The sequence below is a fragment of the Ipomoea nil genome, unplaced genomic scaffold, assembly GCF_001879475.1.
Source record: "Ipomoea nil cultivar Tokyo-kokei standard unplaced genomic scaffold, Asagao_1.1 scaffold0302, whole genome shotgun sequence".
NCBI lineage: Eukaryota > Viridiplantae > Streptophyta > Magnoliopsida > Solanales > Convolvulaceae > Ipomoea > Ipomoea nil.
The window spans coordinates 3,170,774-3,312,319 of record NW_017616730.1 but is presented as its reverse complement, the minus strand read 5'-3'; the positions used below and the strand labels follow the sequence as shown (position 1 = coordinate 3,312,319).

The window sequence follows — 141,546 nt, the reverse complement described above, 5'->3', positions numbered from 1 at the left end:
GTAATTTAATTTGTAGGGTCCTTTGATTTTGAAATTTGATCGAATTAGTCCTTCAATTATAGTAACGATTTCGAATTTATTGTTCTAAAAAAGTTGAATTTCCAACCCTAAGGGCTGCTAACATTTCGACCCAATAGAACGAGAGGATGTAAATTTCATGGTAATTCAGCTGAACACTGAGACTAGACATTTGTTTACTACGCATAAAGAGTTCTCTCATTTTGAAAGGTTACTCCCACACTGTCGTTGGCGAGACTCAATCTCGGGTCATTGTTTTTTACTCATATGATAAACTGATTTGTCCATACAAGTAACAATTTCGAATTTATGTCTCAAAGGATTGTTGAGAGTATATATACTGAGTAAACTTCGCTCACGTGTAATAGTTTTTAAATTAGATAGATATATTAATATGACCATGTGTGACGAGCTCAATTAAAAGAGTGTTTCGATCAGGTATAAAATCATGTTACGCCCACCTAACCATCCCTCTCAGGGTATAAATATTTTTTTTTTTGAGTGACAATATAAACTCACAGTTTGAATATTTACATTGAGTAAATCATACTTAGTAATTTTATATTAGTTAACAAATGACAACAATGGGATCATAAATATTTATTTACACTTATAAATTAAGTGATTAAAATATTCAACAAATAGCTATCACGAAGTATTGTTGGGTTAGGCATAAAATTGAAAGTAAGTAAATTGGAAATTAAAGGAACCCCTCATAGCTATTAAAGAAGATTTGACAAACTTGTCATCTAAGGGGACTCCCATGCCCATTTTGTGAGCGAGATTATTGGTTTCCTTCTCCACAATGGAAAGTGACTATGTGAGCTCACGCAAACACGTTTACAATAAATAAATTTATGCGCGAATTTAGTAGTGACAAACTATAATCATTCAATTTTTTTGTTTTTATTTATTTGATGTTCTTCCTAAGGTATTATGTTATGTATTGGTGTAGGTTTTGTTTGGTGTCTCATGGATGGTTTTATTTTATATTTTGTAGCAAAACATCGAGCAATATTATTACTGAAAGTGCGGCACAATAGAGTCAGGTGGGACAGAATCCCAATACATCGTGGCCTGAGCTAATACGGTCGAAGCTAAAGTATTAGCAATAACGTTTAAATTCCTAGGTACCGAGAAAATAGTACTATTAGAAAAAGTAGCCATAGTAGCTCTGCAGTCGTCAATCACAACGCCAACATATGATCAAGGAGTAGTGGATAACTTCGTAATGTAACTCTGTAGGATTGCACAGTCCGTGAAAAGTGTAACAGCCGTAATGTCACGAGTGACGAGCCTTGAGCCAAGACAACGCTTCCTTACAGGCCAGTGCCTCAGAGCATTTTCGCAGCTTGGTTCCTCATGGATGGTTTTATTTAGTGTTGTTAAGATCAAACGTTTATTATTACGTTAAAAGTTATAGTTGTTGGAAATCCGTTGGTGAAAAACAAATAATAATCCAATAAAATAAGATTATTATTGTTCTGGAAAAGGGGAAGGAAAGATGAAGAATTTGGCTCGTGTTTGGTGTAGGGTTTTTAGCAAGAGTCAAGCGATCACTCTTTCCTTAAAACCTTATTTGTCACCTCCCAAAAGTGCTAGGAGTGTTGTGGCCTAGGCTTCCCAGGATAAAACTTGCTACGATTCAATGTTTGAGCACCCAAACAAGGAATTCGGCGAACTAGAGCAAGATTATGAACACAGTAAACTAAAGAAAGAGTAGAAGCAGAGAGTTTTGAGGCTGAAAAAATAAACTTTCTTGTTGTTTAAATCTGCTACTGCCCAACTCCTTCTTATATAGGGGTGAAGGATTTAATAGTTTTTATTACGGTAATTAAAACTGATATTAAAGCTGGCTTTCCAGCAGCTATAACAGCAGGCCACTACCTGAGAATTGAATTCAGAATTCAAAATTGGAATTAATAAAAAATTAATTCCGTAACAGATGAATTCAATCTCCACAACAATCAGAACTTTAGGGTTCCGGCCTCAACTTTCGACCTCACCCGGTTTCGCATCGCCAATTTCCGGACGACATTCGTAGGCTTGAATCAAGCATTTTCGATCTCGTTTCTCCCCGCCCGCGCGAGAGAGCCTCTATGCTATACAATTCTACAAGCTCCAAAAGAGCTCTTGTAAAAAAAAAAAAAAAAAAAAAAAAAAAAAAAAAAAAAAAAAAAAAAGGGGGGGGGGGGGGGGGGGGGGGGGCAAATCCTCTTTCCAAACCAATGTGGGACAAAAACTCACTTTTTTCCTTCATTTTCTAACTCAATGGGTCTACTTTGAGAATCAATATCTCATTCACCCATTATCCTTTTTGAGCGTACAATATATCAATCTCTTCGTCTCACTACGAAGAATCCGAATCCACTTTGACTCGACCCAAATCGGAAGTAGACCTCACTGATAATTGTACCACAAAATAGCCACTTAACATGTCATTTTAAGCTATTTTTCAACAATAGTTGCTCGAACTCGTGATTTGACTCTAATACCACTTGTTAGAATTAAGCGCTTATCACTATATCAAAAATTATAACTCTTCCTCCCTCTTCTTTTGTACCTTTTTGGACCACCCTGCCTTCCTAGTCGAACAAGATTTTGACCAACATCTTTTCTTCATCACCCCCGAGCTAAAACTTATCAATAAAATGCGCTACGAAGTCCCATATCCCCATCAATACTATAACCATTTCCATTCTTTTTTAAAAAATTGCACATTTACCTCTTTTCACTTCTTGATGTGAAAATTAAACTCTTTATATTTATTAACTATTTGTGAATTATTTGTCAATCGCATTACAAGTTTAAAAAGAATCTATTTGGATGCGTAAAAATTCTCTATAATTTATAGTTTTTTTTTTTTTAATGTGTGAGTATGGGTGGAACATAACTTGCTTTAGGTGTTATGTTTTGATTAATTGTTTATCAAATTAACAATTATTTAATTTATACACTTATCAAATAAAACATATCACAACACAAGATATCCATATTTAACCCATTCCTGCGAAGAATGTTGGAGATTATGGGGTTTGATGATCGTTGGATTAATCTAATCATGCAGTGTGTCACTACAGTTCAATATAATATTTTGGTGAATGGTGCTAACAGTGGCAGGTTAATACCAACCCGGGGTCTTAGACAGGGAGATCCGTTTTCGCCATATTTATTTATTATTTGTGCAGAAGGGTTGTCTATGTTGCTACAAAGAGCCCAAATGGTTGGCTCTATACATGGGTGTAGAGTGGCGCGGGGGCCATCCAATATCACATCTATTTTTTGCAGATGATAGTCTGTTGTTCTTCAAGGCGAATGCTCAGGAGGCGGATGTGATAAAGGAGTGCCTGAAACGTTATGAGGAGCTATCTGGGCAAAAGGTAAATTATCATAAATCCAATATCTGTTTCAGTAAAAATACCACAAAGGAGGACATGGAAGTGGTTGCGGAATGTTTGCAGGTAGATCAGGCGCCCAACTTTGGAAAGTACCTGGGTTTACCCACTTTTATTGGGAGGAATAAGAGAATGATTTTCTCCTATGTTGAGGATAAGATTAAACAGAGGATTGGGTCATGGAACAAGAAATTGCTTACACAGGCAGGTAAAGAAGTGTTATTGAAAAGTGTGGCGCAATCAATGCCAACCTTTTCAATAAGTGTTTTCTTGTTACCTAATACAGTTTGTTTGTCGATTCAAAGGACCATGAACAGGTATTGGTGGGGGAGTGGTGGAGAAATGGGAATTCACTGGAAAGCCTGGGATAAGTTATGTGTCCCTAAGAAGTTTGGGGGCCTGGGTTTTAAGGATCTCAAAAGTTTTAATTTGGCAATGCTAGGAAAACAAGCATGACGTTTTCTCACAAACCCCAGTTCCCTGGTTGCGAAAGTTTATAAGGCATAGTACTTTCCTGTTACATCTTTTATTGATGCCAAGATTGGCAATTGCCCAAGTTATGCCTGGAGGAGTATTATAGCTGCACATGATATGGTAGTTGCAGGGGTACGTAGGCGGATTGGGGATGATAAAAACAACTTTGATCTGGGGTACCCGTGGTTGCGTGATGATCCAAGTCTTCTCGTTCAAACAGATATGCCTGAGGAACTCAGACATGCTAAAGTTGCAGGTTTAATTGATGACCAGACTAATATGTGGGATCCCCATATCTTGTTAGATTTATTTAATACTGAGGATGTCAATCGTATACTCAGGATCCCTGTAAGCCCTGGATATGATAACTCATGGTATTGGCCTGGGGACCCAAATGGAGTTTATACGGTAAAGAATACCTACAGGAATATTGTGGGTAATTATGAGCATATACCAGGAGAGTTTGATGGATGGATTAATATGTGGAAAATGAAGGTGCCCCCAAAATGGAAGACTTTTTTTGTGGCGAGCAATATGCGATATCCTCCCTACCACTGCTAATTTAATTATGAAGAGGGTGGATGTTGATCCAACATGCCAGATGTGTGATTTAATGCAGGAGAATATTATGCATGCACTAGTTATTTGTGACTATTCTAAAATTATTTGGAATATTTCAGGATTGCCTGTCACAAATATTGTTACGGATTCTTTCCCTGCCTGGCTAACGGCTGCACTTGCAATTTTGACAGACGAACAGAGTGGTGTCTTGGTGGCGGTTCTATACCATTTGTGGTGGAGCCGAAATTCGACCATGTGGGAAAATCATTCCCCCACCCCGCTGGCTTATGGAGAAGGGCGACCGCAGCCATCACCTCGTACCGTCAAGCGAACCAGTGCCCTCCACCCTCGGCGCCACACGAACCGGAAGTAGGAGCCCACGTCAGGCCAAGGTGCTATGTAGATGCTGGCTACCGGCATGCAACAGGGGAGGCAACCTATGGTATGGTACTTCTCATGCCAAACGGAACCTTTATATCAGTGCGAAATGGAAGATTGTCAACTTGTTTCTCGCCTTTTATGGCGGAAGCCTTAGCTTGTAAGGAGGCTTTATCCTGGTTGCTCGAGAGGAATATAGTGGATGTGGACATACTAACCGATTGCTTACAGCTCAGAAATGTCATGCGTCAGGTGTCAACGACTATAATGTCTTATGTTGGGGTCACAGTAGATCAATGCAGGAGGATGGTGACTTCGTTTACTTATTGCTCATTAAGTTATATTTCTAGACAGCTTAATTTGTCTGCACATGTTTTAGCTTCGTTAGCTTTTACTCAAGACCAATTTATGTTATGGGATACAATCCCTTCTGACTCTATTGCAGCTTTGCTTCATTAATACAATCATTTATTAGTTGGCTTTCAAAAAACCCATTAAAAAAAAGAGATAATTACCATTTTGGTCCTTCAAATATATCAAAAGTACCAAATAGGGCCTTGACTTTTTTTTTTGACCGATTAAGTCATCAAGTATTGAATTTATGTCCGATATGGTCCTCTGTCAATTTTGTTGTGAACTGACTGTCTCTTTTGAAGGCAAAATGAGACTTTCACTATTAGATGAATTCAGGCCGCGTCATTTGCGCTAAAGAAGTCGGCGTTCAGCAAGGAACTGGCTGTCATGATCGAGACAACAATTGAGGCGGCAGAGCAGCAAATCGAGGCTCAGCCAATCAAGGAGGAGTCGGAGAATCCTTCGGCGAAGTCAACCAAGTCGAAGAAAGCATATGGGATTCCATCGATCTCATCTCCCCTATCCCTAACCCTAATATGCGATTTTAGCTTCCGAGAAAATCCGAGGCAGATAGAGTACATGTACGAGCTTAGGGCTTGTGAGGGCTCGATAAACTTTGAAGATGGAAGAAGATTTTCCACTGTACGCCGGTTAAGAAAACCCTAACTAATCTCCAGCAAAACCTCAAACCAGAGACAACATACAAATAAAAGAATTTATGAGAGCTTTGAAAATTGAAAATTGAATTTTACGAATTTTTTTCGCTAAATTGAATTTTAAGAAGCTTTGAAAATTGAATTGAATTTTGGAGTGGAGGTGATGGGGTGTAGTCGCCAACGCCGACTCGTCGTGCGTCGCTAGAAGACTAGAGGAGCCGGTGGAGACGAAGGTCGGAGGAGACTGGAGTGGTGGATGCGTGGAGCACTAACTGGAGCATATCGGAGCATACGGTGGTCGGTGGAGACGGACTGACGGAGAAGTGGAGAACGACAGAACACAGGTCGCAGGGCTGACACAGCCACCACGCTACCCTCAGTCTCAGCCTTCATCTCCCTCCCTTGCTCTGCAATTCGACGACCACCGGCGAGCTGGACAGTGGACCGTCGTCTTCACTCCCATTCGCCCTCTCTTCTCTCTCTACCATGGTCGACGGCGAAGCAGTAGCAATAGATTAGAGAATTTTTCTCTCTCTCTCTCTTGGCGACCTCCAGCAGCAGACAAAGGCGGTGATGGTGAGAAACCGCGTCTCTCCTCTCTGGTTTCCTCTCCGGTGAGCTGCTATGGTTGGTTGCTCGCTAGCGCTGCCCACCGTCACCATCATCTCTCTCTCTCTCTCTCTCTCTCTCTCTCTCTCTCTCTCTCTCTCTCTCTCTCTCTCCCTCTCTCTCTCTCTCTCTCTCTTCTCCATCAATTCCAAGTCAAAAGAAAAGAGAGAAGAATCCAACGTAGGAAGAGAAGAAGTGTGTTACAGAATCGGTGAAAGGACTATTATGCCCTCACAGTAGACGGCGACTTAACCCCCAAACAGACGGAGGACCATATTGAACATAAATTCAATACTTGATGACTTAATCGATCAAAAAAAAGCGAGAATCAATTTGATACTTTCGCTATAGTTGAGGAACCAAAACGGTAATTAACTCTTAAAAATGAATAATACTATTTTTACTTGTTGTTACGTCACAAATTTGGATGTGGTAATAACAAATTTTTATTCATTAATTACCATGAATTAGTTGACCCAATAAAATATTAAAAAAAAAAAAACTTATAGTCTCTATATATATTAAACCAAAATGATTAGGGAAAAATTTTTCCTTCTAAAGTGTGAAAGCATTTATTGTATTCACATTAATTTATAAATTCATGTAATTTTAATTACAAATCAAATCAATATTAGCATAATTATTAAAGAGTTAATTCCACCAGAAAAAATAACAAATGAAAAATATGAAGGGACAAAAATGTCCTTACTAAAAATAGAAAAATAATGAGAATGACTAAAAGTGTCCAAAAAAGAATAGTCTGGATGTTAAATTGCAAAAACGATAGTCTGAGACTAAATTTGGAATTGCCACCAAAGACAATGGACCTTTGGTGGAATTAACCCATTATTAAATTAGTCAACATAACATGTCTCTCTCTCTCTCTCTCTCTCTCTCTCTCTCTCTCTCTCTCTATATATATATATATATATATATATATATATATATATATCAATAATTTATAAAATATTGCATATATTATATATTATATTTCTATCTCTTCTCTTCTCTTCTCTTCTCTTCTCTTCTCTTCTTTTCTCTATCTCTATCTCTATATATATTAAAGCAAAATGATTATGGAAAAATTTTCCTTAATCATAATCATCATAAATAATTAAATAAAGATGAAAAGAAAATCAAAGTGAATAATAAGCAAAAAGATTTTAGTGGATAGGAGAGTAATTCACAAAATTAATTTGAGTAATAATTGTTGATCCATAATTGAGAATTAACATTGCAATAATTATGTTATGTTTCTAACATTAATTGATTGGAGATAAATTTAAAATTCAGAATCAATATTTACATGAACATCTACACCTACTTCAACACTACAAACAAACCATCATCTACAGGACCACAACCAACTACAATTATGTTTTGGTCGTGGCTGGAATTGGGAGGATGGTTGTGGCTAGAATAGGGAGAAGAATATTTCTAGGAGTTTAGATCTCTTATAGAGCTTTATACCGTGTGATCTAGGGAAGATGAATCAAGAAATGCGTAGTAGACATGAAGAAAAAGCTAAATCATATATACCTTGCTTTTGAACTTGGGACTTCGATTCTTGGAGCTATTCTTTTTTAGAAGCAAAGACAACTGTTAGCCGTAGCTCATGAACGCGAAGAAGAAGCAACTTACGTAAAAAGACTATTTTGCCCTCATAAATAAAAAATTTAAAAAGGTTTAAATTTTTTCGGCCAATTTTCACCGGTGATTTGACCGGAATGACCAAATATGCTAAAAAACAAAAAAACATAGTTAAAGGATTAAAATGTTAGTTTTAAAAGTCATGGAGCAAAATTAACACTCTTCCTATAATCATAGGACCAATATAATTTATTCATTTGTTAAATTAATAATAGTCCGTACATCGCACGAGACACTTACTAATTAAATATAAAAAATCACCACCTTGAGAGGGCCAGGGGGTAAAAAAAATCAACAAGCAAATATTGTCATGTAAAAATGTGAAATATTAAAAGGAATTAGCATTACTTTAAACATATCTTACGTCCGAGAATCATTTATCAATTAAATCATATATATCACGAATACATTTTGTATGAGACTCTCACACTTAGACATGCAATATTTCTTAATTGCACTATAATAAAAAAAAATTTAAATAGTTATACAAAAAAATTACTCTTTCCGTCTCATTTTATGTGACAGGTTTAGTTAACGAGGCATGACTGAAGTTATTTACAATTTAATTTTACATAAGATTAAGTTTATGATTAAATTAGTATGCAAATTGTAAAATTTGTATATATTTAGAAACTATATTAAAAATACTATTAAATACAAAAAAAAATAAATTTAAAAATTATAAAAAAATATTAATAAAAATAAATTAATTAATTAATTTGATCAATAAATAATAAATAATACATATAAAATGAGACAGAAGAACTACATTTGAAGTGTAATGTAAAACGGTGACTCAATAATCAATATCCACTCATATATCACAATTTGCACATCCTCCTCCAGTACGAGGATGCACTGTCAGTATACTAATGTGACAGCATAATATATATATATATATATATATATATATATATATATATATATATATATATATATATATATATATATATATATATATATATATATTTATTTATTTATTTATTTATTTATTTATTTATTTATTTATTTATTTATTTATATGCTGTCTTTTACTTAATCAGATTGGTTTTGTTGAAGTTGCATGCTTCTTGCAAATGACAGTGCATAGACTGTTATTTGTCTTGTAAATTGTTTTTGTTTTTTTCCTTTTCGAGTCAATATTTATACATCAACAGTAAGTAATGTAATTGAATAGATCATATCCTCGTAATACTTAATCGTTTATTATTTGGTGGTATGAAAGCATTAAATTCCTCAGATTGATTATTATAGTATTACATTTAGAATTATGTATATCTCAATGGCAACGGTAAACAACGGAACCATCACATGACAAGTACTCCACATAGATTACAAACATTGCTCGATTTTGCATATAAATATAGTCATTTGTCCTAAGTAATATCACACATTTAGATAAACACCAATCCTTCTCGGTTTAGTCATTAATCTTCCTAGTTCACTTCCCTTTTCTTTAAAACATTCTTGCCAACATACGATTTGTTGTACTTATGTTGTGTTCGGGGCACCATGTATAAACCATAACGAGTGTAAGTAGTAAAACACAATTTAGCGAAAGGTACGTGACAGAAAAAAGGGAGGAATTGCAAGACGATCATCTGCTACTCAAATGGCATCGCTAACACTTGAACAACTGATCAGATATGAATCAAGTCATGGTCGTAAAGTCGATCCTTCTATGGATCTAACAAAGCTCAGAAAGTATATTCGACCCATTTCTCATTTTACTACAATAAATAAATAAATAAATAAATAAAAAGAAACAAAAATTGATTGTGCTATTTGCAGGACTATATCCAATCGGCTATCTGCTCAAAGGTGTAGAAATAAGAAGGCTCACTACATGCAAGAAATGGAAAAGAGGGTGACTGATCTTCAGGTATAAATATCATTTTCCCTAAATCTTTTATATAATAGTTGCAATTATATTATTTATTTATTTATTTTGCAGATTTTATTCATTCGTTTATATATATATTTTTTTAAAAAAATACTATTTTTGTGTAGGCTACCATATCTTTTCTTCGTCCTGAAATCGAGAATTACAAACACAAGAAAAATGTATTGGCGATGCAGAAAGCATCGTTGCAAGAACAGTTGGATAATATCACTCACATATCCAATCTCCTTAAAGGTTGGTTAATAATTTCAATTTAAGGCTTATTCATTCTTAAACCATATATTACGAGATTTTTATGAATATTTTTAGAGGAAATTGATGGGATGCAACGTGAAGTGAAAAGGCTTAAAGAGTTTCAGGACACTCAAAAATATCAATTTTTTCAACTACAAGAATATGAGCAAGAGAAGGAACAAGGCCAACAAGTTTTAAGAATGACAATGAACCAACAAGACATTTGGGGAATTGAGCCATATCTCAACATGGAACTTTGGGGCAAATCCATCTTCAATAATCCATAAAGCCCATGTTTGAAATTTTTATTTTCGTGCATGTTTGAGGAGTTTATGAAGTTCTCTTTTATTTCATTTATTTATTTTTTAAATTAAATTATACATTTTTATATTATTATGGATTTGAAATGTTGATTTTTTTTATTTTTTATTTTTTAAATTCAATCGAGATGTTGATTAATTATATATTACTCTATGAATTAAAAAATTATTCTTTAAATTTCAAGTACCGATAAGAATATATAATCTTATCTTACTTCTTTACTTAGCATTATACTTTTAAATTTGTCATCATACACCTTAAAGTAATCTTATTATATTGTACTAGTAGTTGCACTCGTGCGTTGCACGACCATTCTTTTGTCGGAGGGGTAGGTGATTACACACACAAGTAGCTTGTAGTTTATTGGTATTGGGTTGCTTTCCTAAGTGGGATGTGATGGGTTCAAACTTCGATTGAGGCAAGTAGTGTGTATATTTAGGGTATCCCCTTCTTTATAATTTATTGGCGTTTCATAAACAAAATAATTACACAAACTGATTTTTTCAGTAACAAACCAACGTATGAAAGCGTTTGACCTTGACTTTTGTTGATTGTCATTGCATATGACAACATAAGTGGAAACTCCTTGACTTTTGTTGTTTGTTGATTGTCATTGCATATGACAACATAAGTGGAAACTCCTTGACTTTTGTTGATTGTCATTGCATATGACAACATAAGTGGAAACTCCTTGACTTTTGTTGATTGTCATTGCATATGACAACATAAGTGGAAACTGCTTTCTTCTCTGATCTACTTGAAAGACTACATAGTTTTCATTCTTTCGTCGGAGTGGTAGGTGATTAAGTTCTCGCGCATCTTACGTTTTCCTTTTGTGATGATTCTTTTGTTCAAACGACAGCATGGGGTTTCTCCCAACACGTATGAAATGGACCGAACAGGCTATGATACCATGTTATAAATTCAAAGTGGACCGAACAGGTGATTAAGTTCTCGCGCATCTTACGTTTTCCTTTTGCGATGATTCTTTTGTTCAAACGACAGCATGGGGTTTCTCCCAATACGTATGAAATGGACCGAACAGGCTCTGATTACATGTTATAAATCCAAAGTGGACCGAACAGGCTCTGATACCATGTTATAAATCCAAAGTGGACCGAACAGGCTCTGATACCATGTTATAAATCCAAAGTTGACCGAACAGGCTCTAATACCATGTTATAAACCCAAAGTAGACCGAACAGGCTCTGATATCTGGGCCAATTCATAAAACTTACGAGCCCTATGTTTTTCGTAAGTTAGCTAGTTAGAGAAGCCATTTCTTTACCTGATTGTATGGATTGGGTTGATTATCCCCTTTCTTTATTTGTAATGTTTTGTCTTCAGGGTCTTAGTTAAATGATTTTCATCTACGTAAGTGTCAATCCACTTTTAGGAGTGTCAAAGTAAGTTGCTGCTCGTAGATTATTCATAAACCGCTCCATGTTACCTTGTGGGGCGACTAAAAATTGGACCATAAAAAAATAAATTTCTCTGATTTCGTACGTTGGCTTGTTAATTAATATTTTTAAATGTTATTTTTATTGTAAATATTGTAACTCATTTTTATATTAAATATATATATATAGCACATTTTAAAAAATATATATTATACATTATTATTAATTGTATTATATATAATATAATATAAATTAATACTTGTGTATAAAAAAAAGTAATACAAAAAGCTAAGATTATAATTAAAATATTTGTGTCTTGCTGAGAGAACAATTGTTCCAGCAACACCACGATCATCAACCAAATGAGCCTGACATCAAAATAAAAATAGAAAATGTGAACTTAGATGGCTAGAAAAGGAATAAGAATAGCAAAAAAGTTAAAACAATGAAAATTAGCAAAATTGGAATGAACACGAGAAAGGCAGACAAAAGAAAACTAACTTGATGCAGAATCTACAATAGGAAACTATCATAACATAAACTTTGAAGGATAATTTACACGAGTACACTTAGATGCAACCAGACAAGACAAATAGTAGGTATTATTTCAAAGATATGAACCTTGTAAATGTCCGCAAGGGATTTAGGCTCCATCACATCAATATCACGAGCATGGTAAAATAACCCTCAATTAGTTTATTGTTGCCAATAATAAACTGCAATCCTTTTAAATCTTCATTCACTACACATATATTTATCAAGCTCAAACGTTTTACGCTGTAACAAGTATATCAACATCAACATTTAGAAATTATAAATTAGCAAAATGAACATGTCTAATTCTTTTTTTTTTTTTAACATAACATGTACAATTCTCTATTAAAGAGAATTTGACAGATATGAAACTATGTTTGTCTAAAATAATAGATCACTTTTATTGATTGAGATCAATAAATTGAATTTGACATTTCAAAATTAAGTATAGCATCACCCATGTTGGCATTTCAAACATACTCAACTTACTAATTAAGTACTTACATGGTGAGCAAGGATGTAGCAAAGTTGCTTCTTCCGTAAAAGATCATCACATGACATGAAAATTTTCACATACTGCAAGTATTAATGAGAATGTCAAATCCAAATCATATGTACTTGTGTTAGTGATTGAGCAACAACTTTCAAGATTTAAAATTTAATAGAAGCACTTTCAACTTCTTATGTAATTTATATATATTCATAGTATATACAAACATAAAGTTAATTCCAAAGTGCATACCACCAATTTGTCAAGGCGTAATGCAATAAAAAATGCACTTTTCATATTGCTTAAATCGTTTATATATTCGATACACAATCAAAAACTAACATGTTATCTAGTTTAGCATGGTAGCTGTAACACAACACAAGGCAAAAGTATCATCAAGAGGTACTTATTGTATATCAGAAAATATAAATAGATAATCAAGATGTGCTCAATAGATAAGAACAAAATAAAATAAAAGCATCTTAAAAATATGATATCAATATTGTTTTATCAATAAATATTGTCAGATACAGGATGACCCCATTCACATATCTTACAAATAAACTTACTTTAATAAACTTAGAAGGTATAAGCATGTCCTCTTATAATATCCAGTGTCCGAACTTCTGTCCAGTTCGCTATGAAGATCGTCGACCAAAGTAAACTAAACCAAATAACAATGTACCCAAAGTAGACCGAGCAGGCTCTGATACCATGTTATAAACCCAAAGTGAACCGAACAGGCTCTGATACCATGTTATAAACCCAAAGTGACGATGCACAATGATCAATCAATCATTCATTCATAAACATCTTGAAGGGCTATGGTTTTTCCTGAAAAGAAAGACGAAAGGGCGAATTTCAAGTCTGTCAAAGTGAAGAAGAGAAAGAGAGCGGAAGTAGGAGAAGGGATGGGGGTCGACTACAATACTGGATGTCGATAGAAACGCCTAAGATGACGACCTGAAGAAGGCTTACAGAAAGCTGGCCATGTGGCACCCCAATAAGAACCCTAAGAACAAGAAGGAAGTTGAAGCCAAGTTCAAACAGATCTCGAAGCTTATGATGTATTCTCTCTCTCCCTTTATCTATATTTGTGTATCTATAACCTATTTGTGTGTTTGTGTAGTTCAGCGTTTTAAGAATTTCCAAAAGTTCTTTGTTGATTCAAGTAATTCAACATCACTGGTATTAGGACTCACTAGTAGTTGCACCCGTGGGCCGGCCATGTTATTATGATGAAATATATAAAAGATTGTTATATTGAAGATATATTAGCAATAAGGTTATGGACGTAATAAATAGACAAAATATACTTTATTGGGGTTCCATAAAAAAAACAGTTACAAATTATTAAAGATTTCTTTATAAACTACATTTTGAGTCTTGTTTAAAAGACCTCTAGATTCCCCACAAATTAAGACCTTAAGACCGTTAAGATTACTCACCCTAGAAACTGTTACATATAATTGGTCATGATTAACAACTGGTTTTTTTCAGTAATAAACCAAAATGTGAAAGTGTTTGACCTTGACTTTTGTTGATTGTCATTGCATATGACAACATGAGTGGAAACTGCTTTCTTTGAAATTTAAATGGAAGACTTGGGTCTGGAGGAGTCAAAGATAGCCTTGGTATCAACACCTTTGTACCTGCGTTGTTGCCCCATAGGATTTGTGCCTCAATAACATGATTTCCCAACTGTGTTACTATTAACCTTGTACCATTGCACAATCCCAATGAGTGATCTATATTTCTCGACAGCATAACTGGAGCTCCAACTTTCAAAGTTAAACAGTGGTTTGGTACCCCTGAGCATCTCAAACTATTTAAAAATTTGTTGTGTGGACCTCAGATTGCATATCAACATTTGTCTCCGACTTCCAAACAGAATCATAACTCAAATATGTTATGGATGCGGCATGATTCATATCGTTCATGTATTCATTGACCTCGTCGACAATATCTAATGTTGGAGCTAGAATAGCTCTACTCTCGAGTTGTCTTTCATCCATGTTTCCAGAACGGTATTCTGGGAATGTGCTGTCAACAATTTGTCTAATGGGATCGCCCCCATTTTCCAATACAAAAGAAGACGGTATCATTATATTGCAATCAACACCATTATCTTCACCAAGTTTTCCATCACCTAAATCTGCAATCCACTTGGCAAAACTATCTAACTTCTTAACATCTTCTTCATCACTAACACCTCGCAATCTTAAATTCTTCGTTAAACGAAAAACTTCACAATTATTCCACAAGTAAGATGAATTAATACTGGCTTGTACTATATCCTGTCGAGTACCTTTTGGAATAACGGTTAGAATTTGTCTAAAGTCTCTCCCCCCCCCCCCCCCCCAGAACAATTATTTTCCCTGCAAAGGTCATCGTTGAGCTCCTTGAATTTCTGAAATGCATTAAATCTCTCATTGTTCGGTCCAGTACTTCAAAACAATGTCTGTGCATCATAGGAGCTTCATCCCAAATTATTAGTTTGGATTTGATTATCAATTCAGCCAGTGGACTGCCTTGATTAATGTTGCAAGTGGAATCTTCGTTAACAGAAATTGGTACAGCAAACCTGGAGTGTGCAGTCCTTCAACCAGGTAAAAGTAATGAATCTATACCGCTTGATGCTACATTTAATACGACTTCACCTTTGGACCTTAAAGCCGTTGAAAGTGTCTTCCACAAAAAAGTTTTCCCTGTTCCACCATAACCATAAACGAAATACATGTCACCTTTCTCCGTTTCGACGTCTGCAATCACCTTATTGTAGATGACTAACTGTTCATCAGTTAGTTTCTCAAGCAAAGAATTATGTTCATGCATTAGAGCTTCCTTATCATATGACAAACAGATCATTGTTTTCATCTGGCATTGGCATAGGCGGATAATCAGCTAGATATTTGTTCCAAGCATTCAACAATTTATCCATTTCAAGCAACGCATAATTCTTTTTTTGAGATTCATTGAGAATTAAATTTACAAAATGAGAAAAAAAACATCCTTTAAGATATTATATATATATATATATATATATATATATATATATATATATATATATATATATATATATATATATAATTATTACCTGAAGTTGAGATGTTTCTTCTAGAAATAAATTCAGCATCATCTGATAAGTAATGCCAAACTAGCTCCCACACATTTTCTGACTTAGACATTGAATTGGAGGTCAAAAGTGTAACAAATAATTTCCTTAACGAATGTGCTGAAGACCAAACTGCTGCCTCATTGATTGCATCGACATACTCTTTATCATCTTCAATTAAGTCCCGTGCATAACATGCATCTCTAAATGAATTGTATTGGACACCATCAATTTTTTTAATCAATTTTTTTAATATCATCAAATGAAGTTGGTCCACGAACTATGCTAAGTGAACATCTAAGATAAAAGATTTCACCACTATTTGGGGGCACATAAAAGATTCGACCAATTGCCCAATTCCTTTGCCTAGGCTGTCATTCTCTTTTATCATTCTTCCAAACAAATTTAGTTGGCATCTGTAAATAAGTCAACTGTCTCCCTTCTGCGTATTTTTTTATTAGCCTCAAACCATACAGTAAACATGCTTTGAGCTACTGTTGGTCGAGCTACTGTTCTCTTTTATTTTATTTATTTATTTATTAAATTAAATTATACATTTTTATATTATTATGGAGTCGAAATGTTGATTTTTTTACCTTTTATTTTTAAAATTCAATCGAGATGTTGATTAATTATATATTACTCTCTGAATTAAAATTTTATTCTTTAAATTTCAAGTACCGATAAGAATATATAATCTTATCTTACTTTACTTAGCATTATACTTTTAAATTTTTCATCATACACCTTAAAGTAATCTTATTCTTATTATATTGTATTGTCATACAATGATACATAACTACAACCTAATACACCCTACAAAACTAAACATTATAGATTGTTTTTAAAAACAAGTTATCACTTACCACATGTCAATTATGGTGTGTCATTTAAGAATAATCAAATAGGCTTACCAACTTTCAAAAAAAAAAAAATAGGCTTACCAACTAAGCAAGCAAATGATTACCAATAAAGTAATCATGCGGATTCGCCTAATCATGATTGATTATGAAGCATAAGCCACAAAATTTAGATAAATATTTAATGTAATATGCTCATTATTATTCTTTTTAATACAAATTATTTAATCGATCTTACTGCTTAACTCAAGTATAGAACGAGAACCGTAGCTTATCAATGATTTCACTTTAAAACATTTTGAAAAGTTTTGTTCGGGTACTCCAAAGGAAAATACAAATCCTTTATATAATAAAGCTATATGGTTTGGGAAATAATTAATGTTATAATTAATGCCACAACATCCTTTATTATAAAAAAAAAAAAACACAACATTTAAAAAATAAAATAGCTATATATTATATAATCATATAAAAAATATACTTTTGAAAAATAAAATAGCTATATATTATATAATCATATAAAAAATGTGTTCAATTAGAGTTTAAATTTACACATACAAAATTTGAAATTTGCTTTCCAAATGTAATTATCTTAGTTATTATTTGTATTGTGAAAATTATAATATAGATGAAATACAATTAAGAATAAATCAATGTAATTATGTAAATTATCTCTATAAGTTTATTTGAATATGCACATAATTAGAGATTATATTAACCATACAAAATTATAATTATAATTATAATTTTAATTTTAATTGTAATTTTGTATTCTATAAAAATAATAAATACTTGACCAATGAAAGCTTAAAAATATTATTATGTTAAATAATTTAAAATATTTTTGGTTTTCTATTTTTTATTTATATTTATAATAGCATAACTTTTTTCCGTGCATCGCGCAGGTGAATTACTAGTACAATCAAAAGACAAGAAGAAGAAACAAATGAACCAATTAACTACATTTTAACCCTCTGAGTCATAGTGTTAGAGGTGTCTAATAAAATGAGATTCTTTATGTTCTTCGACAATTGATCTAATACAACTTCCAACAAATCAATATTATGTCCGTACTCACAAAAAAAATCAACACATTTACAGGGCATTTTGTTGAAAAGAGGGAATTAAGGGAAAAATAAATTGTAATTCCCTGAGAAAAGAATAAAGTGAAAAAAAAAAATTACATTGTTTGGTACGAAGAAATAGAATGATGAGGAATTGAGAGGGAAGAAGTGAATAAATACTAACATGCCCTTATATAATATTAATATAATAATAATAATAATGAGGGTAAAATGGTAATTTACAACGAAATTACAATTCCACAACGCATGGAATTGCAATTCCCTCCAACCAAACTATAGAATTACAATTTCATATATAGAATTTGATAGGAATAGAATTACAATTCTATCCTACCAAACATCCCATCAACATTCAAGGATCTTTTTGTTAGATTCTCTCGAAGTCTTAAAACTCACACATAAAATTGTTAGTAAGTCCAATTCTTATTATAAAGTCAACGATCCACCTCTTGACATTAAGGATGATAATTTCAAAAATTTTAAACTTACAGTGGGTCGGATTGCATATACGTTTATATACAAAACCTGCATAAAAATCAATCTGACCTACCATGTGTATATAGCAAAATAATTATTAATATGTAGCTAATTTTAATTTTGTTTTAATTGTCATTAACATTTTACTATTTTTAGTTCTAAACTAATAATTTTTTTTTTTTAAAGTAACACTTTAGTTATTGCGGAGTATATTTGAATATTATGTTTTAGTATAGCTAGTGAAATTTATTATGTGTAAATAATTTAAATATTATTATTAGTTTTTAAAAATTTTTAATAAAATTATAAGCGATGGGTATCTGTATTCAGTGGAACTTATGTGAGTTTTGAAAAAGTCCATCCACTGTGAGGTCAATGACGGAAGTGGGTAGATAAAATATAAGGTGCGTCAAGTGGTGAATGTACTCATTTTCAATCCATTGTCATTCCCTACTTTATGTGATGATTGTTAGACCTTTGCTATAACATTTACTAAATATTTTTGGTTAATTATTTATTTCTTAATGTTTCTCGTTGAGTTAATGTCTATAAAGTCGCATTCAATATAATACAAATTAATTTAAGAAATGACTGGCAAAAGTAAATGAGAAATGTTAAATAGATATCTAAAAAAAAATGTACACCATAATATTTATACGATTAAAGATTAAGAGTGTGAATAATGGATACGATGACGTGTGTCTTTTATAGCTTAATTAGGTTTGGAGTTCAATCCAATCTATGAAGAAGTGCTTGAAACAGAACTAACTTCGATATGTGATTATTAGTCAACTAATTGAGAATACTTGTAATTAGACAAAATAAATAAATAAATAAAAAGGCAAATGACTAACCCACTCACAAAAAATAAAATATTACTCCGTAAAATAGAAAAAAGATTTTTATAAGAAACCGCCCGACAGTATATCCATTAGAAAATAGAAAGTGTATAAAAACAGAAAGTGACGTATAAACATTCGTAAACCAATTAAAAAACAGTGAAATTTCTTGAACTGTGATTCCCCAATCCCCATCTTCATCGCCGATTCATCTCCGCCATTGATCTTTCCACCACACAGCAATGGCGTGATTCATGTTTAGCGCCAAAACCTGACAAGCGGTGGAATCCCTTATCCTACCCACCAGGGCTACCCAAGTCATTTCACATCCTTTGATTCCTCAATTGTAGCAAACTAAAACGATCGAAGAACCGTCAACAACTTATCGCTGCAACACTGCGGCTATGGTGTTTGGTGTGTAGTCTTTCCTTCGTCTTGATATGGTTTTGTGAATAAATTGGAAATTCCCAAAATCTTGAGTTACTGAGAATGCTTTGTAGTTTATGGTATATCTTTCCTTCAACTTTATTCAAAGAAAATCTCTTCCTTATAGGGAGTTCTCTACAATAGTTTGCGAAATCATCGTTTTTGAGAAGACAAGGTTTTTGTCAATCTGCAGAAGCGGAAAGGTTGGAATCTTGTTTACTGGATTGGATTTTTCTCGAATTAATTGTTTCCAGTGTTTCTGGCTTGTTTGTGGATACAAAAGTTTGAAATTTTATGAATTTCTGCCAAAGAAGGGAATTTTCTGGCAGAAAACCTGTCTCCTTTATCTTTATTCTGGGAATTTTGAGCTATAGAGCCCTAGAAATCTCTGGCAAGAATGGCCACCATCAATGAAATTGCTTCTCTTGCGTATCTAGGATTGACTCAAGCTCGTTCCTCAAGAGGCTCTGGTTTTGTCAATTCTCCCAAATGTCAGAAATTGAGAGTTCATGCATGTTTCAGGGTTTCGGCTTGCATGTCGGGTCAAAGCCCTAGTTTTGCGGTTCCTCGAAAGGGGAAATTTCGGGAATTCAGGCTTTTCAATTCGGTTGAACTAGATAGCTTCGTGACCAGTGATGACGAGGAAGAAATGGGGGAAGGGTTTTTCGAGGCGATTGAGGAACTGGAACGGATGACGAGGGAGCCCTCCGATGTGCTCGAGGAAATGAACGAGAAATTATCTGCCAGAGAGCTGCAATTGGTTCTGGTGTACTTTGCTCAGGAAGGGAGGGATTCATGGTGTGCATTGGAGGTGTTTGAGTGGCTTAGGAAGGAGAATAGAGTCGACGAGGAAACGATGGAGCTCATGGTTTCGATAATGTGTGGGTGGGTTAAGAAGTTGATCGAGTCGAAGAGTGAGAGCGGGGACGTGGTTGACCTTCTGGTGGACATGGATTGTGTAGGGTTAAAACCGAGCTTTAGTATGATTGAGAAGGTGGTTTCTTTGTACTGGGAGGCCGGTGAGAAGGAGGGAGCTGTGGCGTTTGTGAAGGAGGTGCTTAAGAGGCAGATTGCTTACTCTGTGGGTGATTCTGAAGGGCACAAGGGTGGTCCAACAGGCTTTCTTGCTTGGAAGATGATGGTAAGATCGATCTATGCCTTCTTTTAGCATTCGGTTTCTTTTTATGGTTGCCTTATATTTTGTGGTCCAATTGCTGTTTTACTGTATGTAGAGAGTGTATCTTCGTGTAATTTGAATTGCATAGAACTGTATTATGGTCCAAGTGTCTGACAAAATTCTTAAAAGTTGTTTTGCCACAAAGGTAGTCTTCACAAACTTCATCGGTTTGGACACTTCTCTTTCAATTGAATTGAAAATTATATAGCCCTTATGTTTGCTTCCATTAGTTTTGGATTTTCTGTCGAGCAATCTATAAAATATTTTAAGATTTCCTTTTAAAACAAAAATTATTCTTGACTCCGAAATCTGATCTCTGACTGTACTGTGATCAGTATCAACCCAGAAATTTAGCAGTTTGTATTGCTCCAATTCTTGGAACCCTGTTATTCGCACCATGGGAATATGCCAGTCAATTTTGACGTCTAGTTGTCTAGGTGAAGTGAAATATGCTCATAATGTTCTACATCGTGAAAACTATGTTATGTTCAGATACTTGGCAAGATAGGATTAATAATGTCAACGTTTTAGTAAATTATTTGTACTCGACATGATTAAATCTGTCTTTGGGTGATGAGGGAAACTCGCAGCCACTACCTGAGGGTGTGTACTGGGTAAACCTCGCTTTGTGTCCCTAGCCGGCAAAGGACCACAAGGAGATAAACCAGTCTAGGTTGTCCATAGCTGACTTGCTCAAACCAAGTAGGTCAATAGGCCGCTCCCACTAAGAGTCGAACTTGGAATCTTGTGGTTACCAAGCCAACAACCTAACTTTGTTGGGGTTCCCCCATCTGTCTTTATGATTCAAGATCAGATAATTGGATCCATGGTTCTGCCTCGTTATGCATAGTTTAAAATCAGAAGTGTTTCTTTTATTTTCACTCTCTGGGGTTTGCAAATCTATGATACTACCCATTGTTTCTTTAATTTTGGTTGCTTTTAATTTTTGAATTTAATGTTCTTCCTAACGGTGATAAATGCTTCTGTCAGGAGGAAGGGAATTACCGAGAGGCAGTGAAATTAGTGGTTAACATGAGAGATTGTGGATTGAAGCCAGAGGTATACAGCTATTTAATTGCAATGACCGCTGTGGTAAAAGAGCTAAATGAATTCGGAAAAGCTCTACGGAAGCTAAAGAGTTTCACAAAAGCCGGTCTAGTTGCTGAGCTGGATGTCGAAAGTGTTACTTCCATAGAGAAATACCAGGCGGATCTTCTGGCAGATGGGGTGCGCTTGTCCAATTGGGCAATTCAAGAGGGCGGTCCATCCCTCTACGGGGTGGTTCACGAGAGGCTTCTTGCAATGTACATATGCTCGGGCCATGGAGTCGAGGCCGAGAGACACTTGTGGCAAATGAAGCTTATTGGTAAAGAAGTTAACCGAGACCTTTACGACATTGTATTAGCTATATGCGCCTCCCAAAAGGAAGCGGGCGCCATAGGAAGACTACTCACCAGAATGGAGACATCGAGTTCTCTTCAGAAGAAAAAAACTCTGTCGTGGCTGATGAGAGGCTACATCAAAGGCGGGCATTTCGAGAATGCTGCAGAAACACTAACGAAAATGCTCGACTTGGGTCTGCACCCGCAGTTTCTGGACAGAGCGGCTGTCCTTCAGGGACTAAGACGAAGCATCCAACAGTCGGGAGGGCTTGAGACTTATCTCAACCTCTGCAAACGCCTCTCAGACGCAGAATTGATTGGCCCATGCCTCGTTTATCTGTATATAAAGAAACACAGGCTTTGGATAATGAAAATGCTTTGAGTAACACAGGAGAAGAAAGAAGGTGTGGATTCTGAAGCCTCATTATTTGTTCACCAGAATGTGTTGTATAATATTGTACAGTTTCAGATGGCTTGAGAACAGCCTGCTGATAGGTTGAGGACTGGGCTCTGTGACTTTCTTGAGAGTTTCTGAACACTGTTAAGTTTCTGGTTCTCAAGTCATCATGCCCATACCATATATAGTCTGTAAAAATAATCAATAAAAATCTCAATGGTGTAAAAGAACATATTTATATAATTATTACGGAGTATATCCATGCTCTAGCTATTTTTTATAGAGTAGAGGAGGCTCAAATCAAAACATATGCTCACCTGCTAGTTATTCAAGGAATTTGAAATCATTCATGTTGCTCCTCTTTTGATTTAATTAATGAGGAAGTTAAGAGACTCCGCTAATGGTTTTTGTAATGTTAGTTTTATATTTGTTAAACGGTCCACAAATAGAGCAGTCCATTTACTAGTTAAAAAACTATATACTCTATCATTTTTTTGAGTAGTACAATCTAATATATAAATAGTATTTGTTCAACTTAATAATGTCAACATTTTTGGGACCTTCCATTTAAAATAGTAACAGATGTCATCATACCACAAGGTACTTGGTGACTTGGGTGTTAATATACTTTGATCTGGTTTGAATTAATGTGATCTTGTTATTTATTTTTTTTAAAAAAACTCCTTTATATTTTATACTCCATATATGTAATATAATAAATTGTCTCAAATAAGTGTTTCTAAAACTAAAAAATCAAGAATATTTGATTATATTGACTAATTAAAAAAAAAAAAAAAAAAAAGTGACTTGTAACCAAAATGTCTTTCAACTATTATTAATTTTTTTTTTTTTGACAAAAAGATAAAAAATATAGAAATATAAAATCTCAAATAGAAGTCAATTATAGGTTAACCTTAAAAAATAATGTAAATATTTGAGAAACTGAAAATAGAGTAATTTACAAGTGGCATGACTCACTTGCTTTGCTTGCATCTGATTTGGTTCATTGAACTGAGGAAAGGCATGGCACGTGGCTTACACGTTTCGGTGCAATGTGGAACGCTTAAGTCAAATGATGTTCTGTTTACAACATTTGCTAATGCCCTGTATCATAATATAATTGTTTGCATAATTTAGTCACAAATCTAAAGTGAAAGTAAGATTAAGTAGGTCGTGTTCTAGCATTCAAAAAAAAAAAAAAAAAAAAAAAAAAGGTCGTGTTCTACTTTCGACTCTCAGTAATAGCAGTATATTGATTTTTTATTTTTTTATTTTAGTTTGAATCGATCAATTATAGACAATTTATGTTTATTTATCATTTTATAATTTTTTTGTTGGTTAGAGTTGATAGAGTAAATTATTTTGGGTCGGGCAACTATGACTGAGAATTTTATTATAGGTGAAATAATATGGCTGGGAGGTTAAATAAATGTCCGAACACATGAGATCAGAAAAATTAATAGATTTGATTAGTGTGACCGAGAAAGTAATTAAAGATCGATCACGTTAGATCGGGAAGCTCCAAATAGAGTGTAGGTTGGGAGCCAAAAGTCCATGGCCCCTTCTAGGTGCAATAAATGTCCTATATATAGAGGGGAAGAGGGAACACATGCCGGATGCTCAACATGTCTTCCACGTGTCCTTAGAGTTTTGACACCTAATGGGATGCTTGGAGACCGAGAGGTCTACTAATCAACGAGACCGAAGGTCTATTAATAAATAAGACAAGGAGGTCTATTAGTACATGAGATCAAGAAGTAGGTTGTGCTCGGTAAGTGCAGTAGTGCACTATGGTTGGGAAGTGTATTATGGTCGGGTAGTGCATTATGATCGAGAAATGCATTGTGGTCAGGAAATACACTATTGAGGTCGGAAAATGCACTAGTGAGCTCTTTAGGCCAAGTGGATTGCCCTATAACCCTATCAAGTTTTACCATAACGTATAGTTAGGTAGTGACTATAAGCTTACTCATAAATCAAAGATTAAGTAAGTGCGTGGTTAAAGACAACCCAACCAAATTGGTTGGGCAGTTGGATGTCTATTGATAGTCTTGGTTGAATCGATTAGCTATAGACCTATATATAATTTAGGTTGATTTAATTTATTGTGATCCTTTACTAATTAAAATAATAATATATCAAATTTACTCAAAATGCACATTTAAATAACAACTGTGGATCCAAGAATGAGCTGGTGGCGTGGTGTGTAAAAATTATGGATGGACCGACTAACATTATTATTGTTGTTGTCGACAAAAACTGCCTGTAATCTGTGGGTGTGCGCTAATTATGTTTTAGCAAAGTCAAATGTAGGATGGAGTTTCTGAATCTTTCACGATTCCCTTCCAGCATATATAGAGGGGGTGGATTTGTATTTTGCAGTTTACTTTATGTCAATTTTCAATGCTCAAATTACTCCCTTCATCAAGTCTTTCACAGCTGCAGCATGTTAAAATGTTACTTTTTTTCCCCACTTTGTTTATTTTTTTAAAATGTCAAATTTATTAAATAGTGTACTTATATTTTCGAACTGAAAAAAAAAAAAATTAAAATAATGAGATTCTCTAGGGGTTGCATTCAGTTAACCAAACCGATTTAACCAAAATTTTTTTAACTAAAATTTTAAATCCTTAAATTATAAATAAAAATTAACATTACTAATTACATTAACGCATATAGTAATAAATCTATAATAAAATATACAAAAACAATACAATAACAATACTACAAATATAAAAGCACAAATTTAAAAAGTGTAAGTATAAATAATAATTAACCAAAGAATATATATATATATATATATATATATATATATATATATATATATATATATATATATATATATATATATATATATGTGTGTGTGTGTGTGTGTGTGTGTGTGTGTGTGTGTGTGGGGGGCGGGGGGGGGGGGAGGGGGGTTAACCGATCAGTTAATTCAGTTAATCGGTATTTTCGAACCAAATTAACCGTTAACGAAATTCTATAAAACCTTTGACTATTAATTGAACCGAAGTATTTTTAATTTGGTTAAAAAAAATGATTAATCGGAATTTTTCAATTCGGTCGATTAGCCAAATTTTTACCAAAATTTGCACACCCCTAAGATTCTCTAAATAGCCATTATATGTCCATCAACGAACAAGACAATCATGGCTATCCAATTCTGAAAACGAAGGTAACCTATTAGCTATTTGTCAATGAAAACATAGAATTATATCCTCTAACTGAAAATATAGAGTCATACGCTTAATCAAGGAAAGGTTTAGCCCATAAGAATCAATCCTCCAATAATTAGCTTCGAGAGGCACAAGAGCTGGCCGGCTAGCCCGTGCTGACTCAGTGAGAATTGTTACTTATAAAAATCAAACTAAAATTATCACCATAAAAAAAAAATTCATTTACCACTTGAACTATCCTTTGTGTTAAAAGTAAAATATATTACTACAAGGTTATACTAGAAAAATTGTTTCGCCTAAAAGTCTAAACAAAGTTTTTAAATTGTAAAATACACTATATATGACATGAGAAGAAATTATGGAGATATATCAGCACAAGGCCTTTGCCACTGACTCACTGCCACATCAAGTTGATTGGGAAAATAACATTTTTTTTTAATTTGAATTTTGAGCAAAATAATGTTTAATTTAAGTGTCATCTTATATAACAAACCATCATCAATAAATCATACACAAACATTATTTAACATTAAATGAAAATTTTATACATTATACTATAGCATAACTTATTAATAAGGGTGAGATTTACCCAATACACATCATCAGGTAGTGATTGTGGATTTTTCTCGTCATAAAAAGAACTTATTTATATATTTTATTATTTTATTTAGTATTAATATTAATTAAAAATAAATTCTTAAAGTAGAAATGTCTTTGCAAAATAAAATATTTAACCATAAAATGATTCTAATATTCTTATAATCTTTCCATGCATAATTATTGACTAAATATATCTTAAATATATTTCATGAATGATTATAAGAATTTTAGAACATTTTTTTAAAGACTAGCTTATATATTTTAAAATTTCTAAATATAATTGTAGTGATTCTTGAAATATATTTAGGATATATCTAGTTAAGAAAATATATAAGGCCGGAAAGACTATAAAAATATTGCAAGAATTTTAGAGTTCTAAGAATTTTATTTGGAAGAGATAGGGGTTTTCCATTAATAAGTTAATATTAAATAAAATAAGACAAACTTATGTGAGACCGTCCCACTGATTCTTATCCGGAGATGGATCCGGTCAAGATCAAATGCAATACTTATACTGAAAAATGTAATACTAATAAGAAATAAAATGTTTATTACTTATATCAGAAAATGTAATACTTTTGAAGAAAAATATAATATTTTTACATTTTGATTTAAAAGTATTATACTTATATTTTTCCTTATGTGAGCCCCGGTAAAAGTGACTACATCAATATATATATATATATATATAAAAGTATGGAGTAAAAGTTGGGAGTAGAAAATGAGAATACATATAGTATTTCCCTATTGTTATTTAGTAAATAAAATTTCGAAACACTCTATTCTAAGAAGAGAATTTTTTTTTTTTTAAGAAACTCCCCAGAGTTGCCTATTGACCTTCTTTGTTTGAGCCGGTCAATGGATAATCTAGATTGATTTTACCTCCTGATGGTCCTGTTACAAAGTTGGGTTTTTTACCCTGTGCACACCTTCAAAGTAGTGGTTGCATGTTTCTTTCATCTCTCAAAAAAGGGAGAAAAAAAATTATTGCCTCGAAATGAGTGATCCAATGAATAAAACATAATTTTTATATTAAAAATCCGACGAGTTTAATTCTTGTTAATAGTATAATTAAGGCGATACATAAACAAAACAGCCCTAACACGTGACAATAATTCCTGAAATTTGATCCTTTTCGTACCTGCACAAATTTTGGTATGCAATAAAAGTAACAGTAGTTCCAACACATATACAAAACTCTGGAGAAAAGTTTTGTTTTATATGTATGTATGTACTGAAATAATTAAACCAATTAATAAATAACAAAGAGTGGTCGGACGTGGAAGGAGTTGCCACCATAATAAACATCCTATATATCCTTTTAATTCAATTAAGAAAAATAAGAAAAAAAAAAAAAGAAGAATATTATATTATTGTTTTTCTTAGATCTAATTGTTGTTGTCTGAGCTTGCAATTATCTTGGTCTTAAGGGTCCCTGTCCCTTACCTGTTCACAATTATTTATGATAAAACATTTTCTCACGTCTAACCTTCAACAGCTGGTCTGATCTGATCTGATCTATCTGAGTATGCAAAACCCTGTTTTTATATCACCTGAAAAAAAAAATTAATAATAATAATATGTCTTTCTTAGTGTCTGCAGCCACTGTTTAACAGGTGAAGATTCATTGTATGTATGTCTGTCTTGTGAATTTGGTGAACCAAATTTTGGTTATTCCCAACCATTGGTCTGGTTTTAATTTGGAAATTTTAATGTTGTGGTTTTGGTTTGCTTCCAACATTTGATATCCAATTCTGAACTGAACCACTGCTGCATACAGTGATTCAATTACGTATTTCTTTTTGTTGATATTGTTGGGGTTGTCCGACTTGATTTCTTTAGTTTGGTGTAGTTTTAATACAATAAATTAAACTCTATATATGATATATCGGTGGATCAAATATTTATTCTGAGTGGATGAAGTACATAATTCTTCACCGTATCAAGGCCCACATATTTTGGAAACCCTACTGAAAGTTAGAGATTCAACCGTACCACTTCTTTTTGCTGACATTATTAGTGTTGTCTGACCTGATTTCTTTAGTTTAATGTAGGTTTGTTTTAATTATTTATTGTATACAAAAATATTTTATTTAGCGTGTTGCCTTTAGATACCCTTATGTTTATATTCAAGATTACTTATAGATGTTGCGCTTGGGGCCACAACTGCGAAAACTTTTATTAGTTTGTTTTGGATATATTCCCCTCTCCATTAAGTTTATCCCAAAAAAATTGTTTTGTTTAATGTGTTTCATTATGATTAGCTATTAAAAAAAAATACACACACAACACACATCTATCGATTAATGATTGAATGATTGATCAGCTCGCTAATTAGGATTTCTGTATGACAAAGATGTGTAATGGTACTCTAGAGTTCCATTAATCTTAACATTATTTAGTCTTTATATTAATGTAGTGATACTCCGTTAAACAAGTAAGTTATTGCTTTATTTCTTAGCTGTATTGAGTATGATTGAGTTGATTATATTTTATGCACATTTATCAAAGAATAAAGACAAAACTATTCACATTGAAATCTACTTATAAGACATCATCAAATTATCTACTATAGTGCTATGATTGCATTGTTTTTTCACACTTGTAGACAAATTGACGAAGAAATTGAAAAGATACTCCACTAGAGAATTTCAATTATCATACACAAAGAAAAAGTTCAAGTTGCTTCAATATTTTATCCACCTCACCCTTTTCTCCAATCCCTTGCTAACACAAACCTCCCAAAAAAAAATATCATATGATTAAAAGAAAAATATAATTTGGAATCCATTTTTTAAAACTATAATTTGTGGTAAATAGAGTTTTTTTTTGGTAGTGATAAATACTGGTGCTAATAATATTACATTGAGTAGGTGAAATATGATTTTTGTACTAAAATATCACGAGTTCGATTCTTGCCAACACTCTTTCAATCAAGCTTGTTGCACATGGCCTTTTGATTTACCAACTTGAATTGTTTGATCATGTTGAAATGGAAGTTTGGGAAACAAATTTTTTCCTTAATTAGTTGGCCCCAATTAATTTTTTAAAAAATTTATTTAAAGGAGGGGAAGATCATCCAAGATCATTAGCTGATCCTCATAGTGTTTGTAGCGCCAAGGAGGCCGATCTCGTCTTCGCGCATTGTCCATGTTATATTTGATATTATTAATATTGAACCGTTAAAAATCCGTGATAAATATAATATTCTTTATATTTATTATAATTACCTTTAAATTGATTGGATCAGTTAGACAGTACAAGATTTATATAATAAAAATATATATATGTATGTACAAGCAGGAATAATATTTTATTTATTAAAAAAAAACCATAATTATAATCACACACGCAGCATGATAAGAGTGATACGACAGCTTGGCATTATTATTCGACACAAAATATTACAAACAACGGTGGATTAGATCCACCCTCCACATATTGTTTTACCCTATTTTTTAATTTTATTTTTGTTTTCTCATTTGCATCATCTCCAAGAAAAAAAAATGAAATGAAATGAAAAAGATTCACCATTGTTGGGTTCAGTGGATGAGTCCATAGGGCTTCATCATCACCACCTTCTCCACCCAAATCTCGTGTCCTTATTGGTATATGCAAGGCGGAGTTGGAATCATTGATGAGAGTTTTTCAGTGGAGTTTTCAGATTCATTCATGTCTACTTCAGGGCCGGAGAATGAAGTCAAACAAGCAGACAGCGTTTCAAAATCGAGATTTGTGAATCTGTTTCGTCAGTACTCTGTTCATCAAATCTCCAGTAGTATGCGGAGTTTCAAGCTGAAAGACCGGTGCAAGACGATCCAAGTCCACGCCTTTAATCCGTCCGACACCTCCACGAGCGGCGGCGGCGGCGCCGCCGCCGGTGCCGCCAAGGTGTACCGGCATCATCATCATCAGGGTCACCCGACGATTAACTCCATCCTGTCGGACTCGCTAGAGATCGTGTCGTTATCCGCGGCGGAGACGCTGCTCCCGTATGGGCTGCCCACTACTGCCTCGCTTGAGCCGCCCATTGACCCGTTTCTCAAGCCCGTTGATTTCGTCGAATCCCTAGCGGAGCTCTACCGCCGGGTGGAGAAAAGCCCGGATTTTGGGAAGGCTTGGGTGTATTTGGAGCAGTTCTCGGTGCTGTGTAATCTGGGTGATCCGAAATTGCTCCGGCGGTGCCTCCAATCCGCCCGTCAACACGCCGTTGACGTGCATTCCAAGGTTGTTTTATCGGCCTGGTTGAGATACGAGAGAAGAGAAGACGAGATGGTCGGAAAATCATCTCTAGATTGCATTGGAAGAATCATTGAATGCCCCAAATCCGCTTTGATTCACGGGTATGATCCGGATTCGGTGTTTACCCATTGCAATTGTTATCAATCACCAAATCAGTCCCATGATCTAAGCAGAATCTCAGATGGTAATATTTTCCATAGCCCAGAAGAAGAGGAAGGGGAAGTAAGTTTCTGCATTGGCAATGAAGTGATTACCTGTCTCAGAGGTAAAATTGCTGCTCTCTCAGTTCCTTTGAAATCTATGTTGTATGGTAATTTCATGGAGGCTAAGAATGAAAGAATTGATTTCACCTTTATTGGGATATCTCTGGAAGGAATGAAAGCTGTGGAAATGTTTAGTAGGATAGGAAGATTAGATACTTGTTCACCCACTATAGTTCTAGAGATGCTTTCTTTTGCGAATAGATTCTGTTGTGAAGAAATGAAATCTTCTTGTGATAGTTATTTAGCTTCATTGGTGTCCGATATCGATGAGGCGTTGGTTCTTATCGATTACGCTTTGGAGGAGCGAGCAAAGCTCCTCGCAGCTTCTTGCTTGCAGGTGATACTCCGAGAGCTCCCGGGATACTTGTACAATTCGAAAGTTTTGAATATCTTTTGTAGCGCTGAGGCTAAGGAGAGATTGGGGATGGTGGGGCATGCTTCGTTTCTGTTGTATTATTTCCTTAGCCAGGTTGCTATGGAGGATAATATGGCATCGAAGATAACGGTTATGTTGTTGGAGAGATTGAGAGAATGTGCGAGCGAGAGGTGGCAAAAGGCCATCGCGTTCCATCAGTTAGGTTGCGTGTTGTTCGAGAGGAAGGATTATAAAGAAGCTCAATTTTGCTTTGAGGCGGCAGTCGAAGTTGGGCATGGCTATTCGGCTGTGGGTATTGCACGGACTAAGTACAAACAAGGGCAACGGTTTTCGTCTTACGAGATAATTGACGGTATGATCTCGACGTGTAAAGCCATGGGGTGGATGTATCAAGAGCGTTCTTTGTACAATCTTGGCAAACAAAAGATTTCGGATTTGGACGATGCCACTAGATTGGATCCCACGCTTTCTTTTCCGTATAAATACCGAGCTGTGGCAATGGTGGAAGAAAATCAGATCGAGGCTGCCATCTCGGAGATAAATAGAATTGTCGGGTTTAAGGTCTCCCTCGACTGCCTTGAACTGCGGGCTTGGTGCTTTATTGTTATCGAGGATTACAAATCTGCCATCAGAGATATTCGGGCATTGTTAACATTGGAGCCAAATTATATGATGTTTTCCGGGAAAATGAGAGCCGACCACTTGCTCGAACTCCTCGGTCTTCACGTTCAACAATGGAGCCCCGCTGATTGCTGGATGCAGCTTTATGACCGATGGTCTTCCGTTGATGATATTGGTTCGTTGTCCGTAATACATCAGATGTTACTAAATGATCCCGGGAAAAGTGTCTTACGATTTCGCCAATCTTTACTTCTATTAAGGTAAAATCATTAATCATTAATAAATGTTTATTGTTGATATCACTGATGCTAACTATTAATTGCCAATAACATACCGACACGAAATTTGTAGGTTGAACTGTCAAAAAGCTGCAATGCGCAGCTTGAGATTGGCTCTTAATCATTCGAGCTCGAAGTGCGAAAGACTAGTGTATGAAGGATGGATTTTATATGACACGGGGCACCGTAAAGAAGCGCTTTCTAAGGCCGAGGAGTCTATATCTCTCCAGAGATCATTCGAGGCCTTCTTTCTTAAAGCATATGCTCTAGCAGATACGACTTTGGATTCCGAATCTTCGTCGTATGTGATCCAACTGTTGGAGGAGGCCCTCAGATGCCCGTCGGATGGTCTTCGTAAGGGACAAGTACGTCCATTCCAACATTCCCTCGTTTTGATGTGGGTCCCAGTTGCGTTTTTCATGTTTCGTATGTTTGTTTGGCAGGCACTTAATAATCTCGGGAGTATATATGTGGATTGCGGGAAGCTGGATCTTGCAGCGGACTGTTACGTCAGTGCCCTCGAAATCAAGCATACGAGAGCTCATCAAGGTTTAGCACGCGTTTATTATCTCAAGAACGATAGGAAAGCTGCTTATGATGAAATGACAAAGCTTATAGAGAAGGCGCAAAACAAGGCTTCGGCTTATGAGAAACGATCAGAATATTGCGATCGGGAAATGGCAAATAGTGATCTCAGCATGGCAACACAATTGGATCCTTTGAGGACTTACCCGTACAGATACAGAGCCGCAGGTAGTATCTATTTCCCTTACTTTTGCCTAGGTATTAGGAAGTCGGACCGTATAATAGTAGAACAAAGTAACATTTATTGAAAAATGTCATTTTTAAAAAAAATTTCGAAGTGCACTAGGGTATAAGCAAGTTTCAACGCTGACCTGAAGGTCGCAATATTGGCTTTCGGGCTGCCAAAAGTGAAACGATGTGGGAAAAAAGCATTGCTTTTGCCTCGTTACACTCTTTCCCGTTCTTTTCTTGTTAAGAGTCCCACATTGATAAAAATAAGAGAGAACATATGGGTTTATAAGGCCATGGGTTAGACTAGCTAATTGGTTGGATTCAATGTGGTTTGGCCCCAGTTGAGTGATCCTAGCCCAATCTCTGTTTATAACATTCGTTACTTATTTTTCCCTTTTCGGTTCGGTTCTAATATTTGCAATGCCATGCATCAGTGCTTATGGATGACCAAAGAGAAACCGAAGCGGTAGAGGAGCTTACAAGAGCGGTATCCTTCAAACCCGACCTGCAAATGCTCAATCTCCGAGCTGCATTCCACGAGTCCATGAGCGATTTCACCTCGGCTCTCCAAGATTGCGAAGCAGCACTCTGCTTGGATCCCAGCCATAAAGACACCCTAGATCTCTACCACCGCACACGAAACAAAGCCACCACCCAGCATAAAGTTTGCGCTTCTTTCTACAATGCAGCCGGTCTGGGATGATCGCTTCGGTTCAGGGGCGAAAAAGGATCCACTCGGGATTTACCCTCGACTTGACTCTTCGGAAATTGGCTTGTCGTTTGATCATTCAGTTGCAAGGTTGGTGATAACTTATATTACAATGAAGGTGTATCTGTTCGGGTGCGAAGAAAATGGAGTGTGTACATATCTGTTGCAGCATTACATGATTGCTTAGGATCATCCTGACAATGGGGGTAATGTAGTTGATCCAAAAAAGCATTTCACGGCAAACAAACATCACACATGAAAAATGTTGTCACGGTAAACAATCAATTTTGTGGATTGTCTCATTGTAAACATCATTGATCCTTTCAAACAGATAATCAAGAAGTGCTCAAATTTTCTGCTCTACATTTTTCTTGAAAGTTTCATTCATGTTCCACAAGACTTTATTATTGTTTGCTGAAGAAGTTTAGTACTGTGCCCGGGGGCGCCTAACGCCTAGAGCTCCTTCTAGGTGGTCGAGTAATTCGAGTATATCATTCCCACTTTTTCCACTCCCCAACTCGGTGCCTAGGGCATCTAGTCGGCCAGCTAACTAAAAGCTGCCTAGGGTTGAAATCGCCTCGGTCCCGGGGCGGGTGCCCGCCTGATCCGATTTTTACAACACTACTTATAGTTGACCAGTTCAAACCAAGAAGGTCAATACACAACTCTTGTTGGGAGTCAGACTTGTAACCTTGTGATTACTAAGTCAAAAGTTTGACCAACATAGCTGAGGTTGTCCTTATGTATGATATTTGTTTAGTGGAAAGCTTGAAGAAGAAAAATTAATGGCATTGGTTACATTGCAGAGAATTCTATATAGACAGCACACTGAGATACAGATGGTAAAGAACCCATTACAGATACATATATATATACATAACAGGTTAAAGAATCAATCAATCAGCACCATTCTTGAATCTTGATGGAGTCAAGTTGGCAGGGGAGGGAAATCAAAAGGTTAAAAATAATAGTAACAGTAATAATAACAATAAGAATGACAACATGCGTCTGGAGATTGGTTAAGGTGAGTTTTGCTGTAATTTAAACCGTCTTAGATTGAATCTGTGGATAAAATCTCGAGCTCAGCCCACCAAAGAGGCGAAGTTTTTGGCATTGCACCATCGGGACCCATAGCTGTGATCTCCTTCAACCTGGAAACAACCTCCTTCACACCTGGTCTTTGTGTTGGGTCTGAGAGGATGCAATCTTTCATCAGAGCAAACAGTTTCTCGAGCTCTTTCTCCCCGTACGATTTCAGTGTAGGATCCACCATTTCTGTGTGGGGCTTCTCTTCCTTCAAGCAGATTGTTACCCAGTTTTCAAGGGAGCCATTCCCATCAGAATATGGAAGAAGCTTACCAGTAATCATCTCAAATAGTATCAACCCAAAGCTAAAAATGCAGTCTTCATCTTCATCTTCATCAGGTGATGGAAGATCTGATTCCCCTTTCTTTGCTTCATTCCAGAAGTTGAAATCTGATAACTTTGCTGCATAGTCTTCTGTTAGGTAAACAGAAGAAGATTGCAGGTTTCTGTGAAGTATGGGAGGGTTAAGCTGGTACATATACTCGAGGCAGTAAGCAATGCCCATGGCTATTCGCAACCGCATTGACCAATCCAAGTGCTCTGATTCCTTAACTGCAGACCAGACACCCAGGATTCACATTAGTTGAGGTTTGTCAAACATATGACAGAAACATGGGAATTAACAGACAATAACTTACTATGCAGATGTTCGAAGAGTGTCCCATTCGGGGCGTACTCAAACACCATCATCCTTGTGAAGGGACCTTCCTCTTTGCAATATCCAATAAGGTTCACAAAGTTCTTGTGGTTTATTTTCGATAAGGTGTCGATCTGAAAAACAAAACAAACGTAATGAAATTTCAGCAGTTTATAACTTCAAAATCATTTCAAGAATACTCGGGCTACTTGACATGCCTTGTTTCTGAACTGAGTTTCCAAATTCTCCGACCAATCTCCACCCGACTTTGCAGCAGTTGCTGTCACTGCTATTTCAACGCCACTCGAAAGGGTGCCTTTGTAAACTGTGCCATTCGGGAGAGAGCCAATTATGTTACTGAAATCTTCACAGGCCGTCTCAAGTTCTGATCTTTGGAGCTTTGGCACACCTGCAACATAAGAAATCGATCAAGATTTGATTTCTAGAGATAATCCTAATACGTTTTTTTTTTTTGTGGGTAGCGAGAAGAACTAACCTGTAACAAATGCTTTCTGCAGCTGTCCACTAAGCCCCGTTGCCCATGGTTTAACAGTAACAACCTTATTATTTCGGCAAAAGAAATACATAAGGGATCCAATGACTACTAGCACAATTGCCCCAGCTATACCACCTAATACATAAACCATATAATGTCTGAATTTTTTTGCATCTTCTGGAGCTTCACTCGGGGAAGGAGAGGGAGGAAGTGAGACAGGAGAGGTGTGCTGTGGCCTGGAAACAACTTCTGAATCTACAGAAGGCTTTGGAGCTGGAGATTTTGGAAACGAAGGAGCGGGTGAAGGGATGGAGGGAGATTCAGACATGGGGATCGAGGGAGGAACTGATATAGATGATAACGGTGCTGCAACGGGGGATGAAAATGGAGCTGCAGAAAAGGATGGCTGTGGCGATGGAGATGGAGATGGAGATGGAGATGGAGATGGAGATAACGAGAAGGAAGATGTTGGGGGTGATCTCGAATTCCTTCTACCCCGTGTAGATCTCTTATTTCTTGTAGCCTGCAAAAGCCTGCGAAAACCTTGGTCCCCGGGTTTCCTATCTTCCCTGTTGAACATTACAATCCACAAAAACATTCAGACAATCAAAATTCTCATGAAGATGAGCCATTTCATGTAATCTACCATTCAATCAACCTCTGAAAATTAAACTTTTCTGGGTATAACTAGCAATGAACTCAAAGAATCGAGGCTCAGAAAGGGTTTCTGAAAACCAATCTACATCACTCACCAGAAACTAGCCTTTTTAGCAGCACCACTTAGAAGGTTTTCATCCACTTGAGACTCAGAAAGGATTCCAAGTTCATGAATTTCGGGCACTGTGCTTCCAATATATTTGTTGTTATCCAACAAACTGCAAATGATAACCACGAAGCTCGAGTTAAATAAAACCATCAACACATATATAACCTTGAATACTACCTTAATTAGCTCCTCGAAGAATCAACTCACAGGATTGACAAGGAGAAGTTATTGCCAAGATCTATGGGAAATTGGCCACTGAAGTTATTATGCCCCAAATCCAACACTTCCAGTGCCCTCAGTTCTCCAATATCTTTTGGAATGATTCCAGTAAATGAATTGTTGCGTAAAATTCTGCAGATATGAGTTAAGAATCAGATTGACTGCATAACTAATCTAATCTAACTTCTTTTTCTGAAGATATCCTTACATGACTTGAATATATGTGAGCTTTGAAAGCTCAGGTGCCAAAGTTCCTCCAAGCTGAAGATCTCTCAAATTTCTGCAGTTATTATAAACATATGATCAGGGAGGGACAAGAAAACATCATTCAAAAGGATCATCGTATCAGAGGAATCACTCACAACGTTACAACTTTCCCATCCGAACATTCAACCCCAAACCAGCAACATGGATTCAAATCCCCATCGCCATTATACTTCCAGCTTGAAAGCGCACCAAACGGATCTTCAATCACTCTTTCCTTAAACCTCAACAGCGCCAATCCTGAAATAATCAACGTTCAAATACACTTCATCAAATCAAATCCCTTCCTAAAACTACAAACAATTTAAGATTCCGGACCAAACCTTCGCTGTTGGGCGACCAACACAAACCCAGATTATGATGAAAAACGCAGAACAGTACAAACGTTGTTGCTAAACGAAGCTCGAAACAGCTCATCCATCTCCGTTTTACATCCATTTTCTTACCATAACAGCACAAATTCAAACGAACAGCTTACAAAAATCAGCAAAAACCAAAAAAAAATGAAGAATTTCTGCTTTGGCTAAAATATAATATACAGTAGTAATACTATTTCAACGGAATATAATAAGGTGGTGGATCAAATGAGAACAAAAGTGATTAAAGAAACATATATGAATACAATGGAAACGAGTGGGGTTTGTAAAAGTGCAAGCTATTATGGCCGAGTAGTGAAGAAAACGCGTCGGAAAAATCGGTGAGATTGAAGGAAACTTACTGGAAGGTGGCGAGGAGAGATAAAATATTTAGAGGTGAATGCAAGTGGGCGATGAATTAATCGGCGATGAGAGTGGAAGAGAAGCTTGAGAATCGGTGGGATTTTTGTTTGAATATCATTGGACGCAGTGGCAGCTCCCCTGTCTCCATGGATACATCTCTGATTCTTCTTCACTTTCCGTCGTCTTCTTATAATGGCGCCGCCGTCCGAGATCCCAGTATGGAAACCACGTGCCTCTCACGTGCTCAAAACATTCTCCATGTTTTATGTAGGATGTTTTTGTCCAACATAAATTATGTTGTGTTTGGAAACTCGAAAAATAAGAGTTCTACTACATAGACTCTCAAAATTCTACTCCTCACTTATACTTCTTGAGTTGGCAAATCAGGGTTGGTTATTTTCATCATGTGGGTCCACAGAAAAATGTCAACATCAAGAACATGTAAGAGAGAGTACAAGTTGGGAGTTTAAATGAGAGTACACCAAGTATTTTTCGAAAAATAATATCTAATGTTCGATAACGAGAAAAATGATGGTCAATCAAAATTGATTTCCGATCAAAAGAAAAATAAATTTATTTTTTCAAAAAAATAAACAAAATCTCAAAAATTCAAAGTAATTTTTTCCAATTCTCCATCTTCTTTTTTGGTTTTCGTGAAAATTAAAAATCTAGTTCTCGGCAAAAATCAAACTAACTGATTTCCCAGTAGTAACTATTTATTTACAAGTATTACTATTTTCTTTATAGTAAAAATCTCGTCTAATATCTAGAGTATTAAATCCAATGAACTAAATACAAATTAAATACTCATAAGATTTTTTCTACAGTAGACTATTTCAATATTCGAGAAAATATCATTTATTTTATACAATATACAAAAAGCAAGTGTTAAATCATATGTAAAATTTCTTGATGATAGTAATAAACATTTGTGGATTAGTTGTATGGTGGTTCTGGTGGAATAATATATATGTATATGCTGATGAAATTAGCCCAAATTAGTTGACCATAAGTTGTTTGACCTGACTCACTCTCATAATTACTGCTCCAATAATATTATGGTGAAAAGAATAATATTATTTGCATGGACTTTTTATATTAAATATTATATTATATCTTCATAAACTACCATTATGGTCAACTAATGACAACATGACCAATTCACTATAAAATGGATAAAATAGCTGCTCCAATTATACCATTCTCAGTTTCTCATGCACCAAGATTTAGCTTCTGATTAAAATTGAAGTAAAGAAAAATAAGTTATCCAACTATTAAGTGAAAATCCGTGACCTGTTATGCTGCTCAATCACAAAGTTTTTGACTATAATTAGGTAATTAAACTATTATTTGTAGTGTATTACATGTTATTTTAATTTGTTTTGAATGTTGATTTTAATTGTATTTAAATATGTATACTCATTTTTAGTATACTACTTAAAAATTAACCTATATTACATTAAAAAATGAATCTTTAGTATATTAAGATAGATATTTATATCCCTATGACATTAGTACAGTGGATGCAAAGCATCACTTAAAGTTTGCTTCTAGCAACAAGGTAAGAGTTTGATTATTGCCATGAATATTGAAAATTTCGGTTTAAGTTCGATTTTTTTGTGTGCAGAAGTATATACGTAATTTAATGTCTAATCTTGAAACTAGATTGATTCAATTTACATCTTCATGGACCAGCTTGTAAAGCACGATTAACAATATAACTTGGCAATAATTGGCATCATTATTATTTTTATTATCTGATCTATGATGAATTTGTCTTAACTACTTTACTTGGACCTTGTATTTCTCTCCTCTCTCTTTTTTTCCCCTTTCAAACATCTTGTATTTTTTAATACATCCATATAAATATTTTTAAAGAATATATTAAATTAATAACGTTCACATGCTCCCATTTGAACGAACATGCATGTAATATGAATAGTGAATACTTTGAACAAATCTAGGCATTCCAAAGATAGATCTCATTGTTTTTATATCTCAAACGTTGAGAGTACGTGAATCCCATTTTTTAAGAGAAATTACAAAAGTTATTTAGAACTAATTACATGAAAAATTTACAAGAATATATAATGCTAGAGTGGACTAAAAATGGGGCAACTAACCCCATCAAGTTAATTGGATAGTTGACTTGATAATTACAAAGTTCAAAGTTTAACTTTCCGTGAGATCAGAGCTATCTATTGACTTTCTTGATTTGAACTGATCAATTATGAGTAATCTATGTCAACTCTTTTTGTGGTTATTTGCCAACTACAGTCACACGACGATTTTTTTTATAGTCTAAATTAAAAAACCCTTGTGATCTTTTTTTGAGCTAGACTCACAAAGGGGCAAGGTAGTCTACATTGGCTAAATAAGAGAAAAATTAAAGATGATGTGATGCTTCAATATTCCCACTAGGCACTAGGGATGTTATAATGGAGTTTTTTTTTTTTTTTTTTTTTTTTTTTTTAATGGAGTATAATACATAAAACTTTTTAAAATATAAAGGTTCATGATTTTGACAAATCTTGAAACAAAAGAAAGGGAGGGTGAAAGTAGAGAAGGGTGACAACGATGGTGAGTCCATTGATTGGTATAGTGTTAATTAATTGATTAATTAAGGACAAAGGAATACGATGGTTGATTAATCCTTTAACCAGTTGCATGGATACACTTGCTTTTTGGTTTTGTCTGCAAGCTTGATTGATGATGTGATGAAGCTCTTCTAACCTGATCTTCCCTCAAATTATATGAAAAATCCCTACATATTTCAATTTCTATATGATAGAATTATAGGATAGTTCAATTAGCCCAATAATCAAAACAATAAAATTTTGTATTGATTGACTGGGGAAGTTGTTGATCGGTTGATAAGATGAACTTATGGGAAAGTCTACACCTAAAAGGTTACTAGGCTGGTTATAAGGATTGCAGGTTGGCACGTTGTCTAATTGGGATAGTTGAATAGACTAATGGATCGACTGCTTCATCCCTCCCGTCCGCATGATCCCACTTGCCGCTAGTGATTATGACTTAGACCAATCGTTATGCTGTGCATCCGTACCATGCATGGTGCATCCGGATGCAAAAACGACGTCGTTTTGACGTCTAACTTAAAAAAAAAAAAATCAGAATTGAATAACTACACATCCATAATTTCATAATTATACATCCAGAATTACATAACTACACATCTATAATTTCATAACTACAAATTCATAATTGCATAACTACACATCTATAACTTCATAAGTATACATTCATAATTGCATAACTACACATCCAAAACTTCATAACTATAAATCCAGAATTGCATAACTACACATCCATAACTTCATAACTATAAATCCAGAATTGCATAACTACACATCCATAACTTCATAACTATATATCCACAATTGCATAACTATACATCCAGAATTGCATAACTATACATCCAGAATTTCATAACTAAAAATCCAGAATGAATGAACTAAAAAAATAAATAACATAATGTTGTTGCTTGGAATCGAAACTGATTTTTTTAAAGTAGGACGTGCGTTTTGATGCAAAACGACGTCCTTTTTGCATCCGTATGCACCATGTATGGTACATACGGATGCACAGCATAATTTGCCGACTTAGATAGACGTACTTATTGTAATAAAATATAATGTACATAACTAAACTAATTCTGTTCATGAATTATAGTATACAAATAATTAGTTGCTGTTCCATACTTCCATATTGTAGTGGTATATGATAATTTTGTATTATAGAAATGTATGTAGGGATTAATTTAATGAAGTAGCTAGATAGAGGAAAGGTCACGGGCCAATTCTTGCAGCTGCTGCCAATGACATAAGACATTGCATGGGCCAATATAATTGACCATTCACCTCTCCAAACCAATACCTAGTCTTAGCCATTTGTTTATAAGCTAGGTTGCCGTCACATACTCACATATATGATTATTATATTTTTTAAAATTAATATATTTAACTTACCATTTGAACATGAGAAGTTTATTATTGTAAAAAGGACACCATACCCTCCGATCCTCTTCTTGAATCCACTTAAGCTAAGTGTGAAAACCATGCCTGACCTTAAAAATGGCAACGTTTGAACTCTGTTCTTTTATGGGGAAGATAATCCTTCCTTGTCTTTTTATCACTTGCATCTCACCCGGCCCCATCCATATCCAATTTGGTTTTGGTTCGCCTGTCCACATCAACCATACTAAATCTCGAAGAACACTTCTTGCAGGTTCAACCTCACAAAATATCACATACTGACAAAGAGTCTCAGCGTTTTGGTCTAGTGAATAAGAAATCCTATTTAAAACTTGTTTCTAATGATATGATGAGTTCGATTTGTAACAAATTTAGATTTAAATTGGGTTTCTTGTGTACAAACATGTATAATTTAGTTACAGTTCCGAAATTATATTATTTCAATTTACTTTTTTATGTGTCTATAGGTAGGTTCGTGGGGTCTATGATATAATTTAGTGAAATTGAAAATTTTGAGTTATAAAAAATTTATTAGAGGTAATATATTCCTATTTACTTCCTACATTTTACGTAGAATTTGTCATGTAATGGCAGGAGATGGCGTGGTTGAAAGTTGTTGGCTAGCCGCAATTTAAGATTTTGTAAGTATAAATCCATGATAAACAATTTTAAATTTGTGTAGTCTAACATGTTATCGGCTTATGATAAACAATTTAAGCAATACCCATGATTTGGGATTTAAAAAAAAAAAAAAAAAAAAAGGTTTTAGCTTCAACCTAATTTTTATTTTATTAAAAAAAAATGTTAATAACGTTAGGATCAAATTGTGTAAATTTGTTGACGGATTTTTTAAATTTGAGGTATTAAAATTTAAAAATATAAGAGCATACTCATCAGTTATGCATTTTACACGATTTTTGAAGTGTCACTAGGAAAGAGAAGAAGGAAAAAGAAAAAAAAAATAAAAGGAGGTCTGACGCTGAAAAAAAAAAAAAAAAAAAAAAAAAAAAACCAGCAAAGGACACACGCCCGCCTACATCTCCAACACGCGAAGAAAAGCAGTATGCTTTGTTTACATTTCTCAATCAGTGGACCCCATAAAAGTTTTGCACTTGCAGGCAAAAAATACACCAAAAACTCATCTCCCATTTGTACAAAAACTACACATTTAGTTTTAACTATTCCAAGAATCATAAAAAATACAATATTATAGATTGTCGAATAATAAAGTAAGTGCGCGCACACACACACACAATTTTGGTAGTCCTAATGAGATCTACAAAGACATCCTAAAGACACAAAACTGAAAGACATTTCTCCATTCAAAATATATTATTAGGCCTGAAATCATGTTTGGGCTGTAGCAAGTCTATTTCAGTTCAAAGCATAAACCCATCAATTAGGCTTACATAAACGGAAAAGTGGCCCAATATTAATGGGCCTGAATACCTTAGTGGATCACAAACATCAAGAGTGCTATATGTGTGGGCTGTCTGAAAAATAAGCCCATCAAACTATTTGAGGATAGAAAATGCAAATTATTCCGTCGACTCGGGTCCACCTTGCAAGGTAAGGTGGACCCAGGTCCAACGAACACACAATGTTAACATATATGTAATTGATTACCTTATGTGAATTTGAAATGGTAACTGATTATTGAAATGTCATCACACTACATGGTAGTTGGCAATTTTATAACATATTAATCACAAATTATATCATGAACCAAAGTTCATATTACACGATGAATCTTGGGACAAAAAACCTCATTAACCGTGTCAATCATTGCATCATGTTTAGTAACATTTTCATATACTATGTTCATAAATTATTCTATATGTTCATAAATCTAAACTTTAATTCACATAAACATGTATATCATATCTATTCATTTACTTTGTAGTAAGTATATAATGTTCCTTCTATATGTTCATAAAAACAAATCTTATTCTACATAAACATTACACTACATGCGCATCAAATTTTAATAACATTTATCCTATGTTACATTCATAATATTTGTTCTATATTATTATAAATCAAAACCTTAAAGTGAACAAACACTAAAATATAAGTACATTATATATATTTCTATTCACTCTATAGCAAGTCCATAAGCTAGATATCTTGTGGTTAACATAATTGTGACTTTCTCAAATAGGAAGTTACAGCCTTACAGGTTTATAAAAAATTTAACATTAATTAGATAAATTGGAACAACCAAATATGACAATCCTAGTAAAGTAGTGACATTAAATATGATAAACTTTATAAATTATGGACTAAATATGTGATGACAATCATGTGCGTTATTACAAAACCACAAGACAGAAGTGACATTTGTATTCGATGGCAAAACATAGTGGGAATGAATTTATTATGGTTTTTGTTGACAAATGCAACATAATCACGTGTCTCGTGTTTTCACTTGATTCATGACCACCCAAATCAAGAATACAGACTGTTATGGTCCTACAATTCTAAAAACTCCATTCACCCATTTACAGAACAAACTAAGTTACACTTTCAAATTGAGAAACCCAAAAAAATAAAAGGACCAGACTACAAAATGACATAAAATGAGGGGGCGGGGAGTGCAAATATTTTTTTTGTTTCACCTCCTCATGATTGATGACGTCATCCTAGCTAGAGCCAAAATCTAATCGCACGGTTCAGAGGGGCGCACGGGAACAAGAAGGGCAGTTGATGAGACCGCTTTGACTGCACGCCGTACAAGTCCTGAAGCCGCACTTTTCGCCGTCGCTTACGTCACACTCGTCGCAGAGGATATACCGGTGGCCGTCGCAGAGCTCGCACGTGTCGGGGTTGGCCGGCGGCAGCCCTTCCACGCACTTCTTCAGCTCGCCGGACTCGTGGAGGCGCCGGATCTCCTCCGCGCCGCCAATGTACTTCCCGCCGATGAAGACCTGCGGCAGGGTTAGTTTCGTCCTTTCACGCACCCCCAGGATCCCCTGCAGCTCCTCCCTGAATCCGGCGTCGGCCGACAAATCCCGCTCGTCGATCGACACGCGGAAGCTCCGCAGGACCGACAGAACATCCCGGCAATCCTCGAACGTCCGGCGGACCACGCGGAGGCTCGTGAAGTACACCACTATCCGTTTCTCGGCTCCCGGGAGCGAGATCGGCGCGTGCGATTGACACGTCGCATTCGATTTGTTCTCCGGCGGCGGCGATAGAGCGCGTAGAAAGGCGTTGGCGAGGCGGACGCGGTGGAAGATGTAGTGCTTCGCGAATTGGGTCGGGTGCCGGCAGCCGGAGTCGTCGGCGATTAGGGTTTGGATGTCTTTGAAAGAGGAGCAGGAGAAAGTAGTAGTGTTGCTAGGAACCCGAATCTTTGAGTTGGTTCGAGTTAGCCACATGGATTCGAAGAAACAAGGTTCGACTTTTCGAATGAAATTCGAGGGATTTAAGGTCGGAGAAATCTATATATTGTGTTGGATTTATGCCGGAAATGAAGAAGAAGATGAAGAACAGGAGAGGGGAAAATGGTGACAGGCAGGAGTGGGTTGGTAACTGTTAAGTTGGCTTTTGTACTCCCCCATTCATATATTACATTATTACTCGTTGAACAAAGAGATCAGAGAGAGAAAAAGAAAATCTGAGTTTTATTTATTTCATTTTTCTTTTATTATTAAGGAGGGAGAGGATGATCATTTACCTACTACTAATATTATATTTCATATCTAAAAAGTGAAAAATACGGAATTTTCAATCACTCTTTCGACCATCTAACAAAATTTTAATATCTTTTCAATTTTTACCATCACTATTAGTGTTGATCAAAAGGATCGAAACATGCATAATGGAATAACGAGATGATATATTTGTTAATCATTCATCTGGTTTAGGGATGTCCTTCTCGAGTAGGGGTCGTCCGGAACTAACAATTAACATCCAGTGTTAAAGGTGTTAAGAAATACGTACTTTAACAAAAATGGTTGGACCTATCGAGCAAGGTTATATGCTCGAATAATTAGTGTAGCATGTGCTTAGTTGAAATATTAAATATGCTAATTTATATCAAATTATAGGGATTATCCTTGACTGCACTATATATAGTCTACACTTGATCGATATCGGATCCAATACTTGAGAAGAGCCCGTCCCCACCACGTACTTCTCCGACCTGGATCCCAGACCGGGGATTGTATTGGTGGTCAACTAGAGATTAGTACCAATTGCTCTGTCTCAATCACATTAGGTCGAGACCAAGCAACCGAACTTTGGTACTTAGAGCACTAGCTGAGCACAACGATAGTGGACCCTATGGCGACAGGATCGAAATCTGAGAACACATGGGTGAATCAGCTTGGACCACTGCCCTCACCTTTTGCATGTGCTCCACGTGTCGTGCATGCCGAGAGACCTTCCATGACACTCCCTATAAATACCGCATTAAATGCAAATTAAAGAGGGGGGAGTTTTAGGCAATTTCTAAACCTTACTTTAAACTCGAGAACCTTTAACACACTGTCACGTAACCCGAGTTTAAGGACTTAAACCAACAAGCAGACTAAGAAAATAGCCAAAATCGGACACGGTCGTGATACTTTACAGATTAGTAGTATCGGCAAATTATGGTGCATACGGATGCAAAAACGACGTCGTTTTAATAAAACGTGCGTCTCCCCTTAAAAAAAAAAAATCAGGTTCGATTCCCAGCAACAATATATGAACTAAAATTCCATAATCGATGAACTATAATTCCATAATCGATGAACTATAATTCCATAATCTAATCTATGAACTAAAAATTCCAGAATAAATGAACTAAAATTCCATAATCTATAAACTAAAATTTCAGAATCGATGAACTACAATTCCATAATCGATGAACTATAATTCCATAATCAATGAACTATAATTCCATAATCTATAAACTAAAATTCCAGAATGAATGAACAATATAATGTTGTTGCTGGGAATCGAACCTGAATTTTTTTTTAAGAGAAAACGCGCGTTTTTTAATAAAACGACGTCATTTTGGCATCCGTATGCACCATGAATGGTACATACGGATGCACAGCATAATGATTGAGTAGTACCCACCGTATTTACTACATACAAGTGTAAACTTGTTTTGAGTATTCTAATTTCTTCAAATAATAACATCAGTGATAAAAATTTCCAATAAGTCAGCACAATTTTTTAATTGCCTCTTAAAAATATGAAAATACAGCATTGATATTCAAAAAATGCTTCCCACCCTTACAATTCACCCTATTTTTTAAAAATATTACGGAGTATTTATTTTTATAAATTATTGGTGAATTAACTAAACATACTTGAAATTTAAAAAGAATTTATGTATCCAATAATTACAGTGTCTACTTCATCGTTCTTAGTATTTAGGATTAATAGGACAAGGATAAGAAATATAGTATACTGATAGAGAATGGTCGGTCAGATGTTGCTGTTTAATGAGGTGAAGGGGAGGTTATTTAAGGGGTGAGAGGTCCTGTTTTAAAGGTGAGATTAGATGTCAAATGGCTGAATACAGGGGACTAATAAATATCATGAAAAATGTTGAAAATAGGGTGATAATACATTAATACTTGATATGAAAAGGCCATTTAAGCATCACTGAATAATGAATATTAGTAAATATGTCTTGTATATAATCATTGTTGTAATACATGAAACGGAATGTCATATCAGAGGTGTTATCCGATGATTATGTACAATTAGACTTTTAGCATTCCAGCTCAATCTTAATACAACTAGGAATGACAATAGGTCGGGTGTGGGTCGGGGAGGGCTACATCCATCACCCGACCCACCTTATATTTTCTCCACCCACCCCCACTCCCAACCCGCATCGATCTGCCTTGTAACCCTAACTCATAAAGAACGATAAAAAGGTAAATCAGTCTAAATTGTTCATAAGTGATCGGCTCAAAATAAGAATTTTTTGGGTATACGGCTCAAAATAAGAATGATATATATCTCAACTTTATAATATTTTGAGTTAATTAAACACAAAAATGATATATCAATTAAACTACTTGATATATAATAAAGTTGAAGATGTGTACATTTATGGGACCATAATTATGATTTGGGCATAGTCATTGCAAAGGCACAATCACTAAGACATGACAACCCCATGCTACATCTCACATGCGTCGTCTTCTTTTGGTAGAAGACATCAGATTCCATCAACAAAAGCCTCGTTTATTATCCACACATGATAAAGACGGATTGGATAAAAGAAAACAAAAGTTAACTCTTTTCCATTATTTACAATAATATCACTTTTCCACCTTATTTTGTATACATCTATATTTATATTCTTATTAACTCATTTAATAATAAAACTCACATTATATTTCTTATGATGTCTAATACATATAAACAGAACGTACATAAAATCATTGACTTTACGTAACATGTTCAAGCCTTTTCAAAAACAAGTTATTGTATGTTGATAAATATTCTCCTAATAAATTAGAGATCTCTCAAGGATGGCAAAAGAATAGGATAGAGATGTGGGAGTATACTCCTTATCCCAAAATCGAACCCCTTTCCTATCTAGATACAACTCATCGTTTCCCTGTCTTGGATGGAGTAACGATGGAAGAAACTTGTAATTCCTAAATCTCAATGCTCAGGGCTCAATAGGGATGACAAAAAGGCAAGACGGGGTGAAGAGTATACTCCTCATCCAAAAACCGCACCCCTTCCCTTCTCAATTCTTATTTCAAAAGGTTGAATCTTCAATCCCAAAGGTTCCCCACACCTGGTCCGATAGAGCATTTGGGAGGATGCAAATCACGTTGACTCAATGACTCAGCAGATAGCAGCGTTAAATAATGCCGGTGTGCACAAGGAATCTGCCCACTTCGGGCATAATCTCCACACTGCTGTTGTCGATGTTCCAACTTTAATTTCTTCTCCCAAATACTACCTACTGAATCAGTGAGCTAAGCCCGTGTAGATCTCCTTTCTCAACCCTGATAAAATCGAGTGGATATATTTCATTAGTTGTCCAATGCCTTGATTTAGTCCTGAACAGATTTTTATTCCTTCTTGCCCACTTTTTCTCAGGTTATTAGCTGCCACCAACAGCTGTATATTTAGTGTCTAAGTTAGATTTGGTGACCAAATGAGAAGTATCCAATGCATCATGAAGTATGGTTTAGACCAAGTACACAAGACTTGTAGAAACTAGTTAATAAAATATTGGTATTAACCAAGAGTTGAGATGTCCTTGTTCTTTCCCTTTTATTCCCTTGGGGGGAGAGGGGGGGGGGGGGGGGGGGGGACCATATAGTATACATAATTACTGTACCCCAACATTGCTTTGTATGTTGTATCTAGTACTGGTAAAAGCAAGTAAAATAATTCATCCAACCAAAGTGAGTGCATTCTGAAAAAGTTCCAATCCCATGTGTTTCAACCAAAATATATAACATAAAGTGCAAATCCTTGAACTTGCTTCACATGATACTCCCACTTTGTTTCTTCACCCTCACTACTTCTTACTAATCATTTTCAGGGTACAATATCATCTCATATATATTTTTAAAATATAAATTTTGTGAAAAAAATATAAATATATCATTGTTGATACTGTAAAATTTTCTGGAATAAAACATAAATTTTATTATTTGGTACAAACTAATTGAGTATAATAGATAAAAATTAGCAATAAACCGTTTTACCGAGGATAAAAAATCAATAGATGAAATGATACATACAGTACTCAGAAAATCAATAGTTAGGGGTGCGATTAGTTTTTGGTTAATTATTTGAAAAAAAAAGTTTAAGATAATCGTAATCAACAAAAAACACGTAAATAACATACATTTTTTAAATTTCATAACTAAAAACCGAAAATTGCTCACCTTAAAATTGAATTTCCCTCTAAACTCCCAAACCATCAAGATAGACATGATTGACCTGTAACCGAGTTAGAAATCAATTTTTTTTTAAAAAAAAATTATAATTGAACATTTTGATTGATTTGATTATAGGTCCTTGGTTACTTGGTCTCTTGGTCGACTTGTTTTGCGACAAATTATTGTGTTGACTATAACAAAAAGTACATTTTTAATATACTAAAAATAATTATTCGTGCACTGAATGTACATTATACAATATAATGTACTTTCAGTACTCAAATAATATATTTTTCATGAATACAATGTACATTTTTAATATACTAAAAATACATTATTTGTATACACATTATTTGACAGTATGATACACACAACTGTGTGGACCAGATCCAAATGATTTGTGTTTTGTTCACTCCTACCAATAGTGTCATTAACTCTAATTAGATTCTTTACCATTTATAATGGGCCAAACTTTTGTGTCCTCAACAAACCAAGTACGGCAAATTATTGATCCACACAGTCTTACGTAGACTATAATAAAAGAGTACATTTTTAATATATTGAATGTACATTATTTTGTACTGAATGTGCATTATACAATATAATGTACACTCAATACAAGAATAATGTACATTATTTTTGTATTGAATGTATATTTTTTTGTACTGAATGTACATTATTTTACAGTATACAAAATATGGTTCACACAACTTGTATAGACCATGATCCACACAATAATGATTGACAACACTTACATATCTACAAATAGATGGGCCCATTATACCTCCCAAATTAAGCCCACGATTTATTTGCAATTGAAATCTATTGGGCCGGTGGAGCCCAATAATAAAAGGGATAATTTAGTCATTCACGCTTTCATCTTTATACGAGGTAGAAATATACAATCGAGCTAAGTAGCAGATCACTGTCGTGGAGAAGTAAGCAGATAGGCGAAAATGGAGGAAGGAAGAGGCAGCAATCCTCAGAAGCCGTCTGCGATTATTGTGAATGTGAAATTCGCCGGAAGGAATATTCCGGTGGAAGTCTCCGCCGACGCGACGGTCAACGAACTTAAGTCTCTACTCCAGCCGCTCACCAATGTCCTCCCTCGCGGCCAAAAAATCATCTCTAAAGGTTCGCTCTTCTCGCAGAACACTTGTTAACTGAAATAGTTCGATCCGATGAACTCAATTCACGTTTTTTTGTGCGTAATTTGTTGTGTGGATGCGGATAGGGAAAGTTATTGGTGATGAAATGACACTGAGGTCCTCGGGCATTGTTAATGGCTCCAAAATCATGCTCATGGGCTCCCAAGGTCTACACCAAGGGGTATCTTTTTCTCGGAATTTCATTTTGAACTTTAAAGTTTTCAGAATTCTCATAGCATATGTTCACATGCGCTATTCAATTTTGTTTTGTTTTGTGAGTGAAAATTAGTGATAGAATATGAGATTAGGGTTTGATTCGACTAAGCCTTGATTGTGAAGGAATTATTATGTTTTATGTTTCTAAGGATGGGCCAATTACAAAAGAAGCTTCACCATTGTCAACTGTGAGAAGGCCACATGAATCTCATAGGCCAAAAATGGAAAAGTCTCAGGTTTATGTTAAAAGGAGTGACCATGAACGACGGTGGCAGGTTACTGGGGTATTAGGATTATCTGATAGCGGTCTGAAGGTAAGATGGATGCAACCATCCATCTCTTATAATGTTTTTCTTTTAATGTTTGAAATATATCACCAACTGAATCTCTTGTGTCTTATTTTCTTGAATTCTTTACTTGTTTTTGTTTTATAATTGGAACTTGGAAGGCCATTCCTGATGAAATATGGAACTGTGGACATTATGCTAGACTTCTTGATTTGAATAACAACTCAGTGAAAGATGTTCCGGCTAAAATTAGTCGTTTGGATTCTCTTACGGTAAATAAATCCCCCTTGATAAAGTTTTTCTTTAAAAAAAAAAAAAAAGAACTTTATTTTATTAACTTATCCGCAATGGTGGTAATATATACACGTTGGTTTAATTTATAGTTGTAAATTATTTCACAGAAACTGTTCCTTAATGCGAATGGCATTGAGGATAAATCTCTTAGCTGGGAAGGGATAGCGTCTCTGAAACATTTGGAAATTCTTTCTTTGAACGAGAACCAGTAAGTTGCTTCTATTCCACAAAGATTAATTTTTCCATTTCTAATTGTCGAAGATGACCAAAAGATACTACTAAATGCCTTTAAGGAAGAATATACAACTCTTTTATTAACATTAATCATCCTTCCAGACCTTCCCTCCCTAACTTATCTTGTTGGTACTCCTTAAAATTTGGCTCCAAATGTATATGCAATTAAGAGTTCTATAATATTATTTATTGGCTCTTAAAATGATTACTTTGGGTGATATAGCAGTAAATAAGCCAGAGCACCCTAAGATAGAGACTCTGCACACAATTGGAATTTTATTTAGTTCCTGTCTCTGTAGAGAATAGTCCTTTATTTATTTGTATTTGCAAACATCTTCTTGTTATTTAGCTTTGTACCAAGCTATGAAGTAAAAATCATGTTGTCTGTATCTGGAATGACATGCAGATTAACAATTATACCTTCCAACCTCGGTGCATTGAGAAGCCTGCAGCAGCTTCATATTGCAAATAACAAGTTAACCTCTCTCCCCACTGAGATAGGCCTTTTGACTGCACTTGAGGTTTTGAAAGCCAATAATAACAGGTAATATGCAATGGGAAATTGGTATTATTCCATGTGTACCTCTTCTCTTCCCCACTAACTGACTCCCTTTTCCCCATGGAATGGATATTCTTAAAACTAAGGGTCAAATGTTCTCTTGTGTCTCTAGTGTCTGTACCTTTTTTACTTCTTTTGTAGTGCAAACAAATTGTTTGTTTGTAAGTTTTCATTTTGAATTGGTTTAATGTTAATCATTCTTCTATTTGGTCAGATGTTTTTTTATATATATTTTCCCTTCCTGAAGTTGTAAATTGAAGGGTGCCCATCAAATTCTAACTAATGAATATCTAGCGTAGTACAGATTAAACACCATTCCAAATAGCATAGGTGGATGTGCTTCTCTTGTTGAGGTATGACTCTCTATCTCTCTCGTTCATTTATTCATTGATTTCTTTCTGTGCATTATCATTTGAACATTGCATAATATTTGGAATATCCACCATCCTAAATTTTACTGTTCTGTTAAATCTCGGAGTTACATATATATGACTACTTGGTTTGGTGCAGATTGATCTTTCCTGTAATCTTCTGACTGAGCTGCCTGATACGCTTGGCACGCTGAAGGATTTGAAGGTCAATCTGCCTTAAATTTCTTTGACATAATGTTTATTTTGCCTCTTTTAACTTGTAACTCGGCCTCTGTTAGAAAGAAGATGCTTAATCTGACCTCCCTTCCGCACAGTAATATGTTCAGAAGTTAGTTTCCCCAAAGCACGAATAATGACCACTTGTTTATTACTAAGCTACATGTATCTACACTTGGAAAAATGGAACTGCTGGAGGGTTTTATCCTCATTCATGTCTGTTTTTATGTAGGCATTGTATCTCAGAAACAACGGTCTTACATCTCTTCCTACTACTATATTCAAATTCTGCACTAAACTCTCAACACTGGATCTCCATGCTACTGAAATAACAGTAGATCATCTACGCCAGGTTAGCAAAAATTATTATACCCTACGTTGAAGCATATGACATTTCGTTTTGTCTCTAACTCTCACAACCTATATATCTTGACAGTTTGAAGGATGGGATAGTTTTGATGAGAGGAGGCGTTTAAAGCATCAAAAGCAGCTGGATTTCCGAGTGTCTAGCTCAGGCCAATTTGATGAAGGTGCTGACAGAAAATGAATAGTGCAAAAAAACTCTTGCATGAGTTGGCTGTCTGATGATATCTTTGTACAACATCCATCACATTGGCATTCATTCCTGACCCGCTATAGATACAAGTTCAATCCCCTTACCCCAACATTGATAGCAATCTGCAAGCTTCTGTTGCACAAGGAGGGCAAAAATGACAGTATGTAGCTATAATTAAATGAGCTTATTGATTTGTATTTGCTATAGAACACCCCATTCCCCAAAGGATAGTTGTTGTTATGATTTTGTGGTTAGCGGTATCACTATATGACTAGAGTTGACAGGTTTAATTACAATTTTTAAAAAAAATTAAAGACATAATTATTCTTTAGTATAAAGTCTATGAATCTATTTGATCATTTTTCCTACTAAAAGGGCGGGTGCCTGAGAACAAGGCAGAAAGAAGTTTTTTTTTTTAATGAAGAAATCTAGATGGTACTAATCAACCTAATGTCAGCACCAAATTATACCAGTCGGCCATGTACAGGTTGACATAATAGTTGCCTTAAAGTTGTCCAGTTCCTATTAAGTGATAATGGTACTTTTATGTTTTCTTCACAATAACATGTAAATCCTCTTTTATCGTGAATCTATATAAATTATAAGCCAACTTCCAAAAGAAGAAATCTCGCAGATAAAAAAGAAATGATACTGGCACAACAGATTTAAGTACTCAAAAAAGACAGTCAATCTGCATAAAAGTCAGTAGTAGAAAGTCACTGATACGTGCCCCAAAGTACGGGGAAAGATGGATGGCAGGGGAACATACAAAGAGCTCTATCAGAAGTAAACAGATACGAGAGGGATGTCTATGTCATTATCATCATCATCCTCACACGCAACCACGACATCCAAGTGCCGACGATATGGCGGCAACTCCACCTTGGCGACCTCCCTTGCCAAATCCACTACTTTCTTGTCCATTCGGTCCCTGTGCCTCGGAAACATGCTGTTGAAAAGCAGGCAGCTTCCACATGAAATGCTGTAGGCATTCAGGCCCTTGTCTGCAAGCCATTGGATAAGCTCCTTCAGTGTAGGGTTGTCCTTAATAATCCATCTATCCCAAACAGTCCAGCTCATATCCTTGTGCTTGATAACCTTCGGGGGGACAGGTTCGGCCATGGAAAACAGAGGAAGTGCAAGGTTAGCAAATGTGTTGCGATAGTCCTCCACTTTGTGCCCCTCTCCTAGAACCTTGTACAGCTCAAGGCAAACCAAGCCAGTAGCCATTGCAGTAGAGGTTGCAATTGCAGGAATAATCCTACCAGCAATAAATTTGGCTTTCAGCTTGTCTACTTCTGGTATACTGTAGTTTCTAGCCCTCATATTAGCAAGCCCAGCAATCATATCCATATGGTAATTTGTGTCATCATCCTGCTTAAAACCAAATATTTTCAGAGTTAAATTTATATTCGAGTTAAAATATAATAATATAATAATTCCTAAAAGATGAATATAATTAATAATTTCAACCTTCTCAAATTGAATAGGTTTCATCCTGAAGTTTGGAGGTAGATTCTTCCTACACTGTTCCACCTTCATTATTAGTTCATTGATAACTGCAGCATCATCTATTGACGAAGCAGTAAGACTGATGGCCTTCTCATCAGTCTCAATTTTCACACCTTTCTTGGGTTGAAAGTCGGGGACAATGATACTATCAACAGCTTCTGCTAATTTCTGTGGTTGCTTGGCCCAGTCAGGAATAGGGATTCCAAATGTCTCAGCACGTAATATAGATGCAGCCAAAACTAAATGGAGATGGCTCTGATCTTTAGAAGAAAACTGAAGTGGTTGAGGGAAGCGTTTAGGGGCAGACCAGAAAGGTGCTCCAGTACTTGTTGCAGCATCCTCAGGAAATGTAAAAATCAATTGTTTGACACGATTTGCAAAATAGTCTTCAAACCTGAAAAAGAAGATAACAAAAACAAAAACAAAAACCTCAGTCAGGAACTGTAGAAAATGATTTTTTTTTATCCAACTTTATTTCTGGGGGAAGAGAGGGGTTGGCGGGAAAGGAAAATAAAAAAGCACTCAAAGATTCTGGAAGAGAACAAAAGCCAAAATGTTAGCTGTCATACTTGTGCCGTGCCCATGCAATGCAATTTTCGAAGGTTTCACATCTTTCCCTGTCTAGGCACTCAAGAACTCGTTCCAAGTTATCCCTTGCTTGAGCATCACCAGCTTGGATCTGCGCAGATGTATACTCACTTGGATTAGAGAGATAAGCATTTGCTTCAGCGGGTGTCTTTTCAAGCAAGCCCTCAAACTCTGAACGGGCCCAAGTCAAGCAATGGTCAATGTTGTGTGGGAAAGAATGCACAGTGCACATGGGTGCTTGCTTCTCTGGAGGATCTCGTGATGCACCATAGTTTTCTGTCAGGTGAGGGATGACCATTTGGGTGTTGCATTTGGCACCAAGGGTTCCTGACTCAAGAAGTGGCTTCTGGAAATACAAGCATCTCTGATCAACATAGAGCCTAGCATTGACATTGTCAAGAGCATTTATGACAACACTAAGATTCTCCCAAAAGGTATCATCAAACACATTTTCAGTTTCAGGACCCACACGGTTCTGCAGAGCTTCAATATGGAACTTAGAATTTATTGATGTAGCAGCAGCAGCAGCAACTGTGGATTTGGCCTGCCCAATGTTCCAATCACGGAAGAGAAACTGTCTACTAAGATTACTTTTCTCTATCACATCATCATCAGTTATTGTTAGTTTTCCTTGATTGCCACATGCAATTCCCATGAGGGCCAAGTTCTTCAGAAATTCACATCCCAGTGCACCAGATCCAACAACAAATACCTTGGCTTCTTCAAGTTTCTTCTGGAGCTTTTTCCCAAAAACAGCAATTTGTGCATCATAACGACTATTCAAAGGCATAAAATCACTAGGGTCCAGTGTGTCAGTAGGAAGTGACTCAACAGAATCAAAGTAAAAGAACTGCAAAAAGATAATGGAGTAAACGTAAAAGTCAGCTTAAATACATGAGGGGAATAATACAAAGGGTAAACGGGGAAAAACAAATCAATCATTTTTTAAACCTTAAAAAAAAAAGTACAAAGGGAAATCAGAACCTGAAAAAGAGGATGAAACTTCCCAGAGCATGCCTTCACAACCTCCTGCCCAACAATACCACCAAACATAGCAGCCATGGGGTTAAGTACAGCACGTGCACCAAAGGATAAGTGTCTAAGAAGTTTTGGGTTTATATCTTCCAATTTTGCATCTCCAGAGATTTCATTAATTGCACTGGCAATAGAGATCAGTTTCTGTGAATCATCTTCAGAGCCAGCTATGGGGAAACGTCCCAACTCAGACCTGAACTTATCCAGTGCTTGGAATGCCAAATGCAGAAGTGGTGGGCGATCAAACTTTGAGAAATCACTAAGAAGAAAATCGCCAGGGTCCTTAAGCGCTTCACGTAATGGTTTAAAGTTCAAAATTTTTGGTTGCTTCACCTGAGTCACTATACCACCTCTTTCATATGCACCAAACTTTGTTGTATCCTCTTCAAGGGTGAAAGAATAAGGCCTAGCAGTTAGAATCTTTCTTGGCTTCCCATCATTAAGTTCTGTCATGCCCCGAACTTCAGAAAATACAACAACATCCCCATCCTGAAACTCAAGCCTCTCATCATCCACACATGACACAAGAGCAGGGTTATCATTGCTGATAGAAGCAATGATGCCTGTATGAGGTTCCTCGCCATCAACATCAAAGACCGCAAACTGAGGACCAAAATCACAGAATATGCTTCCAAAAAGGCCTCTAACATCAGCTTTGATGAATGCAATTGGTGGTTGATGAGTATGACAAAAATCATCAAATTCAACTGCCTCCTCTAAGCTTATATCAGTGAACACCACAGCCTGCATAATAATTATCATTATCAAAATGAAGGCACATGATACAATATATTATTATTAGACTAAGCAGTGTGACACTGAAATAGTAGGATAACCTTGCCTTACCAGAAAATTATCAACATGAAAAGTTCAAACAGTGTTTAAGTGCATGAAAACAAGTACATGTTACAGAAATTTCAAAAGTGGTGTAAGGGTTAAGCAGTAATATAAGGAGTTAACATCAAATCTAAAGTGTTGAATCAAACCAAGAATTCCTGCATATGGTAGCAAAAGAAGCCAAATAACATAACGAGATTGTTCCAAATGGATATAGGCAGCTATCAACTACAATCTGCTCAAATTGATCAAAAGTAACAGAGGTACACATACATAGCAGGTAAGACTTCATGCTAGATTCCAAGTAAGTTATCGAATTATATTGAAAGATACATTATGTCAAATCAATTAAGTTTACATAGTACAAAAAATTAGACAAATATTTATTCTATTAGTCATTAAGATCTGTAATGCTACAACCCACCAAAAAGTAACACTTTACAGAGTAATAATAACACAGAAAGAAAAATAATAAAGTTCCTTTACATAGGAAAAATCAACTCACAAGTTCCGTATAGAAGAATCTAAGTAATAAATTAATGAATCATCAAGGTCAAACCAACAAAAATCCATAAACACAATTCATGCAGAAACCATGAGTTCCATAGATAATTGAAGAGATGAAAATACACTACCTGAAACTCAGAGAGCTTTTCTTTCGTCAGTTTTGTGGTCAAGGTTGACACAATAACAGCATTGTTGAGCTCTTGAAGTTTTTGTACAGAAGCAAGTGCCCTATTCTTGCCAACATCAGTCTCTGAGAATAAAAAATTGCTTGACAAATCCCAAAGCTCCACCGTGCCTTCATCATGCAGTGTCACAGATTTCACACCAGCAAGGACAAGATTCTTGGCTGCAATAATATCAAAGCTCAGAAATCAAAAATGTGCAAAGTTAAAATAAGAAGTTGACACTGACAGGCCATAAAATGCCCCAAAGAGCTGCTTAAGATTAATATTTATATAAGAAAATAAATTTCACACATTAATATGCACAATGAACTGCTTAGAATAGCAGCTTCAGTAATCAGTAATTGAAAAATGACGGACTTGAAGTCCTTCAATTGCTTGCTGTTAAAACCTTACCTGATTAAGAACTCATTAGCAGATGATCAAAGATAATGAAGAAGGTCAAGAAATCCAGTGTGTTAGTACAGAAAATACAAGCTCCCATTTGATGTGATCAACGCTACAATTACTAATGACATTAATGTTCTGACTTTCTGTGTTAGTTCAATTGCGTGATTCAAAACGTCATTTATTTTTTTGTTGCCTGATTACGATCATTAGGTAAGCATAATCATCTGAATTGAAATATGGACACATGGCCTTAACACCTCTCTCTGTTTGATGTTATATCAGGCAACAATTACAAGAAAACTCAATACACTCCAGAACAGTGTTGTAAAAAATTGGCCGCCTAGGCACAGACTAGGCCAAAAGTAAGAATGGGAAAATCAGTCTCTTAGGTGCTTATATTTTTTAAAAAAATTTCATTTCATTTCATTCAAAACAACATAATTTTGAGCAAAACAAACCTAAAGCAGCATCACAGCAATCCATCACATAACATGTATTAGCCTACTTGGATAATGGATTCAGGATATTTGTAGTATTTGCTATGTAGGAGATTTGAACATAGTTTATTACGTGCTATGTGTGTGTGTAATTGCTACTTTGATGGATTGTATATGTTATCAATGTTCAAAAGGCACTCACGCCTCAGTATGAGGCGTTGCCATTGCACCCAAAGGCATACGCCTTGTGCAGGTGAGGCACATCAGGGCTGTTTTTGAGAGTCTTAAATATTTGGGCTGTACTAGTAGGCCCAATTTTTTTAAATGGATCCATACAATCTAAACCCTAAAAATAGTAAAAGAAGGAAAAAAAGAAATAGAAGAAGAAATCAGCAAGCGCTCAGACCAGCAACCTTCATAGATGAGTTGTGATTTGTGACCTTATCGGCTCTTCAAGCAACTGCAACATCAATGGTGAGAGATGCCAACCTTCGTAGACCTGTTGTGACCTTTGGCAACCTTCTTCCAGCCATTTGTGTTTGAGACTTTTAGTCATGAAATGTTTAGTCTTTTAAATGATTCTTATTAGTTTTGATGATATCTTCAATTGGTAGTTGAACATCTGAAAGTATTTATTGATATTTTATGGGTACGCTTTAAGGCTGAGCTCTGAAGCCCCTTGCGGCTTACACCTTGGCTCTCGAATAGATAATGCCTTGAGGCCCATTTATGCCTTTTTAAACCTAGTGTGTTATAGTTGGAGTATTATGTGTATTATGTGCTATTGAGTACTTGTATGCTATGGGAATAATACTTGCTAGGAGTCTAAAAAAACCAGGTATTTTTTAGCTAAACCCCTATCAAACACCGGATGAGTGCAGGCAATTTTTACAACATTGGTCCAGAATAATCTTAAAAATGCATAATTGCTATTAAAAAAACAGTAGCACAAGCAAAGAAAGGGGAATATCCATAACCAGTATGGTATACCAATATACCAAATGATACAAGTTAAACAGAACAGATACCAGAAAGGTCCAGAATTACTATTGCAGTATAAGACTATAAGGTGAGACCAGGAATAAAATCATAGAGCATAACCACTGCAGTATGCTACATACATGAAACCTAAGAAATGATCATTTTGGCATGGGAAGTCCAAAACTATATAAGCAAACTGAATAGACCGAACTCCGCAATTACCCATTCACTAGCAGGTAAAATCAGGAATGTGCTCATAGCCCATAACAATGTATAACATTCAACTAATGGCAGAAATGTGCAGGTTAGACTAGAACCTAGGCAACGAATTCCACAATTACAGATTCACTAGCAGGTGAAATCAAGAATGTAATCATAGTCCATAACAATGTATAACATTCTGACTAATGACAGAAATGTGCAGGTTAAACTAGAACCTAGGCAACAAAAACATAGTAATATGATGAAATAGGTAGCATAAAAATCCATACCGATCTCAGCACCAAGGCCTTGCAATCCCGAGACAAGAACATTGGAAGCAAAAAGCCGGCGCATAGTCTCGCGTCCATACACGGCAAGCTGCCGGCTATGGAGATCCTCGTCAATGTCGTGCGGATTACCATCATCAAACGCCATGTCCTTCAGCGACGCCTCGCCAACACTCTTACTGCCGCTGGTGCTACCGTTGGTGCTAGAGCCGCTCTTCCCTATACTATCGGTGTCGCAGGAGCCGCTAGTCTTCTCTGTGGCTGCGGAGGAGATCAAACAACCGATCCGATTCTTCTTGCCTACGCTATCGGGATCAACGCAAGTGCTGCTACCGTCAACAACCTCGCCTTCCACAGGTCTCTTTCTAGGAAGCATATAGTGCAACACGCTGCTGAAACCTCCACAAAAACCCATAGAAATGATCAAAACTATGCATGTAGTCAAGAAATTAAGATCCGGAAATTTCAAGAACAAAAGTCCAGCTACGATCGGTAACATAATAACAAATAACCACCACCACCGCCTCGTAAACAGTGCCATAGTCAATCGATTATCGATTCTAAGATGATCTAAGAAGCAAAGAACAAAAAATTAATCTAAAGAGATACAGAGAGGGAGAGAGAAAGAGAGAGTACCGATTGGAGCTGAGGAGAAGAAAGGAATGGAATCGGAAATGGAAACGAGAGCAGCAGTGATTGAGTTAGGCTTTGGTTTTGGATTTTCGCTTGGGGAAGGGTAACTTGGTGAAGAATTTTCATAGGGGGGAGCGAAGGGTATTTACGGGATTTGAAGGGAAAAGAGCTATGAGTTAGGGTTTTGCGAAGAGACAAGTAGTTTCTTATCTATGGCCCTCTATGGAGAAGGCGATACAGAGAGAGAGAGAGAGTGGCTGATGGACCATAACGACGAGACAAGACGCGTTTCTGTTATACGGCGTCGTTCGTGAATTGAGATGAAGTGACGTCGTTTCTCCTGAATTCTGATTCAACCCAATAGTTATTGCGTGGCCTATTGTCTACACAGCTATATGGATCACGGTCTAAAAACGATGTATGTTGATTTTAAAGTTTATTGTTACTTTAATATTATTTAAATTTGAATTTTAAATAACTAAGTGAATTACATAGCTAACGTATTTAAATAAAAATTTTAATTTAACAAATTTACCAATTAAATTTTTGACATCCTTTGAATTAGCAAAGAAAGTAAGAGCATCCACATTTGTGGATAATAGAGAGATATTTCAGAATTAATTCTCCCCATCCAAGATAATAGCTAATGTGGGGAAGAATTATTTGTGAAATAACGCTCCTGCAAATGAAGAATTATTTCAGAAATGGTGGGACACACCACAAAAATAAAAATAAAGAGCCACAGGTGACGCGTGGCTATCACCATAGCGCCTGACTGCACGCGCCCGTCAGACGCGTCAGGCGCGCCTCTCGGCGCGGCTGACAATTTTTTTTTTTTTTTAATTTAATTTTCCTTTTTTTTTTCCTTTTTTTCTCTCCCCTCCCATCTTCTCTTTCCTAATCACTCTTACATTATCCCCCTATTCTCCCCAACAAATGTGGATGCTCCAATGATTGTGAAAACAGAAAAACATACTTGAGTTCTTGAGCTCAGAATTAGTTTGATTAAAAATGTAAGTATAACTATACAATGTAATATTTAATATTTTTAAAAGTTTAATTATACTATTATTATGTTGATTTTAAAGTTTATTGTTACCTGTATTATTATTTGATTTTGAATTTTTTTTTGAAAGGAATTTGAATTTGAAATAAATACTTTAATTATATAACTAACGTATTTAAATGAAACTTGTAAATAAAATAACATGCAATATTTGTTGAAAATCTCCGCAAAAAATGTATTCATTTGAAAAAGATTATTTATATAACAACTATATTTATTTTATATCTAATTTTTCATATTTATATATGTGGAGTCAAATTAATTATAATTGAGGTTTTTTTTTTTTTTTTGAAAAACAACAGCGTTGGCATATATTAATGAATAAATGGAGAAATAGAATCAGGAGGGACAAAGTCCCAACACAACGAAGTATCCTGACTAAAAGCTACTGTAGCTAAGGTATGAGCATGTAAATCAATTGATCTAGACACATAATTTAACGAATAATGACTAAATAAAGCTAAAGTCGTCCGGCAATGGTCAATGACGACTCCAACATAAGATAGAATAGTCGCAGGACTTGATCGTAAGGAACTCTGAGCAATCCGTGAGGATATCCACATCTAGTTCATTTCGACTTTTAAGCCATGATAAAGTCTCTTTGCAAGCAAGTACCTCCGCCATAAGAGGTGAGAAACAGTTTGGAAGCCTGCCGTTGGTTGCCGCCTAGAAGGTGCCATCCGGGTTCAATCGTACGACGACGTATGTTGCCTCCCCACTCCCTGGCCGGAAGCCCGCGTCGAAGAAACAGCGTGGGCGAGAGCTTGGAGGGGGCGCTACTGCCACCGTCTACGGCTGCCGGGGACTGCCGTGATGGGCGTGTGTGTATGCATGCAAGCTTGCGGCTACCCTTCTCCAAAGGTGCTCCGGTCATGGCAAGCTTCCCTTCCACACAACTCCATTATGGGCACTCCATAAGTGATATAGAACCGCAGCCACCATGCAAAATTGTTCCTCTGTTAAAATAACCATTGCACCCATAAGTCATATAGGAACGGAATCAGCTACAATATTTGCAATGGATAGCTCCGTAATGTTCCAAATTAATCTAGAATAATCACAAGAAACAAGTGAGTGCATAACATCCTCATGAACTAAACCACACATTGAGCATGTTGGTTCCACTTCCACTCTTATAAATAAATTGTTTGTGGTGGGAAGCATATCACACAAACTCGCCACAAACAAGTTTTCCACTTGGGGGAACCCTCAATTTTCACAATGTAACCCATTTGTCAAAATCATAAGGGCTATAACTAAATTTACCCACAATCTGCCTATAACCATTTTTGACAGTATATAAACCTTTTGAATAAGCCAATATCTTAAAATACGGGGATCGCACTTTTTTGTGTTGATCAATCAAGCCTACCACCAGTGTTTCTCGTAACTCCTCATACATAATGGTTTAAATGAATATAAACACAAATTATATTAAATATAAAATTTTATCAATAAATTTGAACACAATAAACTTTTTTCCATACTTCATTATACCTCATTAATATATATAGAGATAGAGCTATAATAATAAAATATAATTTATAAAATTGTGGTGTATTTTTAACCCTTTCTCACTTGTGAGACTACTAATTGAATTAAGAAAAGAATAATGGCAAACTATGAAAGTGTGAGATGAGTTGAAAGCAACAATTTTCTCTCCCTGTTTTGTTGGTTATATACTCTTATATAGACACAGCCAGCTGAGGAAATTCTGTTACTTGAAATATGGGCTTCAAAATAAGGTTGTAGCAGCTCTAGGAGTGTTTTTAAAAATGGTTGGACAGGGGAGCACTTGGAGATGGATCCGGTCCAAGACCCATATTTTGTAAAAACATATAGATCAATTCTTCCAAATATGAAACAAGAAGTTCACTTTGATCTGAGAATGCCAAGCCAGAAATCCACACACTCTCATTATTAACTAAATGCCAGGGACAGAAGATGTCAACAGGTTGACCAAATTCTGAAGAATTCTCCCATTTACACTTGCGAATATCAAACAGCCTAGCAAATTCATCTGTACCCGCCACAGTAAAGACATTCGAGTTTCTTGGATCCATTGCAATTGTCTTAAGATTAACAATACGAGACATAAAGTTCTTCCTGGAGGATGGAGGTCCACAAGTAAAAAGTTCAGATTATCCTCTTTGAGTTTTTACTTATTTTAATGCATATTATGTAACGATTAATGGGTGATTTTAGGTCCAAGGACATTAAAACATTTGGAACTTGGGATGTGCATACTGTAATTGCAAAGTTCTTTCTTCGTTTTGGGAGTATATGTAGCTTGTGACTGATTGTGATTAAAATATGTATATTTATATTTTGTTCTATTCTTCAATTTGTGATAGGCATATATCGACTTTGAGATATCAGAATGTGAATATGAAAGGACTAGAGCATTGTATGAGCGGCTTTTGAGCCACACAAAACATTTTAGTATGGATAAGTTATGCAAACTTTGAAGCTTCAGACCAGCCAGAAGTCAGTCCTGAACGGAAAAAGGAATGTTTACAACGGGAGAGGTCAGAATATCTGAACTTGAACTTCTTGTTTTACACTAGCATTTTTTTCACACCTAAGCTAAATCATTAACCAACATTTTTTTTCTTCTTTCATGTACCAGGGGTCTTTGAAAGGGCACTAGTTTACTTTAAAACTTCGGCACTTGAATTAAAAGAGGAGAGGGCGATGCTTTTAGAAGAATGGCTAAACATGGCAAGCAGCTTTGGTGATGTTGGATTGGTCCATGCCAAACTACCTAAAAAAATTCAAAAAGAGGCGGCAAATAGAAGTCCAGCAGGGTATGAGGAATACATAGATTACCTATTCCCCGAAGAGACACAGACCACAAATCTTAAAATTTTGGAAGCTGCATATAAATGGAAGAAGCAAAAGATATCTACTGATGATGACTAGCTTTTGAACTTATAATTGTTTTTAGACTTGGGGCAGTTTAGTTTGGAAAAGGCAAAAGATATCTGTTGAGGATGGCTAGCTTCTGAATGAAAATTATGTTTTTATTCTAAAATCTTGATTATGCCATAGTGTATGGTCCAAACTTTGAATCTCACTACAAACATTAGAGGTCATTGCGGACTAGTCTGTCCCATTAGGCTCGTCCCACTATTACTTGTAATTTTTGCAAGCCGATCCATAGACTAGAATGCTTCAACTCTAGCCTGTCTCATGCGGCCATGTGCCGACTTCAACAAATTTTAAAAATTATTCTATTATGGAGTATTATTCAATATTCAAATAATTTAACCTGAATAATATTAGAATTTTTCGTGTTTTAATATAAATATTTTTTTTATTTTTTAATTAGTTTAATGTTCAGAATATTTTAATTTTAATTCTAACTTACATAGCCTGCAAACCCGCGCATACAAATAAAAAAAAAATAAAATGGAATAATAAGTAAATATTGATTTTTCAATAATAATAATCATAACAATAATAATAATTACATATTAGTATACAATATTAATGGAAGGTATAAGAGTCAAAAAAGCTCTTGAACTATTTATTAAATTTCAATTAAGCCCTCAAACTATATTTAAAAAAAAAAACACACAAATTAAACAATATGAACTTAGAAAAAATGTAATTAACCTCATTTGACCTGTTATTGCAAGTAATCTCCAAGTTAAAGGGCAATTAGAATACAACATCAATATATTTTGATGACTTGGACGCGTAATAATTTATTAATAATAAAATATTATTTTTCTTCTGTTAAAAAAATCTTGACTAGCAATGTCATGACGGTTGACAGTCAAGTTTTTATTAATATTTTAATTTTTATAATAATAATATATTATTTTTAAAAATTTAAATCATGACCGCAAGCTTTTTTCAAATTTTATAAAATATGTAATTTTTAATAAATTATTATTATCAATAATAGTAAAATTTAAAGCTTGACCACAAGTTTTTTTTAAGTAAAATATTAAATTTTTAATAAATTATTATTGTTGTTGTCGTCGTCGTTGTTCTTGTTGGGCATTCAAGTCATCAAAACATATTGATGTAGCATATCAATCACCTTTAACTTAGAGGCTATCTGCAATAACATATCAAATGGAATTAATTGTATTTTTTTTAAGTTCAAGTGTCTAATTACAGTTTTTTTTTTTAGTTCGAGTGCTTAATTACACTTTTATGAATACTTCAAGGACTTAATTAACACTTATCACCTATTTAACTAGAGAAATACATTTATTATATTGAAAGCTGGTGTAACGTTAAGTCATCATGTGTCTTTATCTTATTCCCTATTTATAGCCCTTATCTCCAATATATTTATCATATTCAACTTTAATTTTTTTATAGAGACGTACAAAAATTAGAGCACGATTATTCGAGATTAGTTAGAATAGTATTATTTTATCATATCCCCACCAAATTTGATGGGGTAGGCGTTTGTACTTGGGCATATGCAATTGCATGCATCCTATAAATAATGGCAGCGCCCAGAAATGGGTGCCACATATGGCTTTGTGCACCATATATGCTGTGTCCGGGAATAATAAACGCAGATCTGCAACTTTTAGGTTAATTTATAACAATTTAGGTAGTTGTTAAGTAGTGTTTAGGTGTCATTTAAACAATTTAATCTCTATATATTATCAACTAATAAAGTAGTACGGACTAATAATTAAGTTGGAATCATAAAAGCTTTTGGTAGTGTACCATCTTGAATTGTTTAGACATCATTCGACACCAAATAGATGACATTTTGGTAGGAATTCAAATCATTCATTTAGCATAGGTGTTTTTTTTTTTAATGAATAATAATGTTATCCACTCCTCCAATTTTTCTCTTCTTAGATGATTTTTTTTTTTAATTGGACAATTAACTTTCTTTTTAATTAATGTGGGTCATCAATAATTTTAAGCCACATCATGGGTTAAATATTAAGGAAAAAATATCATTTTTCATTTTCTCTTTCTTTCTTTATAGGGAAGAAACCTCTCAGCCATCAATTCATGATTTACATCCTCCCAAATGCTCTGTCGAGTCGGGGTGTGGGGACCCTTAGGGTTGGGATTCAACATTTGGAAGAATGTTTAATAAATAACCCATAAATCGCACAAAAAAAGATAAAGTGTACAAAGAAGATCCTTTACAACGAGCTCAATTAAGAAAATGTTGACAAAAATTAAATTCGTAATCTTGAAGTAATCGTTTTATTTTCAGGAATAGTATTTTCGAAAATGAACAATTCCCCTTACAAAGAGACTACTACCTATTCCAAGAGAACTTGGTATTTATGCTACTCTTGATTTTTCAAGAATATCTTATTAGTTTTGGTTATGTCTAATTCATCATTAACAATTTGTATTTTGTATTAAAAACGTACTTTATTCTTTTCACAAACCAAATAATGAAAGAAAATTTATACTTCATACATGACCTATATTGATTCCCTAAGTATTCCATTTCTTCCAGAATAAGATCCATATTTCTTTAAAACTCATTCCGTGTGAACCAACCATCGAACCATCCGCTAATTGTGCTAATGACAAATAATTTTGTGTGATCTTTGACCAAGTGAAGACATAAAGTTTACTTTAATGAAACATTTCCAACACTATTTTTCCCTAATCAAACAAAGACCAACAAAAATACAAGGATGTCAAAAGAAGTGGCTGGGAGATAAGAGAATACAGAAACTGGAATTCCACACAAAACTACAAACAGAACAGAACCTGTTTCAGTCTCAACAATGGAAATCAAAACCTGTATTCAAACACAGGAAAATCAAAAGCATTCCTTCTCACAACAGAAACCTTCATTGACCACTGAAGAATATGAACAGCTAGTGCAGATTATAGATAGGACGCGCTTTCTCAACCTAGGAGAATCCGATACAGGAGTAGAAGATCTTAGGTTACTGCAATCATGAATCGAAACAAATGCCTGAATTTGAAGGCTAGAGACAAGGTTGTCACTATTGATGGTTAGGAAACAGGAGATCTCTTGTCACAAGAAGACAGGCCGAGCCTCCTGGTGGGAACACCAGTGCATGAATCTTTTAGGTGACAGCTAAAAGAAAGAAACCTAATTCGACAGATCCAAGGAAAGACTTGCACTGTATATGCTGGACCCTTGACTTTTAATCTACATTCTATGGAGTTGGAAAATGCACCGATAATAATTCCAAACAGAAAGAGAACAAGTTACAGATTTGGAATTCTACATCTCAAGGTTAAATCCTTTATCCATCCAAACCCACCTTGAAAAGCTGGTCCATATTGATAAAAGTTGGAGCTTTATTAAAGGAAAGGATTACGTGTATAGTATAATCTCCTCTTTTGAGACACAAAAACCTGAGGTCATTCACTCGGGGCCCGGGGATACCCACCACAAAATCAAAAAAGAAAAAAGCTACATACAAAAGCCCCCAAATTAATCAAACCTGTTGGTCTGCCATCATTCCAGTCTCATTCTCATTTTCTGCTTTTGCGCACTTATTAATTCTAACTACCTGCAATATAGCAAGGGTAGGTCACTAAGAATAAACAGCAACCCGAGGAGAGAACATAATTGGACTCCACTAGTCACATCTGCAACACGAAACATTATGCGTGTGCTTTAAGCCATAATGTTCCATGTTAAAAGAGTGAACTTTCGACAGTACTTTTAGTTATGTCATGCTAAGCTAAAGAATAACATAGTGTTTCTACAAGAGTCCAAGGAAAACATGATATGCTTTTCGACTAGAACAAGGAAATTAATTTCATACATCGTCGCCAGATAGCAAAACCAACAGAAACACCCCTTCTTTATACATTTGTACAAGGTGGAAAGAGGTCATTACCTAGTATTATTGTTGCTATTATTGCTAGGACGTGTCAGAGTTGCTAAAATCTCGGAGAACTGAGGACGCTTTGAAGGGCAATTGTTCCAACATTTCGTCATCAAAGATCTCAGCATTTGGGGGCAATCCTTGGGGATTTCGGGTCTAAGGCCACAAGCAGCAATTCCAACAGCAGCCTGCACTGGCGAATAGGCGGAATATGCAACCTCACCGGTTACTAGTTCCCATAGTATCATCCCAAAGCTATATACATTACTCATCCACGTCTCTGTAACATTTTCGGGGTCACCTGCAATGATCTGTTACAACCAAAAACATGACTATCAATCAGGCATACCCCCGGGCCCCGACCACAATCTAAAAATAAAAAAATAAATACATAAACAAAGCAGAAGAAAGGTGAAAACGAAATGAACGAGGGGAGGGAACAAATGGCACACATAGGAGAACCTTTTTTGTTTACCATCATTAAAACTATGGCTCCACAAGCTAAAAGTGCTTGCCAGCTCAGAATTTTTGCTATGGGAAAAACCAAGATTACTATTCTTATTTTCAATAATCAAAAGAATTAGAGATAAGCACCTAAAGCAAACAGTCCCATATGGTGTAAAGCATAAAACATAATGAAAATTTCTTGCGCATGCTTAAATAATGATGCTTAACATAAAGTTCCATTTCTGTAGATGAACCAAGAAAGCCCCTTTCTGTCATACAGTGAATCATAAATGTATAACAAGCCAAATAACTATCTGGAATTGTCGTTACCAATTTACCATAATTAATATCAGTACATGACTAGTCGCAGTGCAGTGCCTATATAGTTAACTGATCTGTCACTCATATACAGGTCTTTGAAAAGATATTATAGTCAAGTTCACCTACAACATTGGACTAATTAGCAGACAGCATTTAGGCTAGATTCTGTACAGTCCTGCATAATCCTGTAAAAAACTACTCTTGAAATGATGAAAAATGAAAGAAAACAATGCATTCGCTTTTGACAATTGGCACCAATTCATCCAAAACACTTCATGTGTATTTGTTACTACTAGACTACTAGGTTCATCTGCAATGATGTCTGGCCTAGTGGTCTGAACTGTACGTGCAAAATAAGCTCTAACCCAAAGTTATATTTAAAAGTGGCTTTACTTGGCTGCAGTTAAAGATCAAAAGATTACCGTTTCATATGTTTAAAAAGAAGTTTACAAATACTGAACAACGAAAATGATTACGTATAATAAAAGATAGAACATAGTAGGGGAGCAAACCTCGGGAGCTAGCCACCTATACCCATCAGTTTCGTACTCCATAGCTTCACCAGTACTATTGCAAGCAGCCACTATTCCCATATCACCCAAGCAAGCATTCCCGTATTTGTCTAACAAGATCTTTTGAGTATTAAGATCTCGATAAGCAACTCCATGATCATTCATGAACTTAAGCCCTTCGGCCACATCACTGGCGATCCTCAGAATTTCTCTAGTCTGAAGCTTCTTGTTTTTCAAGAGTGAATTATGAACCGATCCGCCTTCCATTAACTTAGTCACAACACACAATCCATGATTTTCATCAATGCACACGCCATAAAAATGCAGTATGCTCCTGTGTTCACAAGTCATCAACTCCAACAAATCTTGTCGAAGCTCGAACTCATATGCATTCCCCTTGTCACACCCCTTGAGCTTCTCAATCCCAACCTTCTTCCCCCTGCATACCCCCTTGAATGTGCAAGGTCCAGTCTGATCACTAAACTCGAGGATATCGGAACTCAAAAGCCACTTCTCAATCTCATCCCCACCAGATTGCACTGTCTGCCATTCATCCACAGATACTAGGAATGAAGAACTGGGCAAAGGTGTTTGCAACTGAATTTTCGGGCTTAAATTCCCGCCTCCATTCTTGTAATTAGGTTGATTGCAGTCCTCCTCAATCTCCCCAACCTCTCTCCCTCGAGTGTTCTGTTCTTGACACCCACAAAGCCCGAAAGGGAGCTTCATAGTTTTTGGCTTCTTGAGAGCGGATTTAATAGCGTTTTCGATCCGGGTTCTGAACATTTTCTCCTGACCGGATTGAACTGAAAGCAAAACAACCCCTAATGTGAACCCTTTCTTCTCGAAGATCTGTATCTTTTTACAACAAATCGAGGCGCTATCAAGTGCCCCGGACATGGCTGGCCAGGAAATAGAAGAGTTACAAGCAAACGTGAGCCTGAATACTTCTTCATCAGAGACCTCTTGTATCATAATCGCTGGGTGATCCTCCATTGACGCCTGCTCTATCAATTTGATGTGTAGAAACACGTCCTTCATTTCAAACCCAGCTTGCGCATAGCTAAAAGAAGAAGCCCACTAAATCACCGGAAAATGAAACACAAGAAGTAAATCTATAGCACAGTAAGATAGGATGCTAAACCTTAAAGGCAAAGAATCGTAATGCTTGCGAATGTTGGAAACGAGCTTTTCGGGGAGCTGGCTGCCGGGGTAGAGTTGAGTCAGGCTCCGCACAACGCCGGCCCAAACGAGCTTCCGGCAGGTCTCGGAACGGCCGGTGGGAGACGGGGCGGGCGATTCGCGAACCGAGTCGAGGTTAAGCGAGTTTTTGAGCGAGGCAATGGCTTCGGAAACGTTGCGGCTCAGCTTCTGGAACCGCTTCTGCATCGCGGACGACTCCTTGAGGCCTCCGGCGGAGGCGGAGCAAGCATCGGATGAAGACGAAGCGTTCTCCGGCGTGCCTTCCGATCTGTCGCTGGTCCTCATGAGGACTTGCTCCACCATATCCTCGTCCGTACTGGCCCGGCTCGACCAGCATTCTAGGGCGGCCGCCATGTCTCAGCGCGAGAAGCTCGGCTCCACAATGCAGTCGGGTCTAGTCAAGGCTATGTGGAGACGCACAGAGAGAGAGAGAGAGACTAGGAGTACGATGAGGTATCAGAGTGTACCATTTTTTAGTTTACTTCCATTTGGCGTCTGACAGGGAGATGGTGGGGAAAGGACCGAAGATTGAAGGGCGAAGGGGTATAGTTTATATAATTAAAATAATTTTTTTTTAATATATTAAAATAGAGTTTAAAACTCTCTCATTTAATTAAAAAATAAGCTTCAGCCAATTATATGGTGGTCCCAAAAAGAAAAAGAAAAAAAACAAACTTTATTGTAAATTTTAGTTACATAGGATGATATGTAATAGTGTGAGTAAATCCGATTAATTTTTTCTAAATCTTTCCTAATATATTAGAAAGTCGATAATTGATGTTAGTTCAATTCCTTACTCAAAAACATCACATCATATTCCAACTAGACGAGATTAAAAAATGCTTGACTCAAACCCGAGCTCATGTGCGTCGGCACCTGCGGGCACAAATTTCGTCCGGAAATTGGCCTTTGGGTCGAAAGTTGAGACCGGAGATTGAATTGAATTCATCTGTTATGGAATTAATATCCTATTAACTCCAATTGGCCTGCTGTTATAGCTGTTGGAAGGCAGCTTTAATGTCATTTTTAATTGTCATAATAAAGGCTATTGGCTCCTTCAACCCTATATAAAGAGGGAAGAGGCAGTGGAGTTTTACACACACAGAAATATAGAACGCGAAAGTACAGTTTTTAGCCTCAAAACCTCTATGCTTCTACTCCTTCTTTAGCCTACTGTGTTCATAGCCATTGTCTTGCTCGCCGGATTCTTTGTTTGAATGCTCAAACATTGAATCATAGCAAGTTGTATCCTGTGAAGCATAGGCCACAACGCCCCTAGCATCTTTGGGAGGTGGCAAATAAGGTTTTAAGGAAATAGTGCTCACTTGACTCTTGCAAAAACCCAACACCAAACACTAGCCAAATTTCTTCATCTTTTCTTCCCTTCTTTCCATAAAATAATAGTCAATTTTATTTGATTATTATTTGTTTTCCTACCAACGGTTCCAAAATGAATGTGTCATGATTCTTGTCAATTAATCTGTCAAATACATGTACAGATTTAGCTCACTGGTTTAATATGTAGTATTTAGGAGAAGAGATCAATGCTCGAACCTTGATAGCGATAGTGTGAGGATTATACTCAAAGTGAACTGATTCTATATGAGTTATCAACATTTAGTCATGTTTACTGAGCCATTGAGTTATCGTGATTTACGTAGTTCTAAATGACTCTGTGGAGCTGGATTTTGATTAGGAGTAGGAAGGAACAGGATGATGAATGGGCGGGATTTTGGTTTGTGAAACGTGGGGTTAGGAGTTGGGTGGCATAATAGAATGATGGAAAGCTATGCGGTGTCTCTGGGTTATCCAACACCCTTGGGATGTGGACCTCATTAGTTTCGTGATATAAGGCCTTTTGTTCCCACACCGCTCCCGAGCTACGATAGCCGAACAAGATTACAACACTCACCACTTCGAGGTACCTTGTATTATATTATAAACACATATAAAAATAATACTCCGTATTATAGACACAAATTGATAAAACCAATCCACATGAGTAGTGCAGTTGATGTGAATTTATGTATTTATAGTATTACTTTTTATGAATCAAATTCATGTATATATATAAATTTATTTTAAAATATTAATACGAGTACCATTTAAGAAGTTTTAATTAAAATTATTAATAATATATTTCTTATATATTAATTTTATTTAAGTTTCAGTTAAAATTCTTAATAATTCTTTCTATTAATTATTTGTTAGTTTTTAGTTAAAATTAATGTAGATGTCAACTCGTATTTTTATCGTTCAGTTTACATTTACAGCAACAAAATAAAAATTTTAAAAATTAAATCTTATAACTTAATCAAGAAAAAGAAGAATGAAAGAAATTGATGGTGAGCTTAATTAATCAATAAATAGAGGAATACAATTGTCTCCATCCAGTACAGCTGACGGAGATGAGCCCAGATTTAGACAAAGATCATTATCTCTGTCTAGATCATGCTATAGGAGCTTTTTTAAACAGTCCCAAAAGGAATGATCGATTGAAATGAAACATGATTTTTATACTTGAATATTACGAATTTGATTCTTATCAATACCATTTCAATTGACTTCGTATCACAAAACATTTTGAATACCTTATACACACTATCAAATAGTGAGTTTGCGACCCTCAAGGCTATCACAACTACTGCACAAGTGGTTGATCACGCACTTCACCTCAAGTCATGGTGACAACGTGGGAATAGGATGGGAATTTGAACTCCACTCCAAATATCATTGGAATTGGACTCTCCAGATTGGAGTAAGGTGTGGAGTGGGGCTCCTTGTTCGCACAGTAAAATCCCATTAAAAAACTACTCATGGGACTCGTAATTTACTACATTCAAAAAAAAATTAGGATAAAGTCCAGCCGTCTAGGAAAACAGAATTATGGTGTGTTTGGTTGACAGGTTTAGCTCTAAGGAAGGGGTATCAAAGTGATTGATATTGTTTGGTTGATATGTTTTTAAAACACTACTATGATTTCAAATACCCTTTAATTGAAAAACTCATACCCAAATAAAATAAGGGTATTATCCCCTTTCATTCCCTTATTCATTTTCACCCCATTTGATTAGTGTTTTTAGATTTTTGTTTTTATTTTTTTGTTCATAGTGATGTTTTGGATGTCTTTATATTAGAATCGATTGTTTCTTGATTGTGTTCTTGTATTTTTAAAATCTTTATTCCCATTATAGGATCATGCATAACCAAACAGCATTATTGATAATCATTCTCGTTTCAACCTACTACCAAACATGCAAAATACTTACACTAAAACCCATTACCATTACCAATACCAAGTATCTGATACCCATTTTGATTCCAATTTTCATGTGTGAATCAAACACACCCTTAATTTGGCATTATGAATTGCGAGTTTCTCTGGTCATTAGAAAACACAAAGTACACGTAGTGAGTTGCTAGTAGTATATCCCGTGCGACACGTTTGGGACATGAAATTGTTAAAAACGTACGGAGATTGCAATTATGCTGAATAACGATCGAATACAATGCATTTAGTCCATTTTTAAAATTTCGCTTGATATTCCTATGTGGTTTGAAACATCCATGACCCTCCCCTAGTACTTGCCATTCATTGCTGACCAAGAGTTAAACAACCTAGCTTTTAATAGACAAAACACAATCTCCGATCCAAACACCACCATATTTCCTCATCACATTCTTTCTGGCTTATCTTCATCCCCTCTCATCTCCACTGCTACCCCACTCTCCCATACTCTCTGTTGGTGGTTCACAACTTATACGGTTGCCAACGCTAAGTAATGGTAAAGGGAAACTCGCACTCACTATTTGATAGTGTGTATTGGTAAAGATCGCTCAAGTATAATAGTCTATAAGAAATAGAGAAGATATAAATCATATTAGGAAGATCATATGTGATGATTTGACTAAGAAAATGTAAACAATAATCAAAAGTGTGACCTTCTGGTATGATAATCATGTTCCACTAGTTCACCCATTTACCCACTCTTTTTGGGAAATCACTCTTATGTTATCGGAGCCAATGGATTGCTCTACACTAAAAGTTATAGTTAGTAACAAATATGTATTTTTTTTAATATTTAAATAGTAATTAACAACACATTCCGATGAGAAATATAATGAATTTGACTGATCCTTCAAACTTCTTCCCAACCCACATTCTCACTCTAGCAACCAAGAGTAGCTCTCTCCCGTTCTCACATTCTCCTTCGTTTTTTATATTAACTCTTGATGGGCTGTTTGGTTGGGGAGGGGGGAGGAAAAAATAAAAAGAGAAAAAGACTTTTTTTTTTATTATATATTAATTATTAATATTAATATTACGGAAAGATATTTTAGTCTTTATACAACTTCTTTCCTTTTTATTCTCAATAATTTTATTCTACCTTATCAATGAATATAATTTAAATTCTTACTTTATTCTTACCCTTTTTTTCTCATTACTAAATTACAATTTATTCCTGTCCCAATCGTTATACCCTGCACCACGGCGCACATAGCACTGCGCGCCACGTGCCTCCCAAAACCACGTCGTTTTGATAAGTTATGTAGGGAGTTGATGTGATTATGTGTATTTGTTTATACAATTATGTGTATTCTAATATAAAATTATGTACATTTTTAAACATGATTTTTTTCTTAGGAAAAATTAACTGTTAACACTGTGTAGCGATATTTTTTTATAAACAAAAAAAAGAAACAACATTATTTTGTATCAGGATGCACAATACAATGCACACCCAAGTGCACGATATAAATTGCCCCTTTATTCCTTTCAAGTTCCAACCAAATGCCGTGTGGATGTTCCACATGGGATCAACACGGTCATCATCATAACTTTATTGGGTTTTCTCTTTAGCCCAAAATATCTGTTGGATTGTCCAAGGTTTTCAACTGGATGAATCTAACAGCAAATAAGGTGCCTTGTCAACGTCATCATATATTTGCCCAACTCTGATCCTATGGTCCAAGACTTCAATTTGGCATCAAATGAACACTTTCCAATGACACCAATTATAAAGGCCAAGGCCCAGATTTTTGTCCATAACCATGCAATGACACCAACCTTTATCCAAAAACATTTTTATCTTCAAGTTTTCAAGGGTTAAATAGTTATAATCCAGCAAAGCACATTGTACTCAGATGGCATGTCACTATATAAGGTCATGAGATTGAATCTCAATAGAGTCAGTGTTGACTCTTTATGCTTCAACAGAACAAATACTACTATGTAATAGAGTCAATAGTACAGACTTAACAGAGAACGCGTTAGTAAAAGTCGAACTCATAACAAATTACACTGAAAAAAGTAAACAGCTATAGAAAAACCATATGCGACATACTAGACCAAAAAAATATCAACAATAATAAAACTCATAACTTTCTACACAAGAAGAACTATCCTTCATTCATTCTGCAAATCTTTTTGGGCAACAAGAAAATAATTATTGAGCGTGAAAGAGAATAACATTTTGGCATGGAGTGAGAAGTGGGAAAGGATACAGTCATATACTTTTGAAAAATTGGGAGGCAAAAGCTGACAGAATCTCACCTTTGAAAGTTGAGTTTGAAGGTTTTTTCACAACAATAGCCCATGGTCCCCTCACCTCTAAAGAAGCCAAATTCCCTACAATAAATACAACAATAATTAAATTCCAATAAAAAGAATTTCAATTAATACAATTAATTAGCTAAAACTACAATATTCAATAATTATCATTCTAAATAAACTCATAAATATCATGTATACATATGAACAACAAATGGTTTTTCAAGGGCACTATTGTGTATACCTAAGTTCAAATTTCTGAATTCGTATTATTTAAATCGTTATTGTGTATTATGAAGTTTATCTTTTAAAATGAAAACTGATGCATACAAGTTCATTCTTAGCAGATGTATTAAATTTTGATACAAACTCATTATTAACGTATTGTAAATCAAACTAAACATATTATACAACATACACTACAAATGAATCTATACTATACTAATAAAATAAAATAAAAACTTAAATTAGGGGTCTATATTACAAGTTGTTATACCATGGACCAAGGTCCACATTGCAAAGTGGACCCTGGTCCTAAACGACGTATAAATAGTGTATTTTTAGTATTGAAATTGTAAACTTTTAGAATATAAATTGTGTTTCTAAATCAAAACATATAACATCTGTAGAATAATTTGTGAACACACCACATGGTCATCAAGTTCTAATTTGTTAATATTGTGTAATTGTAGTATTTGAAAGTAACTCGTGAATACAAAACAAGGAAGTCAATTACATATATATTAATATTGTGTGTTCGTAGTAATGTAGTATACAAATTGTGAATTTTTAAAATATAATTGTGAATATTTAGTATGTAAATTATGAACATTTAGACTCGGGTCATAATTTGCGATATTTTACTATGCAACCATAATCAACATAAGCGAAGGGTCTAGTCATCCAAAAGATACCATTGGCCCCATGCATAATTGTACTACGGCTCTGTTTGGCAGAGCTTATTTAGGAGCTTATAGCTTATTTTAAGCTACTCATAAGCTATAAGCTCTGTTTGGTAATGTTCCCCAAATAAGCTCCTAGCTTAAAATAAGAGCTTATTTTGGAACGCTACCTTAGGTAGCGTTTCAAAATAAGCTCCTAGCTTCCTAACTTTTTTTCCATCTTTATCCTTATTATTTTAAAGAAATGACATAACTTACCCTCCAATTAAAACTCTTTTCTCTTCTCCATTATCCACAACTTTCACCTCAAATATTATTATTATTATTATTATTATTATTATTATTATTATTGTGAGATTTGCAACAATATTGCTACTTCGTTATGAGATCTCTTCTCCATTATCCACAACTTTCACCTCAAATATTATTATTATTATTATTATTATTATTATTATTATTATTATTATTATTATTATTATTATTATGAGATTTGCAACAATATTGTTACTTCGTTATGAGATGCTAGATTATGATTATGCTAATAGTTTTATTTCAAAATGTTAATTTTTTTAAAGACAAAATGTTAAATTTTAATATGTAAACAAACTAATTTAAATTTTATGAAGATGTCCTTTTTAGTCTTTTTACATTTATCAGCTTATCAAAAAGCTAATTTTACCAAACACTTTCAATCATAACAGCTAGCTTAACAGCTCTTCAATTTTCAGCTCTGAGCTTATAGCTTTTAAGCTTTCAGCTCCTTTTCAGTTTTCAGCTCCTAGCTTATAGCTTTTCAGCTAGGTCTGCCAAACAGAGCCTACTTGATATCACATTAAAGTGGAACAATACAACATAGCTATTAAACATGTACAAGTGTACAACTTTAATTAATAATTTGCAAATAATGAATCTCTATTAACAATCTCAACCAACAAACTTCGCATTTAGTCTATGATGAGTATTATGGCATCATCATATTTAGTCATTCTATTTTAATTATGTCACATTAAATCATTGGTTTTTTTTTTTTTTTAAAGGTATTGGCTTTTATTTATTTCCCACAATTAATATTTTTTTAATTATATTATTTAATAAATATGGCTAATATGTGTGTAGTTTAATCATTAAATAAAAATAATTTACAAGAGGGGGAGAGAAAGTAAATATTAGGAAAAGATGTTTAAATAATAAAATGACATGTTAACACTCTTTATTAAATGGTGAAATGACAATATTTTAAATTGAGGACTAATTGTGGTAAATAAATACGAATAAAGGATATAATGTCACAAGATTAAAAGAACATTTTGTTGAATGCTACTGACTATATTACATTGTAGTATCTGTTCAAATATATTTTCTCAACCTAATGAAGCACAACGAGTCAACAACACTTCTATCGAGGCTCAATTTCATGACCTCCCACATAGCAGAGGTCACTACATACATGTCATCCGAGCACAAGGTGCTTGAATTGATAAAATTAAAAGAACATTATTCAATGACTAAAAGTGAAATTTGCTCAAATATAAACATATCCATAATGTCATGCTGACTTAATGAATTTGAAATAATATATTCTTGGATTTTTTATCTATCTCTATATATAAAAGTATCTATCGGTCAAATTTTATCATATGTCATTAAAAGGAAAAAAGAAACTATATAGTTAATCGGGATTAATCGCATATACTATTCGATGAATTATGAATAGGTGCCTAAGTATATGGATAATGATTTTCATTCTAAAATATCATAAGTTCAATTCTTATTAATATTCTTTTCATTCAACTTACACATGAACAAAATTTATTCAGCTAACACCCTCGATCAATGGATACAATTTCAATTAAATTTGAAGGGTAGGTAGGAGGCATTAAATAGACTAGTGCCATGTGTACAACTACAACTTAATAACTGTCATTTACAGATGTACTCATGTGTATGCGCCACGTACAATTCAAACTCACACATATATACAGCACTCAATTCATAACCAACATCGATCATGCCAATAAGATGACAAAATTGATTATAAATGTTCCAATTATATTATGTATATACTTTATTCTTTTTCTTTTTCCAAAAGTTGAATCCCGACCAACCAGACAATGTACGTGAGATGATGTAAATCACGATAATTTAGTGACTTAGTACACATGGTCAAATGCCAGTGCGCATAAAGAATATGCTCACTTTGAATATAATCCCTGCACTGCCACTATTGAGTTTCGAACATTAGTCTCTTGTATAGTTCACTACAACTATTTGAACTATACATGGTGAATTATACATTATGATACAAATATCATTAGCTAAAATATTATATCAAAGTCATATATCATTTTATCTTTTTACGGTCATCATCTTATTATTGAACAACTAATTTTAGCAAATAATAATCAACATTCAATTAGACTTGGTAATTTGCCACTTGAGTGGACATGAAAACAATAAGTTAATGTTTGCCCTTAACTTGTCCTAGTTATTAACGGGTTAACCCGTTAAGAATCTGTTAAATATCGTGTCGCAATGTGTAAATATGTTAAGACTAGTATTAGTTATGATTTTAGATATTATTTTAGACATTTTTATGAATATAAGGATATGTTATGAATTAAATATATTTACTATTTTGTTGGTTTAATGGTAAATTTCATTAAAAAAAATGCTAAAGTTAATTTAAAAAAAAAAATTATATTAACATGTTTAATGAGCTTCAAACGGACTATTGTGTCACATAGACTCAAAATATATTAGCTAAACGCGTTTATCATGTCAATCCATTTATATAAACTGTATGTCATGTTCGTGTCTAAAATTCTAACTTGTTATTTTTAATGGGTTGTATCCGTGTTTAGCCTTATTATATTCCAATTATTATCTTATCAATCCGTAAATGAACATGTTTATACAGATTGTCAGGTCTACTTTCAGTTAACTTTTTACTGTAAGGCATGTAAGCAACCATTTGTCCGCGGCTCAAATAATTTCAGTGGCACAATCTAAGTGCGCATATGATTTGAATTTTGAAAGCTTTATATCCAATACTAAATTAAACAAAAGGTTAACCTATATGGCTATATGTATACGCAATTACATATCTTGTTGACTTACTATGATTAGGTATGTAGTGGGCAACACTACGGCGCTACCGCAATAGGAGAATGTTTAAATTTGGGCGATTCTTCTTCTCCTAAAAGATTAAATCTGATTTTCAATCTCAAAATCTCCACACCCGCCCCGACAAAATATTTGAGAGGATGTTACGTTAATTACAGGAATGGCTCAGCAGACAATGGTTATACCCTGCATCACGGCGCACATAGCACTGTGTGCCCCACGCCTCCCAAAACGACGTCATTTTAGTAAGTTATGTAGGGAGTTGACATGATTATGTGTATTTGCTTATACAATTATGTGTATTTTGTTTATACAATTATGTGTATTTGTTTATACAATTATGTACATTCATGTATACAATTATGTGTATTCTAGTATAAAATTATGTACATTTTTTAACATGAAATTTTTTTGTAAAGAAAAATAACCGCCAACACAGGGTATCGAAATTTCAAAAAAAAAAAAAAAAAAAAAAAAAAAAAAAAAAAAACTGAAACGACGTCGTTTTGCATCAGGGCGCACAATGCAATGCACGCCCTGGTGCACAATATAAATTGCCCTCAGCAGATAAGGCCAAATGTTGGTGGGCACAAGGGATCTGCGAGCTTACTTTAGGCATAATCCTCCCACTGTCTCCGCCGAGGACCGAGATTCGAGCATTGATCTCTTATCTTGAATATTGCATATTGAACCATTTATTAGGACTCTGAACTTTAAGAAGTTACAATTAAATACATCAATTTATTTTTGTACATTTAGACCCAATTCAGGTTATTCGCATGTAATAATTAGTAATTAGGGTTCTGACGACTGTACCGGCAAACAGTCACCAATGGATGACCAACTATTGTTCCCATATGTACATAACTGACAAATTAATGTGTTAAATTGTAACTTTTAAAGTCCAAGAGTCAAATTTCTTTTTCATTTAAAATTCAATCGTTTATTTGACAATTTTCTATCATCTCTATAATTGTATTATATTTATGATATTATTTTCTATCATCTCACTCATGTATAGTGAATTGACAACTAATACTAAAAAGTCTCGTTCAATAAATTTAATAAATATAATTATAATAAAAATTAAACTTGTGACTTTTTAAGGAGTTAATTATTAATTTCGTCACCCATTTTGAAGTAATTTTTATATTATTAGTGTCCATTTTTCTCCCATTCCACGGAGAGGACTGACATTTGGAATCCCACTGCAATAATCTGATCCTAATAATTTTGTAAAGGCAATCAAGTTGGCTTGGAGAATTGCGCCATTTTATATATTTTGGTGCCACAAATCATACCACCGGTGAGGCCCCAAATTATTGTCATTCTTTTTTAATCTTATAATATTCTTAAACTACTAAAATAACTCAAGTAATCTTCCTTTACGAATTATTACTACTTTGAAAAAATAGGACAAATGTCAAAATTATTCTTTGTTGGATTAGTCCTAAATGGAATTGTGATAGAACAAATTGCACTTTTGGTCCTGTGAGTATTAGGGTACTGACAATTTGAGTACGTGACTTTCAAAACTCACAATTTAAACCTTTAACTATGCAATTTTTGGCACATTTGGTCCTCCGGGCCAAATTGCCGGCCAATTTTGGCCGGAAAAAGATTTAATGCTTCGAATTAATTTCTGATGAGGGTAAAAATGTCATTTCACTCTCTTCTTCTTCATTCACCCCTTCTTCTTCGTTCTTCTTCTTCTTCATCCTTGCACTTGATTTCCTCTGCAGATGTCTGGGACGAAGAACGAAGAACGTGATCAGCACTTGATTAATGTGTTTGATTTCCTCTGCAGATTTCTTCTTCGTTCTGCACTTGATCAGCATGTGTTGGCCTACTGGGAATCAATCATATTACATTTGAATATAGACATAAAAGTGATTAATTGACGAGTTGGACCACTATATCCTTGAGGGGACATCATGGTGTATATGATGTAGTTTAATATGAGATGTCAAATTATCACGGTGACTTCCTCTGCAGATGTCTGGGACTTGATTTCCTCTGTTTTCTCCTTCACAGCCCTCACTTTGAGCTTACTGAAACTGGGCTTGGAATTTGCAGAAGAGCTTGAGGCCGAGTGAAATGACGTTTTTACCCTCATCAGAAATTAATTCGAAGCGTTAAATCTTTTTCCGGCCAAAATTGGCCGGCAATTTGGCCCGGAGGACCAAATGTGCCAAAAATTGCATAGTTAAAGGTTTAAATTGTGAGTTTTGAAAGTCACGTACTCAAATTGTCAGTACCCTAATACTCACAGGACCAAAAGTGCAATTTGTTCAATTGTGATAGCACCTAATTTTTTTTTTTTTAAATTATATCTTGTCTCTCAACAACTCACAATTAGTCATTTTAGGTCATAATTTTTTGTTTTGTTTTTGTTTTTGTTTTTGTTGTTTTGTTGTTGTTGTTGTTTTTTTTTTTTTTTTTTTTTTTTTTTTTTTTTTTTTTTTTTTTTTGTTTACAGTTATAATATATTTCCCATTTTTTTTTATAAAATAATTGTAATTTTTGTCACAAGAGTAAGAAAACTATTAAATTGCATAAGAGATGCAATTTTAGTATTTTATTGATATGCAAAATAATATAAAATTATCAACCTTCTTTAATACATTTTCCCTCCACATATTCAATGTGTATTGTAAATTACTATAGGAACGTAGCTGACATATGCATGCTCTTTCAAATTATTTTTTCGATATATAGTTTTTATATTATTTATTTATTTGTGGTGGTGGCCGGGGAAATTTATTAAACAATTCAATTCATTCTCCATGATAAGTTTGATTAATATAGATTATATGCTGATATGAAACTTTTATAGGTTTGATTCTGTTCATTTCACTTTTAAAGATCAATGGATGAATTTTAATTTTATATATATATATATATATATATATATATATATATATATATAGAATAGGTTAAATTAATTACTACATTATGCAAAAATGTAATTAGGTTATCTATTTTTTTTAACAAATACAATTTATTTCCGTGAACAAGTACAAATTATGAAATTAGACCAAAAGTAATTGATATTTCAGGTAATGTGAGAACTTGGTAAGGTGGTTAAATCATAATTTAAAATTTGGTCTAGTTGTTGACTTATGTCAACACATTGCTTGGGATACTAGGCACTTCAAGCGAGAACAATCTCAAAATAAATGTTATGACAAATTTGGTCCGTCTATTTATCCCAAATCAACGATTGTAGGTTGCTTATCAAAAACAAAGGTAAAAAATACGAGATCAGTTTTATAATTATTGCAACAACTCTTTATTTTTCAGTAACTTACAATTGTTTATATATCCAAACTGATAATTCAGATCAATCATTACTTTTTACGTGAGAGTTTGTTCTCACATGAATCCTCACACACATGTAGGTTCAAGTGATAACACATGTCCCAAATAAAAATAGTGGATTAATCTCATCTATCCTCTTGGGTTGATCAAAGTCTAGACGATAAGGAAAAAATGAGAAAAAAAAAAGAGTAGAATTTTTGTAATTACGACAATGCATTTTGAAATGTTTGATAGTACATTTGTAGATAACAAGTAGTGCATACACGTTAATGCATTATTATAGATTTTGATTTTGATTGTATTGTCAATTTTTCGTTGATGCACTATCAAATATTTTCAAATGCATTGTTATAATTACATATATTTTTCCTTAATTTATAACCTTCAATCAATTTAAATGGATGGGTACCCCAATTAATTCACACTTTTTACTCACGTACGACATGTGATATTGTATGGATTTAGCAAATTTTTTTTAATGTTTACTTTATTTTATGTAAGCATTCATGTCCAAAGTATGATTAAACATCGTGTAATTTACAATAAATTTGTATACATTTTGTAAGTACATTCAGGCGATGAAACTTTGTTGCGAAATAAATGTGGATTGGGAAGTATATTGGCTGACCCTATAATCTTAGTTAATATAATGTATTCCGTATGTGCTTACTAAGATATGATCGCTTTATAATCATATTGCTGACTGTAAGTTTATCTTAAACCAATTTTCTGAGTGTGAGATTGTCCACATTTTTTGAGAAGGCAATCAATGTGCCGACTACCTAGCAAACATGGAACATGACAATTAACCAATGGGGAACAACGCTTCTAGTTCAACCTCCTAATGGCGAAAGAAACATCATTAAGCGTGATGCTATGAACATCGTTGTGAGAAGAATCTACTAATCCCGCGCACCAAAAAAAAAAAAAAAGTTAGATGAACGCTTTCTTTATTGATTATTCTCTTGTAAGTAAGTTTTAAATTTTGTAAAGAAACATTTACATAGTAAAATTTATGCTAATACTAACCTTAAATATTATGAAAAATTGAATTGTAAATAACTTTAATCAAATGAATATCGTAAACTGGATAAGACATATAAAATTGAACGGTGAGAATATAGAATTGTTATCCACACTATAATAAGCCTGACTTTACAAATGTTTGTATACTTAGTTCTCGAAGTTAAAAATATCATTTGGTCACTTTTAAGATATGAGTTGCTCGATCCTTATCAAGATGAATACTCTCCAACCATTCTTAATAGTCCTAAAGTCATACCTTACAATTTCCAACCCCATTATGATCCAATGGCATATTATCTAGTTAGCAATTAGTTGTTATATCTAGGTATTTGGCTCGCATTACTCTAGTTATATTTATAATAGTTAAATTCCCTAACAATATTTAAAAAAAAAAAATGAATTACACTTTTTGTAAACAAAACATGTATTGATTATATTACATTCCAAACTTATGAATGTAATATTCTCAATAATCTAAGATTCTTTAATTTAAGATAATGTAACATTATTGAGTGACCCAAAACATTAGTATTTATTATTGTACCATATTAGTATTAATAAAATGGATGTGTGTAGTACTGCTAGAAATGGACAGGATGATGAAAATCGCAAATGGGAAGAAAGAGTGGAGGCCCCACCTGCGTTGAATAGTAAACCCTGCTGTCACATCCCCATGGGGCCACCATGTGATTTCTTCCATCCCATCCCCCTTCCCCCTTCCCTCTCCCCTTCCTATCTCCCTCTACGTATTCACAATCTCTGCGCTTCCAATTCATTCCTTCCCTCTCATTCATTCATTCGCATTCTTTTTAACGTCCCATCACATCATCTTCAATAATCTTCTTCCTCTCCGATCACATCCTTTCCCACTGCAAAACCAGTCTGAAAGGAGGGAGAAAAAAGGGTTTTTTTTTTTTGTTCTTGATCGGTGAGAGTTGATGGATTTGGCGTCCGGTGCAGGCGCGGCGGATCATAGCGTCAGCGGCGGCGGCGGAGGCGGAGGAGGAGGAGGGGGAGGGGGAGGGGAGGGGCAGTCGTCTGTAACGGTAAGTGTTAGCGGCGGGGTGGGGGCGGCGGGGGAGGGAGGATCAACGGCGGCGGCTGCGCCGCCAAGCCGGTACGAGTCACAGAAGCGGCGAGACTGGAACACGTTCCTGCAGTATCTGCGGAACCACAAGCCGCCGTTGACGCTGGCGCGGTGCAGCGGCGCGCACGTGATCGAGTTCCTCAAGTACCTCGACCAGTTCGGGAAGACGAAGGTGCACGTGATCGGGTGCCCGTATTTCGGCCACCCCAACCCGCCGGCTCCATGCGCCTGCCCGCAGAAGCAAGCCTGGGGCAGCCTCGACGCGCTCATCGGCCGCCTTAGAGCGGCGTACGAGGAGAACGGCGGCCGCCCGGAGTCCAACCCCTTCGGCGCTAGAGCTGTGAGGATTTACTTACGGGAGGTACGAGAAAGCCAGGCTAAGGCTAGGGGAATACCGTACGAGAAGAAGAAGCGGAAAAGGCCCACTGCCGTCGCCGCCGCTGCTGCGGCCAGTAGTGGTGGCGTCACCGAAATTGGATCCGTCGGTTGTGGCGGCGGTAGCGATACTGTCGGCAAGCCAGTTACTACAACAACAACAACAGAGTATAGTAGTAGTACTACTTAGATTTTACTCTATCCGTAGTAACTAATTAATTAATTTATTTTTGAACTTCAATTACATATATTATTATTCTCTCTCTCCTAATTGTGAATTATGAGAGGTTTATTTATTCTTAATAAAACAAAAACAAAAATCTTTCTTACTTAAACTCTTGATTTACATTGTCATATCAAGATTTTCTCATGCATACTTTAAAATGGCTTGAATAATCCAAGACGAAATAATCTTTTCGGACCAAAAACCCTAATTTTCCGACCCATTTTGGATGGTCTAAAATTGCGAGTTTTCCAAATGTGGATCAAACCTGCGTATCATTCAAATTTTGGGCTAATTATTATAGTGTTGTTACTAGTTTTCTACTTTTCTATGGTTCAAAAATCAGAATAGGCTTCAATAACTCCCTATATGAACTGCCTAATTGGGTCTGAACTGGTCAGTTATGGGCTAAGGTAAATTTCACCCAAAGGTTCCTTGACAATTAACGTTACAAGGTAAATTTTACTGAAAGCATAAATTCGAGTAATGCCTACAGGCTTTCTCGTAAATCACAAAAAAATCTGAACAAGTAAGAAAACATGTGAATAACAACGTAGGCTGCAGCAAAATGCATGTATGCAAATATTAATCGTGTATGTATGTATGTGTTGAACTGATCTGGTCCCCATTGTTTGGTTGGAGGATTCTGGTCTCCCTCCAGGGGCTCTACTACTTTAGTGCATGCAGTCCTCTTATATCTGATCTGATCTGATGATCTACTTGTTATGCACACGTGCGCGTTCTTCAACTCCATCAGACATCGCATGTTACAACCTACTATATATGTATATATGTACATATGCAACATTCATCATCTTCTTCATATGGTTGGGCAAAGGCCAACTGTTAGTTGATTGGGTTACTGAATTTAATTAATTGATAACATTAGCTGATTGTAGAAAAGTGTTTGGTAAATTAGTCATTAGTTGATAGCTGATTACATGCAAAATAACTTTTTCAAAAAGCTGTTTTGAGCAGCTTTTTAAATGTTAACATTTTGGAACAATGAGTTATTACAAAACCTAATTAATCAAACACCCATATTGATTGTTTAAGCAAGTTAAATAGCTAATAGTGATCAAATAAATTAAAATTAATTGATAAGCTAACTATGTTACCAAACAGGTCTTCATCTAAGTAGCTGTTCTTGGCCGCAGGGTCATGGTGACTGAATCCTGAAAGTTGAAAGGCACTCCCTGTCATATTATATTCGGAGTACTTAAAACTTATATTAACTCTCTACTAAAGAAATTAACAGTATAATAACAATATGGTTGAAAAGGTTAATTAATAAATGAAACCAAATCTGATACGATGCTGCTGTGGCTAAAATGTTTTTTTCTGGGTGTAATCTAGTATAATAAACAGCAACATAAAATATGCAGACAGCCTCATAAAAAGGATTAATTCTGCGTTAATTGCCTTTTTAAAATTATAATTTAATTATTGTATATAGCTAGGAGTACTACTAACCCACTAACATCAGTGCGAAAATGACTGACGGCCAACCGTTGCTTCCATTCCATTGATTTGTATATTCAAGCACTATTTGTAAATTATCATATCCTTAGCTTGTGATAATAGGACACACTGTGCCCACCAATAATACACCACCAAATCCAAAAATATGTTTTTAAAAGTAAATAATAAAGCCTCGGTAGCCCAAGTTGATGGAGCATTATTCTCGTACCAGACGATCAAGAGTTTAATTTTGGTCAACACCTTCTCGGTCGAACATATTGTATATATAGCATGTGCCTAGCGTTGTTTACCTCTCCGGAATAATTTGATGGTTAGTTGGGTATTACACAATATAAGAATTTGATTTACTCCATGCAATATTGAAAAAATCGCTAGGCGCCCTCTAGGCGCTTGGGGCCCACCTAGGGCGCCTAGAGCGCCTAGGCGGGCGCCTAGAACGCCTAGGCTAGGAGGCCGGATCGGCGCCTAGGCGCGATTTTTACAACAGTGACTCCATGTATACCACGAGTGTTTCCTTTGTCACCCAAAATAATAATAATAATAATAATAATAATAATGACCGAAGAAAATTATTGACCATTATTTTATTTAAAAACTTGCTTGCATCTATCTTCATGTAATTAATTATATGATATATCTGCCAGAGATCAGAATGCCGTTGTTGTGTTGTTCTTGGTCTTTGACATATGACTTCATTTTATTTTTTTCCAATAAAATTTATAACAAATAATTAAATAAGCTACATGTACCAAAGACCTTGCGATCGAGCGACATAACTGTAACCCTTGTAGCCGAGCGGCATAACTGTGGCTCTCCCAACCAAACGGGAGGTCACATATTCGTACCCTAGTGGATCGATTAACCACTAATTGATGATGTGATAAATTCACCAAGAGAAACATGTGCGTAGGTAAATATTATTTTGTGTAATAACTCAGAAATAACATAGAAAAACTAAATCACACTAGAAAAACTGTGCTATAAGTCAATTATGTTTTACACGCTCAATGTCCTTTTGGGACAACTTGGTTATAGACATACTTGAATGCGTATTGGGGATCCAATGTAGTATGCGTGTGAGTATATATGTATGGTCGCTTTCACCAAGAAAAGAACAAAATAATCAACTCATTTTCTTGGTGATCGATGTTGCAACATATATATTTGTTTGCGAATTTGGTGTCATCATTATTGCAATTTTCCTTTCTTTATCTTATCCGTCACCACCAATGATCAACAAATTAAAGTCCCCCATTTTCCATGCCACGTTACGTTACAACACTGGACCAAATACAGGCCATATATATGTATACATATACGCCCGTACTCATATATTATTTGATCTATTATCATACGGTTACAAGCAAAGTTAAGTTATTAATTGAGTATAACCTCAAATCAAGTTTGTCAAACATTTGACTTGATAATTATAAGATTATAAGTCTGACTTTTAATAAAAACTGCCTATTGACTTTCTTAATTTGAGGCGATCAACTATAAGCAATTTAAGTTGTTTTATTTTATTGTAGTTCTTTGCCGACTAAGATTACAAACGTGTTTCACTTAGAGTGAATCTTTGAGTGCGGGTTCCTGTAAATCAAAGTAAGGTTATTAATTAATTTTGCGTCAATTGACTAGTTAAGTTGTATCATAACTTAATTACCTCAACATAGTAACAAAGTAGGCAAAATGATGTTAATATCCACAAGTGTTTCTTGCAGTAGGGTGTAGCTCAAAGTGTTTTAATTTGGAAAAGTATTAGATTTGTACTGATGATTGAATATTGTGGGGATAATGTCCTTACAACATTCAATACAAACTCAAAATATTTTTCATATACATTTGGATTTCACTAGCCCATATCTTATAATTTTTCTAAGAGAAAAGGGTCAAATAGGTCGTCGTAAGAAATGAGCACGCCATCTCCGACAACTGAAAATTAAATGAGGGCCAAATTGGTTGTCATCTCCCAAGGACGACGGTGAAGGCGATCATCATGGTCGCCATCTCCAGTCGACAGAAATGGCGACCAAAAATGGTCACCTTCTCTGTCAACGGCGCCATCTTTAGTTGCCGGAGATGACCACACCTTGGTCTCCGTCGTCGATTGTTATTGTTGGACAACCGCCAGAATTTTAGTGATCTGGTATTACAAGTCACTAACAGGTAATGGGACCTTAATGAACAAAATTATGTTTGTGTACGTAATTGAAACTTTAAAAAGTTCGAGAGATTATTTAACAATTTTTTTCTAATAAAGTATATAAATTTAATTTTTATTTGATTAAAATATGATTAAACCGTTACATGCAAAAATGAAAAATCTCATCTGATCATCAGGTGGTATTTGGTGCATCTGTGCATGTTGTAGTGGAGAGCTGAGGCAGAAAAAAGTCATCTGAAACTCTGCAGAGGTGATTTTGACAGCAAAAGAAGCAAAGTCGTTAAAAAACAAAAGTGAAAAGCTGAGTGCTGTGACCAAACCCTAGCATAAAGCAGATCAGAGAGCGTAAAAAAGATTTTTGACAGAAAATTACAGAAAACTTGGAAAAGAATTGGCGTGAATGACGATGTATATTAAGGACAACCGCGTTAAATTAATATTAACAACTGTTTTTACTTTCAAGAACACTTAATAAGACAACGGTTTTTAATCATTGACTTTTGTAGAAAAGACAATGGTTAAAAACTCTTGTTAATGTGTGTAACTTTCAACAACACTCAATAGATAATGATTTTTAATCGTTGTCTTTTCTATCTTTGCACGAGACTTACAATAACAGAAATTTGATCTCAAAAATAACGATTTTTAACCGTTGTCTTATGTATATTTTTCTTGAATGAATGACCCACGTAAAAGTTTGAGTGATAGCATAAATTAGATCAAAATAAAAGGATCGAGTTATATAATTTTATGAGGTAGATAATATGATACGGGGATATAAGCACTAATACATACAAGTAGTTCTATGGAGAATAAGGTGCGTGTCTGGACTATGCAATTGAAGTTCTATTTATACTTTGATTTACGTCATAAATTCGATCTTTTTGTGACTCTAGCCGACATAATTAGGTAAACCATTAGAATCCTTATTTCATGTGCCAACTTTTAAGACTTACTATTTGAGTTATTAGGTGAGTTATACTGTCATATACAATCATATCCTATCAACGGTATATATTTCATTTATTTCGTATTGAATTGTAACACTGGATACTATGTCTATATGCATCATTTATATTGAATAACACAACTACCGGATACCAATGACAAATTATTTGATAATAGATCAGAGTTATGGTGCATGGTGTCGCAGTATAGCAATACATACATATACTAAATAAAATAACAATAATGCATGTCCCTTGGCTACATTCTACTACCTAATTATTCCTTGCAAGTGGAAGCCAGGGATTATTGATCACTGCAATTCAAGGAAACGTATAAGGACGGGCAATGGGCATGCAGGTTATTATATATGATATGATGAATAATATATATGATGGAATTATATATGCTTCTTTTAAAATGTATAATAATGTTGGTGTATTAGTCATGAAGCATGTTACCTCTATGGGCTATATTTCTATTTTAATATAAACCTAAAACACAAATATATATATTTTGGCGAGTTCAGGTGCGGCGGTGCGGCATCACCAATAGTTCAACAAATATACACCATCAACGTTAGAAAAATACACCACAAAAAACAAAAGAAAATTAGGTACGCATTGGGGGTGGTGAGTTATATGGTGTATTTTTTGGTCTGTTGTGTATTTTGTGATGTTTTATTGCATTTCATTATGGTGTGTTTTTCATACACTGTTGGTGCATATTGTTAACACTGTTGATGTTTTCTGGAATTTTGCCGCATCGCCGCACGGGAAGACCCCGCCGCATTTGAACTTTATTATATATATATATATATATATATATATATATATATATATATATATATATATATATATGGATGTGATACTATATATATTGCCTCCACCAAAAAAAAAAAAAATGCATGTGAAATGATTGTGGCAAAACTTACACTATTGAATTAGTTTTTGTGGTCTTACTAGTTAATTAGGCTGAAATTATCTCAGTAAAGATAACATTAGGATGATGTGAAAATTCAAAAGAACATTATTGTTTATTTTGGTGGGTTGTCCATGTGGCGGATTCAGGAATTTTTTTCAGTTGGGGCAAAATATTAAAGGAAAATTGATAATTAGAAAAAAAAATGAAACACTTAAAAAGTATAACCATAAATAATGTTGGATATAGGAAAATTATAAAACACATCAAAACATTATAAAAATATTCATAACAAAATATGAATATAATCAATTTGATAAAATAATTTGAATAAAAGATCCATTATAAATTACACATCTCATCTCATTATTAATATCAATGAAGATTATATTATTGTGTTGAAGCAATATGCACTATTAATAATATTGAAAATGTGAAATAATGTGAAAAGATAGTGTTAATGGTGAAAATGTGAAATAAAATGTCAAAAAAATTAGAAACAAACCACATGCTAAACTACAAATTCGAACCCTAACCTACCTTTAACCCAACCATGCGCTCTGCCAACTAGGCTAAGTCACATTCTATTATCATTTGTCTATTTTTTAATACTTATACTAAAACGTCTACTATATATACACATATACATACAAGGGTTATATAAGAGGTGGGGGTGGGGTGAGTGGGGGCAGCTGACCCCACTGTGGGTCCGCCTCTGCATGTGGCAAACAAATTCGCTAGGCAACTCCTACAATTCTCTTTTTTTTTTTTAAAAATAAAATATTATTTCTTTTATTATTATATTTATAATATAATATAATATTAAAGTGTGACTCAATTTTTTAGAGCGATATAGATTTGTAAGTATGTAGAAGAAATAATGGATAATTTATAAATTTGATATGTAGAAGTGGATCCATTTTTAAAAGTGAGAGATTTGCAAGGATAAAGATAGCCTTAGAGTCTTTATTTTAGAAATTTTGTTAAATAATACTTAATTTGTGGCAAAACTTACACTATTAACAAATATGCACGAGAGAAAAATGTGCATATTATGCTAATACTACACATGTATGTACTATATATCATGAAAAATTATGAAATTATTACCATGTAAATTCGGATCTCGCTTAATCATATCACTTGCTCTTACTATCTTGCTCTAGACACTCGATCCAAGTTGTCTCTCTCGATCTCTCTTTTACATCAACAATTATATTTATATTTAAATATACTATAGAGAAACATAATAGCGAAAAAAAAAACCCTTAAATTACAAGAAAGAGAGACTATAATGTTCCAACAATGTTTGTGATAAGCAAATGACGAATATCATCATTTGAGGAGATTCCAAACACATGCAAATCTTAGCTTAGAACACCAAAAAGCTAAGTATGGTCATCCAGTTAGTACCAAAATTTGTTTGTCAATAAACATATCGAATTAAACATCGTATTGACTTAACAAGTTTTTAGTTGTCACAATCAAATACCTACGTATATAATATAGTCTATATCTTATCCTTATTTTTTTAAAAGGCCACACGCTTAAATCCTCTATTCCAACCGAACATACGACTTTGATATATTCTTCAAAAGATTATGAATATTTTTTAAAAACTTTATTTGTAAAATTCAAATCCAAAATAGACTTTATAAATATTAAACTCTTTGCATTTAAATAACATATCGTTATTCAATATTCATCTATTATTAATTTATTATGAGTCAGGCTAATAAGTAATCAGTGCTCCAATACTGTAAGCTAGCCACGATGCCGTTTAATTATTGGTGACGTCCTCGCCTTCTAGAAGAAAGCAACGTATCATATTACCACCTAGCTGCTACTACGTACCTATGTTTTCATACTACCCAACAAGTATTTTCCATCTTGTGATAATGACAATTATAAGTGGAAGAAAAAATAAAAATGGTAAAAAAGTAATTAAGACTAAATCTATGATCTTATATATTAAATTTACGTTCTTATTTTTAATTTATTTTATAATATTCACTTTTTTTTTACCTAACACTACTATACTTTTTTCTTTTAAATGTTATTGAGTTTTTTTTTTTTTAAATAATAATAATTTATGCATGATAGAATCGGTCAATTTATGAATCATATTCGAATATAAAGTTCACTGGCACTTTGGTCGCAAATTCATTTTCTTGGCATTAGGTCACCAACTTCTATAATATTTCAGTACTACATAAGCGTCAACCCTATATGCATGGTCTTACTACTTTGTGGAGATTGGACTATGCTAGCTTTTAGTAAAGAGTCACTCAAGCTTGGTCACTGCAACTCCCTTTGTAAGGAAGCACCTGATCTTATGAATTTATGAGAGTATATTTTGTCAAGTTTCTTGTAGAGAATTGATATTTTATAAAACAAAGTGCTAGTTAATTAATTAACTGTAGAGACGAAATTTCTCGCCCCAGGCATCTCATCACACTTTAATTAAGCTTGATCATGCATTATTGCCTCCGATTTATCTATTGATTCTTCATCCTCTTGGGTGGAGAATTCATAATTTAATTTCACATTTATTTAGAGATCATATGATTATTCACCAATGCTTATAAATTTGGAATTAGCCTCATTATTGTACGGTATCGGTTATATTAATGTGGGAATCTAAGAAATTTATTCATATATGTCTGGTTTATATATAGAATCATAATCAAAATGATAACTAGATTTTTCCTTAGAAATGTGAATTAATTTGAGTCCTTCATTTATAATGATTAATGACTACAAAATAAAGGAAAAGAAAAAAAGACTTGATCAATTTCATAAATACAAATACTTTGAAAGTTCACATATTTATGAAATCAAAAGTATCTCCTTTTTCTTTTTAATGTGTTTTTTTCTTTAATTTTTTGTATTCTCCAACCGTTAAATATATTAAATCGATTTATTATTTATCTACACTTCTCACACAAAACTTTGTTATGGCCCATTCGCGGAATAAAAGCCCGTTTGCGGAGGGCCCACTCCAACGACGTTACACACACATATATATAAATGAGGTACGAAAAAAAAAAAAAAGAAAAAAAAAAGAAAAAAAAAAAAAAAGAGAGGTGCAGAAAATTGACAAACTGTATCAAGGTTCGCCGACAAGGTATCGAGAGAGTAGATTTAAGTTGAATGCGTTGCCCACCTAAATTATCTTCTATCGCTTTCTACAAGAAATATAAACACCCGGCAATCTTCTCATCTTCACAAATCAATAATTTATCAATTTAATTTAATTTGTTATGGAAAATAAATCAATCTAATATAAATCGTTTTGAATTTTTGATAGTTCATCTATTTACCACTTTCTATTATTATTAAACAAAAAGGTAATTGAGATATTTCATCAAATAAATTTTATGTAACGCAATATATTTTGACTGAATGACCATTAGCAGAACATATATTACATTTTAAAGAATCATAAGTGTCCAGGCCAAACAAAATTAATTGACCACTAAATTAATATTTTAATTTATAGTTAATATATATATATATATATATAATTGAAACGAGCTGTGTGCTTGAAAGGTAATTTGTAAGCTTTTCAAACATTGTTTGTAGTAGATTTTATGAAGGATTTTCTATAATTTTGTTGTTATTATATGCAATTGTAGGGATGTTGAGAAAATAATATTAAATTGTAAATATGTTAATATGGTATGATAGTATAATCTAGTTTTGAAAATGAGATAATATTAGGAATCCCCTACACCATTTTAATAAGTTCTTGTTTATTTATGTACCATGGTACTTTAAGTAATATAGGTGTGGTGTGGAGTAAGTATGTAAGAATTGGGATATACAAATAAATGGTTGGTAAATATGCAAGTGTAAGTAGGCGGGGTGGTGATGGTGATATGGCAATGAGTTAATTAGATTTGAGAAATTAATGGTACGTAGATACATTAATAAAATGTACGTCTATAAATAATGATAACACATTTTTTATTTTGGGGGGAAATTAAAGCAAGAGCACAATAATTTAATTCCTTAAATCAATTTAAATTGTGAATATTCAGTATGAAAATTGTATATTTTTGCATCCGAGTCTACATTGCAATGTAGATTCGAGTCTACATAATAATTTGTCGCAAATTATGCTGTGAAAAAGTGTTCATCATGTGCATGGTGAACACAGGGGTAGATCCATAATTTTTATACTGTAGATTCATAATTTTATTTTATTTTTTGAAAGCGTTGATTCATGATTTTGTTTTTCATTTGTCGTTACAGATATTATGAATCTACAGTACAAAAATTATGAATCTACAGTATAGAAATTATGAAATTATAGTATAAAAATTATGAATCTACAGTACAGAAATTATGAATCTACAGTATATAAATTATGAACTACAGTATAGATATAGAAATTATGAATCTACAGTACAGAGATTATAAATCTACAATATAGAAATTATGAATCTACAGCTTAGAAATTATGGATCTATCTCATTAACAACAAATGAAAAACAAAATTATGAATCTACGTTTTCAAAAAAAAAAAATTATGAATCTACAGTATAGAAATTATGAATCTATCTCTGTGTTCACCATGCGCATGGTGAACACGTTTCCACAGCATAACTATTAATAATTTGCCGTGGAAAACCATCCATGCTCCATAGGACAAATTATATCGTGGACCCTGGTCCAATATACAAAATTTGACTTTATAAGGTACAAAATTCATGTTTATAATACACATATAGATAAACACGATATAATGAACATGAATTCTGTGTATTATGTTAAGTGTTCATATTTGCTCAGCTATATAATACACAGAATTCATGTTCGTTATATCGTATTTATGTCTATGTATATTATGAATATGAATTCTGTGTATTGGACCAGGTCCACGATATAACGAATGTGCTCCATAGTAAGCATTAAGCAAACAAGACCACGGCCCAAGTCAACATAATTGGGCCGAGTCATTCTCACATAGATAATCGATAAATACATGTCCAATAGAATTGGGCCTAAAGTGCCGAAAATGGTTCGTAAACAAATCCAGAAATCAGGGCCGCTGCTATATATATAAACGTTTACCTGAAAGCTAGGGTTTGAGTAGACAACAGACCGCGGAGCAGCACCACCGGCAACGGCCGAACATCTCAGGGAGTAGAGTTTCAGCAAACAACCGCCAACATGGTTCTGCTCTTCTCAATAAATTTGTTTAATAATTGTTCAATGCGCTACATACTATCGTATCTATATTTTGTTATTAACTGATTTGCGCTTAGTATTCATGGATATATATTTTCGGATGCTTTCATTTTAGTATATTTCTCACATGATTATTTGAGATGGTAGCTATTTTGTCGATCTGTAACCTACATTTTAACCATTGCACTCTTCATGATTAATTTCGTAAATTTGTTAGTGTTTATTTGATAAAACCTACCAGCAGAACTGCTTTAGTGGATTTAAAATCTCGGCCAATGCTTCACAGATTAAAATCGAAATACAGTAATGGTTTTAGATGATTTATATGTGATATGATGCCAAGTGAGCCACTAAACAGCTAATTGTTGTTAAATGGTGTATGTATTCTGTAATGTCGATTAGATGTCATATTTATCTTGTTTAATTTTCATTTACAGGCTAGAGGGTTGAAGAAGCATTTGAAGAGGCTAAATGCCCCAAAACATTGGATGCTGGACAAGTTGGGTGGGGCATTTGTAAGTTGATTATCACATGCATGCTTCTTATTTTTAATGTAATTTAGGTTGGCTTGATTAATATATTAGTTCGGTTTTAACTTTGTGGTCCTTTTAACTCTATTCTCTAGGCTCCTAAACCTTCTTCTGGGCCACACAAATCCAGGGAGTGCTTGCCATTGGTGCTTATCATTCGAAACAGGTTGAAGTATGCCCTTACCTATCGTGAAGTCATTTCAATTTTAATGCAGCGACATGTTTTGGTTGATGGTAAGGTCAGGACAGACAAGACTTACCCTGCTGGTTTCATGGGTAAGTGAATTTCTAACTTATTTATGTTTATGTTTGTTATTGTTTATTGTTGAAATTAACTGTGATCTTAACTTTCTTGAAGCCTTAACATGTTTTCTGTATCTATAATCTTACAGATGTTATATCAATTCCAAAGACAAATGAGAACTTCCGCCTCCTCTATGATACCAAAGGGCGATTCCGACTTCACTCAATCAGGGACGAGGAGGCTAAGGTTAATTTGCTTGATCTCTTACCCAACTTTCTGTACTATAGAGTGTAGATGTTTGACCTTTAGCTGGTATTGATACTACTTTGTATTGCACTTTCTACTTTCTCATCATGCAGTTTCCAAGGACAACGTGTTTGCCTGTGTGGCTTTTATTCTGTTGTTAGCTCATGTATTTGTTGATTATGCTAATTGACAATGCAAATTTTTTAACTTAAGTTGTGTTGTAGTCTTTGTTAAACTTCTCATGTTTTTATTTATTTATTTATTATTTTTATGTTGAATAAATAGAAATATATCTCGTGTTTGTTTGCAGTTTAAGCTTTGCAAAGTCCGCTCTGTCCAGTTTGGAAAGAAGGGAATTCCATTCATCAACACCTATGATGGTAGAACCATCCGCTACCCTGATCCTCTCATCAAGGCTAATGACACAGTAAAGCTGGACCTGGAGAGCAACAAGGTTGTTGACTTCATCAAGTTTGACGTGGGGAATGTTGTTATGGTCACTGGTGGAAGAAACAGGGGACGTGTTGGTGTCCTCAAGAATAGGGAGAAGCATAAGGGAAGCTTCGAGACTGTTCACATCCAGGATGCCACTGGGCATGAGTTTGCTACTCGTTTGGGGAATGTGTACACTATTGGAAAAGGCACCAAGCCATGGGTTTCTCTTCCCAAGGGTAAGGGTATCAAGCTCTCCATCATCGAAGAGGCAAAGAAGAGGCTTGCTGCTCAGTCTGCAATCACTGCTTAAATGCACTGTAGGCTTTCTTCCAATACCCCATATCTGCTTTGAAGTAATTAGAGTTTGATAGAATTTTGTTTTGCAGGTTGAACTAATTTTACTTTTTGTTAGCAATAGATTTATTATTTTAATGTGTAATTCTGTCCTGTTTTCCGAATTCCTATTACTCAGTTGCATACTTTTTTCCTGAGATGGAAATTGACTGTTGGAAGCTCTACTCCTTTTATCTCAATTCCTTATTTTGGCTGTGCATCAGTTCCTTGAATCCTGCAGTTTTTTATGCTTAACCAATGCAATTGTTATTCTTGAACATTTTCTCCTATTGTTGTCATGTTTATTGTTAGATCAAAGCAAGCTCTTTACCTATCACATGAATATGAATTTGGTGAAATTAAATGAGATCCTCAACTCTATAGTATTCACGTTGCTGCTGCCAAATCCTATTCGAAAACCACTTGTGGTTTATTTGATGTTATTCAGTGTTTTCAACTTTCAATTGGGGGAAATTTAACACCTTTGAAGTGAATAGCATTACCCTAACTTAAAATGTCTTAAGATTCTAAGCCCACAAGTCACAACATCCCTTCAAAGAAGGTGCACAAGCTCAACATCCCTTATCCCCCCTTCAAAGGTGCACAAGCAATAGGCAAAAATGAACATATATCGGGTTCATTTTGCTAGGTGAACATGTTCCAAGATGTAAGCATTGCAAGCAATATTCTTTGATCTATTTATCCCCTAAAGGCAAAGGCAAATTATAATGTGGACCATGGTCTATAACAAATACAATAAATTTTAATTTTAACTTTTACCTTTGACCACCTCCCATTTGGGAGAGATGTAGAGAACCACAAGGACAAATTATGTTGTGAAACCGTGTCTATTTTGTAAGGTGGACACGGTTCGAAAATTGTTCATAATTGTGAGTATAGAGTTCAAAAATTATGAATATAGAGTTCTATAATTATGAACATAGAGTTATGATCATAGAGTTTTGTAATTGTAAATATAGAGTTCAATAATTGTGAATATGAAGTTCAAAGATTTTGAACATACAATTTTATAATTATGAACAAAGAGTTAAGTAATTATGAACATAGAGTTCTGTAATTGTGAATATAGAATTCAATAATTGTGAATATGAAATTAAAAAATTATGAACATAAAATTTTATAATTGTGAACATAGTTCAGTAATTATAAACATAAAACTGTGTTCATCTTGCAAGGTGGACACGGTTCCACGGCATAACAATCCCATAATAGCTCTATATTTCGCAAGCAAGCAAGCAAATTTGCCCAATCCCATATTTCGTAAGCAAGCAAGCAAATTTGGGCAAATTTTATGTTGTGCAAGGTGGACACGATTCTAAAACTGTTCACAATTATGAATATATACCAAAACTGTTCATAATTATGAATATATAGTTCTATAATTATGAACATATAGTTCTATAATTATGAACATAGAGTTGAGAACGTAATTATGAATATATATTTATGTAATTATTAATATAGAGATTCAATAATTGTGAATATGAAGTTCAAAAATTATGAATATATAACTTTATAATTATGAACATAGAGTTTTGTAATTGTGAATATAGAGTTCAATAATTATGAATATATAACTTTATAATTATGAACATATAATTCAAAAATTATGAACATAGAACCATGTCCACGGTTCCACAGCATAACAATTGAGCAAATACGAATTGGGCCTAAGTGGCCCAAAAGGAGCTACGTAAACAAATCCAGAAAAACTGTATATATAATATAAACAGACCATGGAAATTAGGGTTTGAATTGGCACTTAGGAGCAGCGGAGTAGGCACCACCGGCGACGGCCGAACACTCAGCTTTCCACCACCATGGTTCTGCTCTTCTCATTCATTTTGTTTAATCATTGTTCAATGCGCTATTCGTATCTATATTTTGTTATTAGCTGATTTGCGCTTAGTATTCTTGTGTGTCAGTTTTCGTCTGCTTATCTTTTAGTATTTTCTTCAGAGGATTATTTGGGATGGGAGCTATTTTGTAGATCTTTAACCTTCATTTTAACCATTGCACTTTTGAGGATGGATGATGATTAATTTCGTAAATTTGTTAGTGTTTATTTGATAAAACCTACCAGCAAAACTGCTTTAGTCGGCCAAAGCTTGACAGATTAAAATCGAAATACATTTATAGTTTTAGATGGTTTATATGCAAAATGATGCCAAGGGAGCTACTAAACTACGAAGTGTTGTTAAATGTTATTGTATGCATTCTGTAATGTTGGAAAATGTCATATTTATCTTGTTTAATTTTCATTTACAGGCTCGAGGGTTGAAGAAGCATATGAAGAGGCTAAATGCCCCAAAACATTGGATGCTGGACAAGTTGGGTGGGGCCTTTGTAAGTTGATGATCATATGCGTAATATTATTACTAATGTAGTTTAGGTTTGCTTGATTAATACATTAGTTCAGTTTTAACATAATGGTCTTTTGAATTCTCTTCTGTAGGCTCCTAAACCTTCATCTGGGCCGCACAAATCCAGGGAGTGCTTGCCATTAGTACTTATCATTCGAAACAGGTTGAAGTATGCCCTTACCTATCGTGAAGTCATTTCAATTTTGATGCAGCGACATGTTTTGGTTGATGGTAAGGTCAGGACTGACAAGACTTACCCTGCTGGTTTCATGGGTAAGTGCATGTTGTCTAACGTATGTATGTTTATACTGATATATTGTTGATTGTTGAAATTAGCAGTGATCTTAGCTTTCTTGATGCCTTAATATGTTTTCTATATCTATAATCTTTTAGATGTTGTTTCAATTCCAAAGACAAATGAGAACTTCCGCCTCTTCTATGATACCAAAGGGCGATTCCGACTTCACTCAATCAGGGATGAGGAGGCTAAGGTTAATTTACTTGTTCTCTTGCCCAACTTCTGTCCTATAGAGTGTAGATGTTTGACCTTTAGCTGGTATTGATAGTTTGATACTACCTTATATTGCGCTTTCTACTTTTGTGACATGTTTGCCTGTGCGTCTTTTATTTCATCATTAGCTCATGTATTAGTCAATTATGCTACTTGACAATGCAAATTTCCTTTCCCAAGTTATGTTGTAATCTTTGTTTAACTTTTATATCTCAAGATTTTATTATGTTAAATAAATAGAAACCCTTATGCTCAGATGACATGTAGTGACCTCTCTTGTGTGGGGGGTCATGAGATCGAAACTCAGTGGAAGCGTTGTTAACACTTTGTGCTTCATTAGGTTGAGAAAGTATGTTTGAATAGATACTACAATGTATAGAGTCAGTAGCATTCAAAAAAAAAAAAAAAATTAAATAGAAACATATGCTTTGTTTGTTTGCAGTTTAAGCTTTGCAAAGTCCGCTCTGTTCAGTTTGGAAAGAAGGGAATTCCATTCATCAACACCTATGATGGTAGAACCATCCGCTACCCTGATCCTCTCATCAAGGCTAATGACACAGTAAAGCTGGACCTAGAGAGCAACAAGGTTGTTGACTTCATCAAGTTTGACGTGGGGAATGTTGTTATGGTCACTGGTGGAAGAAACAGGGGACGTGTTGGCGTCATCAAGAATAGGGAGAAGCATAAGGGAAGCTTCGAGACTGTCCACATCCAGGATGCCACTGGGCATGAGTTTGCTACTCGTTTGGGGAATGTGTTCACTATTGGAAAAGGCACTAAGCCTTGGGTTTCTCTGCCCAAGGGTAAGGGTATCAAGCTGTCCATCATTGAAGAGGCAAAGAAGAGGCTTGCTGCCCAGTCTGCAACCACTGCCTAAATGCACTGTAGGCTTTCCTCCAATACCCCATATCTGCTTTGAAGTAATTTACAAGTTTGATAGAATTTTGTTCTGCAGGTTGAACTAATGTAGATTTCTTATTTAAATGTGTAATGCATGCTCTTCGATTTTCAGAATTACTGTTACTCAGTTGCATACTTTTTTTCCTGAGATGGAAATTGACTGTTGAAGAACTCTTCTCCTTTATCTTAATTCTTTATTTTGGGTTTGCATCTATTTCTTTAAGGTAACCAATGCAATCATTTGCTATATGCAGGCCTTTAATAAAATTTTTGAACATTTTCTTTTTCTGTTGTAATTTCTTCAATGTCATGTTATAGTTAGATCAAAGTATGCTCTTTACGTAACATTTGAATGTGAGTTTGGAAACGTTAAATGAAATCTCCAATATGCTAATTTCAGAATACAGAAAATTAAAATGTATGGTAAAGTGTCGGAGATTGCTATAAGGCTGAAGTGTTCATGATGCCGTTGCCAAATGCTGTTTTTAAGACACTTGTGGATTGTTTGATGTTGCTCAGTATTTTCAATACGATAAATTTTGTAAAGTCGAGAAAATTTATGAGTAGGTAACATCACTCTAATTTAAAGCATCACTTTCTATAACTCCATGCCCACAACATCCCTTTTAAGAATGTGCAAATTATAAATGAACCTATATTGAAGTCCATTTGGCTACGTGAACTTGGTTTAGGGTATAAGGATTGCAAGCAATTACATTGTAAATTCAAAACGATATTTCAATAGGTTAATTGCATGAATATGCATAGTGGACTTTGGTCTTCAATATAACAAACATAATTAGATTGACCATGATCCATATAGATGTATGAACCACAAACAAAAAGTATATTTTTAATATAGTACAAGTACTTTTAGTATATTAAGTGTACTTTGTATTCATGGTCGACACTCTATACAACTATGTGGATCATGATCCAGATAATAATTTGCCACAATATAACAATTGGGTGTTCTTCGGAGCGTTATGCTGTGTAACCGTGTGCACCATGCAAGGTGCACACGGAATTGGATCCATAATTTCTATATTATAAATTCATAATTTCTAAACTGCATAGTTATCAAATTATGAACATATAGTTGATTTGTGAATACATAGTTCAAGAATTGAGAATATAAACATAGAGTTTTGTAATTTTGAATATAGAGTTCAATAACTATGAATCTATAGTATATAAACTATGCATGGTGCACACGGTTGCGCATAATTTGCGGTGTTCTTCTCTTTGGGCTGTTGGAATGGAACATTACCATTTGGGCTTGTATTCGGACACAAGGCCCACGGGAACAATGTACGGACAGAAATTCAGTTTTCATTTCCATATGAGTCATCAGTCATCAGTCAATGGCAACGACCACCACCGGCCACATTTTGTGTACCAGCGACTCCACTGAGCATGTAGCCTGAGCATCATCGATGGCGTCTCCGACTGCTTTATTAGCCACATGGGTTCTATTTCTCACCGTCCCGACCCTTTTCCCGGCCACTGTGGGAGCCGTAGGGGTGAACTGGGGCAGGGCGGCGTCTCACCCTTTACCGGCGGACAAGGTCGTGCAGATTCTCAAGGCCAATGCCATCACCAAGGTAAAGCTCTCGGAACCCTACCCCGAAGCACTCGAGTCCCTCTCCGGTGCCAAAATCGACGTGACTGTAGGCATTCCCGATTCCATGCTTCGCGGCTTGAATTCCTCATTGAAGGCCGCCCAGAGCTGGGTCCATGATAACATCACCCGCTACTTCTCCGAGGGCTCCTCCCGAGTCCGAATAGAGTACGCTTGCATCCTTTTCATTCCCTACTGCTTAGTTTTGTTAAGAAACCCTGCGTTGAACTTGTGAGCATTTCCTTTGATTGATTAAATTTTGTTTTAATTCGTTTTACCTAGAGTGTGATTTTGTTGTTGTCGAGAATCCTTAGCTTCAAACATTGGGCTGCTAATCTCACTTATTTGGAGTTTGCTGCATTCATAACATCAGAATCACAGCTTTAATTCAAAATATCTTTCATTCCTTCTAACATGGAAATAAATTTTTTATACATAGTATGAAATATTGCTTATTTGTTTAAGTTATGGATGTCCGTTGCTACTTATATGAAATTATGAATCCACTTACCAATTTCCAATCAATGTTTCTGGAGAATTACTCCTATTGATTTGATACTGTTTTTGCCTTCATTGCTTAAATGCTAAATTTTCATTTCACTATATTGGAGATTTGAGTCTTCTGTATCCAACAGGAGAAGTGAATTTTATTTGCGTAAATTCATAAGTGCATTGCAGTTACCTTGTTATCTGGCATGTATCAAATACGTTTGTGTGGATTTCATCAACAAATGCAGCCATTATGCTTGCCTCTCGTCTCGTTTTTTTGGGTGACGGGGGAAACCTGCCATCACTACCTAACGGGGCGTTTGGTTGGAGGGAGGGAATTACGTGGGAAAGGAATTGCAATTCCATGAGAGATGAATTACTGGGAATAAAGCCTAAACTCCATGGAATTAAAATTCCAAGGGGGGGCATGAGATTTTAATTCAATGAAAATGAGGGAATTGCAATTCCTTCCAACCAATAAAGCCTAAACTCCATGGAATTAAAATTACAAGGGGGGCATGGGATTTTAATTCAATGAAAATGAGGGAATTGCAATTCCTTCCAACCAAACTAAGGAATTAGGTGGGAATAGAATTTAAATTCCCTCCAACCAAATGCCCTGAAAGGGGTTGTGCTAAGTAAACACAATAGGTTGCTCATGTTGGGAGTCAAACTTGTAACCTTGTGGTTACCAAATCAACAGTCTAACCAACTTGGCTGGAGTTGTCCCCGCCTCTCTTGTCTCTTTTTCTTAGAATCATATGTCGTCTTTTTATTGAATGTAATTAATGTTTGCTCCTATGTACTTGTTAGACCTTTATATCTGTATGCATTGCTAAAGTGCCTATATACAGGTATATTTCGATTGGAGATGAACCGTTCCTTCAGACTTATGGCACGCAGTTCCATCCATTTCTTATTGGGGCAGCCGATAACATTCATACTGCATTGGTCAAAGCTAACTTGGAGAAAGAGATCAGAGTCGTAATTCCATGCAGCTTTGATGCTTTCCTCTCAGAAACTGGCATGCCGTCAAGAGGACATTTCAGGGCAGATATAAACAAAACCATGATTCAAGTTCTCAAATTTCTTAGCCAGCACCAATCTCCTCTCCTTGTGACTATTTCTCCTTTTCAAAGTTATCGTCAAAATAAGAACATCTCCCTTGACTTTGCTCTCTTCAAGGAAACTGCACGCCCTCATAACTACAGTCGCAAGACCTACAAAAATAGCTTTGATTTGAGCTATGACACTCTTGTCTCAGCTTTGTCCTCTGCTGGATTTCCTCAAATGGATATAGTCGTGGGGCAAATTGGTTGGCCAACAGATGGAGCTGCTAATGCCACGTCCTCCAATGCTGAGGTATTCCTGAAAGGCCTTATGGAACACCTTCACAGCAAGTCTGGAACTTCGTCAAAGGCCACTAAACTGCCACTCGAGACTTATATTTTAAGCCTTTTGGACGAAGACAAGAGAAGCAAAGCTAGTGGAAGTTTCGAGAGACACTGGGGCGTGTTTACATTTGATGGCCAAGCAAAGTACCATGTCGATTTCGGGCAGGGCTCAAGAAAAATGGTGGATGCCCAAAATGTCCAGTACCTTTCTTCTAAATGGTGTGTAGTGAACAACAACAAAGATTTGTCCAATGCAACTGCCCAAGCAATAGATGCATGTTCCTCTGCTGATTGCAGCGCACTGTCACCTGGAGGATCCTGTTTTAACATTAGCTGGCCTGGGAATATTTCCTATGCATTTAACAACTATTATCAACAGAACAATCAGAATGCAGATAGCTGCAACTTTGGAGGCTTGGGCTTGATCACGACCGTCGACCCCTCTGTGGATACCTGCAGGTTTTTGGTTCAACTGAAGACTTCTGCTTCAGTCTCACTTCACCCATCTGCTCTTTTCCACTTGTTGACATCTCCTGTTGTATCCATTTTGATATGGCTGCTACTAAATGGAATTTGATCTAGTGTAATATCTGTCATCTATTGCAGCATTATTGACCTGTCTGGTGTGTTTGAATGTTGTGGGAGGAAACTGGGATGAGCAAAGTTAACATTTTTGATACTTTGATTAATGAATTTAGGCAATCTTCAATTTTTTTTAGAAACTCTCTTCTGATATGCAATGAGTTTAGATTGGCTGCTTGTGGTTGCTATGGACTAATGACAGTGTTTATTCAGTGTGATTGTTGTTGGCTCCGGTTAAGAAAGAAAAGTGGTTGGGTGATGGATGCAAAGGAAGGAAAATGTGGTGCAAAGTCTAGCTACTTCAAGGATGGAGATAAGAGTTAGACGTCACTTAGGAGGAAAATCCCAAGATAAGTCAAAATACACCTTAAGGGGGCGTTTGGTTCACGGAATCTTTGATTACCCCAGGTAATAGGATTACCTGGGGGTAAGTAATGTGAGATTTTGGGAATGTAAGATTACCTGATGTGTTTGGTTAAAGTTGTAGGAATGTAACATTAACTTGTTTGGTTGAGGTTATATTTTAAGTTATGTTACATCAATTACTTAAATGCCCTCATAGAAATTGAAAGGTGTAAATTACAAGTTTTTTTTTTTTTTTTTTTTTTTTTTTCATAATTCAAAATTTAACAAGATGGTTCTACTACTACTAATAATAATAATAATAATAATAATAATAATAATGATGATGATTGAATGTGTATTGTAAGTAAAGATGAAATTCAATAATAATAATAATAATAATAATAATAATAATAATAATGCAATGCGTAATTCAATAACAACAACAACAACCAACAACAATAATAATAATAATACTACTACTAATAATAATAATAATAATAATAATTGAATAATGAGGTTTATATAATGAATAGAAGAGAAATAAATGAGGGCAATTTTGGAATATTGAAAAGTAATCTCACATTACCTAACTAAAACTTGGTAATCACATTATCTCAAATATACCCCCATTTCCTACGTGGCAGTAATCTTATATTACTTACCCTCTCAGATTACCTAAACCAAACATGGTAATCTAAGATTACCTTTCTCAGATTACCAAGGTAATCTGAGATACCTTGAACCAAACGCCCCCTAAGAATCCAAGGAAAAGAAATTGCCTAAACAATATTCTTAAATTTACTACTGTCAAAGTTATCTGTCTAACAAAAATAGTAGCATTCTTAAATTTACTACTGTCAAAGTTATCTGTTTAACAAAAATAGTAGCATTGTTATTTATACACTTTAGTCAGCCCCTACGTCAATGACATTTAAGTCCAAGATGTGCTATTTTAACGCTAGATTAGCTAAAATGATGCAACTAGCCACAAGACTAGGATACTAAGTCAAATATGTTTTAAAAAAAATACTCCGTAAATTCTAATTGAATTTAAGATTTATAAGTCTAATTTGGACTTTACAAATTAAATAGCATAAGGGCGGTCTAAAATAGTGTCAAACTTTTATTTGCAAGAAAAATACTCCAAGTGTCGATTTATAAAGTACGAATCTCCCCTCGATCTTTATTCTTCAAATTGTGCTTGAATCAAATTGAGCACCTTCAACTCAACTCCATCTTCATAGTCTTGATTAGATTCACTTCTTTAATTAGGTCACTCTTAGCTTCATGAAATATCTTCGTTCTTGCTCTCGTCATCGAACCCTTCATGATTTGTAAATGATCTTTTTCTTTGTTGTCATCCTCATAAATTGTCCTTAATAGTGATGAATAGCAAAATTAATCTATAGTCCTATATTTTCTTTGTAAATTAAATTTATTTTTTAATTAAGCATATAGTAGATCAATTTATGAACACCCAACTAATAAAATTCTCACGGGTAAAGATTAGATGGGAAATTCAGAAAGGGAAAACAACTTTTTTCAATTCAAAATGGAAAATCTGAGATAGTGTGTGGGGTATATATATGTATGCAAATTAAAAACTTGAAGGCGCCAATTTTCTTTCTCTCAGAATGTCCGTTGAAGTCTCGCGGCAAATCTTCCTCTTCCGCTCTCTAATTGAGAACCGAAGGTTAAAAAACTCGCACCGATCCGAGTTGCTTCTCTTCCTTTAGCTCTGCTTCAAACATCTCGTTTTTATTCATGGATTTATTGTGTGCAATGTCTCTGCAGATTCGATGACGGAACTCTCCGAGTTCTCGAGTGCATTTTGGCCTCCAACGGCGCGAAATCGCTGATCGGTATCGTATCCGCTTTGAATGATTTCATGCGACGCGAGTCTCTCTCTGTCCTCCGTGAAATTAGTTCTCTCAGATCTGTTGACGATAAGCTTCTGATCGTTGAATTTCACGTTCGCGTTTTTGCTCTCATCGGCGATGTTGAGGTATGCGGATTTACTATCCTCCTTTTGTACAATGCCAAAATATCACACTGTATATCCTCGCGCGTATTTTATATTTATATATGTAGTCTATAGGTTTGTCTATTTAAATCTGCGCGTTCTTCTCCTTGAGCTAATTCACTTTCATATTTGATCTCTCCGCTATAACTGCCAATTTCGATGTACATTTTTAGTTTCAATAATTTTCTGCACATATTTATTGGTGGTTGAAGAAAATTAAATGGAAAATTTAATACGGAGTATATATAATCCTATTGCACATGGTGGGATGGTTGTACGTGCATTGGCAAGTGTGATAACTGATAAATTGATAATACAATGGCAAAAAGCTTGAGAAATTAAATGAGATGATGTATTTACTTTTATATTTTTGCGTCATCATTCTCACCATCTTTTTGCTTATTGATTTCCTTCCTTCGAATAAACCTTATACATTATGAACGGAGCCTGTTGTATTTGCAAACATCTGCCTTTATTTGGAACTACTCCTATGGTATACTATAGAAATTAATCAATTATGGACTGAATTAGCTATGCTAAGACTTAAGACTGCATATGGAATCAAAGCCACATACTTCATTTTTTTTAAAAAATGTGATAATTAGTTGTTCGCATGAATAGGGCTTTGAAATTGGAATAATTGTTTTAATGGAATATGAATCTTCATTCATCAAACTAGAGGCTATAAATTGTATCCCAAAAAGAACTTTCTGGTGATATATGTCATCTAGCAGAATTCCTGATTTTTTAATTAGCTAGTAGTATTTTGTATAATATTTTGCGATTTTGCATCTAGTAGAGTTGCTTGGCCTTGAGATACGAAGCATTGCTCATGCGAGAACAAAAGGCTAATAGTGATCAGACACTTCGAGTTTCATGTATTGAATGGCTCACCTTTGCGCAGCATTCGTTTCAGAATGGCTTTTATTCTATTGCAAGAAAGGTAAACTTTATAGGATGCAGCACTTTTAGTCTTTAGTCACCATATGAAATCAAGCTTTGTCTCACATGCTGCACACCTAGCATTTGTTAGATGTACTTTTTTCTTCAACATGGACAAATTTTCAAACATTTACTATTGTGACTGTAGTTCGTATCTTTGTTTTACTTTCAGACTTCCATGAGTCCATCTGACTTTCAATTTTGTAGGCATGTGAGAAGGCATTATTATGCTTTGATATGAAAAGCAACATAATTGACACTCAGACAGGTGACCTCTTCAATAATGTTCAATTGATTGAAAAAATCGAGGAGCTCAAATATTATGCTGCTATCACAGCTTCTTCACAATCTGGTATGTCAACTTTTTATATTAGGTAAGAGACAATCAATACTTTGTTTGACTTGTCAAAGATGATGTTCCAGGTGTCATTGGTTTGAGGTTTAATAAAGAATAAGAGCTTTGACTTTGTTTTCTAGTAATTGTGTTGACTAATTAGCCTAATGAGAAATGATGAAAGCAGTGGTTTAATTCCCACATCTATATTCAATTTAAAGGCTAATGTGCATTTTGCATGGGATTCTTTTCCCTGAACAGAGTTAACTATTTGAAGGTCTTGATTGGTTTAGAGACTAAGAGCTAAACCGTTGATGGTTAGGTCATGGATTCACCTTAAAAATAACCCCTGTCAAAGTGGTATGGTTCCATCCTTCTCAAACTGCATCATGCAGTATGTTCCAAGTCTGACCATTTACTGAGTTGCTACAGGTGGTCCTCTTCTGATCATAGTGCCCTGCTTTTATTAGGTTTTATAGTTATGGACTATGGAGGCACATACAGAGTAAGTTATATGTTGTTAACAATGGCATGTATCTTGTTCTCACATATGCACTGGCACAAGATATCATAATTATCAAAAGAAAGACGAGCAATTAGAGGTTTTGTTCTTTCAAGACCTCAAAATTTTTGAATATGGAGACCTGGCCAGAAGTTCAACAAGAATGATGCATAATCTTGTCTCAGCATCAATCTTTGCACCTTAAACAGATTTTGTTTTATTTGCATTTTATATGAGAATAATTAATGGAAGTGAAAGACAATTATAATTGTCTCATGGTTGGAAGTTTCTTTATGTCAAGTCTTGTCTGTGGTGTAAGTATGAAACTTGGAGTTAAGTTTATTTTTTTTACTCGAAAAAGTGGCGGGAAAGGAGGTCCTTACACCGTTGTTAATAATGTCTGTGGGCATATCATCAGTGCAGGCGCAGGCAGCACAGTACTTGAAGAAGAAAGCAGTTGACCACAGTTCAGATCATCCTTTTCCCGTTATTAAAGATAATGATTCCGGAAGTGCTAAATTCAGAAAAGGAATTAAAAGACGTCATCTACGGCAATTGCATCATGCCAGAAGCCGGTTGCCATCTTCTGCATGCCCTTCAGAAATGTGCTGAAAAATTTTGAGGTCCCTTCCAATCTTTATTTACCAACATCAATTCTTCTTAGCTTGCTGGCATAATAATATCTTCTCGCAGTTAATGTGAAAAAATTCCATCTACTTTATTTAGAGTGACAACTGACAAGAAGAAATAGAAAAAAAGATAATGACTTTAGTCATATCATTTGTGTTTTTGGTCATATTTGGGACAATATAATCCCAACCAAGTTGGTCAGATCGCTGGCTTAATAGTCACAAGATTACAAGTTCCAACTCTCAGCAGGAGTGGTCTATTGGCCTTTTTAGTTTGAGCCGATCAACTATATATGGACAATCTAAGCTAGTTTACCTCATTATAGTTCTTTGTTGGCTAGGATTACAAGGCGGGGTTACGCAGTACGTGCACACTCTCGGGTAGTAACGGTAACCCAAAGTTGGTCATATTCCATAGGCCATTGGTATGCATGCATTAGGAATTATTGTTATGCTATGGTAATGTCATGTGCTGGCTTCCTGCGATGACCAATTCGTTTTTTTCTGTTGGTCAAGTTGTCAATCAGACAAGGTCAAGCTGGACTAGTCTTGCACATTTATCTTCCAACCATGAACCTATACTAGCATCTGCATGGCAATAACAGCCCTGCCTTAGCTTGTAGAATATGATATTTGTGCTGAAATACTTAGGGAATCTGCAATTAATGTCATGCAAGAAACAAATAGTACATTTGCAGCAACAAACTAGCTTGGTCCCCCTCTCCGTGCTGTCACGTGCCTAGCATGTGCCTGTGTCAATGGTCATTGCATTCTGGGTTTGTTTTTTAGTCAGTCACATACATTCCGTAAGAAAGGTAGGTTTCATGGAAATTTGCATTTGGGATAGAACTAGAAGCCTCGGGAACCAAAGGCTAAGAGCGCAGCACAGTTTATGTAACTGTGTAGGTGGATGGTGACCTATTCAAACTTCCCAGCACCATAGAATTGAAGCTGGCCGGAATTGTCAAAGCTTTTAGATTTCTCAGAATCTCCACCGCATTTAGAATTAGACAAAAGAAAAATATATTGTAGAACATCCATTGTCCCAATAATGGAATCTTCCATATCACCAAGCGCATTCAATGTTTGCATCGGAGGTTGCGTGTTTTTATTTTCTTCAAGACGGTGAAGATGTCTGTTTTTCACCCATTCTTTATTCAAACCCATCTTAAAATAAACACCTCATGGGAACACATAAACAATGTTTACAAGCTTCTCATCCTGTCCACCCTGTCTCTTCTCCCTAAGAGCGTAGTTGTTTGAAACTGCGAAAACTCATACGCGTTTTTTAAGGTAATTACCGTTTAACATATATTCAACATACGTGCTGTAATTACTATACGAGTTTGACTAACTTTAATTTGGTCCATCAAATGAACATACAAATTGTCACACACAAATATTTTACATACTGTTTGGGTAAAGTCTAAAGTCTGTACGTGGTCCTAACTAACAAAGGACCACAAGAGGAGGTAAATCGACATTGTGGTTTTCAAGTCAATTGTCTGACTAACATGTTTGGGGTTTCTTCCTAGATATAGTTATATATCTAATTATATTGATTGTCTTAGTAGTAGTGTTAATAAAATAATAGTTTAGTACAACAAAAAATAGTATCTATACTAACAATATTGGTGTCGATTGACATTGTAAACTAGTAACATAAGATGGGGGAATGATTGTGATGATGATTCAAAGATTGAGTTATTTAGTAAAATATATTTCCCTAATATAAGGTGGAACGATGAAACTTGTTTATGAGCTAAGGCAGGTCATAATATTTTACTCCTAAGAAGAGCTACAGTACTAGGGAAAGAAAGCTGTTTTCCTCGGAATAGAAGATTAGGAGTTTGGAATCATGTGGAAGACATTAAATGCAGAAAGAGAGAATCAATAAGCTAAGGCCAGAATTGAATTGAATTGAAGCTGATCCAGATTTAAAATCTTTGTTTAATTAGGGTTTGCAATGCCACGGTTGTGGAATCTTTTCTTCTCATGCCAACCAACTGCTTAAATTCTTGCACGTGATCACCTTCTTAATTATTGAATTACAAACCCCTCCTATTGACTAATTAATTGTGGAATTGTGTGGTTTTGCTGATTAACAGCCTTCTTTATGTAGAAATTACTTTAGTTACCGTACATGTTTTCATACACACAGATACTTCATACTTACAAGAAGAAATATGGGCTGAAACCTCCATTAATCTTCTTGATAAGAACAGAATGTATGCCTTTCTTCAAGTAAAGAGGTCATAAAACTAGCTTGCATGATTAAATCGATTGTACGTACTCAAGATGTTATCCTTTTACTATTTTCTGTGCTTTCATGATCGTGTATAATATAGGGGGTGTTTGATAAATAACTGTTAGTTTATGGTTGTTACTTATTAGCTGATTAGGTTAATGATTTGACTAGTTGATAGGATTAGCTGATTGTAGAAAATGTTTGGTAAATTAGTTGTTAGTTGATAGCTGACTTTCTCAAAAAGCTGATCGAAAAACTACTTTGAGCAGCTTTTTGAATTTTAACATTTTGAACCAATAAGTTGTTACAAAAAGTTAATTAATCAAACACTCAGATTGATTGTCTAATTAAGTCAAACAACTAATATTGGTCAAATAAATCAAAATTGATTGATAAGCTAATTATGTATTGTTACCAAACATGGCCATAATTTTTTTTGGGTCTTTGTTTACACATATACATATTTGAGATTTGTATAATTTTACCAGTATAATTCCATGTGATTGGGAAGTATTTTGGATTGGACAAAAAATAAATTGCATAATATATAAGTGAAAAGAAAGACCTAAATGTATGTTCCAAAATTTTTGTGGTTCCTCCATGTGAATGTCCGCCAACAAACATTCACGTCGTCGAGCCAAACTTTTAGTTTCACTCTCTCTTGCTTCGGTCTAGGGTTTTTGCATCGTAACACATCCTGGTCTCTTCTTCTTTACTAAGCCCTAACCCTTGATCTTCTCCCATGAATTTATTGCACTTGTCTTATCTACTGTGCTTGCAATAAACAAATACCACTACCTTAAAAAAAATTGCAATGAATGTGATATCTTATATTATTTGATGTAATATATATATATATATATATATATATATATATATATATATATATATATAGGGAGGGGTTCTGGTGCAGTTATTTGCTTAGGTGTGGACGATATGTTTAAAAAAAAAAAACACGCCTCTAGAAGGAACCAAACAACTTAATCTTAAGCATGAAAATGGCACACCTTCCGTACACAAATCACGCGCCTTAAGTAATCAAACCACGCACCTTAAGTACACAAACCATGCACCTAAGGTTTTAAAATGGCGCACCACCTTAAACTTCAGGTTGACGTACCTTAAGTTTCAACAACTAATCACATTAAGCATAAAAACCACGCACCTTAAGCACACAAACTACACACCTTAAGCACAAAAACCACGCACCTTAAATTTGACTTATACTAGATGCAAAAATTACCAAATTGTCACTGCATTTTTTTTATTTTGTTAATCTTAGATGTCGATTTTGGCAAGATCAATGGCTCTCCTCTCACCGTACAACCGCACCTGGGCACACCAATCACATTTGAACATATATATATATATATATATATATATATATATATATATATATATATATATATATATATATATAAAGTTTATGGAGTTGATCAGTATTGTGTGACAACTTTTTTCACTATTGAACTTGAAACTTTGTAGTTAAAAAGTTAATTCTGCATCCAATTTAGTTATGATTGCTCATATTTATATTTTGACGGGTTGTATAGTACTAAGTACTACGGTGACATTATGAGTGCTAACTGTGCATCCAATTTATTAATGATAGCACATATTCATATTTTGACAAGCTGTATTAAGTACTATGGTGACACAACACTCGATATAATCCAAATGTCACATATAATAAGGTTGTATATGGTGCGGCAAATCAGTAAGACTCCGATCGACACTTAAATTTTAGTAATTATTTATTATATTGTGGAATCAAATAAAAATTTTTGAGTACTACTGAGTCAAATTTTTATTTATTATTTATTATATTGTTGAAATAAATATTTTTTTTGAGTACTATGACTTAGTATTTATATATATATATATATATATATATATATATATATATATTTCAACCTATTGAAGGACAAAGAGTTAATATCGCATCCATTAAGGTTTGAAGTCACACTCTCTCATTCTCCCACATGAAAAAGCAACTTAGTACTACAAGACCACAATGGCTGGAATCACATAATTTATAATATATGAAACTAATTATAATATAATGAATTTCACAAGCTAGGTCTTGGCGTCTTGTTAGCCAAAAAAAAAAGAAGAAGAAGAAGAAGATATTCTTAAGAGAGATTATTGCAACCCATTGGCGGTGGTCAACTTCTAGCCACCCTTTGTTATTTATGATCACATACATCTTCTAAACAAAATAACTTAATTACTAGAATTAAAGGAGATCTCCTTGGTATCACCACAAGTTTGAAGGCTAAATCACCATTGAAATATGTTACGTTTTTACTTTGTATGAAATGAAACTTAGTCAATTCTTCATAATTATATATTGACAATATTAATTATATTATTAGTTAGGTTCACTTTTAATTACCTAAATTAAAAAAAAAAAAAAAACTCTGATATTAAGTCTTCATTCAAATTTATAATATATATATATATATATATATATATATATATATATATATATATATATATATATATATATATATATATATATATATCATGTGATACAATAGTATAGAAGTGACCTAATATAACATAGTATATTAGATTCTTCCAAAAGGCTGAACCCCAACCCTAAGGGCCCCCACACCCCGGCCCGACAGAGCATTTGGGAGGATGTAAATCATGGTGACTCAACTGAACATGAACCATAAAGGCTAGACCGGTGCTCACTGCACACAAGGAGCCCCTCACTTTGAGAGGTTGCTCCCACACTGCCGCTGGTTGCTCTCACATACTATATTAGATTGTTTTGCCGGATGGGAGTGGCTGCAATCAAAATATTTTATTGTCTGCTAGAATACGTTTAACTCCTTCATGTAGCGATTATAAATAGGAGTCCCCATAAAGCTCATTCTCTTTCAAATTAAACTACGTAGACTAGTCATATTATTACTATTATTATTTATGTTGCCTAGCTTTCATTTGCTTCTCTGATCTTCATCTCCCTCCGCCCTCTTCCAATAATTAACACTACGTACCTACCGGCCGGAAAAATCTTTGCGCTAGCTTCCTGCAAATTGCGGTGGTTCGGCGGCAGAAATGGGCGGAGGAAGCTCTCCTTGCGCTTCCTGCAAATTGCTAAGGCGCCGCTGCGCCAAAGACTGCATTTTTGCCCCTTACTTCCCTCCCGATGACCCTCACAAGTTCGCCATTGTCCACAAGGTTTTCGGCGCAAGTAATATCAGCAAAATGCTGCAGGTATATACATATATATGTAATCTGATATATATGATATGATCGATCTTTCTTAGCTTGCATTGACTTGACTGTTGGATTGATTGTTTCAGGAACTTCCGGTGAACCAGCGAGCCGACGCGGTGAGCAGCCTGGTATACGAAGCGAATGCGCGGATGAGAGATCCGGTGCACGGCTGCGTGGGCGCGATTTCGTATTTGCAGAACCAAGTTTCGCAGCTGCAAATGCAGCTGGCGGTGGCTCAGGCCGAGATACTATGCATCCAGATGCAGCAGCAGCAGCAGCAAGAACCCGCCGCCATCTTGCCGCCGCAACTCTACGGCGACGACAAATCGTCGCTCCTTATGTCCACATCCGCCGCCGCGTTTACTTCCAACCTGGACAGCCTCCAGCAGCTGCAGTACCAGCTGGCGGGTTTCACCTCTTCCAGCAACGCCGCCGCCGCCGCCGCAGCGCAAGACCCTCTAAAACGAGAGTCTCTCTGGACTTGATCGGACATTATATATGGAAGCTAGTTTTGGAGTTCTAAGTAGTGTTGTAATCATCGATCATCGGATCATTTTATGTATTGTTGATTAACTAACACTGTACTGTACTAGCTTCAATTCTCCGATTATCCTTTTTGTTCATAAAAATATATATCCCGGCGGCCTAGCTCCGTTAATCATCTAGATAAGCTCGGAGCTCTTTCATATAATTAAAGTTGGATACCATTTAGACACGTACAGATGGATATAAATTAAACATCCTTAAAAAAACGAAATATACTATTGGATCTATTATTAATGGGTCGGCATGCAAGATGATTAATTAATTAAAGTTGTAGGGAAATAGTCAACTGTAGCATGTGATCGAGGAGGGAGGGAGGGAGGGAGTGTGGAGTAAGAGTGAAGGAGGGTTAACTGAATTGGTTCTTTATCAGTCTTGAGCTCCGATCCCCTCCCAAGTCTGGCTGCTGGTCGGTGCGTGGCATGCAAAATACAGCCGCCCGGTATGTATATATATATATATATATATATATATATATAGAATAAGAATCATATAAGAATCATTCTTTAGATAGGAACCTAAGAACTAATCTAAACCCTTTATTTTATCCAATCTATGGTTCATGTTTAATATGTTTTAATTAGTTTCGTAACGGTTGTTGGGTTTTATTTTTAGTCGACCAAGGGTATTTTAGTAACTCAAAGCAGTGCATGTGAGTGGAATGTGAGAATTAATCGTTGATTCTTTGTATTCTGGCTGGAGTTGTTTACCTAGGGTTGACTGTGTTGTAGACTCCATCTTCTCACCCTCGTTGGCATTCGCTTCTCCCCTGTCTACGCTGGTGGTATATTCCTCGTCTCTACTTGAGTTTCCCGTCTGGGATGGCTGGCAGTGATGATCGGAACCTTAAGTGCCCCCAGCCAGCGACAAGGTCGTCCGATGCTCGAGGTGGGTTTCCTTTTTTTTTTTTTTTTTTTTTTTCAATGAGTTTTGCATGTTTTGTGTTTCTTGCTGAGTGGGAGTTCCTGGGATTTTGTTTGAACTCTGATGATGTGACTGATGATGTATTCTGCATGAGGTTTTGAACTTATTAAGGAGATGGGAATTTAGTTGTGTCCATGGTATTTAGTTTTGGGTTTGAAAATATACTAAAAGAGGTAGTTGGTGTTTGGTTTTGTAATGGAATTAGGAACATTTAATTTGATTGATGTTAATGAATTACATATAAACTATGATGCGTTTTGGTTTCTGGTAATAGAAAATATATCTTTGGGTAATTTGATCATGTGTTTGACTGCTGTTGGCATCCTATTTTCAATTAAAGATTAAAGTTGGTATATTATAGAAGGTGATGCATGTTCTTTTGTCTTTATATTATTAAACGGTTAGCTAATGTCTTGTTTCAATGGAGATATATGCGATGAGGCCTCTGATTTTTAAATCTCCAACCCAGATTTATTTTCTTATTGAGGGTGGTGCTTTTTTTGCTGCTGTTTTGTATCACTCAGAATTACTCTGTGGCACATGGTGGGCTCAGATGGCACACATTGAAATACGCAGGTACACATGGTTTGGCACACGTGTGCACACACTGCATTATGTGAGGGCTCATGGTTCATATTTTGGTTCTGGGTTGTGTTGTGTGTTAATTTACTTGTAGTTTGTGCTGTAGCCTTTGATTGACCATGTTATCGAGAAGGTGAGGGCTGTAGCAAGCATTGTTATAGAGTTGATGGAGGTGTTTCACGAGGCTGCTAGAGCTTGTTCAAGTGCACAGAAGGATAACTTCATCTAGGTCCTAAGCGTAGCTCAGTTGCTGTTGGGGATGGGCCCACTGGCTCCTAGTCATATTAGGGCCACTTAGTAGCCTGCTAAGTCGACTTTCACGTAGACCCAGGATGCATTCTAGGCTAATCCTGCAAATTTGCGTGTAGTCAAGGACAAAGCTAGTGGCGTGTGATCATTCGTAACTAGTTGATTAGCACTTTACTTCACTTGGGCACATTCTTGTATTCTGATTATGAGATATGATAGATAATTTTTGGTTGATTTTTACTTTTGTATTGGCACATTTTTTCTTAATGAATGACGCTTTGATGTAATGTTGCACATAGGTCATATCTTCCTGGGTTCTGATGTTCCAATATAACAGTATTTTGACACATTGTGGCACACAATGCGATATGGCACATACAATTCAATATAAGTGCACATCATCTTCTTTTTCTCTTTTCATCCGTGAACACATTCCATATCGTTTGGCACAAACAGGATGAGCCGTGTCTACGCCATATTCTTTACAATAAAAAAAGTTTTCGTAAATTCATTTTTGCAGTGTTATTGGACGAAACGGCACACACTACATAATCCAAGTGCTCAACAAAACGACTCCTATACAATTGCAGAATTTGGCACACACATTGCAATAAGGCACAGACTCAATCTTTACGTAATGGCACAGACATGTTAACGTAATCGCACACTGAAGTGTATTACATGAACCTGTTCACCATGGATTCAGTGTAGAAGAATTTTAGCATTTGATGGCACACTAAGATCAACCTTAGTGCACGCCAGTTCATGGTGATAATAACGCTTCGCAGTATGGCACACATGGTGTAGCCCAGGTGCACACTTCCTTCTTGTACACTTTAAGTGCCGAACCTAATTATGGGCATTATGGCACACTCAATCTCAACGTAATGGCACATACATGTTAACGTAAGCGCACATCGGAGTGTATTACATGAACCTAATTTCTGTGGATTCAATCTAGTAGAATTTTAACACATGATGGCACACTCAGATTAACCTTAGTGCACGCCAGTACATGATCACAATAACGCTTCACAGTATGGCACACATGGTGCAACCCATATGCACACCACCTTCTTGTACGCCTTTAAGTGCAGAACCTAATTATGGGCATTATGGCACACACGTGAAACCTAAGTGCACACGCTACATTATGTTAAGGCACACACTACATTATATTAAGGCACACACTGCATTGCATGATTCAGTGTGTGCGGTAACGTACAGGGCAATGCCCAAAAATGGTATAATCATAACATGATTGCAGCCAAATGCACATACCACCCTTGTATGCTTTCACATAGCAGCACAAATGGATGTATTCAAATAAATTCCAATTGTACGTACGCACAGGTATATGGGGTCAAATATTAATGTTACCAAAAACATTAGGACTCCTTCCTTATCTTCTCATCCTAAAATCTTGGAAAGAATCCGAATACCATATTTGATTAAAATTGGAATTTGAATTAAATTACACAAATATCCTTTTTAATTAATTATGTGTAAGATGCACATAAAAATATATACTAATCTAGACCATTGATTAAACAAATTTGAATGGGATGGATTAGTTCTCACGTTCCTACCTAACAAAGGGTTCTTACTTGAAGGCCCCCCTATATATATATATATATATATATATATATATATATATATATATATATATATATATGTTGGTACCGTTGGTAGAAAAACACAAATAATAATAAAAAATAAGATTATTATTGTCTGGAAAGAAGGGAAGAAAAAGTTGAAGAAATTTGGCTAGTGTTTGGTGTTGGGTTTTTGCAAGAGTTGAGTGAGCACTCTTTCCTTAAAACCTTATTTGCCACCTCCCAAAGATACTAGGAGCGTTGTGGCCTAGGCTTCCCAGGATAAAACTTGCTATGATTCAGTGTTTGAGCATTCAAACAAAGAATCCGGCGAGCAAGACGTGGTTATGAACACAGTAGGCCAAGAAAGAGTAGAAGCAGAGAGGTTTTGAAGCTGAAAAAAAACGAACTTTCGTGAACTATAATTCCATAATCTAATCTATAATCGATGAACTATAATTCTATAATCGATGAACTATAATTCCATAATCTAATCTATGAACTAAAAATTCCAGAATGAATGAACTAAAATTCCATAATCTATAAACTAAAATTTCAGAATCGATGAACTACAATTCCATAATCGATGAACTATAATTCCATAATCAATGAACTATAGTTCCATAATCTATGAACTAAAATTCCAGAATGAATGAATAATATAATGTTGTTGCTGAGAATCGAACCTGAATTTTTTTTAAAGGGGAGACGCGCATTTTTTAATAAAACGACGTCGTTTTGGCATCCGTATGCACCATGCATGGTGCATACGGATGCACAGCATAACTATCCGATTTTGAGCGCATAATAGCGAAAGCAAAATGGTCTAGGTCAATTTTTACAACAGTGATCATATGACATTTCATCTTGTGAGTCGATAAAAAATTGTCTACATTCAAGATAAGATTTGAGAGTTCAAATTGTATTTTCCTATACTTATATAACTCCAAACATGATCATATGCTATAATTCAGCAATCCCAATTTGGACATCACGGTCCAACTTTAAATCCTCAAGAACACAACAAAAATCCCTCCTTCAATACTTAAATTCAAGACTTGGGCTCTCCATTACTATTTAGCCCAAGCAAATCTGTGTAATTAAAATCTCTAAAAGCCCAGTCGAATGTAGCCTAATCGTTATATAGTGCACCAGGATGTCGTTATGCTGTGCATCCGTATGCACCATATGCCAAAACGATGTCGTTTTATTAAAAAACGAGCGTCTCCCCTTTAAAAAAAATTCAGGTTCAATTCCCAGCAACAACATTATATTGTTCATTTATTCTGGAATTTTAGTTTATAGATTATGGAACTATAGTTCATTGATTATGGAATTATAGTTCATCGATTATGGAATTGTAGTTCATCGATTCTGAAATTTTAGTTTAAAGATTATGAAATTTTAGTTCATTCATTCTGAAATTTTTAGTTCATAGATTAGATTATGGAATTATAGTTCATCGATTATGAAATTTTAGTTCATATGTTGTTGTTGGAAATTGAACCTAATTTTTTTTTTAAGGGAGACGCGCGTTTTATTAAAACGACGTCGTTTTTCTTCGCCGGATGCACAGCATAATTTGCCATGCACAATGTATTTGTGTTTGGGCCTGAATTGTTGGGCTCGAATCTCGATTACACCGTTTTTTATTTTATTTTATTTGAATATATCTCGATTACAACATTGGAGCATGGAGATTTGATTTCATCTATCGAACATGTAGAATTTGCGAGGTCCAAAATTGAGAGAAAAAAAAAACTCAAAAAATACTACATGTATTTTCATTCTCTACTTTTAATTTTTATTTCTAAATTTAAAATTTTGATATAAATACATTTATATGGACTCACATGAAGAAAATAGTCTTTCAGTGCCCGTAATATAAAGAGTAAATTTGAATGAATAAAATTAGAGAGTACATGTAGTAGAACTCAAAAAACTCAAAAAAACTCGGATGGAGTGATCTGACACTTCTCATTTGGTTGCAAACTTGTAATTCGTTTAAAAATTAAGGGCAATTGAAAAAAATAAAACGAAATGTTAGATTAAAAAATTTTAATCACAAAATTTGAGATCTATGACAAATAGATGTGTCAGGGGCAAATGAGAACTCTCCATTATTAGTACAGGGGAGACTTAGTTGTCCATTTGTGCTTCTGAGTTTATATAAGACGTCAGAACTATTACGCCGGTTACTTTGCCTCCGTCGGCTTTTTCTGCCGGAATGGCCGACCAGAAATTCTCCCACCAAATAGTTGCCATACCATTCCCAGGAAGAGGCCACATCAACCCGTTGATGAACCTCTGCAAGATCATAGCCATGGCGAAACCCCAAGTTCTCATCACCTTCGTCGTCACCGAAGAGTGGCACGGTTTACTCAGCTCCGACGCCGCCATGCCGGTAAACGTCCGGTTTGGGTGTATTCCCGACGTCCTCCCTTCCGAGCTGATCCGGTCCAAAGATTATCCCTGCTTCATCCGAGCCGTCTTTACGGATATGGAAGCTCCCGTTGACCGCCTTCTTGACGCTGTCGAGGCGCCGGCGGCTAGCGTTATTATCTCCGACGTGTTCTTGTTGACGTGGGTACTGGGTGTCGGAAATCGGAGGAATATTCCGGTGGCGTGTTTTTGGTGCGGGTCTGTCACGATGTTCTCTCTTTGGTTTCATCACCGACTGCTACTCGTGAATGGGCATTTTGATGCGAATTTGTCCGGTACGCTTGTCTTTTTCCCTAGAAATTAATATTTATAAATAAGCATTTATATATTTTTAGGGAAAATGACACTTTTTACCCCTGAGTTATATATTTATAGCATTTTTTCTCCTTTAATTATTTAGATAAGCATATTAGTCTCCTCAATTATTTTAAAAGTGGTGTTTTTTACCCCTAATATATTAAATTGACGTTTATATACCCTTAAAGTAAACATTTTATTTATTTTACTACTTCAACAAATTATTGCGTATACGTAGGGATGACCACGGTTCGGTTTGAATTGAACCGGATACTAAAGCAATCGAATTAATAGTTTCCGGTTATAATTCAGATATAGAACCCAATATTTAAATGTCAATTTATTAAAATTATGTATCGAAAAAATTGAATCTTGAACCGTGAACCGGCGATTCCGGATCCGGTTTGCGATTTTGAACCGCTCTTATTTTAAAATTTTATTTTTTATTTTAAAATAGTCTAAATTCAACAATAAATGTATTTTATTTTTTCAGTTCGGAACATGAACCGTCCGTTCCGGCTCACGATTTTAATAAACTCTAAATATCGAATTTCAATTCTAAATTGTAATTGGAATATTTCGGTTTGGTTGTTATAGTGTTTGCTTGGTTTGAACCAAATTATGGTCATAATTTGTTGGAGAAAAAAAAATAAATTAAATATTTAGTTTAAAGGTAAATATGTCCATTTAACATTTCAGAGGGGGAGGGAGAGGGGGAGGGGGGGGGGGGGGGGTGGGAGAACAGCCACTTCAATAATTTAGGGGAAAAAATGCTATAGGTATATAACTCAGGGGAAAAAGTGCCATTTTCCCTATTTTTTAAATTTAAGTTGTACCGTTTATAAATAAGCATATATATTCTATGTTGGGATATATATGTTATATTAAAATAATAAAAGTATGAGAATATAAACTTTTAATTTATGAGAATATAAATTATTTTAGTGTAGGAATAAAATTTGGTGTAAATAGGTTGGAGATGAAAAAAATTTGGTGTAAGAATATGCTGGGAATATTCTTTTTAATGTAAAATTTAGTGTAAAATTTGGTGTTTTGGGTTGGAGATAGTCTAAGAGGTCGGGACCTATTCTGGCCGAGACCCAATAGACCGAGGCCTATGGGTCGTGGCCTATGAGCGAGACCTTATGGGCTGAGGCCCCATGGACTTGCTCAGCTTCCAGGGTTCTCCAATCATAATATATCCATCATTGTTGTATCTTCATTATCATTTCACATAATTAATTACATGCATGCAGAGAAAGGAGATGAAGTGGTGGACTACATCCCTGGAGTTTCTTCCATGCTTGTGAAGGATCTTCCGCCACTATTCCATGGCAAACCTCCAGGTCCAGCTGTGCGTTCGCTTCTTCTTGGTTCTTTCTCAGCAGCACAGAGAGCGCAATACCTTCTGTTCACTTCTATTGCAGAATTGGAAACTGCCGCCATTGAAGCTCTCAGACCTAAACTTCAAACCTCTATTTATTCCATCGGCTCTGCAATACCTTACTTCTATACTGACCAAACTTACCCAGATTACCTCACCTGGCTCGATGCTCAACCCGCGCGTTCTGTGTTGTATATTTCTCAGGGAAGCTTTCTGTCGCTTTCGGCTGAGCAGATGGAAGAGATCGTCGCCGGCGTTCATGACAGCGGAGTTCGTTTCTTCTGGGTGGCGCGTGAAAACACGCAGCGGCTGAGGGAGAGGGAGAGAGGTGGCGGTGGCAAGCAATTAGGGTTAATAGTGGCGTGGTGTGATCAACTGAGGGTGTTGCGCCACCGCTCTGTGGGCGGCTTTTGGACGCATTGCGGGTGGAACTCCATCAAAGAAGGGGCGTTCGCCGGCGTTCCTTTTCTTGCTTTTCCGATAGCTCTTGATCAGCTCACAAACAGCAAGCAGATTGTGGAAGATTGGAAGATTGGGTGGAGTGTAGTGAGGAAGAACAATGATGATGATGATGGTGGGATAGTGAAAAGAGGAGAGATTGCGCAACTTGTGAGGAGATTTATGGAGTGTGGGTGCGATAATAATAATGAAAGTAAAGAATTGAGGAGAAGAGCAAATCAGATTGGAGAGATGTGCAGAGAGTCAACAGAAGGCGGATTGGCTAAGCACGATCTTCAAACATTCATTGAAGATGTTTTAGGAACGAGTTCTATTACATAGACTCCCAAAATTCTACTCCCTCATTTATACTCTGTGAGGTGGCAATCCAGGATTGGTTATTTTCATCATGTGAGTCCACAGAAAAATGTCTACAAGAACATGTGAGCGGAAATACAAGTTGGGAGTTTAAAATGGGAGTACACCAAGTATTTTTCTTTAGGAACCGGCAAATAAGATTTTAAGGAGAGAGGGTATGGACTTGTACTAATTAATTAAAAATTTTTAGAAAATAATAATCTTTTTCATAGGATTATATTGTGTTTTTCTACAAATGGTGAAATTTTGAATTCATAAACAGATACATACAAGTATATTTGATGACACATACATTTGCACCGACTCTAAAACCTAGTCAGTAGTCCAATCGTTATACCCTACACCACGGCGCACATAGCACTGTGCGCCGCGCGCCTCCCAAAACGACATCGTTTTGGGAGGCGCGGTAGGAAGTTGCTGGGATTATGTGTATTTATTCACACAGTTATGTGTATTTGTTCATACAGTTATGTGTATTGGTTCATACAGTTATGTACATTTTTTTATACAATTATGTACATTCTTTTTATACAATTATGTACATTCGAATCAGAAAATTTGTGTGTATTATGTTAATAGTTGATGTGTATTATGTATTATGTTAGATTATGTGTATTATCTTTTAAAAAGAGTATGTATATTTTGTCATATAATTATGTACATTCATGTATACAATTATTTGTATTATAGTATAACATTATGTACATTCTTGAACAGCGGGTTTTTTTTTTAAAGAAAAAACTATTGCCATTCACTGGGGCGGGAAATTTCAAAAAAAAAAAAAATTAAAACGACGTCGTTTTGCATCTGGGCGCATATTGCAACGTGCGCCGTGGTGTAGGATATAAATTGCCTCAGTAGTCACTTCGCTCCTATATTGTTTGCTACACACATGTAAAAATGCATGGATGAATGTCATGTCATACTAAGAACTATTCAGAATTCATGCATGCACAAATCAAATTACAAACTATTTGTGTTATCAACTAGTTTACACATAAATTGGTCTCTCAGTGTGTGATCGAGAAAGAGAGGTGAGTTTAAATTAGAATAATTCGCTCATTTAAAAAATGAGAGCTGATCTCATCAGCCCATTAGGGTTTATCGGTGATTGAGGTACACATAAAGTTAATTTTATAACTAGACTCTAACTATAAGAGATACATTTGAGATCGTAATATATTCAGATTAATCTCTGTTTGTATCGGCGGGCTTGCTCATTTAAGTGGCAAAATGCTGATCATATTAATTTTTTTTATACGAGAGGGAATTTTAAACTCTCAACCTTCTTAAAAGATGAGAATGCACGTTCACTCAAGCCAACGGAACTAGTTACTAATACAATTTTTTTTTTAAGTTTACAATATTTATTAAACTAATCTTGTATTTTTTTTTTTCTTATTTTTCAACAACGGCCCTGAATTATTGTTCAATTCTCAATTTTTTTACTTTGGAATCATTTCTCACCTAAACTTTCATACACACGCACTTCCATTTGAACTACTTAGGTATAATAAAAATTATATTATTTTATGATTTAATTGACCTAGTCTATCATAAAACTAAGTTAAAATGACCCAACACATGCACCTGCCTTAATTACCTACTGACTGACTAATACTCTATTATATTCTGTTTTAATGTGTTACGTAGGTGAGAAAAGCACATGCTTGACGGCCTATCCCCTATGTCTTAAGCTATTTTTACTTGAATTTAATCATTTAATTTTGTCTTCTCTACTACCTAGTACAAATTTGAAGTTAAAAGAGTTGAATATATGACTGCAATTTACTAGTCAAATATATGTATGGTATGATTGAATACAAAAAAAATAATATACTACTCCGCCCGCCTCCACTGTACTTGCCTTTTTCCGTGCGCATATTCAAAAACGCCGGCGCCCAAAACTCTGTCTCACCTTAGCGGTACCTTTCTCTCTCTCTCTATCTTCTTCTTCTTCAACATATATGGGTTCACGGGTTGACCCGGATTTCTCACTGCACATAGTTGCCATACCGTTTCCGGGAAGAGGCCATGTGAATCCCTTGATGAACCTTTGCAAGATCATAGCAATGGAGAGACCCGAATTTCTAATCACCTTCGTGGTCACTGAAGAGTGGCTCGGATTCCTCAGCTCCGATGCTAAACCGCCGGCGAACCTTCGGTTTGGTGCCATAGATAACGTCATTCCTTCTGAGCTGATCCGAGCGAAAGTTTACGTTGATTTCCTGGAAGCCGTGCATACAGAAATGGAAGCTCCCGTCGACCGTCTTCTTGACAGTCTTGCGCCGCCGCGGGCGAGCGTTATTATCTATGACCTATTTTTGTCCTGGGTGGTGGGTATTGGGAGTCGGAGGAATATTCCGGTGGCGTGTTTTTGGCCCCAGTCTCCGACGATGTTCTCTCTTGCGTTTCATTACCAACTGCTTCTCGTCAACGGTCATGTTGATGCCGATTTGGCCGGTGCGTTTCTTTTCCATTTCCACTTTACTTCCATTATTAATGCCAATGGAATTAGTTATGGTACAACATAGTGACTTGATAATCATAAATTATAAGTTTGATTCTAGTAAGCGACTTATTAATCTTTTTTATTTCAACCAGTCAGCTAAATTAGAAGGCAATTAAATTTGAGCGAATCTGATAAGTTGATTCTATTAAAGGTTGAATTTTTAACACCAATCTGATAAGTTGAATCTTCAACACCAATTCTATTTCTACACTAAAATAATTTTTTTTTTTCATAAATTAAAACTTTAATTTTTTAAATATAAAATTTAATTGTAATGCAAATAATATTTTTATTCCACAATAATATAACATATAACAACTATTACATTTAATTTTCAAAATTATCATATCTGTCTCACATATGTTCAATTAATGTATTACGATGTGCATAATGAGCTTCTTTGTCTTTTAAGAAGTGAAAATTATGTTTTATGTACTTTAGTTTTTAATTAGTCTATATATAATATGAGTCTTGTTTTAATTGTCTTGATGAGATCTTTGAAATTGTATTTTACTTTTAATTATTCAAATTTTATGTTAAAAGTATTTAACAATATAGATAAATACATAACAAAAAAGATCAAGAGCGAAAAAGAAATAAAAAAACTTTACATCAATATGATATTCATATATGGTGCTGCACTATAGACAACCGTCAAAATGACGTAAGATTTGGCGCTTTAGTTAGAGATGATTCATCACCAAAACTTATGCCATTTTGTCGTTTACCGTCTTCCTTGGAGACGGCCTTAGACCATCTCTGTTGAGCATCTAGTCATTAATGTGCAATTCAACTATCAGCTTAGGCTTTTAGTTGAGATGGAGCACATGCTTCAATTTGGTATCAGGCTTGGAACCTACCGCACACGTGAGGGGGCGTGTTGAGCATCTAGTCATTAATGTGCAATTCAACTATCACCCATAAGCGACTACGGTCCACGTGTTGCTTGGAACCCACCGCACACGTGAGGGGGCGTGTTGAGCATCTAGTCATTAATGTGCAATTCAACTATCACCCATAAGCGACTACGGTCCACGTGTTGCTTGGAACCCACCGCACACGTGAGGGGGGTGTTGAGCATCTAGTCATTAATGTGCAATTCAACTATCAGCTTAGGCTTTTAGTTGAGATGGAGCACATGCTTCAATTATCTCTAACCTTGTCGCCATAGAACGAGCTCCAACCTTGTCGCCAAATCACCAAATAATTTGGTGTTGATGAACAGTGCACGTCATTTTCTGGAGTATTTCTTTCTTACTATTTTGCCCCTGCTTTGCCTTTATCTTCTTTTATAATTCCTTTTGTATCCTTTTTGGTTTTTATATATTTACATATTTTTTTAAATATTTAAACATAAATTGTATATTATTTTAAAAAAACTATATCATTTGAAAGATATAATCAAGACGATTAAAACAAGACTAATATTAAATATAATTTAATTAAAAATAAAATTACATAAAACATAATTAAAGTTTAATTTATTAAATTACAACTATATGTTATATTAAAATAATAAAAGTTAAATATAAACTTTTAATTTATGAGAATATATAAATTATTTTAGTGTAGGAATAAAATTTAGTTTAAATGGATTTTTATATGGAAAAAAAATTGATGTAAGAATATGCTAGAAATATTTCTTTTGGTGTAAAATTTGGTGCAAAATTTAGTGTTTTGGGTGGGAGATGCTCTGGCAAAATTGGATTTATCCATTAACGACGTGACAACATTGCAGAGAAAGGAGATGAAGTGGTAGACTACATCCCTGGAGTTTCTTCAATTCTTGTCAAGGATCTTCCGCCGCCATTAATCCATGGCAAACATCTAGGTCCAGCTATGCGTTCGCTTCTTCTTGATGCTATCTCTGCAGCACAGGAAGCGCAATACCTTGTGTTCACTTCCGTGGCGGACCTGGAATCTGCCGCCATTATTGAAGCTCTCAGACCTAAACTCAAAACCCCTATCTATTCCATCGGCACTGCAATACCTAATTACTTCCCTATCCCTACCCAAGAACCAGATTACCTCACCTGGCTTGATGCTCAACCCGCATCTTCCGTGTTGTATATTTCTCAGGGAAGCTTTCTCTCACTTTCAGCTGGGCAGTTGGAAGAGATCGTCGCCGGCGTCTGTGAAAGCGGAGTTCGTTTCTTCTGGGTGGCGCGTGAAAACGCGGAGTGGCTGAGGGAGAGAGGCGGTGGCGGCGAGCAAGGGTTAATAGTGCCGTGGTGTGATCAGCTGAGGGTGTTGCGCCACCGTTCTGTTGGCGGCTTTTGGTCGCATTGCGGGTGGAACTCTACCAAAGAAGGGGCGTTCGCCGGCGTTCCTTTTCTTGCTTTTCCGATAGCTCTTGATCAGTTCACAAACTGCAAGCAGATTGTGGAGGATTGGAAGATTGGGTGGAAGGTGAAGAAGGGGTGTGATAAGGATGGTATAGTGAGAAGAAGAGAAATTGCACAACTTCTGAGGAGATTTATGGGGTCTGATGAGTGTAATGAAAGTAAAGAATTGAAGAGAAGGGCAAAGCAGATTGGAGAGATGTGCAGACAATCTTTAGAAGGTGGATCAGCTAAACACAATCTTCTTCAATTCATTCAAGATATTTCAAGAAACTGCAATAATACTTAAAACTGTGCACCAGTTCCATTTTTGCCAATATCATATCATTTCTTTTAAGTCTATAGCATATGATTTTCTTAGTACAATTTAACTCTAATGTGTAATTTACCAACTATTACATAAGAGTTGGAACCAAAAGACTTGTGCTTCTATAATATTTGAAACTACGACTTGTTCTTTCTTGTATTGTTTGTTTTAATTATTCTCTATCATGATCTATGTTCAATAAAGTGTATTATTTCCGTATCCAATTTACTATTACTACCTATGTTGTTACCGTGCTATTACCTCCACCACTAGTTGATTTACTTGATCTTATGACTACATGATAATCATTCGGTAATACCCATATAATTGGTCGGATCAATTATAAAAGATACTTCCTGTGTCCCTAATTATTTGTCACATTTGCTTTCTGCACGGTTTTTAACGTGACATAACAAATGTTACTAACTTTTCAATTTTGCCCCTCAAAAGTATGTGCAACCTGAAATGTGTGTTAAATGACCTATATGCCCCACCACTACAATTACTCTATAACTTAGAGACGAAAAATGTAATTATATTTTAAACTAACTTGAGTAATTTCTTAAAGATTCAAAGGGATTTTATTTTATAACATGTTTTCATGTGCTATTTTTAATTTGTTTGTAAGTGACTTGATGAAGATGGTAGAAAAAAAAATTATCTTCAAACATCCCTTAATTTATCTCAATTTACTTAACTTAAAAAAAAAAAAAAAAAAAAAAAAAAAAAAAAAAAAAAAAAAAACTAATAAAAGAAAAGTTCTTTTGCTTCGATTTATAAGAAATTATTGAAAATGTGATTTTGATAAAACATGCTTTATGATTTAATCAGTTAAGCACCACAGAAGATAAAACAATTTATATTATTCATAACATTCAAATAATCTAAAAGAACCAATAGACAGTTCCATACATATAGATCAGAATCAAACTTGAAACCGTTCCAAAACCAACTCTCTATTAATAAGAAATGTTTAGTTTACAAGTAGCACCAGTGGTCTAGTGGTAGAATAGTACCCTGCCACGGTACAGACCCGGGTTCGATTCCCGGCTGGTGCATTCGTTTTTATTTTGAAATTTTGCTCATCATAAAATTCTTTGAGTCTGCCTGAACACTTCATCAACTTTGAGTCTTTGAGTGACCATTCTAGTGAGGATGGTTAGGGAGATTCATTGGTGTCAAGGTTAATATCACAACAAAACCCAAGGTAAAAAAGGATTTCACTTTCAAATATATTTTACCCTTATTTAGATTGACATGAAAATGTATCTGTTCATATATATATGTCTCACTTGAGTTTTCAAACTACTAATGGACAACAAAATGAAGCTCTAGTCTCTCTCTCAATTAAAAAAAAAAAAAAGGATCTCTGCCTGCCTTGATCACTAAGATAATGGAGACATGGCACCAAAGCAAGATATCAGCTAACAACAACAATGTAGGCTTAGGCTGCAATGTTCTCAATATCGGCACCCTTGTTCACCCTCTTCACAATGCCAGCAATAACCTGATACGAAAAGCACATGGACGTGAGGAAGAACGTTTCAATTACCGCAAAAATGGTGAAATTTTGAGTTCATAAACAGTATCTCACCTTTCCAGGTCCTAACTCATAGCTCTTGTTCAGGCCTTTCGTTAGGAGTGTCTTTACTGTTGTCTCCCATTGAACCGGGGAAGTCACCTGTGGTTCCACATCAAAAGGAACGGTTAATATTTTCATAAAATTTTCCGCCTGCTAGTCATTCATCCTCGCCCAGAGAAGCACTCTCTGGTTTACCTGGCGTGCCAATATTTTCTTGATTGTCTCGGGATCTGCATGTGGCTGTGCATCAACGTTTGATATAACTGGTATTCTGGGAGTTCTGAGTTCTGTTGCTGCCAAAACGGCTTCCAGTCTTGACACAGCTGGCTCCATAAAACCAGTGTGGAAAGCACCGGCAACAGCTAGGCGCACCTAACAAAGTGATAACCGTATATTAGGAATGGCTAGCTCGCAAGTGATGACAGATTTTATTTTTTTATTATTTTTTTGAGTACTACTGACTCTGTTACAATGCAGTATCTGTTCATAACTACTTTCTCAACCTACTGAAACACAATGCAGTATCTGTTCATAACTACTTTCTCAACCTACTGAAGCACAGCACAAAGAGACCTACTGAAGCACAATGCAGTATCTGTTCATAACTACTTTCTCAACCTACTGAAGCACAAAGAGTTAATACCGCCTCCACTGAGGCTGAACCCACAACCTCCCATATGGGAGAGCAACTTGGTGCCACTAGACCACAAGGTCCTTGGCGCAAGTGATGAGAGATAAACACTCAAAATAGGAATTACCGCCATTCGAGCTTTGAATGACTTTGCCTTTGCCTCTACTGCTTCCACTCCTTTCACACCTCCAGAGACGGCATAATTTCCCTGAAAGAATATAATGTTAGCAAAGTTGGATTACGTTAACTAGTTCCACAGGGTAATAGGAACAGAGTAATAAGAACATAAAAGCAATCATGGTGGATAATCAAGATTCAAGAACCCTACAGGGCATAAGAAATTCGCAATCTGAACTTTGTCGGCTTCATCAACTTCTTCATTGGCTGCATCGCATAGTTGTTGGACCTTTTCAGAGTCCAGCCCGATGATACTAACCATTGCACCTTGTGCAGCATCAGCTGCATCCTGAAGACAATGACAATTCAAAAATAATTTTAAGAGTTTAGTGTGATTGATTGAAAATCATATAACATCAGTTATTCTATTAGAGTTACCTGCATGGCTTCTCCTCGTAGTTTTACTAGCTTAAGACCATCCTCAAAGCTAAAAACATAACATTATATCCGCAGGTAAATTAGCATTAGCAATATGTGCATTAAATATATACAGAAGTGGCAAGCAAGATATGAAATAAAAGACGTATTTTATATTCCCTCATATAGAGGTAACCCACCTGAAAGATCCTGCAAATGCAAGAGCTGTGTATTCTCCCAGGCTCAGACCGCATGTGACATCAACAGAATCAATTATTTGCTGGCCTCCTTCACGAGCCCGGAGTATCTCAACAGCAGCTAGGCTTGTGACGTAGATAGCTGGCTGTAGAGGACAAAATTTAAATGAATGTAAGACTAACACGAGAAGCTTCTTAGATCATTACATGCAAAACAAATTCAATTTTTATACCGAGTAAAGATCGAAGACTGTTGTAGAAGAATAACACAACACATAAAAGCATGCATCAAAAGTCATTAATCAATCTGAACATCATTTCACACCTTGTATTTTGCTTTATTTGATGAATGTGGAATGGATTGTACATTTGTACTCATAACAAAGGTCTCAAAAACATGTTCTTTTGGTTTCCATTCGTGGGACTAAGAACCCAACAATAATAGGGTAAATTTTCCACATTCTGAGCACACAAAGTACTTAGAGGGGGGGACCTCCTTATATCAAGATTAAAAATTCAGGAAGTATAATTCATACCTGACTTATTACAGTAGAATCTAGCTTCTCTTTTGGTCCATTTATACAAATACCCAAAAGGTCAAACCTGGTAAAACAAAGATAATAAATAACTATCCAGAAATTGACGATAGGAAATAAAAGCAACCAATCAATCAATCATCAAATCCAAGCCACACAAAATGATGATCAGTTGTTCTCAACTCATATTTTTTGGAAGAACATAAAAGAACAATGATATAAAGAACATTTCCAATATGCATACCCCAAAATTTCATTTGCTCTTTTGTATAATTCAGCAGCTGCCGGTACCTTCTGAGCCTCTGTGCCCATTCCCACTGCTTGGGCACCCTAAAGATTAAAGTGAAGACAGGAAAGTAACTAACAGGAAATAGCTATAAGAGTTCAAACAACCAATACTCAACAAAGCCAGTAACTTCTCATTCCAAAAGTAAAGAACACTTTATAGAGATTGAATTTCAGTTTCAATATAAAAACCAGATCGTAATTCACACTGACATGATATGCATAGCTAAATACCAGGCACTTGAAACAAAGGTTAGGTTACCCATAGCTGACTGGCTCAAACCAAGAAAGTCAATAGGCCGCCCCTGCTGGGAGTCAAACTTGTAAATTTCTAGTTACTAAGTCAGCAGCCTGACCAACAGCCAAATTTGATGTTAATAAAGCAAAGCCTAGAAGGCACAATTGCTTGAACAATGCTATATATATATATCAATAGGTAATTCCATGCAAGCACAACAAATAGTGTAATAATTGAAACTTGATACTAAAAAGGCACACATTTAACCAAAACATGATGCCAAAATGATGCAAGTTTGTTCCTTTTCAGTCAATTAGAGACATTGGAGATTCAACAACTCAACCCTTTTGCTCATTAAATAATTCCTTTATCCTCAATTATAAGTTTATGGCCAAAGAAAGATCTGTCATATCATCAACATTCCAAAAATTATCATATACTCAGATGATTTACCTATAAACATAGCGGAGTAAACAAGTTCATAATTTTACCATCATAAGCTACACCAATTAATGCACATTGCAAAAGCCATCAGCAAATGATATGGTACGGAAACAACAGCAAGGAAAAAACTTAGATCACAAATCCAACTGGAATTGCAAGAAGAAATAGAGCAATTAAGACCTGGCCCGGGAAGAGAAATGCAAGAGAGGGCTTATAATCCTTGAACAGGGAATCCTCAACAGCGAGCTGAGATCCAACAGAGACACTCATGGAAACCCTAGACTTGCCAAAATCTACGGGGCCGAACCTCCGGCAGGCCCCATTCCTCGAGCTCCGGAGGGACCCCGGCGAGCTGCGACTGCGCTTGCCGATGGGAACCGTGGGAAGCAGCAGAGATGAAGCGCTCATTGTGGAGTTTGAGTGAGCTAGCGAGGCAGTTGAGGAAGAAGAAGTACTGAAACCAAGGAGTGGAGAGTGGCGGCGGAGGAAAGCATGCATTTAATATGGAAGCCTCCGTCTGCGTGTAAGCATAGCGGAACGGAGTTTACGATGATTTTGCCAGACAGGAAAAGAGCACTCTAGTTCAACCACTTTAAATCAAATATTGACTTAATACCGGTCCGAATACAGTGATTTTGTCACGTTTTAACTTTCAAATTGTTACTAGTCCAAGTTAACCACTTATAGTCCTTCGTCTTTCAATTATCAAATTTTAACCAGATGTAAGATGTAGCCCTTGAGGATCTTGACTGGTTAAATTTTGAAAGTTAAAGAAGTATAGGTGGTTAACTCAGATAATAATAACAATTTGAAAGTCGAAAGATCACAAGTAATCAATTTAAAAATTTAAAACTAAACGTGACAAAATCACTATACTCGAAAGAATTTCATATGACATTAACTCTAATCTAACGAGTACACAAGTGTTAATCTAACAAGTACACAAGTATCTTTCGACGTGGTATTTGAATTTCCAAGTATTGATCCTACATTCCTACCTAAGAGAACAAGAAATGATGAGCAAAAATTTTGCCAACAGTTAATCCTTTACAAAAGACTGGTAAATTTACATATATGGAGTTAGTGATTACAACTGTACTTGTTATGTACTTTAACATCTGTTTTTTTGCAGCAAAAATTTGGGAATTGTATAAGCAGATTAACTGCTCCATTGAACCAGCTTCACAAGACTCTAAGCACCACTCAACTCCTTTGTAAGCTGAATTTGGTGAAGGTTTTTCAAGGCCTGTGTTGATGACCCGGGTCGTCTTCTCTAACTGGCGTTTTACAGGGACGGCGAACCGAGCCATGGATGAAACCTGTGCCAACACACAAGAGGGGTCGTTAGTTTGAATGGCGATTCTAAAGATGAAGGAAGAGAAGATTTCATTGCAACCGCTGTGTGGCAAATGCGATGATTCAGAGTTTTCTGTGTTAGTGTGTTGAGTATATAACCATTAATGTACAATCCAACTACCAGGTTAGGCTTTTAGTTGAGATGGAGCACATGCTTCAATTTTCTGTACTGCTTTTGCACTGGACTATCGAGTATTCGACTACCTTAACGGATTCTAGGAAGCCTAATTGACAACCTGAAACTTGTTCTATGTTTCTTTTAAATTGAACCAAAAGGGAAATGACATATGTTTCTTGATTGTACCTTTGTGTTTACACTCTGATCGATCTCTATGTGTAATCAATGACCTGAAGTTCACTGAACATATCCCTTTTGCTCCTTATCACCCTCGCTTTATTATCCCTGATTTCGAGAACCTGGAAACACAGACATTACAAGCATGTTAAGCGTGTGAGAACAGATAAATATGGAAATATAAATGCAGATTCGAGAAGCAACTCAAATGGGGGCGGGGCGGGGGTCACCTCAGGCATTGAGTCGAGAACTCCACTTGACATTCCCACATCAATGCACCATATGCTACAGTTATATTTGCTGCAGGTTAAACAAAATTAGCGACTTGCATGAGATTTGAGATCGAAATGAAATATGCAAAGTTAGGATCTTAAGTTCGTTGTTATTTAATCAATGTTGAAAAAATCGCTAGGCGCCCTCTAGGCGCCTGGGGACCGCCTAGTACGCCTAGGCGGGCGCCTGGGGACCGCCTAGATCGCCTACGGGGACCACCTAGGGCGCCTAGAATGCCTAGGCGGGCGCCTGGGGACCGCCTAGGGCGCCTAGAACGCCTAGGCGGGCCTAGGAGGCCGACCGCCTAGCGCCTAGGCACGATTTTTGCAACACTATTTTCAAGAAGCAAAAAAGGTTAAGATCTAATACCAATTTGCTCCCATAGGTTGTGGCGTATGTCCCACAACCATTGCTTTAGCACCTACAGCCCGGAGTGTCTCTTCGAGAATAGATTGGATCTGACAACACCACGGATTTAATTCCAATCAGCATTTATTCACGAGTATTTTAGTATAGGATGAGTTTGCAGAATGGAAAAGGTAAGGAGGACCGACCTGATTATTTTGGTAGTTTTCTATATGTTGATCGCCTCTGGAGTACAGCCGGCTCCATACAACACTGTCATAGCCTCTGGTGGCGATGAAAGGGATCTCTGGTCGGTCTTCTCCATCGCTAAGACCTCTCATCCAACACGAGACTTCTCTGTTAATTCTCTCTATGCCATATGCAACTGCAGATCGAAGTTGCCAAAGTTGTACCACTCATCATAAACGTTTTCGACAAGTAACAAAACGCTGGATGCAAAACTCGAGAGCGAAAATACGAGTTTTACCATGATGAGGAAGAGTGCCGCCATGGCAGAAGAGCCAGTCATCAACTTTGAGGATCACACCATGTCGTGATAACTCAGAGGCTAATGGACCACCGGGCTTTAGAAGGATTGATCTTGCTATTACACCTTTTTGCCGCTGTCCTAATATTTGGAGGACTTAATAAGAACAATCAATTTAACAATTCCCTCCTCTCCCTTCCACGTTTTCTTTTTCCTCGAAGACTATTCTAACAAGTAATGCTAAACACAAACTTTCTTCAGTGTAATTAGATGTGTAAAAGGCGTTTTATTCATCGTTTAAGGGATTGCTTGAAATAAACACGCAGAGTAGAACATACCTTTACCAAACTCCAGGAATCCCAATAACTCTGAGACATCTTCCTTTCCTGTTTCCATCTATGACACTCGGCAAACCAACAAGGAAAAGCCTTTTCCCAATCTCGTCCATATTCCTCCAAGTATTCCAGGAAGTACACACACTCGTCGAACGCCCCAGAATCAACATATCTGAAGTCCCCCTCTACATTCATGGTCTCGTGATTTCCATTAACCTATCGTTACCAAATCAGTACATAAAACCTCCAAGCATCATTCAGCAGTTCTCAGATTTCTAATTGTAAATGCAGCAAGGCTTAAACTTTGAAAAGATTTTAATGAGAAAAGAGATATAAGTTTCTAGTACTCTCATAACTCATAAGCATGAAAATTTGGCCAAACAATTTAGGACCTGGAAAACTGCTCCACCATGAGCTTTTGCCTGGATATCCATTGACCTCAACAAGGATAAGATTGCCAGTTCATCTTCTCCACGATCCAGTATATCTCCGAGCTGAACCAACACCTGATTGAAGAACACAATTTTCAACCCCAAAAGCAAAACACTTTATCATGAATGCAGAAAAAGACACACTTCATGGCATGAAAAACCAGTAGCTTGGGACAACCCAGCTAAGTTGGTCAGACTGTCGACTTAGTAACCAAAAGTCATAAGTTTGTCTCCGAGCAGGAGAGTCTATTGACCTTCCTGATTTGAACCTATCAGGTATGGGCAACTTAAGTTAGTAGATTAGGGGCAACCTAACTAAGTTGGTCAAAATGTCAACCAGAATGTTAGCGCAACCCCCCAAGTTGGTCAACCTGTCAAGGAGAATGTTACAAGTTCGACTCCCAGTAAATAAAATACAAGTACGGTCTATTATCCTTCTTGGGCAACCTAAACTGGTTGACCTTTTCGAGGATAGGGTCAGAAACCCCGGGTACAACTCCTCGTCACTCAACAAAACCAGTAGCTTCCTTCCCAAGTTCCAATCATAGGACTACAACAAGAAACTCATACCGTTTCACCACCGATCCATAGACCATCAGAACTCAGAACACCCGCCATCTCAAATGCCTGCCTTGCCTTATCAAGATCTCCATGCAAATCACCAACTGAAAACCCACACACATTCGATTACTTTAAGAAAACAAAAGCCACAAAAATCATTTGATCATAACAATAAACTGCTTAGACAACATACGCAGCCATTTCAAGAAACACCCACGACCCATTAGACCAATAAACATGTAAAATGAGCATAAAGTACAGTTCTTGGTAACAATAGAATACGAACCGGCAATGATTCTTCGGCCAGGAGCGGAGACGAAAGTGGGTGGATCGCCATTGACTACAATGGGCTTTAAGCTCCCCAAGCTGCAGCCATTACCGCTGTACAGAGCTAAGCTGTCTACTGGTTTTCTGGGTAGTGATTGCGAAGAACTGCTGCCATTAGAGGGTAGCAATGGAGGTAACGAACAGCTTAGAGACAGAGAAGCGGCCATTGATTGCGAAGAACACGGAACCACTAAAATGACTATTCTTTGTTTTTCTTTTTATTTTTCATTTTTTGGTTTTTACTTTGTTTAGTTTGGTTCAAAATCATTAGCCGAAATAGAGGAGGAGCGTTGGCCACGTGTCGGGCATGTTTCTTGTGAATGGCCCATGTCATTTTGGGCCATAATAGAGCCCACTTTTCTGAAGTGGATCTTGACAGCTTGGGAACAATTATAAAAGAACTTATATGGGTAAAGCCCATATGTAATAGCCCTGGGCAAATTATATCGTGCACCGCGGTGCATAATCGCTTATGCACCGCGCATCAAAACAACGTCGTTTTGTTTAATGAAAAGAAACGACATCCGTTTCTCGCCGTTTCGCACCCTTCCGCAAAAAGTAACTCTGTTATTCAGTTTCATTTTGTATACACTGCAGTTTCAGTTCAACACAACTACAGTTTCATTTCGATATAACTACAGTTTCATTCGATATTTATAGACTTGAATATGTGAAAATTTTATTTAATTTTATTTTATATACACTATAGTTTTATTAAACACAACTACATGATCATTTTGATATAGTTGCAGCTTCATTGTACAATATACACTCAAATATGTGAAATGTTATTTAGTTTCATTTTATATATACCGC

At 35.4% G+C, this 141,546-nt stretch overlaps 17 protein-coding genes, 2 long non-coding RNA genes and 1 other non-coding gene across 29 annotated transcripts; 13 read left to right on the top strand and 7 right to left on the bottom strand.

Moving 5' to 3' along the window:
• Positions 1–12,260: 12,260 nt before the first annotated feature.
• LOC109163254 lies at positions 12,261–13,588 on the bottom strand. Its single transcript, XR_002051235.1, has 4 exons — positions 13,230–13,588; positions 12,992–13,063; positions 12,575–12,730; positions 12,261–12,321 (listed from the first exon to the last, which is right to left on the bottom strand). It is a non-coding gene; the product is annotated as an uncharacterized LOC109163254 (long non-coding RNA).
• A 5,918-nt stretch (positions 13,589–19,506) lies between these two features.
• LOC109163220 (pentatricopeptide repeat-containing protein At2g30100, chloroplastic) lies at positions 19,507–23,014 on the top strand. Its single transcript, XM_019311987.1, has 2 exons — positions 19,507–20,920; positions 21,947–23,014. Exons 1-2 carry the CDS (start codon positions 20,177–20,179, stop codon positions 22,718–22,720), a joined length of 1,518 nt encoding a protein of 505 aa, XP_019167532.1. The 5' UTR covers positions 19,507–20,176; the 3' UTR covers positions 22,721–23,014.
• Positions 23,015–29,913: 6,899 nt separating this feature from the next.
• LOC109163191 (ethylene-overproduction protein 1-like) lies at positions 29,914–34,122 on the top strand. The gene is made up of 4 exons (XM_019311952.1): positions 29,914–32,276; positions 32,368–32,659; positions 32,738–33,047; positions 33,485–34,122. Exons 1-4 carry the CDS (start codon positions 30,127–30,129, stop codon positions 33,751–33,753), a joined length of 3,021 nt encoding a protein of 1,006 aa, XP_019167497.1. The 5' UTR covers positions 29,914–30,126; the 3' UTR covers positions 33,754–34,122.
• A 409-nt stretch (positions 34,123–34,531) lies between these two features.
• Positions 34,532–38,157, bottom strand: LOC109163201 (probable inactive receptor-like protein kinase At3g56050). 3 transcript variants are annotated; one of them, XM_019311971.1, is made up of 10 exons: positions 37,946–38,157; positions 37,551–37,668; positions 37,326–37,467; positions 37,172–37,243; positions 36,952–37,095; positions 36,731–36,853; positions 35,979–36,547; positions 35,701–35,891; positions 35,484–35,616; positions 34,796–35,397 (listed from the first exon to the last, which is right to left on the bottom strand). In XM_019311971.1, exons 2-10 carry the CDS (start codon positions 37,663–37,665, stop codon positions 34,811–34,813), a joined length of 2,076 nt encoding a protein of 691 aa, XP_019167516.1. In that variant the 5' UTR covers positions 37,666–37,668; positions 37,946–38,157; the 3' UTR covers positions 34,796–34,810. The 3 variants fall into 3 exon arrangements, with proteins under 3 accessions (XP_019167524.1, XP_019167516.1, XP_019167508.1); XM_019311963.1 differs by having other exon boundaries at positions 37,551–37,700; positions 37,946–38,112; XM_019311979.1 differs by lacking the exon at positions 37,946–38,157 and having other exon boundaries at positions 34,532–35,397; positions 37,551–37,934.
• A 6,129-nt stretch (positions 38,158–44,286) lies between these two features.
• LOC109163248 (uncharacterized protein At5g39865-like) lies at positions 44,287–45,581 on the bottom strand. Its single transcript, XM_019312005.1, has one exon. It carries the CDS (start codon positions 45,319–45,321, stop codon positions 44,614–44,616), a length of 708 nt encoding a protein of 235 aa, XP_019167550.1. The 5' UTR covers positions 45,322–45,581; the 3' UTR covers positions 44,287–44,613.
• Positions 45,582–50,715: 5,134 nt separating this feature from the next.
• On the top strand, positions 50,716–53,983 carry LOC109163229 (LRR repeats and ubiquitin-like domain-containing protein At2g30105). Of its 2 annotated transcripts, none has more exons than XM_019312000.1 (10): positions 50,716–50,937; positions 51,038–51,132; positions 51,404–51,481; positions 51,616–51,726; positions 51,856–51,956; positions 52,389–52,526; positions 52,846–52,894; positions 53,052–53,117; positions 53,361–53,480; positions 53,565–53,983. In XM_019312000.1, the coding sequence occupies exons 1-10, from the start codon at positions 50,760–50,762 to the stop codon at positions 53,673–53,675; spliced, it is 1,047 nt and encodes a 348-aa protein (XP_019167545.1). In that variant the 5' UTR covers positions 50,716–50,759; the 3' UTR covers positions 53,676–53,983. The 2 variants fall into 2 exon arrangements, with proteins under 2 accessions (XP_019167545.1, XP_019167538.1); XM_019311993.1 differs by having other exon boundaries at positions 51,317–51,481.
• Positions 53,984–54,301: 318 nt separating this feature from the next.
• Positions 54,302–61,543, bottom strand: LOC109163159 (ubiquitin-activating enzyme E1 1). Of its 4 annotated transcripts, none has more exons than XM_019311923.1 (7): positions 61,278–61,543; positions 60,645–61,040; positions 58,292–58,509; positions 56,769–57,563; positions 55,766–56,634; positions 55,158–55,590; positions 54,302–55,058 (listed from the first exon to the last, which is right to left on the bottom strand). In XM_019311923.1, the coding sequence occupies exons 2-7, from the start codon at positions 61,015–61,017 to the stop codon at positions 54,465–54,467; spliced, it is 3,282 nt and encodes a 1,093-aa protein (XP_019167468.1). In that variant the 5' UTR covers positions 61,018–61,040; positions 61,278–61,543; the 3' UTR covers positions 54,302–54,464. The 4 variants fall into 4 exon arrangements, with proteins under 4 accessions (XP_019167468.1, XP_019167460.1, XP_019167478.1 ...); XM_019311915.1 differs by having other exon boundaries at positions 60,645–61,033; XM_019311933.1 differs by having other exon boundaries at positions 60,645–61,030.
• Positions 61,544–67,863: 6,320 nt separating this feature from the next.
• LOC109163181 (dual specificity protein kinase shkD) lies at positions 67,864–72,149 on the bottom strand. Its single transcript, XM_019311943.1, has 4 exons — positions 71,583–72,149; positions 70,439–71,501; positions 69,171–69,469; positions 67,864–68,837 (listed from the first exon to the last, which is right to left on the bottom strand). The coding sequence occupies exons 1-4, from the start codon at positions 71,993–71,995 to the stop codon at positions 68,834–68,836; spliced, it is 1,779 nt and encodes a 592-aa protein (XP_019167488.1). The 5' UTR covers positions 71,996–72,149; the 3' UTR covers positions 67,864–68,833.
• A 9,906-nt stretch (positions 72,150–82,055) lies between these two features.
• LOC109163152 lies at positions 82,056–108,720 on the top strand. Its single transcript, XR_002051205.1, has 3 exons — positions 82,056–82,066; positions 88,954–88,963; positions 108,508–108,720. It is a non-coding gene; the product is annotated as an uncharacterized LOC109163152 (long non-coding RNA).
• On the top strand, positions 86,315–87,361 carry LOC109163142 (protein LIGHT-DEPENDENT SHORT HYPOCOTYLS 6-like). The gene is made up of 2 exons (XM_019311888.1): positions 86,315–86,551; positions 86,582–87,361. The coding sequence occupies exons 1-2, from the start codon at positions 86,503–86,505 to the stop codon at positions 87,214–87,216; spliced, it is 684 nt and encodes a 227-aa protein (XP_019167433.1). The 5' UTR covers positions 86,315–86,502; the 3' UTR covers positions 87,217–87,361.
• On the top strand, positions 97,846–99,963 carry LOC109163125 (40S ribosomal protein S4-1-like). Its single transcript, XM_019311865.1, has 5 exons — positions 97,846–97,942; positions 98,395–98,472; positions 98,583–98,763; positions 98,880–98,977; positions 99,288–99,963. The coding sequence occupies exons 1-5, from the start codon at positions 97,940–97,942 to the stop codon at positions 99,720–99,722; spliced, it is 795 nt and encodes a 264-aa protein (XP_019167410.1). The 5' UTR covers positions 97,846–97,939; the 3' UTR covers positions 99,723–99,963.
• LOC109163134 (40S ribosomal protein S4-like) lies at positions 101,508–103,746 on the top strand. The gene is made up of 5 exons (XM_019311877.1): positions 101,508–101,589; positions 102,035–102,112; positions 102,222–102,402; positions 102,523–102,620; positions 103,083–103,746. The coding sequence occupies exons 1-5, from the start codon at positions 101,587–101,589 to the stop codon at positions 103,515–103,517; spliced, it is 795 nt and encodes a 264-aa protein (XP_019167422.1). The 5' UTR covers positions 101,508–101,586; the 3' UTR covers positions 103,518–103,746.
• Positions 104,885–107,803, top strand: LOC109163114 (glucan endo-1,3-beta-glucosidase 9). 2 transcript variants are annotated; one of them, XM_019311852.1, is made up of 2 exons: positions 104,885–105,332; positions 106,508–107,803. In XM_019311852.1, exons 1-2 carry the CDS (start codon positions 104,977–104,979, stop codon positions 107,619–107,621), a joined length of 1,470 nt encoding a protein of 489 aa, XP_019167397.1. In that variant the 5' UTR covers positions 104,885–104,976; the 3' UTR covers positions 107,622–107,803. The 2 variants fall into 2 exon arrangements, with proteins under 2 accessions (XP_019167397.1, XP_019167388.1); XM_019311843.1 differs by having other exon boundaries at positions 104,886–105,329; positions 106,505–107,803.
• An 830-nt stretch (positions 108,721–109,550) lies between the features above and the next one.
• Positions 109,551–112,401, top strand: LOC109159326. The gene is made up of 5 exons (XM_019307459.1): positions 109,551–109,664; positions 109,766–109,976; positions 110,794–110,937; positions 111,144–111,288; positions 112,191–112,401. The coding sequence occupies exons 1-5, from the start codon at positions 109,606–109,608 to the stop codon at positions 112,382–112,384; spliced, it is 753 nt and encodes a 250-aa protein (XP_019163004.1). The 5' UTR covers positions 109,551–109,605; the 3' UTR covers positions 112,385–112,401.
• A 5,179-nt stretch (positions 112,402–117,580) lies between these two features.
• On the top strand, positions 117,581–118,385 carry LOC109159334 (LOB domain-containing protein 12). Its single transcript, XM_019307471.1, has 2 exons — positions 117,581–117,877; positions 117,967–118,385. Exons 1-2 carry the CDS (start codon positions 117,719–117,721, stop codon positions 118,363–118,365), a joined length of 558 nt encoding a protein of 185 aa, XP_019163016.1. The 5' UTR covers positions 117,581–117,718; the 3' UTR covers positions 118,366–118,385.
• A 5,457-nt stretch (positions 118,386–123,842) lies between these two features.
• LOC109163067 (UDP-glycosyltransferase 87A1-like) lies at positions 123,843–126,865 on the top strand. The gene is made up of 3 exons (XM_019311788.1): positions 123,843–124,490; positions 125,769–126,656; positions 126,837–126,865. The coding sequence occupies exons 1-3, from the start codon at positions 124,001–124,003 to the stop codon at positions 126,848–126,850; spliced, it is 1,392 nt and encodes a 463-aa protein (XP_019167333.1). The 5' UTR covers positions 123,843–124,000; the 3' UTR covers positions 126,851–126,865.
• Positions 126,866–128,633: 1,768 nt separating this feature from the next.
• Positions 128,634–131,867, top strand: LOC109163074 (UDP-glycosyltransferase 87A2-like). The gene is made up of 2 exons (XM_019311797.1): positions 128,634–129,175; positions 130,963–131,867. Exons 1-2 carry the CDS (start codon positions 128,680–128,682, stop codon positions 131,853–131,855), a joined length of 1,389 nt encoding a protein of 462 aa, XP_019167342.1. The 5' UTR covers positions 128,634–128,679; the 3' UTR covers positions 131,856–131,867.
• A 993-nt stretch (positions 131,868–132,860) lies between these two features.
• TRNAG-GCC lies at positions 132,861–132,931 on the top strand. The gene has a single exon. It is a non-coding gene; the product is annotated as a tRNA-Gly (tRNA).
• Positions 132,932–133,091: 160 nt separating this feature from the next.
• Positions 133,092–136,901, bottom strand: LOC109163085 (malonyl CoA-acyl carrier protein transacylase). Its single transcript, XM_019311803.1, has 10 exons — positions 136,501–136,901; positions 135,598–135,683; positions 135,354–135,420; positions 134,821–134,963; positions 134,642–134,690; positions 134,415–134,552; positions 134,214–134,294; positions 133,651–133,827; positions 133,468–133,554; positions 133,092–133,380 (listed from the first exon to the last, which is right to left on the bottom strand). Exons 1-10 carry the CDS (start codon positions 136,816–136,818, stop codon positions 133,318–133,320), a joined length of 1,209 nt encoding a protein of 402 aa, XP_019167348.1. The 5' UTR covers positions 136,819–136,901; the 3' UTR covers positions 133,092–133,317.
• A 465-nt stretch (positions 136,902–137,366) lies between these two features.
• Positions 137,367–140,949, bottom strand: LOC109163094 (shewanella-like protein phosphatase 1). 3 transcript variants are annotated; one of them, XM_019311823.1, is made up of 10 exons: positions 140,690–140,925; positions 140,413–140,507; positions 139,804–139,917; positions 139,415–139,627; positions 139,077–139,212; positions 138,799–138,974; positions 138,614–138,702; positions 138,202–138,271; positions 137,979–138,093; positions 137,367–137,625 (listed from the first exon to the last, which is right to left on the bottom strand). In XM_019311823.1, exons 1-9 carry the CDS (start codon positions 140,895–140,897, stop codon positions 138,007–138,009), a joined length of 1,188 nt encoding a protein of 395 aa, XP_019167368.1. In that variant the 5' UTR covers positions 140,898–140,925; the 3' UTR covers positions 137,367–137,625; positions 137,979–138,006. The 3 variants fall into 3 exon arrangements, with proteins under 3 accessions (XP_019167368.1, XP_019167360.1, XP_019167376.1); XM_019311815.1 differs by having other exon boundaries at positions 137,367–137,639; positions 137,981–138,093; positions 140,690–140,924; XM_019311831.1 differs by lacking the exons at positions 137,367–137,625; positions 137,979–138,093 and having other exon boundaries at positions 138,247–138,357; positions 138,581–138,702; positions 140,690–140,949.
• Positions 140,950–141,546: the final 597 nt, after the last annotated feature.

Coding starts and splice junctions, on each gene's coding strand:
- LOC109163220 (XM_019311987.1), top strand. CDS start 20,177: ATGGCCACCATCAATGAAATTGCTTCTCTTGCGTATCTAGGATTGACT. Junction 20,921..21,946: donor TTCTTGCTTGGAAGATGATG/GTAAGATCGATC, acceptor TGCTTCTGTCAG/GAGGAAGGGAATTACCGAGA.
- LOC109163191 (XM_019311952.1), top strand. CDS start 30,127: ATGCAAGGCGGAGTTGGAATCATTGATGAGAGTTTTTCAGTGGAGTTT. Junction 32,660..32,737: donor ATGGTCTTCGTAAGGGACAA/GTACGTCCATTC, acceptor TTTGTTTGGCAG/GCACTTAATAATCTCGGGAG. Junction 33,048..33,484: donor GTACAGATACAGAGCCGCAG/GTAGTATCTATT, acceptor GCCATGCATCAG/TGCTTATGGATGACCAAAGA.
- LOC109163201 (XM_019311971.1), bottom strand. CDS start 37,665: ATGGATGTAAAACGGAGATGGATGAGCTGTTTCGAGCTTCGTTTAGCA. Junction 37,244..37,325: donor GATGGGAAAGTTGTAACGTT/GTGAGTGATTCC, acceptor TAATAACTGCAG/AAATTTGAGAGATCTTCAGC. Junction 35,892..35,978: donor GCAGAAAGCATTTGTTACAG/GTTAGTTCTTCT, acceptor CTTATGTTGCAG/GTGTGCCAAAGCTCCAAAGA.
- LOC109163248 (XM_019312005.1), bottom strand. CDS start 45,321: ATGTGGCTAACTCGAACCAACTCAAAGATTCGGGTTCCTAGCAACACT.
- LOC109163229 (XM_019311993.1), top strand. CDS start 50,760: ATGGAGGAAGGAAGAGGCAGCAATCCTCAGAAGCCGTCTGCGATTATT. Junction 51,133..51,316: donor CCCAAGGTCTACACCAAGGG/GTATCTTTTTCT, acceptor TATGTTTCTAAG/GATGGGCCAATTACAAAAGA. Junction 52,527..52,845: donor TTGAAAGCCAATAATAACAG/GTAATATGCAAT, acceptor AGCGTAGTACAG/ATTAAACACCATTCCAAATA.
- LOC109163159 (XM_019311907.1), bottom strand. CDS start 61,056: ATGGGTTTTTGTGGAGGTTTCAGCAGCGTGTTGCACTATATGCTTCCT. Junction 56,635..56,768: donor AGTTTCATCCTCTTTTTCAG/GTTCTGATTTCC, acceptor ATCTTTTTGCAG/TTCTTTTACTTTGATTCTGT. Junction 55,059..55,157: donor AACCTATTCAATTTGAGAAG/GTTGAAATTATT, acceptor GGTTTTAAGCAG/GATGATGACACAAATTACCA.
- LOC109163181 (XM_019311943.1), bottom strand. CDS start 71,995: ATGGCGGCCGCCCTAGAATGCTGGTCGAGCCGGGCCAGTACGGACGAG. Junction 71,502..71,582: donor TACGATTCTTTGCCTTTAAG/GTTTAGCATCCT, acceptor TTCTTCTTTTAG/CTATGCGCAAGCTGGGTTTG. Junction 69,470..70,438: donor ATAGGTGGCTAGCTCCCGAG/GTTTGCTCCCCT, acceptor TGGTTGTAACAG/ATCATTGCAGGTGACCCCGA.
- LOC109163142 (XM_019311888.1), top strand. CDS start 86,503: ATGGATTTGGCGTCCGGTGCAGGCGCGGCGGATCATAGCGTCAGCGGC. Junction 86,552..86,581: donor GGATCATAGCGTCAGCGGCG/GCGGCGGAGGCG, acceptor GAGGAGGGGGAG/GGGGAGGGGAGGGGCAGTCG.
- LOC109163125 (XM_019311865.1), top strand. Junction 98,764..98,879: donor TTACCCTGCTGGTTTCATGG/GTAAGTGAATTT, acceptor ATAATCTTACAG/ATGTTATATCAATTCCAAAG. Junction 98,978..99,287: donor TCAGGGACGAGGAGGCTAAG/GTTAATTTGCTT, acceptor GTTTGTTTGCAG/TTTAAGCTTTGCAAAGTCCG.
- LOC109163134 (XM_019311877.1), top strand. Junction 102,403..102,522: donor TTACCCTGCTGGTTTCATGG/GTAAGTGCATGT, acceptor ATAATCTTTTAG/ATGTTGTTTCAATTCCAAAG. Junction 102,621..103,082: donor TCAGGGATGAGGAGGCTAAG/GTTAATTTACTT, acceptor GTTTGTTTGCAG/TTTAAGCTTTGCAAAGTCCG.
- LOC109163114 (XM_019311852.1), top strand. CDS start 104,977: ATGGCGTCTCCGACTGCTTTATTAGCCACATGGGTTCTATTTCTCACC. Junction 105,333..106,507: donor TCCCGAGTCCGAATAGAGTA/CGCTTGCATCCT, acceptor TATATACAGGTA/TATTTCGATTGGAGATGAAC.
- LOC109159326 (XM_019307459.1), top strand. CDS start 109,606: ATGTCCGTTGAAGTCTCGCGGCAAATCTTCCTCTTCCGCTCTCTAATT. Junction 109,977..110,793: donor CTCTCATCGGCGATGTTGAG/GTATGCGGATTT, acceptor TGCATCTAGTAG/AGTTGCTTGGCCTTGAGATA. Junction 111,289..112,190: donor CACAGCTTCTTCACAATCTG/GTATGTCAACTT, acceptor GCATATCATCAG/TGCAGGCGCAGGCAGCACAG.
- LOC109159334 (XM_019307471.1), top strand. CDS start 117,719: ATGGGCGGAGGAAGCTCTCCTTGCGCTTCCTGCAAATTGCTAAGGCGC. Junction 117,878..117,966: donor ATATCAGCAAAATGCTGCAG/GTATATACATAT, acceptor TGATTGTTTCAG/GAACTTCCGGTGAACCAGCG.
- LOC109163067 (XM_019311788.1), top strand. CDS start 124,001: ATGGCCGACCAGAAATTCTCCCACCAAATAGTTGCCATACCATTCCCA. Junction 124,491..125,768: donor TTTTGATGCGAATTTGTCCG/GTACGCTTGTCT, acceptor ACATGCATGCAG/AGAAAGGAGATGAAGTGGTG.
- LOC109163074 (XM_019311797.1), top strand. CDS start 128,680: ATGGGTTCACGGGTTGACCCGGATTTCTCACTGCACATAGTTGCCATA. Junction 129,176..130,962: donor TGTTGATGCCGATTTGGCCG/GTGCGTTTCTTT, acceptor ACAACATTGCAG/AGAAAGGAGATGAAGTGGTA.
- LOC109163085 (XM_019311803.1), bottom strand. CDS start 136,818: ATGCATGCTTTCCTCCGCCGCCACTCTCCACTCCTTGGTTTCAGTACT. Junction 134,964..135,353: donor ATTCTACTGTAATAAGTCAG/GTATGAATTATA, acceptor TGTCCTCTACAG/CCAGCTATCTACGTCACAAG. Junction 134,691..134,820: donor GCATTTGCAGGATCTTTCAG/GTGGGTTACCTC, acceptor TTATGTTTTTAG/CTTTGAGGATGGTCTTAAGC.
- LOC109163094 (XM_019311823.1), bottom strand. CDS start 140,897: ATGGCCGCTTCTCTGTCTCTAAGCTGTTCGTTACCTCCATTGCTACCC. Junction 139,213..139,414: donor ATTCCTGGAGTTTGGTAAAG/GTATGTTCTACT, acceptor ATATTAGGACAG/CGGCAAAAAGGTGTAATAGC. Junction 138,094..138,201: donor TTCTCGACTCAATGCCTGAG/GTGACCCCCGCC, acceptor CTGTGTTTCCAG/GTTCTCGAAATCAGGGATAA.